General features: G+C 38.3%; 5 protein-coding genes across 6 annotated transcripts; 2 read left to right on the plus strand and 3 right to left on the minus strand.

Annotated features, from left to right (window-relative positions):
- The first annotated feature begins 1091 nt into the window (after positions 1-1091).
- lmtk2 (lemur tyrosine kinase 2) lies at positions 1092-22239 on the plus strand. The gene is made up of 14 exons (XM_046865818.1): positions 1092-1633; positions 6523-6653; positions 6886-7036; positions 8247-8323; positions 8858-8976; positions 9266-9353; positions 13100-13230; positions 15312-15396; positions 15617-15738; positions 16318-16467; positions 16549-19477; positions 20350-20482; positions 20595-20831; positions 21134-22239. The coding sequence occupies exons 1-14, from the start codon at positions 1537-1539 to the stop codon at positions 21160-21162; spliced, it is 4479 nt and encodes a 1492-aa protein (XP_046721774.1). The 5' UTR covers positions 1092-1536; the 3' UTR covers positions 21163-22239.
- Positions 22240-23429: 1190 nt separating this feature from the next.
- On the minus strand, positions 23430-44423 carry tecpr1b (tectonin beta-propeller repeat containing 1b). The gene is made up of 26 exons (XM_046865819.1): positions 42943-44423; positions 42172-42416; positions 41886-42071; positions 41106-41228; positions 40213-40335; positions 39576-39756; positions 39351-39448; positions 38428-38529; positions 36229-36356; positions 35279-35697; positions 34979-35070; positions 33798-33953; positions 30779-30928; positions 30092-30249; positions 29737-29864; positions 29479-29572; positions 29288-29384; positions 27812-27891; positions 27663-27719; positions 27313-27487; positions 25759-25894; positions 25122-25214; positions 24834-24940; positions 24595-24714; positions 23953-24045; positions 23430-23801 (listed from the first exon to the last, which is right to left on the minus strand). The coding sequence occupies exons 2-26, from the start codon at positions 42394-42396 to the stop codon at positions 23799-23801; spliced, it is 3324 nt and encodes a 1107-aa protein (XP_046721775.1). The 5' UTR covers positions 42397-42416; positions 42943-44423; the 3' UTR covers positions 23430-23798.
- A 169-nt stretch (positions 44424-44592) lies between these two features.
- On the plus strand, positions 44593-51704 carry bri3 (brain protein I3). Its single transcript, XM_046865824.1, has 3 exons — positions 44593-45182; positions 46776-46890; positions 50330-51704. Exons 1-3 carry the CDS (start codon positions 45008-45010, stop codon positions 50460-50462), a joined length of 423 nt encoding a protein of 140 aa, XP_046721780.1. The 5' UTR covers positions 44593-45007; the 3' UTR covers positions 50463-51704.
- A 1135-nt stretch (positions 51705-52839) lies between these two features.
- On the minus strand, positions 52840-91213 carry baiap2l1b (BAR/IMD domain containing adaptor protein 2 like 1b). Its single transcript, XM_046865820.1, has 14 exons — positions 90936-91213; positions 87479-87554; positions 86924-87010; positions 72132-72193; positions 68788-68859; positions 68406-68540; positions 65224-65376; positions 64543-64698; positions 64217-64325; positions 63838-64051; positions 58950-59009; positions 58098-58260; positions 55260-55300; positions 52840-53892 (listed from the first exon to the last, which is right to left on the minus strand). Exons 1-14 carry the CDS (start codon positions 90984-90986, stop codon positions 53820-53822), a joined length of 1452 nt encoding a protein of 483 aa, XP_046721776.1. The 5' UTR covers positions 90987-91213; the 3' UTR covers positions 52840-53819.
- Positions 91214-107609: 16396 nt separating this feature from the next.
- nptx2a (neuronal pentraxin 2a) lies at positions 107610-120393 on the minus strand. 2 transcript variants are annotated; one of them, XM_046865822.1, is made up of 5 exons: positions 119537-120393; positions 118245-118461; positions 117579-117823; positions 112025-112204; positions 107610-110087 (listed from the first exon to the last, which is right to left on the minus strand). In XM_046865822.1, exons 1-5 carry the CDS (start codon positions 119990-119992, stop codon positions 109860-109862), a joined length of 1326 nt encoding a protein of 441 aa, XP_046721778.1. In that variant the 5' UTR covers positions 119993-120393; the 3' UTR covers positions 107610-109859. The 2 variants fall into 2 exon arrangements, with proteins under 2 accessions (XP_046721778.1, XP_046721779.1); XM_046865823.1 differs by having other exon boundaries at positions 118245-118458; positions 119537-120391.
- Positions 120394-144179: the final 23786 nt, after the last annotated feature.

Here is a 144179-nt window from a genome sequence, read left to right on the forward strand (position 1 = left end):
AAGTCATGGTTTTCTGACTCAGAAGGCAGAATATTTTTCCTTATTTTCTTTATTTTGCCTCATTGCCTACCATGCTTTTGTATGGATTGTTGTCTACATGCATATTCCATGTACAATCATGTATATAACTGGTAGATACTTCATTCAGCTTATATTCAGGATCCACATGGTTTCAGGTTTCCAGCCGGCCGTCATTTCGTGATTTCCCTACTCCCAAAATTGACTTGTAAAACTTGTTTAATATGGTATATATATATATATATATATATATATATATATATATATATATATATATATATATATATATTAAAGCTGTTTATACTCTGTGTGGTTCACAATTGTGTATTGCTCATTGATGCTGTAACTATAAGATTCACTGTTGCCACAAAGTTAGAAGCACATCAATTTGGATTGAGCTGCACCAGCGACAGCACTGCAAATCTTCTCAGCTGACATGAGCACTTGACCTCACTAATGCCTTTGTGGCTGAATGAGAACACACTTCAAACTTCAATGAAAAGCCTTTTTTTCCAGGCTCCCAGAGTGGCAGCAATGGGGGAATAAACCTGCAATGGGTTTTTCCCCCAAAAAAAGGAAATTGACAATGATAGTCAAGTCGTCACAAAGTTTTGCTCACTAATGACCAGCAAAACACTTGTAAAAAATTTTCATTAATTTTTTTATTATAAAAACAAATCCTAAAAATAGATTACAATATCACATCAGCTGCTTAAAGTCAGTAATAGATTTATACATTTACATTTAGCAGACACCCTAAACTAGAGTGACATGAGCATCTGAGGGTTAAGGGCTTTGCCAGAGGGCCATGCAGTGACATCTTATTTTGGTGGTGCTGAGATTGGAACTCATGGCCTTCTGGTCCCAATCGCAAGGCCTTAACCATTAAGATGTTACTGTCCATCTCCATTGAAGTGTACTGGAGCTGAGAAATTAGCAAAGAAGGAAAGCAGGACAGTTGTTTCTCCACCTCCAGCACAAGCGCTGAGTATATGTGCACAAACTTTTGCACTCCCACTGCTGCTCTGAGCTTCGCAACAAACCTGTTTGAAGACGTGCGTGTTTTCTGTGCCGTGCTCTGATTGGCTGGGACGCACGGTTACATGTGACGTAGCCGGGGCGAACATGGCGCTGGAAAGCGGAGGTGATGCTGGACCGTGGCAGTGAACCGCAGCGTTCGGATATTAACCGTTTTACATTTCGGTGAAAACGCAGTGTAGAAAACATGGTGATTCGGGTGACATAATAAACCGAGTGTGGTGTTTAAAAAATGACGGACGACAGCAAGTGAGAAAGCGCTGTGTACCGGTTAGCACCGCTTAGCCGCTCCGTTCATGGTCACGCTGCTAACGCTTTAGCTAGGTATGCTACATGTTTTGGTTTCACAACCACCACCTCTAACACCACCACCGGCCGCAGTAGCAGGTAGTTTTATACACAAATGATTCTTTTCTACGATTCTTTACTTTGACAACCGCGTGTCCTAGTAGCTTCGAGGTGTCTAGTCGAGCCGGGGCCATGAACAGGCTCCGTGTGTGGATGTTATTCCTCGGAGTGGCGCTCCTGGAGTTCGGGCAGCGGTGTGACTGCGCGCCTCTTCCGCGTCTACAGTCAGGTAAGCAACAGCCTCCGCTTTTTTTGCCTAACAAATGCCGCCAAATAACCACCGGACATAACAATTACTGCTGGATGGATGGACGATAAGCTCTTTAGGCTTTCAGCAGTGTGAAACGCGTAGCTGTACCTGATCCAGCTAGCAACATTCACCGATTGAAGTGGGCTAATTTGCTAGTCACTGACCCTTGTTTGTATACAGGGGTTAAGATGATCTTCTAACCTAAGAATCATAACCTTTTCTGTACCTATTATAAGTCTAAATTGACATCCAATTTGTATCCGATTTTCTTTTCATCCACATTACATTACCAGCTATGTGAACTTTGTTACATTTTATTGATTGGATTTCTAACACATTTCTGCCTGCTTGATTTCCCTGCATTTGTTGTTTTGCTTTCCACACTTTCTACTGTTCATCATTAGGGGTTTCAAAGTGTTTGGTTAAGCTATAACCTCATACTTGGGACCCACAGGTACAGACCAGATCCTGCATTCCATTCCAGCCTTATCACCTGTGAATGATTTACTACATGGGGTTGGGGGAGATGATCTTTTAGTTATGTGACTAATAAACTCCAACACTTTACCTCCTTCCGTTGTGACAGCTCTGTTAATTTGTGAAATGGGATTGATCAGAAGGTGTTCATTCATATGTGGTTTGGCTATAAATCAAATCCCCAGGTTTATATTAATGTGCTTATTTGATTGGTAGGGTTTCTGTAGTGTTCACTGTGAGCTGCACATCAGCGATCTAATCTAAGGATTACCTTTAACAAAGATTATGTTTATACGCGCCGTTTTCTGTAATGCAGCATTTATTGAGCATGTTTGGAAGAGTCTCAGGTCTCAGCGCTTTGTAACATTCAGTACATTTTCCATAAACTGGAAAGTTTTCAGGACAGAGGACGTTCTGGTTTCTTAGCAACATAAACAAGGTGTGTTTATGTGCTGATATTTAGGGAAAATATCAGCTTTGGTTTAGTCATGATCGTCATGCTTCATTCAAGGCTGCATCACAAGAGTCTATCATCGATTATTGTTTAATTGGATCATTCGTATATGGGATTTATGTCACTATGAACAGAATGAGGAAAAAGTAATGCACTGATGGAAAGTACATGTCAGTCATTAAGGACACGCAATTTATTTTCAGGATAACAGGTTATCTGCATAATGACATGGCTGATGATGGTAATTGAACGAGCGCAACAGTCAACACTGCTCATCACATTATGGTGCTATGACGCATTCACTGAGTAATAGTTGTGTCCAAGATGGAGTCATTGCTGTTTAGCAGATCATGTCTGAAGCAGCACGGGAGTAAGAGAATATACAGGGGTCTGCGACGTTCATTTCGGACTTCACAGGTGCACTGCTCTAACCTGCAGCCGTTTATTAAATACAGCCTAGACAGCTAGTCATTGCATGTGATTTCAGACTGTGGCCTTGAGCAGAATTGCTTACGCAGCTACAGTAAAGGCTCACTGTAGCAGATTTTCAGCTTCTTGGTGAATCATTAATTGTCTATATAACAGTAAAGCACATTTTGGATATATTGGGGTTTTTTTTGTTGCTTTTTCAGGAAACAGTTTTGTCTTATAATAAGGTATGGAACCACTGATGGTGACTCTCGATGCCTACACACGAGTGAAGCACAGTGTGGGTTTTGCTGATATGCCCTGATAATTTGTTAATAAAATGCAGCGTCGGTACAGTTTATAAGCAGACTGATTGTGGGAAATGGCACACATCACTAGAGCATGTAGGATGCACCTGACCAGGAACCTAATAGTTTGAGGCAAAGGTTCAACATAAAAAAACAAAAGTCTAATACAGATTTGTTACAAACATTATTTATACCTCAAATAAAATGTATGCAGTGTTTATAGTCTTCATTATAGCTATAAAGTAGTTCTTGTTGGGCTTTTAAAGCTTTATGACAAGAAAATAAGAATAAAAAAAACCTACTCCATGACATTAGTAAAACAAAAGCTTTAATATGGCATATAGATTAAAGCTGTTTAAACTCCGTCTGCTTCACACTTGTGTTTTGCACATTGAGGCTGTAACTATAAAGTTCACTGCTGCCACAAAGTTAGAAGCGCACCACCGAAAGCACCCCAGGCCTCCTCATCTGACCTCACTAATGCCTTTGTGGCTGATTGAGCACAGCCACACTCCAAACTCTAGTGAAAAGTCTTTCCAAAGATTGGAGGTTATTATGATAGCAAAAGAGGGAATACATTTGGAATGGCGTTTTTTTTTAGATCAAATATGTTCATATAATGATTATAATTATGCACATCTCTTAATTAATTTTTAAATAGAATTATAGTAAAAATGAATATCATATCAGCACTTGAAGTAAGTTTATATTTAAATTTAGTTAAAATAAAAAAACAATTGAATCACAATGTTGCAGAAAGATGTGTCATGACACAATTTATCACAATATCACGAATGATGGGTAAATCTCTCACTCAGGTGGGTAGAAACACTGACGAAAGCAGGCAAAGCTGTTGTCTAACATCACTGCAATGACTGTACAAGTACCTCACAACATTCAATTAAACACAAACAATAAATAATGGTGCTTTCCAGGCTGATGTGATGTGAGAACATAAAACAACATCTTGCAGCTGAAATGACTTGCTAATTTATGTCAAGGACACAAACGCTTGATACTATATTCATTTACTTCCAATAGTCTATGTTAATGCAGTAAACTAGCTAAACTAGTTTTAATTTAGGTAGCACTTTTTTCATTTAGATTCTTCACCAGCCGTCACTTCTGCTTTTTGAAGGGAACTCGAGGGGAGAGAGAGAGAGAGAGAGAGAGAGAGAGAGAGATTGAGTTGATGTTGATGTGTACTGTTGATTGGATGGGAAGCTAACAAAGGAATTATACTTTTCATGGTGCCAGTTTGAAAATGTTTACTTGCTTCTTTCATTTATTTCTGAAACGACTCTCTGCACGGTGACACACTGCACTTTAATATGTTTTATGACTTTCACAAGACTGTAACTGATTTACAATCGAGTAAAAGAAAGAGCTGAAGCTGTGTCTGGCAACCTGACCTTTTTGGTGACTAGAGACTGGCAGGAAATCCTGTTAAATTTTCAGTGCACATTTTTTTAAAACTAAAACTCTAGTCTGAAGTATTTCTGAATCGTGTAGGCTACGAAAACATTTTTTTGTGATTAAAGACTATCATAATTAGTTAATCATTCACTAGCATGTGACCTTTTATGATCTGCGAACAACATTTCACATTGTTGTGTGATGATTTTATGTGAGAGATGTAGTGGTTTGCATTAGAATTGGACATTTAATGGCTCACTACTAAGGAATGGTTCTGGTAGTTTGAAAGTGGTCTTTGTTGATCACTTATTTGCTAAAATATAAATTGTAAATGTATAGAAAAGTTTAATATTTTATTGTAAAGTAGAATTTATTTTTATGCTATAGTGGTCACATCCTGTTGCACATTCAGTCCATGTTATTTCTTTTTGATCTCCATGATTATCCTGTTCACTTGAATTTAGGGCCACACAGTCTCTAAATGATTCATTTCTACTCATGAAATTTTTAGAGCAGCTTCATTTATCCTCTGGGTTTGGTTTCACTTGACGTGTGTAGTCTTCGGAACGTTATTTAATCTTTTGTGATGTTTTAGTAAACTTTGCATTGCCAGTTTCACTAATTTTTATTCTTCCACTTCTCAGGTATACTTATTCCCCAGTAACACACTTTGCATGTGTGTGCTTTTTAAATATCCCATTTAACATTTAATTTCCATTTGCTGTTATATTAACCTTCACTATTCTGGAAAGATTTTGGGGTGTGCTTGTGAAGGTCTTTGCTCATTCAGCCACAGGGGCTTCAGTAAAGTCAAGTACAGATGTAGAGAGAGGAGGCCTGGGGTGTAGTCAGCATTCCAATTTATCCCAAAAGTGTTTAGTAGGGTTGTGACCAGAGTTCATTAGCAGGCCACTCAAGATCTTCCTTTACAACCCATGTGAAGCATATATTAATAGAGCTAACTTTGTTTACAGGGGTATTGTCATGCTATAACAGGTTTCCTCGTTTAAGTGAAGGGAAAATGCAATGCTGTCATATTCAAACACAGCCTATACAATTGTGTGTCTCCAACTTTGTGGGAACAGTTTAAAGAAGAACCACATATGGCTGGAAAAGTCAAGTGTTCCAATAGTTTTGTGTATATAGTGTGCGTTTGTGAGTGCCTAATCAAAAAAGAGGATTGCCTGACTTATTAGCCGGAGACGTTTGAGTGATAGACAGGTTTAACCACCTGCCTGTCCTTTGCATTTCCCACATTTTGATTATAGTTTACATAGGTCTGCATTGTGGATTTTCTCCTGTGGTTCGATTACCATGTCTATAACCGGTTTTATGTTGTGTCAATAAAAAAAAAAAAGTCTGTCGACTGTATATTACAACACGTTCACATGTGACCTGTGGGTGTGACTAGTGCTTAAGTGTTTGATTGTGCATTATTGTACATTTTATTATTATTTTGAGGAGTCACAAGCTTTTTTATAATTGTTTTTATTTTAGAGCTACATTTTGCCAATGTTTGATTCACTTAAGTTTTATTTGTATAGCACTTTTAACAATGGACATTGTCCCAAAGCAGCTTCACAGAGATAGTAGTTATGAAGTTTGAATTTATAAGATTACTTCCTGTAAGTTTATCCCTTATAGGTGCTAAACTCATGCATTAAATCATGTTTGTGCAGCAGTTAAAATATCTCCAGGAATGTGGTGGAAAGCTCCTTTTATGAGCCAACTGCTATTGTCGGATCTTAAAAAAAACAACTTCACTGCTTCTCTTCAAGCTGTTCTGTTTTGTTTTATTTCAACAGGGGATTCAACAGATGAAATCCATTTCCCTTTAAATCTTTTGCTGGTTGTGTCTGTGTCTGTCCTGGTGGCCACTGTGGTGGTACTGCTCAACTGCGTGACTTGCTGCAAAGAACGAGAGATCAACTTTAAAGTAAGCAGCTCCTCATGTTTACTGTGTCCAAAACCACATTTGTTTCTGTTGCTAGTAAATGATTTAAGCCCTGCGTGATTTCCCAACACCAGTAAGAAATAAGAAATGCTACTTTGGATACAGCTGTAGTCATAGCCACAGCCTTGCAGTATTATTATTCTTGGCTCAAATTTTATCATCATGAGTACAAATAATAAAAAACGTAATCTCTGCTACATAATGTTTTGTTTAGGAGTTTGAAGACAACTTTGAGGATGAGATCGACTTCACCCCTCCAGCGGAAGACACCCCGTCCATGCAGTCTCCAGCTGAGGTGTACACACTGGCTGTGCCGCAGGTGCCCATGCCTGGACCGCCACACCTCCAGCTTCCTCGGATAGCAGGTTAGAACACTGACTCTGATCTTTCTGTCTGCGGACAGATCTAATATTAGTTTTACTCGTCACTCGTTTTTTTTTTTTTTTTTTTTAAGCAGGAAATAATACATATTTCTCAAAGCTGATATGAAATTGACTGAGCCTATATCGAGAGGATGTAGGGATTGTGACTAAAGACAGAAACAAAACTGCTGTAGTGTTCAGGCTCATACTCGATTTTGACCTGCACAGTGCTGTCAGTCATAAGTCTTACATGCTTCTATGTGCTCTTTACAATCTGAATAGCAATCAGTGTTGTATTATTAACCTTAAAGGCTTATCAATGATGAGACAGGTAAAACTCAGAATTCTAATACTGAAGAGTATTGCATGTTTTTCAGTACTTGACATCATTTGTACATCATCAGTAATGTTGTATTTAGTTTAGGATTTTACTGTATATATAATAGATGATTAGCTGTCACCTCATATATTCAGTTTTCTCATCAAGCAAAGATACTCTAAGGCAGTGATTAACAAATTATAATCTCATTAGCTAACCTACTCACTGAGTACAAGTTCCAGTATGTTGCCCGGTCTCATGTTTGGACTTATTTAAAAGGTTGTAGTCAGCATAGTCTAATAACATTTGGAGATCTATTGAGTGCATAATACAAAAGGGAAGCAACATATATATGGCCATGTAGCACATTTGCATTATATGGCATTCCACCTTCCAGTATGTTTCTGAGTCAGTTCATTTGTCATTTGTAAATCCATTCTGCATTCAGTCAGTTGCAGTACAAGCTATAGTTATGGCACTGATTGTAAGAATTTACAAATGTAAATGTCAATTTCTTAATGACTTTTGTGTGATGCTGTCTCACAATCTGTGCCATAACTATAGCCTCTGCTTTCTTGTTGATAAACTTATATATAACTATTATATAAAAGTTTTAAACAGTTTATATTTAACAGTGCATTAAAAACATTAACAAATCTTTTTGTCCTTCTGCCTGGGCTATTAATTTGTCTGCTCTGAGTTTGCAATAGCAGTTGTCATATTAAAAAATAATGTTAGTAGGTATTAATTTTATCGATATCAAGGTCTTTTATGTGTTGAAAAGCACATTACATATATAAATCTGCCAATCCTGTTCTGTGTTGTATAATGTATTTTCTGATAAATAGTTGTGTGGGTGAATAATACAACTTTCTTTTTGTGTTTGTTTTTCAGAAGTCTCAGCAGGCCCACATGTGGCACGCCACACTCTTAGTTACATTCAGGAGATTGGGAGCGGCTGGTTTGGCAAGGTGCAAGTTCTTCTATTTACAGTCCGCACAGTGGGGAGTGTGTGTGCCTGAAGTGTACTTGCATCTAGAGTCAACTGTTTTAGACCTCTCCCAGAGAAGAGCAGTTTCAGTGATGAAATCTCAAGAAGAATGCAAGGACACACCCTTCTTTGTGCAGCTGTTAATAGCTGGCTTCCCTTAGTTTACTATGAATACTTGGAAACATTGTTTCTTGTTCCAGTCAAATGTATATTTCTCTTCTCTAAAGGCCAATCTCAAATCCAGACTGCCAGTATCAATGCTGGCATCACTTCCAGTCATAGCACTGATACTGTGTTTTTATTTACTTTCAAACTCAGTGTGCCGTGACTTTTAGGGACTGGAGCGTATTTCGTGCGAGAGGGTGACATTGTGTCCATCAGAACACAAGCATAAAATTCTAATGGGAATTACTATTACAGTTTATCAGAGTGACTCAATTAATTAGATTTTCTTAAAGAATGGACAATGTTATGTTTTCAAATGTTTACTGCTAACCTGGTGTGTCATTGACAGGTTTTGCTCAGTGAGATCTATTCAGACCCAAGTGTAACCAGAGTGGTGGTCAAAGAGCTGAAGGCCAACGCCACTTCCAAAGAGCAAAATGACTTTCTTCAACAGGGCGATCCATACAGGTTAGAGCTTCGGACATTTTTAATTTGGGGAATGCATACGTTTCACATTATAAAAGATTAAGAAGTATAATATTATTCAGAGAGAGGGCGTTTGATTTTTATTTTCAATTTTTATTTTTTAGTACTGCTGATTAATTGTCTGTATGTGTAAGTGGCACCATCTGTCTTCCTGTAGTGTCATTGCATTGCTTTTGTCATGCTTTATATATCAGTTTAAATCATTATAGGGAAGACCTTATGGCAAGCCATTTTATTCAGTGCTGTTTCAATTCCCTGTGTGCAATTACAGGGTTCTTCGGCACCCAAATATTCTGCATTGCCTTGGTCAGTGTGTTGAAGCGATTCCGTTTCTGCTTGTCTTTGAGTATTGTGAACTGGTAAGTTAAACATGTCTGTCTAATTCTTTTTCCATCCATATGGTCATGAAGAAAAGCATAGACTTTATCTGATCTTTAAATCAATGTAATGATTATTAGACATTATAAAATCTTTGTCATTAACACATTGGTTATGTAATTACATTTTCATTATTTACTGTTTTGTACTTTGCACCCAATTTTTGAGTGGAGGACTGCATATGAGGAGGATTCCTGTGAATGGCTGCCTCCTTTCTGTTTGATTTATTTTCTGTTTTTCTTGACCTATTTATGGACGTGCTCCTTGAGCTCGACAGGGATCTGAGATGCATAGCTGCCGTGAAGCAGCTCTCTGATTCCCTCATAGTCCAATAAAGCAACAGGCTTCACTTACAGCCACTTTCGCTCTTCCTTCTTGCTGTGCTGGTGCATTTTATTGCCTCGCTTACAAGTTGCTGTGAAACACAGTCTGCAGCGTGTGCATGTGTCACATCTCAGGCATGATTACAGTGCTTCCTTGTAAAGTAATGGCCTCCTGGAATAAATCCAACCAAATCAAAATGGCTTTTGAGCCTATATCCGACCATTCTTTTTAGCTTCCGGGTCTGGAATTGAATAAACTCTTTGCATTTTACTTTGGTATCTCATAACCGTGTCTGAGCCTGAAATTATTTTTGCCAGATATTTAAGGAAACATTGCTATAGATTTTTTTGGTACACAGGTACTCATGACTATCTTTCAGAACTGGACAATTTTGTACTATGGTTCGCATATATCAAATCATATAAAACAATTAGGTGAAAAACAAGCAAAAAAAATTCAGAAAACAATTAAAAAAAAAAGTTACAGTAGCCTGCCTGGCTGCATGTTGTGCACACTCCTAAACTAAGTACAGTTAAGTAACTATTAAAGCAGCCTCATGAATGGAAAAACAGACAGAGACAAAGGAGCAGACTGAGACTCAAATGAGGTTTAAGAAGTGTTTGAAGCAGGAACCTCTAAACAGGATGCATTTAACTGGCAAAAATGCAGCTGGTAAGGATGTGGACTGCCATACATGACTTTATCTGTTGTATTGGTACAAAAGGTTACATTTCCAGAGGTAGAACATGAGTGAATTGAACCATGCCCAGAATTGACCTGTGATGTGCTCAGACTTATTTTGTTTTATATTAAGCAAATGCATTAGCAGTTATCATGGAAACTGTATATGTATGCAATAGGACTTGTTTACTTGACAACCATGCCATGTGATTTAAGCATGATTCTAAACAGACCTCGCTAGTTCATTGTAAGGCTTCGATGAAAGCACTGTCTTTGTCATGGTATTCCCTTGGATTGGATGGCGTGTGCCTCAGGGGTTAAATGCAGCCAAAGAGGACCTCATTAGAACTGCAAGCTGCAAAGCCCAGTTAGCAGGGTACACAGGGAGCACCTGCCCAGCGGTGAGATACTGCAGCTGTGGGCCGAAGTCTTCACGGGCCAAAGCAGGTGGATGGCATCTAGCCATGTTCTCTTTCCCTGAGGGCCAGGATGAGCTCACTGAGGCCTAGAGTTGCATAATGTAGCCTGGATTCTCAGTAGAGTTGCTTGTCCCTTAGCTGCCCGTGTAGCTCTGATTCTGATCTGTTTTGCTCTCAGGCGCCCAGAGCGAGCGTAAAGCCCAGTGGTGGTGCATGTAGCATTCTTCCTGCAAACCAGGATGCAGTGAATTTTTTTTTTTTAGTTTAAAATAGTTTTTGTAGCAATTTTATCTCTGAATGGTTTGTTCCAAATGTTATAAAAAAGGATAATTTAAATATAGTTTATAATAATAGATGAAAATCTGACTTGCTCTAATACTCGGTATACTGCACTTTACACAATGTTTAATTTCCTAAAATAAGTTTCCTAAAACCTTCCTTTTCATTTTATCTATCCAATATTCTCAATATTTAGTTTTCCATGGCATATTTGTGTTCAGGGCTCTTTGTGGATTGTTTGCTGTTTGTCTCACTGGTAACCATTGGTAACCCTGACTCATTGCATTTTTAGACAGAAATATAGCTGTGAGGTGCAACCGGAGCAGCCAGTTGCTGTCCAACTGAGTGACAGTCTCTTCTGTAAAGGCTGCCTTCAGGGGCCTCTGTGTGTGTTTGTATGTGTGTATGCCAGTTTGTATGTCTGTGTATGTTCTGAGGAATTTCCTACTCTGGATAATTAAATTTTTTTAGTTAGCATTAACTATTTAATATATTTACTACAAATTTGATTCATATCCCATACAGGGAATACATTTATTATGTAATGAAAGCTTACAGACCAGTGAGTTAGAAATGATAGGATTGAAATTACTCTGGGTTACTTGACTTTTAAAATGTATGGTATTTTTATTACCCCCTTGTTTTTTCTGGCTGCAGATTATGTGCCGTGCGGAGTAGCTTTTCCACCCCAGTGTAGCATTCCCATTAATACAATAATTTAACTCTGGCGTTGCTTAGACGAGGCAGTTCATGGACGTTTGGTATACTTAATGTGCTGAAGATCAAACCACAGCCAAACAGTGTTAACATGTTTGTCTGTTTGTTGTTTACAAGGATGTGCGAACAGTTGTTGATAGTAAAACAAGATTTCACTCAGTGAAGCATTTATTGCATGCATTATGCATTCACATTTACACAAACTGCTGGCCAGTGTTAGCCGTTTCCCTCACAGTCAAACATCAGTGGCTCTGGAAATACATTAACCCGGTCTTTATCACTTGGATTCTCTTGTATTGGGCATATAATTTAAAAGGGCGTACTCAACTCGAGTGGTATACCAACATATTGCATTTATGAAGCTTATGATGGCAAGCTGTCAAGAGGTCCTGGAAAGCAGCCTAGCCCGACTGCTTGTAAACAAATCTAGCCATCACCCCTTGCAATTTTACAGGCATAGCACTTTTGCCTGAAGTTTCCCATACGGTGTATATGGGTGTAGCAGTGAAAGCAATGTCGATGTCTCTTCAATCTGTGGGTGACACTTTGACCTTTAAAATGAGACTCCATCACCAGGTCTTTTAGATTTTGGTGCAAAATATTACTGTTTTGTGGTAATTTGCTGAGATTATGTATTTTTGTTTTGGCTCTCAGTGTACACATGGTAAGACATTTCTAACTAAAAGCTCTATTTAACTTTTTTTTTTTTATTATGCTCAGCAGAGGATCATCCATATCCATAATGGAACATATTTCAAAACGTAATTTTTATTTCATGTATTACATGTTTAAAGGGGAATAAACTGCATATGAAATTTGAGAATTGTCAGAGGTTTTATGATTTAATTTAAGGTAATCAGATGCATTACCCATTGCTTATCTTCCTGGTGTCACCAGAAGGATGTCTGAGTTGGGGCTGCTCTCGTCTCCTAAACTGGTCTTTAGCCTGTAGGTCCAGAAACCCGACCCAGAAGAGTAGCCCCAGAGCATGAAAGCCAGTCTGACCACTGCTCATTTTATTTTTAAATTGCTGTGACACAGCATATAGCATACTCCATTAAACTGGCTTTCCCTTATTTGGTCCAGTCCCTGTGCAGCAGTAAAAGTAGCTGGACAGAGAGAGATTGCTGCCCCTCAGTGGCCAACCTTAAGTATAGCACATGCTGACTTGCATAAAGAATAATTGGTGCATTATCAAAATATATACAATATGGATTGAATTTTACATACACCAGATGTTTTTGTAGCACCGGAGCAGTGAAATCAGATATATGTGTATTCTGTCTGATTTGCGTTTTGCTGTGCAGGGTGACCTGAGAAGCTATGTTACTCAGCACGAATGGCTATACAGGAACGGAGAGCTGCTGCAACTGCAGAAGATGGCCTGTGAGATTGCTGCTGGACTTACTCACCTGCACAAGCACAACTTTCTGCACAGGTTTTTTTTTTTTTTATTTCTAGTCCATGCACACATTTAAAAATCACTTTTTTGAAACTTCACTTTAATATTTCATTTTTATTGCAAGTTCAAATAAAGAAAATCTAAGCCCTGTGAATGCAATTAGAGGTTACAATGAAACTGCATACACAAGCAACAGTAATATCTACTCATTTCTGTGGTATCTTGCTTGAAAACTTGATACTTTCCACTTGCATTTCTGCTTTGAATATCTAAAAAACAAAAAAAAGGTTAAAAAAAGGCATCGTTCCATTTTACACTTTTACCCGGCATGGTGTCCGGTGGATGTGAGGCTGGGGCTGTCTATGGTGTCCAGCTCGGACCGCTGTCTTTTGCGTGCTCAGAATACATGCAAAGGAGTCCAATTACCCAGCTCCTAGGGATTGCTGGGTGTCTTCTGTCGTTCGGCACAGAGACATGATGATTCTGCGATTCGAATGTAAACGGATCTCCTTCATATTTTGCGGGTGTATATGTGAGGGGCCACAGTTGTGACCGTTACGACTTATTACGGAGATTATTTAAATCTTACAATTACACACTGTATAGTAGTGAAAAAAGGGGGCTCTTTCCTTTTGGGTTACAACGCCGATTTACTGCAAGACTTTGCTTGGTGCTGCTGCTTTAAATACAGCTTTAGTGTTGTGAAATGGATGCCATGTAACAGGGAACCAAGGCAATATAAAAGATCACATGCTTACCTTAGAGCAGTGGGAAAAGAAAGACGATAAGAGAGCAGCAGGCACCGCCAGTTTAATTTAAAAAGCTGGTCAGCTCTCAGGAGCATTTGAACATTTGAAAACAAATTGTTTGGGAATGCATTAATGCTTAGGAACTATTTAGGGGTAAAGAAACTTACCTTCACGAACTGCCTATTGCTTTAACAGTTGTCTGTATACTTGCTTACAGGCTGTATGCAGACTGAACAGTAGTTGTCATGCACTGATGCTTAAATTTTCCTTGTACGGCCAAAAGCAATGCTCTGTTACATTTAGTGACTGTTCGAAACACCTGTGTCGGATGCCATTTGCCAAGGGCAGTGTACAGTGTCTAAAATATCTGTGCATTTATCTTGCACCCGTTACAGTGGTCCTGACAGCAGCCCCACACAGTACAAGCAAAGACTACTTGTGTCAGCGATGTTCTTGCATCAGGGGTAAAAGAACCTCCTTGCACTCTTGGAACTTGCATTTAGAGAAGGTGGCAGAGGCAGGCTGTAATCAGAGCCCCACTAATCATAAGAGCTCATACTGAATGAGCCACCATATGTCTCGCTACCTTTCTGGATGTAGTTGTTCCTTCTTGGGAACAATATCCTGGTGCTGTGTGAGTGAGTTGGAAAAGCTCCAGCATCAGTGATTTTGTCCCGGGGGGCAGGGGGCAAAAACAACAAGAGTCTAAGTTGTCTATTTCTAGTATATGGCTTTGTTGGTTGTTTGGGTTAGATAACACAAGGTCATTAAAAAAATCTCAAAATGAGTGCTGAAGATCACAAATGTCAATACTAACTTTGCTGACTAAATCAACATTACTGATTTAATATATAATCGTTTCCATGAGATGTATTATATTGCATGTACACTGCTGACTTTACATCATAACTGCCATGTCGGTGCATTTATGCAGTTGCTGACTGGTGCTCCATATTTTGGCTTTATCCTAGTATAATTTTAAAGCATGAGCTTTAATACCCGGCATGTTATCAAATTAGTCTTGTGTGACCGTTAGTGCTGCCCTGCCCAGTCCCATTTGCTGTTGCCGGGAAACGCAATTGTCCAGGATGAATGATTTAGGCAAAAGATATCGGCCTGAGATTTTCACATACCAGTGTGCAACTAATATTCATAGTAACAATAAACTGGTACATGCTAAATAATCAGCTTAGTGAAGAGATGTTGTAACGACAGCAGTTTCCACCTCTGCATAGTGTTTTTACGCCCCTTGCGTGCTTTGAATGGCTGGTATACAGTTTATGAGCTGGCATTTTATATTTTGCTGAAAAAGGCATCTGCAAGCCTCTGTTTTGCATGACAATGTTTGCTTTCTTCTTTTATTCACAGTGATTTGGCCCTGAGGAACTGTTATCTTACAACAGACATGACTGTCAAAATTGGAGACTATGGCATTGGCCCCTCAAGATTTAAAGTAAGTTTCTGTTTTTTTTTCTCTTCAAATGTGAGTGCAGGACAATATAAATTTAATATTTGATTACATGTAGCCACATTTAAAACAATATTTTTAATATATAATAAATGAATATAAAGATTTCTTGATTTTCCAAAATGACACTTAAACACATTTGTTTTTTCAAACGCATGTTTGGTATCATGTTTGGTATATGGTGTCATTTTGCTTTGATTGTTAGGAGGATTACATCACCACAGAGGAGGACCAGTGTGTTGCTTTGCGATGGCTTGCACCGGAGCTTGTTGGTGAATTGCACGGTGGTGTGATAACATCAGAACAAACTAAACCTGGCAATGTTTGGTACGTACCGCACTGCTGGATACCAACACTTCTGAATAGTTCAAGTCTACTGTACATGGACATATTTGCTGTAGTTTGTCATTGTTTCTATAGTAACAACTTTTTGTTTTGATTTGTTTGCCAATCTCTCTGTGTAAAAGCATTTTAATAGTTTTGTGATTATTGATATTCTGATATTTTCTGTTAAAGGATCTATTTAACATTAATGTAGATTATTGAAATTTCCAACGAGTCTCCAATACCACCTTAGCAGCCATAGGTAAAACTCTTGTTTTTAGGATGGATGGCTTTGCGGCTTCATTACATCACCTTACACTTTTGTTTTTTGTTTTTTTTGTAACTTATTGACTTTGAAAGACAAAAAAATGACTGGTGAGGGCATGACTGTTTAAAACGGTAATAACCTTAGTGAAAACAGGAAGTAACCTATTTTCCACAATATTAAATGTTATTATAGGTGGTCAAAAATTACATGTTGTTTATCTATATTTTAACATTTCAATCTTTTTATTTCTATTTATCCGTAATTGTCAGCACTGAAGTCCAGAGTAGTAACATTTCAGAACTTCCTGTTTTTAGGGCTTTGGGTGTGACCTTATGGGAGCTGTTTCAGAGGGGAACACATCCCTATACACATCTGTCAGATAAAGAGGTTCTTTACCATGTCATCCGAGATCAACAAATTAAACTCCTCAAGCCTCATCTTGATCTGCCATACTCAGAAAGATGGTAAGATTGCTGCAATTGTTTGTGTGCTTTATTTATTTATTTATTTTTATATTGAGGCTTATTCTGTATTTTTCTTTGCAGGTATGAGGTTCTGCAGTTTTGCTGGTTGCCTGCAGACAAAAGGGCCACAGCTGAGGAGGTTCACCGGCTACTCACCTACCTCCGGATGCAGGGGCAGAAGGAAATTGAAGACGACTTCGAACAACGTTGGAGCTCTCTGAAGCCTAATCCTACCGCCCGGCAAACTACTAGCAGCCATTCATCCTTCCCTATCTTAGAGCAGTTTGATGACGGGCGAGAACCAGACGAGGTGCTGACTGTGACTGAGACGAGTCATGGTCTCAGTTTTGAATATGTGTGGGAAGCTGCAAGACATGACCACTATGACAGCCACAATCGCTCGTCCATGGAAACCACTCTCAATTACCACAGCATGTTCTTTCCAGTGCCGCGGCAAGACATCCAGGCTCACTTCCCCGAGACTGGAGGTGAAGCAGAGGCTGAAAGAGTCCCAGGGACTTTGCCAGTGTTCGATGCACGAGAGGGCAACTCTGGCAAGGAGTACTACATTCAATTAGAGGAGCAAGATGAAAGTGACCTTATAGGCATAGACGTTCAGAATGCCGAGGGAGCCACAGCATCAAACAAAGACCAGTATCTCGTCCTACAGGACATTAAGTTAGATGAGTCTAGCACTGATGCAGACTTCTTCCATCAGAGCATAGATTCTAAAGACTCGTTTCTTCAGGACAGTCATATATGGTCCTCAAGTGAACATGAGAGTCCTTACCAAGCAGACATTTTCAGTGAGAAAGAGTCCAAATTTGAAGAATCTCATTCGTTCAGAAGTGGTTTCATGGAACTCCCGGAGATTCGATCTTTTCATGGTGACACCAAGGGCGCAGCGGAGAATGAAAGTCTGAGCACTTCGTTTTTAGATCTCGAACAAGAAGCTGTTAATTCAGGAGGTTTTGATAGTGGTAATGCGGCTGTAATAAGGCTTTTAAACACAGAGAACCTGGTGGACAACTTTGTTTTCCTAAAAGAAAACAGCCTAATTAAAGAGCGCTCTGGTTATCCAGAGTCCCGAGACCGGCAGGAAACGGATGTATCGCTAAACCTCTTTGGTGATGTAGACGGCGCAAATAATTTGAATGGTACTGATGACCCTTCAGAATCTGCAGTAACCTCTGCACAGCTTAGGGAGGAATTCTTGGACTTGGTAAATCCGATTTTAAGAGATTTCCTATCACCTTTAAAAGAAAGTGAAACACTGGTGCCTTCAGATATATTCTCAACAGAAGAAACCTGTAGCAACCAGCTGCCAGACCTTACTGGCTCTTCAAATGAGGAAAATGCTAAATTAGATGGCTGGATTTATTCTACTTCTGAGTCTACCTCTGAGAGCGCAGAGATCGCTGTTCCAAATTCAGCCAATAGTCATCAGTTTAATGATGAAGGTGCTGCCACAGATAATTTGTGCACAGATGCCAATACCTCTGGCCTTGAAGAATGCCTCACTGCCTCTGAGAAAAAGAGGCAGGACATAGAAATTGTTGGCGAGTTTTCTGAGCAGAAGAGTCAGCCATCTTCACCTGTTGATAAATCTCCAGAAGGAGTAGATAGTGGTGTAACTGAAGGCTTAACAAGTAGCGATTCTTTCAGTGACATGCTTTCAGATGGGGATATCTTGAGCAAAATCGAAGACACGCCATTGGAAGAAGCTCAGGAAGGGTTTGTGGACAACCATGTTTCTCAGGAAATATCCTCGCCGTTGATCTTGGACTCTTGTTTGGACCAGATCAGCCAGGACAGCCTTCTGGAGGACAGCATTTCATTCACTTTACCAGCTGTTGAGAATTCAGCAGAAACCCCTGATTCATTAGATTCTCTGGATATGCATAGAGAGGTGGGGCAGGGAAAAACATTGGATCCTTTCACTCATAAGCTTCAGCCTTCATACAGACCTGCTGACAGTGGATATGAAACTGAGAACATTGAATCACCCGAGTGGAATTCTCAACCAAGCACAGACAATGTCTCAGAGGAAATTGTAAAGAGTGGTAAAGAGGAGCCTGCTGCTGCAACACTGACTCCTCCAAAAATAATAGTGTCTGAAGTGGACAGTGTACCTGATGTTCAGGAAAATGGAGATGGTCTGCCACAAGAAATTGGTGATGCACCCATTGGTGGAAGCTACAGAGACTCTGCTTACTTCTCTGACAATGAAGAACTAGATAAGAAAAGTGATGACATCAGTAGTGGAACCCCTGCTGATGCTTCTCCATGGGTTGAGAATTCTTCTCATGATATGAGTGTGTCACCAGATGGGAATTCTTTTCTACCAGAACCTGTAGCGTCTGATGATCTGCAAAAATGTGTTGATCCTACAGTTGATGCTTATGAGTCCAGAAAGACAGTCCAACCACAGTTAGTTCTGAGTCCAGAAGAAGACTGGGATAAAGAAAAGACTGCTTCTGCTTTAACTCAGAATGAGGCGAGGTTGGAATCTTTCTCTGATCTCTTAAGAGATCCACCTCATATCACTTCTACCCCTGAAGCTCATGAAGACACATCCTCTACCTCAGTAATACCTTCAGCTGAAAATGTAGTAGTCCATGCCAAACTAGTGAGGACGTATGCTGGGGAAATCCCAAAGAAAAAGGAGCCTGATATGGAAGGAAGATACCTTGGCAAACTGGATGGAGCTGCGGTGAGTGGAGGTTCAGAAGACGGCATGGAGGCTGACGAGGAGGACGAGAACAGTGATGACTCGGATGATGACATGCGTGCGTACAGACTGCATAGTTCTGGCTCTGACAGCGAGGATGATACTGTGCATCCAGTGCCTGTTATAGTTTCAGACAACAGTGATGCCTGCAACCTCAAAAGCTTGTTGAAACTGAAATCCCTCCAGACGGACAAATCCACAACAGCATCGAACAGTATGACAGAAAACAGAAGAGTAGTGTCCTTCTTTGATGATGTCACTGTTTACCTCTTTGACCAGGTAATGCTACTCTGCAGTTTAATAGTATAGTGTGTTTGTTTTTATTTATATATATATATATATATATATATATATATATATATATATATATATATATATATATATATATATAAATGACAACATTTTTTTATTAAAATAAAAAGATATCAAGCTACAATAATGTTTTGCAGGGTATATAGAATATAATTATTATATATTACATAAATATACATTATAGAATACAGGTAGTCCCGAAGTTACGATGGTTCGACTTTCGAATTTTCGATCTTGCGATGACGATAGAGATACGACAGATTTCTATAAAATATCTTAAAATATTTTAAGTTCCGTGCAGCAGGCAAGCGTAGCAGCATACGCGGTACGATACGTTGGGACCCTGCCATGTTGTCCACCTTTCCACGCCTTGTGAGATGCCTTTCTCTCGTCAGCGAGAGTTCAGTTGCCTTGGTGTTAGAATGTGATTTTTTTTTTTTTGGTGTTGCAAAGCCAAATTTTAGCTTTTGTCTCTTCTTCTTTTTTACTTTTTTTTTTGTTGACGTCACCAGACACTAAAAGGCTCCGCCCTCTACTGGCGCTCGTCCACTCACCCGCTGCCCCATACATGTTATAAATAGTATATACATTATGGTACTGTAGGTTGCTTTGTTTTGGTAAAATATGTTCTGTCTTTTATTTAAATATTCACAAATTACACTAAGGTACCCCATACTGATACCATTCTGTAAGACTCCTGGGTAGGCTGGGCAATGTCTTGACTTTTCGAGTTAGGATGGGGTCATTATAATGCATCCCATTGGAAGATATTACATAGCGTATAAATTAAATCCAAGCACAGAATATTTGTGCACTAATTAACTTTCTTATCCAAACAGGAAACCCCTACAAAGGAGCTTGGAGAGCACATCTCAGGCTCCAACAGCCAGGTGTCTGAGTTTAGCAGCCCGGTAGCCTCCTCTAGTTACCTAAACCGATTCACCAACTCGGAAAGCTCCACAGATGAAGAAGGTAATGTGAAGATAAATAAAGACCAACTTCCTCCTGATGTTCTGCGAAACATTTTCTTTAAACAAATAACCAAAAGCTGAAAAAAAAAAACCCCAAAAACTTTGCCACACAGGTGGTGCGTTTGAGTGGGACGATGACTTCACTGCAAACCCCTCCTTCCTTCCTAAGTCGGGAAGCGATCAGTCTGCGAGCAAGGCCACCACAGCATACTTCTCCCCACCTCCTGCAAGCCGCTCGTCGGAGCAGAGCTGGAACAGCTCCACCACATTCTCCCGATTCTCCATCTCCCCGGCAAACATCGCCAGCTTCTCTCTCACCCACCTCACAGACTCGGACATCGAACAAGGAGGTTAGTAATTCACACTGGCATAATGGATAAGGCTGAATGTATGCGTAAATCATACACTGCACGAGAAACGTGCCATTTATAAAACGTTGGTTTGAGGTGCAAAAATTCATGGCTATAAATCTGATCCACTTCTGTAAATGCTAATGAACAGTTGTTAGCTATTAACGTGTAAATCTTGTAAGTTGTATTGTTTGTTTATGTAAACAGAGAATGTTGCTGAAAGCTTGAATAATGATGCCCTGGATTTATATAATAGTTCCACCCTGTACATCAGCTAATTTTCCTTGTAATGTCTCGTTCAGGAAGCAGTGAAGACGGAGAGAGAGACTAAAGACTGACTGTATGCAGTATTTGGGCTTAAAAAGACACATTTTGTAAGTGTTAAAAAGAATTCACAAAGGCACTTGCCTTGAAGGCTGCGATAAGCTTCTCAGGCAACATTATTTCTTTGAAGAGAGACTGCAAAGTGAATCACTGGCTTCGACATCCCTCCCGTTTTCGTTCCCCTTTTTCCACTTCAGCAGATGAAACTTTCCTGTCTTTCACACCTCACAGTGATCTCCATAAACTGTTTTTGAGTCTGTGGAGTGAAAGGAACCTTTTTGTGCTTGACATGCTCTAAATCGTTAAAGCGCTTCCTGATCATTTGGCTTTTTTGGATTTCATGTCACGTTTTGTTGACGTTTTCACTGAACGACTGAGCTGAAGTTTTCAGAGATCACTGATCGGCCAATAAGCTCCTACGCAGTTGTGCAATCTTTCTCTCGGCTTTTAGATCGAAACACTAAATCTTCTGTGCTGATCGTGTAATGCGTATTTGTTGAACTAGCTTTGAAATAAGAGCAGCACTCATGACAAAAGATATTTTTGCACAATGTTTTGACTATACATTTTTTTAATGACGGCCTACAATTTATTGTACCTAAGATGAACCGCTTGTCAACCTTGTTGTTTAATGGGAGAAATGGAGGGATGATGATTATTGAAATGAAGTTGAACCATTCCAAATTTTCAGAAAGGACAAAGAGATCTGTAGCATGTCCGTGTGGGTAAATGCTTGTCATGGATGCGTTTCTTTCAGGAATTTTTTTATTAGTTCAGTTTTGGGAATGTCTTTCCGTCCATCCATCCCTCCTTCCATCCATCCTTTAATCCATCCATCCATCCATCCCTCCATCCCTTCCTCCCTCCCTACAGGAAGGTAAGGAGCATCATCCTCCCCAGAAGAGTTTTTGCTTCAGCGGGCTTAGAAAAGGTTTATTGTTTATCACAGATTGTAGAATTTAGATTTATCTTTCTTGTTTGTTTGTTTAATGCAATAGTGCAAGAAGGAAAAAAGTAATTTTCTAAAGTATTTGTTGAGGATCATGCATGTGCAGATGTATTAAATATGGGAAAAAAAAGCGAACTTTGAAAGGTGGACCATTTTATCATTTCCTTTATTTTATGCAAATTAACCAAAATTTCTCAAGGTGGTGAAAATCCGCTGAGCAGCTCATTTTTTTTTTTCCTTTTATTGTTTTTTTTTTTTCTATTTTGTCATGTCACTGTCTGAGTTTTTCGTTCACATTGCCTCCAGCTAAAGTCAAATGAATTGTAATATAGTGCTAATGAAATGCTTTCATGAGAAAAAGAAATCATTAATAACACATTAATGAAAGGTATTTAGGAACTTCCTATAGATATCCATATATTTTTATTAAATGCCCTCAAGTGAACACTACACAAAAGCTTATGGACAAACACTGAGCGTTTCAGCCTGCATTTTCCTTACGTATGATTACCAAATTTATAATCAATGAAATCAGCCAGTCGTGGTTTAGTGAGGAATTTCTCTTCATTTGGTGTGTGCATGGTTTTGAACTCTTAAATAAGCTAAGAATTGACTTGATGAGTATATAAAGTGTTTGAATGTTATTGCTCCGTTTGTGGAATTATGAAAAAGAAGGTCTCTCGGTTTTTCCTGGTCTTGATTCATGACGTTGGCGTTTCCAGGTCTGTAGAGGATAATTACTTTTGTAATTCTGTAAGCTGTGTTTCAGAACGATGTATTACCAGCACTTTTTTTTTTTTTTTTAAGTTGATCTTAATTTTATTTAAGGAACTATTTTGGGTTTTATTCTGCAGTATATACATTTGCTTAATCTTGCACATCTTGAAAGTGTAACTTAATGTTAAACTGTACGGATGTATATAAATGTTAATTTTTTTTGATCTGTAAATTGGGAATGATGAAAGCTCTAAGGGTAACATTTTGTAATTTAAAGCTAAAGTGTGACATATCAGTTTAATCATGATCAGAAATGGTTACGTATGAAGTGAGTAAAATAATTGAGAAGATGCAGGTCATGTCTTTAAACTTGTAAATTTTAAAAATGGTGATATTTTTACTTCATATTGATGAACATGCTTAATGTAATTGAATGAAATGTTTATAAATAATTACACTGTTTATTATGGAAATAAATGAAAAAAAAAAAAAAGACCTGTAGATTTTTGCAGTATCTTTGTGCTGTTTTGGGCTTGAAAGCAACGGTTCAAAAATGTGTTTATTTATTTAGTGGAAAAAACAAAAACCCAAGCAGCATACACACTTCATAAATATTATTTTTTATACCCAGTCAGTAAACTAAGAAATAAATTTAATGTAGTGCTCAATGATTCGTTTCAATGACAGTAGCAGTAGGCAGTATAACTGAGCCTTTTCTAGCTGTATAAAAGGACATTAAATACTTTAAAGACAGTCAAACGTGTGAAGGATTAATGGGTCAGAAATGGGTCATAATGAACATAAAACCAAAATAGGAGCGGATTCTTGAGACCTCACTGCACCATGCAACCAGTTTGGTTTCTGTGCATGTTCTTGTTTTTCTCCAGGTCCTTTGGTTTTCTCTCACCTCAAAATGTGCCAGTAAGAAGTGAAATTGCTCCTCGTTGTGCATGTTGTTCATGTGCAGAACAAAACGATCACTAAAAAGGGAAAAAAATAGATGGAAAACCTTTATTTAACAACAAGCAAAATAAAATAAATGCCTGAGAGACTGTGTGCATGAGTGCAGTGGGATGTGGTGATTGTGAGGGTTAGTGAGGAGTCCCAACACCTCACATCATTGCCATTCACCTGCTCCTGCCTCTTGCTGGTCTGAGGGCTGGGAGGGACGGCACGCTGGGCCTCTGTGGAGTTTCCTCTAACTGACAGGTGTGTCCATCCTCCCTGTGTCAGAACGAAAGCACACGTCCACTGTTAATCTGCACCTCTCGCAGTAGAGGCCTGGGATAATTATGCCCCTAATATTCTATCTAACTGTTATTGTAATAAATCTATGGAGGGGTTGTGTAGGTGGACATTTTAGGAAAAAAGCTGAAGTGGCTTTAATAAATAAATGCATTTTAATTGGTCATAAGGTGTTAATTTAATCATCATTAACATGAGCTTTGCCTGTTTTTGCAGCTGCAAAGCACATTAATTAATTTATTCATTGTTAAATGCACTGGTTAAAACACATTACTGTTTCTGATGGTAGATTCCATACATAATCTAGTCTTCATTATGAGCATTTGCATATTTAACAACATGGTAAGATTCTCTGCAAGGAGAAATGGCAGCATGATGTACTCTCTCCCCTATCCCCTTACAACAGCACTAGCAAATTATGGTGTCTGTGAGCTCATGTATGTGCAGGGGAAAGGTGCAGCATTTTTAAATAGATCTGATTTAGCTAGTGTGATTTAAGTCTGTGTAACGAACAATGTGAAAACTTACCCCAATTCCAAAGTCCCACGATAAGCCTTTCGGCTGCATGGGCCTCACCCCCAGCCTGTGGCACACGGTACCTGAACTCTCTGTCGAGTGACCTGGAACTTTATCTGCAATGATCCAAACCTGGAGAAAATCATTACCATGGACATAATGACTGGGGAAACACCGGATTAGGCGAACGATCATTTTATTCCATATTACAATTTATTCCAAAATCTTTACAGAAAGTTAAGGTTTCATACCTGATCCAGTGGCCCGATAGAGACTTTGCACATATTACCACAGATGAGCTCCCATGCAGAACCCTGAGGATAACTAGGGGTCAAACCCTGCCTATACCACAGATTCCCTGCGTTAAAACACACACAGATACACATCAACAACTGTCATCTTTGGTAGTTGAATAAATGTGACTTTTTTTTTTTTTTTGTAATTCCATGTGGTAACGATTTATGGCTATACAGAGTTTAGTAGGTAGCTTATGTAAAAAAAAATATGGAGAAATTGTAATCAATGATGTTTCCTCTCACCGGATTCATCAACAGCATATACAGAGGTCCGGCCTACAGACACCTGTCTAAGAGTCTGTCTGTTAGGAGAGGGGATGTGGTACCAACACTCGCCTGGAAAACAGTGTTAATCACTTTACATCATTTAATTTTATCTTACAGATGCTTCTCTGTGGCAAAAGCCTGAAAAGGTCAGTTCAAAATGGCCAACATTAATTAACAAAGCTGTTATTTCTCATTCTCAATACCAGACACACCTCAAGCCCAGGTGCGCTCTGCCTTTCTATCTATGAACATGAAACAGTATTAGAGGCAAAGCATGGTGGTCACTGTATCTGACACCCAATTTAAGCCCTTTAAATCTATACACTTTTACAGAAACTGTACTTTCAGCAGTGCATGAAAGGGTTGGTGGCAGCTGAGGTTTGAAGGCATTTAGCTGCTCATTGGAAGGTTTTTAGAATCCTGATATACCAAGCTGCTATTACTGCCCCTTCAAGAAAGACCCTTAACTGCGCTGTTGAATCTTGTAATCCTGCCATGTTGGAATACATATCAGCCAAATGTGTGTAATTAGTGTAAATGTTTTAACACACCCATTTAATTCATATTTATATAAAATACAAAAGACTTTACTTGGTCTTGCTTTACATCTCACCTGCAGGGTTTTGGGATGAAACTGAGCCACGGTAGAAGACTGCTCCATCCCTGGCAATTGCCCACACCTGGTGTCCTCCTCCAATGGATATGGATTTAAAGGGCTGATCTGTGCCAACATGGAGCCATGAGCTGCCCTACAATATAGACCAGACACGTCAAACTCATGGTCCCCGTGGCACTTCTGGCCCACAGGTCCATTATATCCAGCCCCAATAATCCACACTGATAGTTTTTCCGGTCTGCTGTCATTACGAGAGCGGCCACTAGAGGCGAATCACTATTGCCACGTGCTGTTGGTTTTTACATGCGAGACTGCGCGCTGCAGGAAGAGTGCTATATTATATTTATAATGTATTAATTGTATAGTTATACTTATTAATGAATATTTATTTTGTTCAACACATTTTCATGATTCAGAACAGTTTTTTAATTTGGTTATTTTCAGAATAAAGTTTAGTACTATGTTGGAATGGAACTATGGAACTATGTTTATCTAGTATACATTTAAAAAAACTATTGGTTGATTAATTGGGCAACCTTCAGTTATTGATGCAGCCTTACCTAAGTAAATGTTTGATTTCAATAGCAATGAATATGAAAAAAATGTCATTATGATAGTAATTATGCTCTTTTAATAGGTGATATTTCTCCTTAAAATTAATGCTAATTTGTCTGTACAAAAACAAAATAATAAACTAAACTAACATTAGGAGGCATGATAAATACATTTAAAATCATAATAGTGGTAGTCACTCGGTCCCATGTAATTTCCTCTTACAGACCGACCCCCCATTAAAAAAAAGGAAATATAATGTGGCCCTCACAGAAAAAATCTCTGGGGGAAAAAAAAGAGCTCCCTGAGCTACAGGCTGCTCGAACACGCTGCATGTTTGAAAGCACATTTTTTTGTGTTTCCAACTTTTCTCTGTTATGAAGATGTACAAAAGCACACACACCTTCCCTCTATCCTGAGAGTAAACTCAGCACAGCTACAGCACAGAACCCAACAGAACCTAACCTCAAAAATTAATGAACTTACAGCCAAGAAGGTGCCAAGCATCCTGCTCAGGCAAATCAGCATACGAGCAAAAAGTTTTATTTTCACACTTTATTCTGTCTATCTTGTCGGTGTTTGGCCTCTACTTAGACCCAGTATTTAATTTCGGCCGCCTCTATGATTGGGTTTGACACCGTTTATACAGACATACTCTCATATTTACATGCAGCGCTCAGATTTAGTACAATGACAAGACACAGACATTACAGGGTATCTTAATTGGGGCTGTTTAAGTAAACCTGAAAAAATTATCTGTAGACCTTATTCAGGTCATTGTGCTGCCTTTTTTATGCAAATGCACCTATTACTCACGTGAAGGACCAATAATTATTTATTTTGATTACTTACTTGCAAATTAAATATTCAGCATTTTGCTCATTTCATATTTCAAAATGAATAAGGAAACTATAAGTGAAATTTGCATGTGCAGATTTGATTGTCAGATCTGAATGTTACTGAACCATTTTTGCTTGTGAGGAATGTGTGTGTTCTCACAGCTGGGTTCTCTGCAGTGACTCCCAGACGACACAGGACATCTCCTTTCTCGCTGATGGCCCACACAGGCACCTGCTCCAAGTTGCTCTTGGCCAGACAAGGCAGGATGGTGACATCAATAAGAGGGATGGGTGGGACTTTCTGCCAGGGCCCCCTTAAAGTAATTTCACACTTCCTGTGAAGAAAGATGATGTGCTCATATTATACACCAGGCTGATTTTTTTTTATTTTTCAAGCTCCATTTAAAATGCACCTTTTTTAGCCATTAAAGAAACAATTATTGTATTATATTGTAAAAGATTACAGTATTACTATATACAAAACAAATGGTTAAATATAAAAATCTTTACCTGACCCATCGCCTTCGTCTAACAAAGTCCTTAATGGTCTTATAACCATGAAAGGTCCTGTATAAAAATATAAGAAATACAGCTCTGATTAGAGTGAGATAATACTTTACAGCCGGTAGTAATGTTGTGCTCATAAAATAAAGACCTACACTGGGAAATCTGCAGCATATTGCCAGCCTTCTTTATCTGTCCCTCCTGGAGTGCTGTAGTCAATAACCCAGTCTGACACCTGCAGAGAGTCATAACAAGAGCACGAGTGCTGAATGGCCAGCTGTGCTCTATCATGAGCATAAAGAAAAAATCATCTGTATTTTGGTAAGAATTTATTGTTAGTACAGTGTAGGGGTGTAACGGTACACCAAAGTCATGGTTCAAAACATACCCCGGTTCTTAAGTTGTTTAGTAAGTTAGTTTAGTAAGTTCGGTTTAATTTCGGTATAGTAAGGGGGAAGCACAAAATTGTGTTCACATTTTCAAAACAATTTAAAATAAATTGCCTGCTTGGTTTAAATAAAAAATAATGTGATAGAAGAGTATCTGCGAGAGTGAAAGGAAAGTTTATAGGACTGTAGTGAGACATGAGATGTTGTATGGTTTAGAGACAGTGGCATTAAGTAAAAGGCTGGAGGTAGCAGAGCTAAAGATATTGAGGTTTTTGTTGGGAGTGACGAGGATGGACAGGATTAGAAATGAGTTTATTAGAGGGACAGCGCACGTAGGACGTTTTGGGACAAGGTGAGGGAGGCAAGATTGAGATGGTTTGGACATGTGCAGAGGAGGGACATGGGGTATATCGGTAGGAGAATGCTGAGGATGAAGCCACCAGAAAGGAGGAGAAGAGGAAGGCCAAGAAGGAGGTTTATGGATGTGGGGAGGGAAAACATGCAGGTAGTTGGGGTGTAAGAGGCAGTAGGATATAGAGGGATGTAAAGGGAAGGATGATCCACTGTGGCGACCCCTAATGGGAGAAGCCGGAAGAAGAAAAAGAAGGTTTAAATAAAAAATAAAGTATATACAAATAAAATAGAATAAATCAAATTAATACAATACACATTACATTCATTAAATTGAATAATTTATTAAATTGGTGCAAATGAAATAGATTTAATAAAATTGAATGAATAGAGATAGTTAACATTTGTTAGACCCCATTTGGGTAATAAAGATGTGTATATAAGTGTCTTCTATTCATTTACTCCCTCGATATGTGAAATCGTCACGATTTTCTCCCTTTAAGAGAAATTCTTGAAGCTGTACATAAAAACGCAAAAGAATCCCCATAGCGCTAGACTGTTGTAAAAATGTTGATGACAGGAAATGGCAGCGATTTGGCACATCTGCAAAACGAAATCTGAGTTTTTGCACATGCGCAATACAGAATGTGCTTTCGGAACGGAGTGAGTATCCACAGTGACACTGCGCTCAAAGTGCGAGACCCCTAATACAGAAACATGCTCAAATTTCGAATAGTCTCTCAATTGTGGTAGTAACTCAAGCTCTGCAGACGTGGTGGGTAGAAAGAAACGAGTAGAAATGTCAAGTCTACCTTGTAATATATCAGATCATATCAAGAAGGAGAGATACATAGCTCAATTACATAAACAACATGTAATGCATGTACCAACCCATTTCCACTCAGGGGAGGGGGGTTTGGTGCTCTCCTTAGTGCACTCCTTCAGTCCAAGGGCATCACTCCACATGTATCGGTCTGTAGGTAGACCCCTGAGGAATTCACGAGGCAGGAGAGAGTCGATCAGCACAGAAAAAATGCCCCAGAGGCCTGAAAAAAATCACAGAAGTATGATGTCTGACTTACTTATTTGTGTATCCTGTGACAGGATTCCAGCGCTGGTTCTCAAAGATGTAAACGTTCCTGATGTCGGTCATTGTTTGTTGATTCGTTTGGTTATCTGGTAAAAATTGATTCGAACATATCAAAAGGGATTAGCAGGACAGTGGTTGTGCAGATGGGGTTAACAGGCACCTGATGAAAAAATGACACACTGAGGCAAGCTCAAGCGAGGCTGGATAGTAGCTCTAACTCTATCATGCTTGGTGTATATTGAAGTTTTACCCTGAGCTCGGGTTTCACCGTGGCCCCTTGTGAAGACCCAGGCGGTGTGATCATAGCCGATGCCCCAGACCACACCCAGACTGTTAGATTCCACCGAGCGCAGGTGGCCAGGGACCTGCCGCCAAAACCTGAGCCCATATACACATACATACAGACAAATACACAAGCACTATCATGCCATGCCAAGCAAGTTCATAGAAGGAAGCTATCTAGAAAACAATTGAAAACTGAAAAGCATGCAAAGTAGTAGTGTTAGGAGAGGCTCCGTTATGGTGTTATCATGCAGCAAGCAACTGAAGCCAGAAGGACAGTGATGTATGCAGAACAAAGAGAGGAATAGACAAGCGGGTCTTACATCTGATCACAGGGTAAATACTGAGCTGGAGCTTCTAAGCAGGGTGAAGGCTCATGCACCATGATATCCCCTTTGGTGGTAACAGCCCACAGGGCTTGTTTGGATGGAGGGGACTGGAGCACTCTGGACTTACAGCAAGACTCATTCAACAGAGACAGCTGCAGAAAATGAACACACATCTTAATAATGACTTTACATATCCAGATAATACAATTTTATTACTAACAATTCACTCCAGCTATGACTACGAGGCAGCTCTAAGAGTGTCATGTGTAACGATACAAGCTGTGCATTATGACTGCTGCATTTTATGAATGAAAAGAATACATTTTCAGTTGTATAGCTCTTTAAACCATATTGTCAAAGAAGCAGAGATATAGTTACAGATCCCAGAGGTGATACTCCAAGAAAAAACCCACTAAGGTGACGGAAGAACCCTGGCAAGAACCAACATTTACATAACATTACTATGTAACACCTGTGTGAAGCAGTATTGTTTTAAAAGGATGGTAAGTATGAGTACACTGTGGTCACGAGTTCTTAGATGAGCACAGCACAGTCTTTATGGTTACAGCAGCAGCTATTAGGTGACATTCACATCTGATTTGCTGTCTGCTAACACTCAAAATAAACTACCGAGCTTACTACTTATCTCGGGGTGAGTATTTGAGATTGTGGTGGAATTACCCAGCTCTCCATGTCTTGTTGGGAATCTGTAGATAGTAGAATAGGCCACCTTTGCCTTGTTCTCTCAGCTGTATAAATAGCCAGCGCGTACATGGATTCCCAGTGTACTGGAACGAGAGCTGTGACTTCCTCCATCACAGCATACAGATACTGAGCCACGAAATTAGAGATCACAAAAACAAAAATAAATTGCTTGAACACATTAGATCACAAAATGCATGACCATGTGTAAGACTTTTGTCTTCTGATTGTATTTTGCCAGTGCAATATGATGTTACATGCTTACATGAGTTATAGCAGAGATGATTAAATTATTTACTTATTAACATGAATGAAATAAACCAAGATTTACTGAAATGTAAAAAAATACACATACCGTCATTTCCGGACTATAAGCCGCACCCACTGAATTTTACAAATATTTTTATTTTGAACATAAATAAGCCGCACCTGTCTATAAGCCTCTACGCTGAAACTAATGAACTTTACACAGGCTTTAACGAAAGACAGTGTCTGTTACACAGTGTAACGGGTGAAATATGTTGCGCTTCCTTTAGGAGCATAGTGGTATTTTGGGAATAGGCTGCCGCCGCATTTTTCCAGTGTTACTGCATGTGTGATTATGTCCTTATTATTTTATGATGCTCATTTCTAAGTTTCTTTGACTAACCCGTAACGCTGTTGCCAAGAAAAAAAAAAAAGCACGAGTTTTGGAAACCTGTCTGTGCTTATATGATTTCTGTTGCAACTGGAGTTAGCGAGCTCTCCCTTTACCTGGACTCAACGCGTTACAACGGCTTGTATCTAAACAGTAGCCGACCAAGAAAGTCATTGTTCACTGTCTTCCTCCTTCCTTTCACAACTATTTCTCTTGGGAGTTTATCTTTTGGTATCATCGTGCGTTTAAAAAAAAGGTTTTTTTCTCCCGATGCCGTGCAGCTCAGAACACAGGTGAGGTTCTTCGTTTCCGTTAGGAAATTTCATTGGTCTAATGTTATGGGGTTCGGTTTTTTGGCTTGAAGTTTGTGAAACTGGGAAAAACCCAGGAAAAATTCATAAATAAGCTGCTTCGTTGTTTAAGCGGCGGGGTTCAAAACATGGGGAAAAAGTAGCAGCTTATAGTCCGACTTAGACCTTAGTTCTCCCACTAAGAAATCATGGAGGGGTCTGAAATTGTCATCGTAGGTGCATGTCCACTGTGAGAGACATAATCTAAAAAAAAAAAAATGCAGATATATGATTTTTAAACTATTTATTTTTATGATACAGCTGCAAATAAGTATTTAAACACCTGTCTATCAGCTAGAATTCTGACCCTCAAAGACCTGTTAGTCTGCCTTTAAAATGTCCACCTCCACTACATTTATTATCCTAAATTAGATGCACCTGTTTGAGGTCGTTAGCTGCATAAAGACACCTGTCCACCCCATACAATCATTAAGAATCCAACTCATAACATGGGTAAGACCAAAGAGCTGTCCAAAGACACTAGAGACAAAATTGTACACCTCCACAAGGCTGGAAAGAGCTACAGGGAAATTGCCAAGCAGCTTGGTGAAAAAAGGTCCACTGTTGGAGCAATAATTAGAAAATGGAAGAAGCTAAACATGACTGTCAATCTCCCTCGGACTGGGGCTCCATGCAAGATCTCACCTCGTGGGGTCTCAATGATCCTAAGGAAGGTTGGAAATCAGCCCAGAACTACACGGGAGGAGCTGGTCAATGACCTGAAAAGAGCTGGGACCACCGTTTCCAAGGTTACTGTTGGTAATACACTAAGACGTCATGGTTTGAAATCATGCATGGCACGGAAGGTTCCCCTGCTTAAACCAGCACATGTCCAGGCACGTCTTAAGTTTGCCAATGACCATTTGGATGATCCAGAGGAGTCATGGGAGAAAGTCATGTGGTCAGATGAGACCAAAATAGAACTTTTGGGTCAGAATTCCACTAAACGTGTTTGGAGGTAGAAGAATGATGAGTACCATCCCAAGAACACCATCCCTACTGTGAAGCATGGGGGTGGCAGCATCATGCTTTGGGGGTGTTTTTCTGCACATGGGACAGGGTGACTGCACTGTATTAAGGAGAGGATGACTAGGGCCATGTATTGCGAGATTTTGGGGAACAACCTCCTTCTCTCAGTTAGAGATAACCAAGGAGTGGCTCTGTAAGAAGCATATCAAGGTTCTGGCGTGGCCTAGCCAGTCTCCAGACCTAAACCCAATAGAGAATCTTTGGAGGGAGATCAAACTCTGTGTTTCTCAGCGACAGGCCAGAAACCTGACTGATCTAGAGAAGATCTGTGTGAAGGAGTGGGCCAAAATCCCTCCTGCAGTGTGTGCAAACCTGGTGAAAAACTACAGGAAACGTTTGACCTCTGTAATTGCAAACAAAAGCTACTGTACCAAATATTAACATTGACTTTCTCAGGTGTTCAAATACTTATTTGCAGCTGTATCATACAAATAAATAGTTAAAAAATCATACATTGTGATTTCTGGATTTTTTTTTTTGATTATGTCTCTCACAGTGGACATGCACCTACAATGACAATTTCAGACCCCTTCATGATTTCTAAGTGGGAGAACTTGCAAAATAGCAGGGTGTTCAAATACTTATTTTCCTCACTGTATATAATTTTTTTACATTATTTTATTCTTTTTTTTGCTTTATATTGTATTTCTATTTTTCATGTCTACATGTTGGACAGTTGTAAAAACCATTTCACTACATGTCGTACTCTGTATGAATGTGTATGTGACGAATAAAATTGGAGTTTGAGTTGATTTGTCTGTAAAATGCCTACACATGGCACTCAGCAAATATTTTGACACTTCAAAGCAATTAACAAAAAAACAGAAAACTTGTTTACTACATGACAGTTGTCAGTGCACACAAATAAAGGTCTGCTGAATGCCGAAGGTTTCATTATTTAATGTTTTTTTAAAGTATATTTAAAGTCCTTTCCCAACTCATGTTAAAGCTTGCTATGAGAGACAGATTGTGCAGAGCTCACCTTCCTTTCCTGGTTGTGTGTATAGTAAATGTAGACTATGTCATCGTGGGGAACTCCAACACCTCTGACCTGCTCCAGGGTCACACACACCTCCTCCATTCGATGAGGCTGCCAGTCCCTCCACCAGCACATGTTTGTTTTCTTTACACTGACAGACTGACACACAAACTCTATTACAATTGTATCAGCTTACTACTAGAGTCTAAAGGAACTACAGTGGAACCTGGTTATCTCGCCCTCGGTTACCTCGACAACCCTATTAAGTCGACGTTTTTGAAGTGGAACCGCCAAATTCTCGCTTTTTCTAAGCATTTTTTATCGGTTATGTCGACTTTTTTATGTCGCCGAACCCTAATCTCGAGCACAAGGGGGAAAAAATTTGCCATTTAACGTCGGTTATCTCGGTGCAGCCGCAGAAGAACTCGCGGAAGTGGCGGAAAAATCAAACCTTACAGCTGCTACAGGTGTTGTATTGAATACTGGTTAATCTCTGCTGTTAGTTAGTGCACATATGCCTTTTGTTGTTAAATGTTCTGCGATGCACGGGAGGCGAAAGCCGCGCTTGGCGGCGCGGAACGTGTGATGACCATCCAAAATCATAGAATGAACACCGGCAGGATCGGGGGGGAATCCGCGGTGCGCTTTGGAAAGAAAAGAGCAGCCGTTGAGAGAGTGCCGGTGGGAAGGCACGTACCGGGATACGCATGAGCGATAACAATGACTGCCGTGAACCAACATATACCAACAATAACGGACAGTGAGAGTGTGGAAGTATAAATAGGAGCTGGTGATGATGATAAACGAGCCGGGAGCTTCAGAGAAAGCGGCCGAGAAAGCACCTGACACGCTGAAGGGGGCCGAAGGGGGCGTGGCAGGTGGATTCCTGACAGATAAACATGTACTGCATGTATTTTTATAGCATGCCTTCATCAAACAAATCGCAGCAACGCTGTTGTGTAAAAAAAAAACCTTCAAAAACACGTGCATGCACATTCTCATTTAATAACGCACATCATGTACATAAAGAAATTTCAAGCACGTTAATATATTGCCGCCATTTTGATTTTCGTTTATCTCAATCATCGGTTACCTCGATGCTTTTTGGCGACCCCCTAGGACATCGACATAACCGGGTTCCACTGTATGTTTAAACTAAAATCATAGCTGTGTGTTGTGTTTACCCTCTCCATAGTGTTGTCATTTTCTAGCCCTGTTTTGTCTGACAACAGGCCCTGGGCACCGGCAATGCCAAGAGCAGGAGTGATGGATGGATCTGGAAAGGAGAAAGCAGACAAAAAAACATTTCAACAGAAAAAAAATCCTTTTTAGGGTTTCTTTGAAATGGTTTGATTATTACACACCTAGACACACATAAATATGATAATCAACAGTTTAAAATAAATGAAATCACATAGTGGTATGTTTAATGATTATATACATGATTAACATGCTAATTATGATATTACTTTTTTTTTTTTTACCTGCCATTTCCAGCCAGCTGAAGTTCGTGTTGGAATCTATCTCGCATTGTCCTGCAGCGATCCATGCCCATTGCGGTCGCTCCTTCTGCTTTGTGGCTTGACACAGCTCCATGGGATACACAGCCACAGCTTTCTCTGCCACGTTGGCTGACGGGGTTTTCATTTCTGCCAGATCCACACTAATCCATGGCAACTCGCTGCTTTTTGGTTGGATACAGAGGAGCTCAGAATTCTGGCAAGGCATCCCGGCCTCTCCTGCCTTCTCCTGATTTACTTCAGGCAAAGGAGAGTGCTGTTCTGTCACCAGGGTTGATACAAGGCTGTCGATTTTGGGAACATTTGTGTTGTCCAAGTCACCACAGCCTAACACAGAACCCTGGGTAGGCACGGCAATTTCAGCAGTGACGAGGCAAACGTCACTGTGCAGAACAAAACAGGGAGAATGAGGGAATCAGAGCTATGTAACACCATAAAGAATATATACTGGGAACACTGGAGTGCTTTCGAACTGAAATCAAAAATGTTGTTTACTCTAGTGTGGGCAGAAGGTGATCTGATATGAAATTTGCAGGACAAAGTAAAAAAATAAAAATAAATAAAAAAGTTAAAAAAAGTTTATTTACATTAATGGACCGCACCAGATGTGAAATAAGAGTTTATTAATTCATCTTCGCTAAATGCATTAACCTGATTATGGTCGCTGTTCTTTTTTTATATAATTTCTAATATATTATTAGAACATATTGCAGGTCAATATAAACAGTTGGGGTGGCATGGATTGGTAATAGGACTGTGCAGGTTCGGTCAGAATTCCTTCAGGGAGGAGTAGGAGCTTAAAAAAAAGCACAATGCTGTGCAAGCCTCTAACTTGCAGTCTGAATATATCTGAATGGTGCCATCTGCTGGTGAACAACAGCACTGTGAAAGTGTGTGTGGGGGGTTTACTTTACCTGGCCTTGGTGGTATGACTGTTGTCCATGTGGGCACGCACAGGGATCCAGGCGCTTCCTGTAACCTCAGTGGGGGTTACGCCATGGCGGAAATATAGATTCCTATCCTCGCTGCCAATCCCCCATACCTGCAATGTGTTATACCAGCAAAATCATTGCCAGGAAACACTAATGCATACTAATACATTGAATTCAGGAAAGATTATAAGGAAATATAAACTTTATTATTAGAATGAATTATTAAGTCATTATTTAACAGGCCTTAATTATGTGGATTAGCCAATTATTCCATTCAATTATTGGAGTAATTGATCCAATTATTCCAATCACAAATTCGGCTCACGTTGAAGGAGTGTGGAGATTTAGTCGAAAGTTTTGAGAAAGTATTCCCTAACAGGAGTAGAGATCTGCGATGACATAAGTCATTAAGCACCACACACTAACCAATAACATTCAGTAAATCAGTTTGTCAGGATGTATTTTTTTGCCATGTAATGGGAAGATCAAATACACAGGACAAAATACACAAGATCACAACTTGGTGTCTGGTAAATATAAATTGTAATACATTTGAGTCTCAATATAAATGTAATAGATTATGATGATTTTAAGTTTAAGATAATATAGAAAAGGATATGCTGTGTATATTTATGTTTACGCCTCTTGAAGTCTTCATCTAAGATTTGTGCCTGCTGACTCAGCTCTCACACAACATATTGTCCAATTAACCAAAATTAAAGTAGAAAAGATATGAAATCTCTGTGTGAGCCCAGACCATTGCCAAAGCTGCTGGGAATAAAATGTGAAATATGAGCATGCGGCGTGGCAGCCAAACCCAAATTAGATATGCTCCCATATGGCTGTCCAGGCTTGAGAGTATAGGAGGAGTATATATTTGGCTGGGATAAGCTGTGTGCACCAAGCAGAGCAGCCAAGCATGGGCTTTGGGTTACAGACAGAGAGAGACAGAAACAGAGATAGGTAAAGAAGGACAAGGATGGGGTTTGCATCGCTAGCAAGGACCAAAGAATTACCCCCAGAGAAATGCGAGTCTGGCAGGAGGTGTGTGAGGGTGTGAGCTGGACGACTGGACTGTTTGTGTGTATATGTGTATGAGTTACATGCCCTGTCTGTAGCTCTGAGTGTACATGTTGGTCAGAGGATCTAATGACACATAATTCTGCATGTGAGAATGCTGGTGTAATTAGACCTGCCCCTGCCTCTGCCCCTCTCCTCACAGTTCCAGTAGATGTGACAGTCTGCATCAACATGGATTAAAGATTTAGAGCAGAGCCATTAAATCAGAATATCACTACATAATTACAGCATTCCCACTAAAGCACACCATGATGCTGACTGTTACTATACTTCTTTGATAAACTGATGTAACCTGTCTACCCCTGATGAATTCAAGTGTTCTTATGAGACGTATAGTAGCCTCTAGTTAGGTAAACGATAGTAAAATAATAAGAATACATTGTATATTAGCCTAACCCCTAACCCTGACATTAAGAATGAAATATAATACGTCAACGCAATCTTAGACATAAAAGAGAACTAAAATGCACAATTTAAACACTTTTCAAAAATAAGAAATTCATAAAGAATAAACAGTGGCATATAGATTGAAGAAAAATTTTTCTGCTCTTTTTTTATGCACTACGTACTACACACCACTAACGCTTTATAATGTTTTAGATCAAACTAAAACATTGTCGAATAGTTTATGACTATGAAGCTTGGGATTGAATAATCATTCATATTCTGTATATAATGTACTGTGTCATAGATGGCATTAAAATTTCAATATGAAAACATTGCATGCTCAAGGGACGAGAAGTCATTTGTTTAAATGAGAAGTAGCACGTGAATATTGTATGTTGTGTGCAGGCCAAGTGCAACATAATTTCGAAGCACGCTGAGCTCAGTGGCTCAGTTCAGAACAGTCAGTTCAGCGTCTCAAATCAGAAAAGTCAGTTCAGTGGCTCCTGGGTTATACTGAGCGGTGGAAAATTCCCCAGCATATAAACCTGAGACTGTGTACTCTCTTACAGTATACCAGTCATATAAGCTGCAGTTTTGACCTTGAGTGCATCCTTGTGTGTCTTTCAAGGCACTGATGTATGGCAAAAGAAATGTAATCGCTGGGCTGTAACATCCTCTGCCCTGCTCTATTTCTAGCACCCTGCTGTGTCTCACCTGGTCACTGGGCGCCACACTGATCATCGTCATCTCCCCACCAACAGCGATCCAGCCAAGGCCAGTGGCATTGTGGGAGTTCACACCTCTTCTGAACCATACCTATGATACAGGTATGTAGAGGTATATTTTGATTTAACAAATAATGTACAGGGTTTAAACATCTTGATTGGTTATCCAAAATGAGCCATGCTATTAATCAACATTACACTATAAACATAAATATTACTCAATGTATCTGAAAATATATTCGCACCATATTCATCTGTATTTGCATATTTTATCTGATATTATACCAGCTAATAAAACCCAAAAAAGTAACTGTGATATAACAAAGAAAATGCATGATTGTTAAGGATTTCTATGAGCAGATTTATGAAAAAAAAAAAAATAAATACATTTTTAGAAGACAACAGTCTCTGCTATCAGCACTTTTTAACACTACAAAGACTTTTTTTTTTTGCCTCGGATGGATAAATATAGTATAGCATATAGTGCAAGAATAGAAAACATTGTGGTTTTCTTGGTGAAAATGGCTGTATATAGCTGCTTATATAAGTTTTGTGCATTTGTGTATCAGTCCACAGTTGCTTCTACTCAGCGTAGCCAGTGTCATTTTTTTTTCTTATCATGTAGCACCAGGGTTCTGGAGGAACATTGTTTCATTTCACTGTGTACTGCGTCAGCTATATATGGTTGAAATGACAATAAAAGCTTCTTGACTTGACTTGTTGTCTCAATCCACCATACCCAGCATATTCTGTAGCATTCATATATATCTATTATTAATACAGAGCACTAGTGCTGCACTATAAATATCTAAATGTAATTTGAGAATAATTTAACATAATCGGTGAACTGCCAAGGATAATGTTTCTCAAAACTACACTGCTTCCTGCCACATAGGTTTGACGAACCCTTACTTTTTTGTCCTTGGTGATTGCCCAGACCACACCGACCCCCACTGCTACATGGACAGCCTTGGTATTACTTGGAGGATCCACTATCACCCATGATGCACCTGGACAGAGCAACTTCAGTTACATCACTGTGTGTAATCATTGATGCAGAAATACCTGTGTTCTAGCTGTGTTCTTACTTTGAACCACATTGTAAAGTAAGAACCGCACATAGTTTCAGATACTGACCTTTCGGGCAGTGCTTGTGAATGCCTGTCCTGGCCAGAAGCTGTCCGTCCCACAGCACGGCCCACAGCAGGTCTCCAGGACCAGCACTTATCTGGGCCACCTCTGTGGAATCAGGGACAGGGACATTATCCCACACTGTCCCCTCTGGATTCTGCTGATGAATGCCTGAACGGAACCACACCTGAGCACGGGGCACAGACAGAGACACAAAGATGTTGCATTCTTAATATTTCTGCAGGATTATATAATAATTCAGATTGTGTAATGCTTAAAACAAAAAAAAAACATCAGCGTTGCACTGACCTCTAGTGGACAAATATTTGCCTTATTTTAATATTTCCTAGCGTTTACACCCATTGCTTTAATATCAGGGGAAAAAATCTATTGCACAATGTAGCTACAAAAACATAATATTTACCATTGAATTTCAAGATTAAACGTTTAATCTGTGATTCTGTGAATGTTCTCTATTTGAGCTTTTTTCTACTATACAATATAATAAGATATTTAAGTTTTTAAATATTTATATCCATGTGTCTAAACTGCATAATGCAAGCCCCCAATTTCTTTTAGTAATGTCTGAGAAGTTGATCAGAATTTCCACGTCAGTTCTTCATTAAGAATTTAAAGGTCCTACCTTTCCTTGCTGGGACACGGCCCACAGGGAAACGTGAGTCTCTGTTTTTTCACCCATGTCCCAGCCTCCACAGCTAATATCAGAGAAGGGCTCTGGAGGAGGCCGACCCTTGTCTAAAGGCACCTACACCAGCATGTACGCACACAAACACACACACACACACACACACACACACACACACACACACACACACACACAGAAAGAGAGAGACAAGGTTGTGTTATAAAAATATATATCAACCTTGAAACATACTATGGAGCACCATTATATCAATTAATGAGAAAATAAAAGCCCATGACATTTCTGCTTCTACTTCTGCAGAGTTCATTAGGCAGAGAATCATGCAATAAGGCCAAGAGTAACTTTGAAGGAGCTGGGGAGATGCAGAGATCAGACAGGAGATGGTGTTTACTGAACCAGCATACACCCAGACACTCCACAGTGCTGAGCTTGAAGAGTGGCAGACAATATGAAATTTAATTTGGGGTGAAATCAAAGACATTCTGGAGACTCAAAAAACATGTAGAATATGTTCTCCAATCTAATAAAACCAAAAAATAAACTCACTCTCCATCACAATACTTCTCATCGCCCTGAGAACACCAAACACACACGGCAAGATAACATCATGCTGAGATATCTTTAGCCATAGTGTTATTTCTCTGAATAATACCCTACTCAACCGGTCACTGATTCCTATCACTGATAAGGCACTATAAGCCACACAAGTCATGTGACCCAAAGATCTCACTGAAATTCACTGTGCTCAGAATGATGTTTATAGTAAATAGAGTGTATATCATTATTAAATGAACCTTTAAATGTTTGCATATGCCTTATTATTATTATATATTATTAATAGCCCTGATTAACTCTCATATCCCTGACGGTACCTTGGCCCATTGTCCCAATGCTTTATATCTCCTGTAACGAAGCCATCGTCTGCGCCGCACACATGAGTTCCACTTCTTCTCTTTAGTGAAGGTAGTGGGGAAGTCCACAGCATATTCCCAGCCCTGCAGGATCACACAGAAATGTTATTAAAACAGATTCTTTAAAAGAATAGATACTCTACTCCAACATCTGGGTGGAGTTTTGAGGGCTTTCAGGGCCTTTAAGTGAGTTTGTTATAGATATGAATTGTGCAATTAAAGAATAAGAGTTCATCATTAACTGCTATTGAGATTGTTGTTACAGTTATTGTTAACTAGGTGTAGCAATAAACTCTGATCAAATAAATTTAAATCAATTTCGTTTAAATTTGTCGGTCACAATAAAGGGTTTTTTTTTTTTACAGGATGTTGTTTTTTAATCTACAAACAAGCATGAATAATGTCTGGTTAAATCAAGTAGTAAAACCAGACTTTGGACTGTTTGAGAAATAAAATGCTCCATAAAATGTAATCCAGTGTGAATTGTGGAGTTATAAGTAAATTATCATTTTGTTTTTAACAAAATTAATGCTATTCAATTCATGTCCATATCTGTCTCACCTGCCATATTTGTACACAAAATTAATAATTGAATAGTTGTATTACAGTGTTGTGATCCTATCATGGAAGAGGGTCCGCTTAAATCTTTTACTGTTAAATGTGTTATGCCATTTATGCAGTTTTAGTCTGTCCTGTCTTGCATTATCTTTCAGAATTTGATGCATTTATTTTAGCACTTACCCCGGTAGACGTGGACTCCCTGCCACAGCTCTCATCATCCACGTACCAGTCTCCTTCCCACTCCCAGTTCTCAGAAGGCAGGTGAAAGCTGTGTAGTGGCTGAGGCTTTGTTCCAAACTCGTCTGTCCACGACCAGCGATCTGTAAGCAACAGTGTGTCTGTGTATCCCTCAACTGGGTTCCATCTCTGCAAGACATTCATCCAGACACACATTACAAATTTTCCCAGTTGTAAAAATCACCATGGTCATGTTACGCCAGCTGATCTACGCTGCACTGTCACTTACCTGGTTTTCATAAGTCTCCTCCTGATGACGTATAGCCACTTCACTGGGGAGCACGTTGATGTAAACCTGCTGGTCAAAGCCGATGGCCCAGCAGCACAGTTTAGAGGCAGCTACGCGTTTCAGCTCCAGCTGAGTCTCCTTGCATTTCTGCCAGCGCCCCCTAGTGGTACACAGGCTGTACACCGCCCCGTACACATCTACAGCCCAGAACAAGGAGAACGGCATGGCGCAGAGAGCTGATCCAACTGAGGTTAACACACACACACACACACACACACACACACACCTTCCATTGACATAATGATCCTTCACCTCAGTACCTTTACATTCAAATCCTCAGTAATCAAAATGGGTTTATTTTCCTGTTCAAAAGTGTATTGCTTTATAACATAGTAATAAACATTTACCTGACTCATGACTATTTAATTTCCCCATAAGTTTATTTTTATATCTTTAAAAAAATGTAAATATAAATAAACATTACTGTATAAATATTTATTTGGCACAATCCTAAGACATTTGTCTGTATTAATATTTGCATGTATAAGAAAAGCCTACAAGAAGAGCAACACGCGCATTGGTAACTTAATACACACAGAAACAATAGTTTTGTGCTTAATAACGCAAATTTATGCGCATTTTTTAAATTTATTTATATTCTCGTTTTAACACACACGACGGGGTTAATCTTATAAGATATACCGAATAATTCCCCCTCCCCCAAAAAACTAAATGAACCTTAATAAAATGCAAAATAAAAGTACATCTTACATTATTAAGCGAGTGCGCAGGACTTCAGCATCCGCAGTTGCTCTCTATAACAGCGCCATCAATTTACACTCATCCCTGTGGAATATTATAACAGACTCAACGCAGGACACACCGGAAGAGGCGGTACCTGAACTCTGATTGGTTAACAAGCCGGAAAACCAGAAAATCCCTCCGTGTGATTTGGCAACCGTGTGAGCTCGTACCGTTTTTTCCCCTGTAGTTGTTATAGCGTTAAGGTTTTTAATTATTTATTTGTCACCGAATTAATTATTCAGACTTAAAGAGCGATGCGTGAGAGATAATTTACACTCCTTTTTTTTATGTGATACAAACTTTATCGGAATTATATTTTATTAGAATGAATTATTTTGCACTATTCGTATAAGAGGGATTACACGGCATCTGGGATGACATAGAAAGCTGAAGTATGGTTTCTGGTGCGAAATATTTTATGGATTGTTATAGTTTGCGATATAAAAGTATATATAAAAACTACAAATCTAAATATATACAACAAATATCCGAGTTGGTAAGAAGACCTGTGGTCCTCTTTTCATCTGCCACAGAGGTTGCCAGATCCGCGTGATATAAACACATTTAAACAAAGTGAAGCATCAGTACTTGAAATTGTTTCCCCAACTGAGATGGCAAACATCCTTCACTCAAGCAGAATAAGGTTTTAAAAGACTCTGGTAAAAGTTGAACACTTTTTTTTACTCAAGATAAAGTAAACCAGTTTGGACTCTAACATGTATTTAAGTAAAAAGTAGCTATTACTACTACGTGTTTAAGTGTCACGCTGGTAACTGGACCTCACATCATATTAATATATTAATACAATTTAAATTAAATATAATTTTAGACTAGTCATTGTACATCTTGTAAATCAGTACAGATTTACTGTCCTCTAAAAATAACTATGGCTGCAACAAATAATTGATAAAAATAATCGATAATATCGATAATAATCGATAACAAAATTCGTTGTCAACAGATGCCCCATGACATAGTGATGGAATCTTTTAAAATGGGGTAAAAAAAAACACTAAATCTAAAAGCAGCAAATAACATCAGCAGTAAACGATAATATTTTTAGTCACTCTTGTTTTATGTTGAAATAATGGAATTTATTAATAAAAATATAATTATTAATTATAAAATAAGGTAAAATGTTAATACAGTACTGTACTGTATACATAAAATGCAATTTTTGGGGTGGCATCCGTTTATCGTGGTTTTTCATTTATCGCAGGCGGTTTTGGAACATAACCACCGCGATAAACGGGGGATTAATGTATATCTAAATTTGTTTACATGTTTCGAAAGTTTGCAAGCTCTGACCATGCCTGCAGTGCTGATAATATAGGGTTCACTTCAGATACCTTTGATAGATAGATAGATAGATAGATAGATAGATAGATAGATAGATAGATAGATAGACAACACAGTAGTCTCGCATCAACACCCCACACCACACACACCTCCCGTGGTGTATTAAGTTAAGGAAGAGCAGCTGGTTGTGCGTCATTGTAGAGGATATGGCAACACAGGGCTCACTAACGCTGTGCGGCGCGAACAGGCGCGTGGCCCTTTAAGAAGCGCCTTGTTGCCACTTCATCACATGACCTGCTGTCTTGTGACAGAGCAGATCGCAGGGTTTTATACGAGTTCTTCAGAGTTTTACTGACTGACTCCTTGCAGGCTTTAGATATTTATTTTAAAGCTGGCGATAGTCTTGTTTTAGCGTTTACACACTGCTTTCCCCCTATCACTCCCCTTGAGTGTGTGATATCAGGGCGTTTTTAGTAGCGTGGATCACTCGGGGACAAAGTTGGTGCATGGAGGCAGGAGGAGGAGGAGGAGGAGGCGGGCGCTGAAGTCAAGTTCCAGTTTCCTCCGTCGTGGTTTTTGATCGTCGCGCAACATTTAACAATAACATTCACAATAATCTGCGATCGTCCGGCTGTATAAAAGCGCGACTCTCTATAGGGGTGGGTGTTTGTTTGTTTGTTTGTTTTCTTTTTCTTTTTTCCACCCGTCAAGAGCACCCATCATTCCGTCGGATATGGATAATAAACGTCTTCTTCAGGACAGACCCCCGGCTTACAACAACGTCCCCGGGGCGTATAACTACCAGCAGCCGCAGCCGGGGTACGGAGCGATCCCGCAGCCCGCTCCCGCTCCCGCACCTGCAGCCTTTCCATCACCGCCTCCGCCATACCCATACCCTGCTGCCCAAGGTGAGCTCAACAAACAATCCAATCTAACTACCCGCCCCACTCCCAGACCCCCACAAACACACACACACACACACACACACACACACACACACAAAACCAAAAATACAAATCCGACCCCACGCACATCTTCAACTACCGCATCACGTGATTACAAGTTTAGACAGTCAATGCTGGTTCTCGCATCCCCTTTCCGTATTTTCCATCCCACAATTGTCCATTTTTAAAATTTAAAATAACTTTATATTCGACTTATTTGACTATCTAATGTGACTTCCTGTTGCTGATTCACACAGCAACTGTTCACACACTGTGAACAGAGTGAACTGCCCAACCCATGAACTGCCTCTGAAACACACTCTAAAAATCCTTCACAATAAATGTTTATAGCCATGTTTTCTGTCCAAATGCCAATCAATCCACTCATAGTGATGCTTTTGTGCTTTTTATGTAAAAACCTCAAGCACTTTGTTTACCCATGTTACTTCTGCATTAACACCATTTCAAATGTTATATTATGGCTTTCAAGCTTTTTGGATATCAGTTCAAACTCGAATGTAGTTTTGGAAACAGAGTCCACTTTCTGTTTGTTGTATACAACCAAAGTACTAAAAAAACATATCTCAAATATTTTTTGGGGAAGTGGATAGCTCTCTTATCAACTAGATCTTACAAACTGAAGAAAAGACATTTCCAGCCTCCTAGTTGTCCCATTAGTTGGCAAATCTGGCAAACATATCAGCCAACATGCCAGGAGTACATTTTCACAGGTAGGCAAATAGTTATTAGATCGATCATATTGATATGGCTTCAATAGATTCACTTCGGATATAACCACCTTTGTTGAGAACTTCAGGGATCTTGGTCGAGCCTTCAAGAGGATCTCTTTAAGATGAGGGCTAACTGAATCCAGCTGAACTCCAAGTCTGGTTATTGGGTGCAGCTAATATAAAGAGTTGAATATTAAGGAAAATACCATCATCCTGTCTGGCTGATCTGTAGCCAAATATGTTCCTGACAGGAAGTTCCCTCATTTGAGTATGTCTTTCGGGTACTTATTGTGAACGCAACAGGAAGAGAGTGGATGTTTTAAGGTAATGTGAACTGAGGAAACGCTTATCGTAAAACCAACACTTCATAACCATTTTGTTTTGTGAACACCCATTTAGGGGTATTGTAGTTGGTCTTTGTGGCAGTGCTCACGAAACCCTTCTCCCTTCTGCTTCTCTGCACAGCTCATACTTTCACTTTCACTTCGGTGTAAAGTCGACAGTCTGTAATTTTCAGTAACTTTGTACATAGCATTTGTTTCCAGTAGGTTTGAAATTATGGCTTGTGCTTAACATCTTGGCAGCATATTACAGAATAAAATGTCTAGCTCGCGCAAGAGTTGTTTTTGTACTGGAGATTAAAGGTCACTTGGCCACTGAGAATCAGGAAGTTGTTACAAAAAAAAAAACGAACCAAAAAAAACCCCAGCAGAGTGTCAAGTGCTCAAACTTCCAACATGCGACGTCACTGATAAACCAGTACATTCGATTTTAAAGGTGTAAAAGTAAGCGGTTAATCTTCGTTTTGTGTTTTTCCCCTCGACAGGTTTTCCAGCAGCTACTGCTCAGGCTGCTGCCACAGGGACTCCGGCAAACTGTTCGAGCACATACACCATCATTCAGCCCTCAGTGGTGGTGGTAGGAGGATGTCCAGCCTGCAGGTGATTCAAATCAAATTTAAAATGTATAACAAGAACCAGAAATCCCAACTTTCCTGACCATTGGGGCACCTTTTAAGGTCAACGAGTGCGTATGGAAAAGTGTTAAATGCTAATTTGTATTTTACTGCTCATTAGCTTGTCCTGAAAGTCAGGTTTCCTGCATTAATCTCGAGTTCTTCTGAAGATTCCTGGATGTACCTGCTTTATACACTAAGCGTACACGTTTTCCTCAGCTCAAGGACACGAGAGAGCGAAAAGTCGTTCGTTCCTTTCCTCCTATTTACATTGGACAATAGGTTCATCTCGCTTTCAGTGCTTTCAGCGTACTGATCTTTCAGTTCTCCACTATGATTCGAGCTCCTATCTGCATTTAGTTTCCATTTGCAAAAATCCGAACTGCATTTTGATTTTGACCATTAACGAGTTCTATAGAATCCTTTTTCCAGTCAACCTTTTGATCAACAGATGTGCAGCCTCTAGACCTCTAAGATCTACTGCAGAGCTTAATAAAACCAGAATAGCATTTTTTTTTTTTTTATTTAATAGAATTTTAAAATGCATCCAAAACTCAGTAACAGTAATGTGTTACTTTGGATTTGTTATCATGAGTGTCACTATTCAAAAAGGTCACTTGTGCAGAATTTGAAGTTCCTCTGTGTTCATGTGACTGAGGGAAAAGTCCACTAATGTTACAGGTCATGCTGTTGTGTGTGTTATTTTTTATCATTCTAGTCATGTGTGGGAAAACTCATGACATTCTGATATCCCTCAGAAAGTTGGACTAAAGCCAAAATCTGCTAAATGTGGCAATAGTTGCTGCAATCAAAAAGCCCTTTTTTTAGACAATGATGTTTTCATGCTGATCTACAGAACCTGTACTTTAATACATCATTCTAGATCACGATTTATTAGGAATGCTGTGGTTTTAAGCAGGAGAGACGTTCCAGCAGCTATCGTGTTCGTATAACTGGATTTTGAATTTATTGTAAAACACTTCCTGTGGGTTGCATAACAGTCTGTCCAGCATGAGTATAAAGTGAGGTTTTAGCTTTGACACAATAGTAGTCCACTTAATTAGCCGGGTGGATCACACTGCTTTGATTAGATTTTCATCTTCTAATGGACTGAGAATGAAGACACTATGGAGATAAAGCGAATTTGGTCTTCCTCCAAATTGCTTCATCTCAATGTGTTCAAACATTCCATTCATCAGGAAACAAATGTGTATGTGTTGTGTATGTGTTGTTGCATCAAGACGGGTTTTTGTACGTCACCACACACTTGTGTTTCCTCAGAGGTGGAAGGAATGGCATGTGATCTAGTTTAAAAGCGAAATCTTCTTGGACGCTCCACCCACAAAGTTTTTTGTGTACTTTTCTGGCCATGATCTTCAGGATCTTTCAGGTTGTGATTTGACTGGCTGCAACATCCTCTGTGAGAGGCAGAAACACGCAGTTTTGAATATTGCAGCACAGTGAGCTTTTTGAAACAAAGGATCTTTATCAGAAAACAGAAGGGTCAATGGATCCTGTATTTAAAAGTGACTAGGTTTTTTTGTTTAAAGCAGAAGTAAGCGATGCGTAAATGATTCACATGTTTGCTAGTGGAAAACAGCTTTAGTTACTTATTACCATATCAGTCAAATTTGATAAAGTTGAAGGTTCATAGCCATATTTACTGATGAACCATAAAGAGTATCTACAAAATGTATTTTGACAGGAATCGCTTTCACCTGCTGAGTTAAATATGTATAGGCTATGCAACATGTGACTAAAAGAAAAGAAAAACCAAACAATTTATATGGCAATATTTGTCTGTAAAATACTTCGGAAGGTGCAGAAGTCGTGGTGAAACTAGTGACTGTTTCACTGTGCTGCTTTATGGACTCACCAGATTGCTCCCATATATTTGCAAGGGGTATTCAGGGCTTGTTTTTTTTATTGAGTGGATTGTTTTACATTCACATAATTGCAGTATATAGAGAAAACAAACTCATGAGTGTGAGAGGAATCTAAACCCCCAAAGAGTCATTTTAAAAGAATTCTTTAGAAACCACTAAGACTTGGACTTTTAAATGAAGTGTTGCACAAATTCACTTTTGACCTACTGTTGAATGATTTAAGATCGTGTGTACTGAAGGTGTGCTAATCGTAGGGTTATAAACAATGTACAATTCTAAGAACTAGTAGGGTAAATATATAGTTATATTGGACCTAAATATAATCAGAGGGGATCTCTCTCTCTCTCTCTCTCTCTCTCTCTCTCTCTCTCTCTCTCTCTCTATCTAATGAAAGAGAGATAAATTCAGCTCCATTTTTATCCTTTTATCAGACACCAAATGTTTCAGAGACTGCAATATCTCCATATTCACAGCAACAAAAGTTTGCACCCCCTGTGGTGATAAGAAGAATCACAGATGAAAAAAGTTGACCACCTACATTTTACAATCGACAGCATTTAGAAACTGCACAGAGGAAATGAAAGAAGATGGCTAGACTAGTCTTGACTAGTTTGTTTCTGGTGATTCAAGGACCATTTAAAAAAAAAATCTAATAAATGCCTTATTGGGTCTGAGAACATTTGCACTCTTTCTGTACAATCTAATCTCTTATACAGCTGATCATAAAATACATCTACATACTATATACATTTTTTTTCTCAAATATATCAACCATATACATTTTGGTGTCTGATATGTAGCACGAGGAAAAATAGGACATGACCGAGGCCTGCTGTTAGGTTGAAAAGGAAAATATGATGAACACCACACAATAGAGCAGCATATTCATTCATGAACAATTTCATTGAATATATTGAGATGCATCACGGTGTGTAATCTTTTCTATTGCAGTTCCTTTTAAAAGTGCTATGAATTTAATTGAATTATAATTAAATTTTGTGGAGCATCACTGCGAGACACATGCGATCCCTTTAGAACTTTCAGAAAGACTACGGAGGGAAGGATTAACATATTTATCCTCGTTATATTAAGGAGAAACCAGAAAGCGTTCTGTGCTCAAGACTTTGCTGTGGAGGAAAACCTACTGATGTTACAAAGCACCGACAGCAGAGACTCTTAACGAGAGAACCAACATTTAAATAAAACTAATAAAACTATTTTTTTTTTCTTAGAAGGAGCACATTAATATAAACCTGTGATTTGTCTTTTGGCTGTTTTATGGATAAATAAATGAAACGTTTGACTAAACAGAATTGGGAATCAAACATCGCTGCAGCATGAAAGCATGTCATCTACTGCTGATGTGAATATAAATGGTAAAGAGAGAGAAAGTCAGTCCAGACCAGAAAACTGACACGGATTTATACACGGCAAAATTAGTCATGATACTCTTATATAGACACGATAGGCTTTGGGATAAACGTAGCGTAAACGACACTGTAGTAGAGGTTAATGAGAGGACTGTGTTCTTGTTTGCAGAGTGGGCGTGCTGGAGGAGGACTTCACCTGTTTGGGAATATTGTGTGCCATTTTCTTCTTCCCCCTGGGCATCATCTTCTGTCTGGCCCTGCGGCAGAGGAGGTGTCCTAACTGCGGAGCCACTTTTGGCTAGACGGACCAAACTACAACCGCGATCCCATTGACCATCGCTCGGGTTCTTTTTCGCTCTTTTTTTTTTTCCCTTTTTAAATCCACGTTTTGCATATCTACTCAGTTAAAAAGCTCAAATCATGCATACTCTAAAAGCTTGTTTATAATAGCAAGTTGCCATACAGTTTCTCAAATATTTTTCTTTTAAAATATTAGCAGCTTTAATTTTGTATTTCAAAATTTTCTTTATGCTTTTTTTCTTTTTCTTTTTCTCTTCAAATCGTATACACCAGACGTCACGTCATCGACTCACTGGTGCCTTTTGAAAAGGCCGCGATTTGCAAACGCAGAAGAACAGAGACCACAAAGAGACTTTGTTGTGAACAAGTTATGAAATGACAATTCAGCATTTGAACTCCTGATTACATCTCGATCATGGTTAGAAATGATAAAATCGCTTTTTGGGTCGATTTCTTTTCATTTACACCCAATTCCTCATTGTATTTGTATGACACAAGCATCTATGCTGCCTGGCTTCTTGCTTTGTGTGTGGTTGGGAAATCATTGATGCATCTCATCAGCCTCGTTCACTGAAAACCACCCATCAAATCACAGTCTGGATTAAATCATGATCCGGTTTTTAGACGACCAAACCACTTCCTCTCCATTCTCCACAGCAGGCCTGTTTTTTATTTTTTTTTTTAAGTACATTTATCATTACCTTTATGCCAAGCGCCTTCATTCCCTCTAGCACAATACACACTGTGTTGCTAGTAAACCTGAGCTGTTTATAATCACACTGAAAACGGCTCTTCCTGTTTTCCAGGTAAAAAAGTCTGTTGTCATACATTTCAGAAACCCAAATTCTGATTATAGCACTTAGGATTTGTTTCCATTTTATGCTAAATTTTCAAACAGAGATCGTTATCTTGATCAAATGTGAAAGAGGAAAAAAATACACCCTAAACAATCTGTTAATATGACACATGTCATGGACACACACTATGTTACTGAGCTCTGAGACAAAACCATTTTCATTTCCTCTGCTAAGGACAATCAGAACAAAATCAATGTTCCCTTTGTATTCGTCTCCACCTCCTCCCCCCCCACCCCACCCTCCATTAATTAAAAAAGAAATGTCCATGCTGCCATTATTTTATCATGTAATTAAATGTCAGGGGTATTTGCTTTAGACCAGTGCATGTATGATCAGTTCAGACTTTTTATATGAACAATACTGTAAATAAAACTTCTAGATACTGCTGTTGCTGTTTTTGTTTAAATCCTTTCCCTTTTCCAATATAGTGCTATAAAATCCTTTTATTGTATAAAGTTGCACATTTTATTTAATGTCTTATTTAATGAAAAATATAATCAAAGAAAAATTCTTCATTTTGGAGCCCACATTCACAGATTAGGGGAAAAATGAGTATATAATAACAGTAGGTCACTCCCATCTAAGTGATGTTTTTGGGTTATTCTGCTCCAGGAGATATGCTAAAGCTAAACCATTTAGAGTTTTACCGGTCAGAAGCAGAAACTTACTGACAAAGGAACTTAATAAGCAAATAAAAAATACTGGAGCATTATGCATTGGATCTTGTTAATAGTGGCTGCTGCACCCACTTGGGTTAGCCCGAGTCTTGTTTTGAATATTTCTTTAAAAAAAAAAAAACAACAACGAAACAACAAAAAAATACAACAGTACTCCTGTTTGTTCTGAATTAAGGAGGCGTAAATTTATACTCATCATACACACATACACATTTATTTATTTTTTTATTTATATTCTTTTATTTAGCTCTGTTCCAAGCTTGTACAAGTATGCAGAAGTGAAAATGAAAGTGTAAAAATTGTGGTTTGCAAATTACCAATGGGGCTGGAAACAAATTCTTTTATAATGCTAATGAAGTGTTTTAATGTAATTTGCTTAGCACTGGGTCTCACCAACTACACAACAGCTAAAAGCTTCCTTTAAGACTTATAAAGTCACCCAACACGATTTTCAACTGCTGCTTCTGGCAAATGGCGGGGCAGCTGAACATGTTCACAATCTGGAGATCGCTTCAAATTTGAATTTTGCACTAATCTAAGGACCAAGTATCACATTCATGTTTTAGCAAAGGATTTTGTTTGTAGTAATCAATAACAACATTAAAATGACTGACGATATGACCCCTACAACCAACTGCCATTGGGAAAGGCATAGACGCTATCTTTACCCGTCTTAGCAGAATCCTTCCCTACTATGCAGGACTCTCCATCTGTCTATCCCTGGATGAGATTTAACACTTACACAAGTCAAAGCTTTCTTGTGTATTTTGCATAAAAGAAAACATTGAACCTTACATCCTGAGGATGCATATTCAGCTGTGTTGTAATCAAACAGTTCAAAATGCTAAAAGAAATAAAAATTTTATTTTATACAGCAGTGATTCAGGGGGCATTGGAAAACTGTTGCTAAAACAAATAAAAGGCTTCTTTAGGGTTTCAAAATGAAGTACAATTTTTATATAGAATTATGAGGTCTGTTTAAATAATAGGAGTCAAGACATGTGCCCGAGAATGCATGTGAACTGAATATGGACACAGAAATCATTTGCAGCGACATCATAATAAATTTAAAGAGGCAAGCATGTTCTCTGAGAAAAAGACAACAGATTATTAAGTAGTACGGGAATAGGAACGGGTCTGAAGAGACATAGCTTTTGCAATCTGAACACCATATTAAGCATTTGGAATTAAAACATATAGTATGTTTCATCATACCATGATGTACCATAATTTTCAAGATTTTTAAATAACCTGATACACTTAGAAGTAATCCTGCACAATTACATCTGCAACACTATTAAACCTGAAATATTCAGTGTCTCAGTCTCATTTACATGTATCACTTGTCCCATGACAATGTAAAAAATTCTCAATTATTTCCACATCCTAGGTTTCCAGTACGTCTGAGCACAGGGGAAGGCGTTATTCTTGCAAATCGTAAGCAGTCATCAACACCTCAGGTAAAATAATAAAAAATAAAAAAAAACCCAAGATGAAATATATTATAAGCATATTAACTCTAGAATATTTTATCTAATGCTGCATCGTCCAAAGGCCTATACGGCAGCACAAACATCCAAATGAGTTTACAAAGTGAATGTGAACATTGGCTTTTTTAAATGTACATAGTTAAAGGTTTAGTTTGTCTGTGTGCAATGAGGCCACCATGGAAACTAGTCCAAATCCAACATGATAAAAAGGTCATGTACAATGTAGTTGGTTTGCAGAAGAAAGGTCTCCATTCACACCGCAGAGATAATGGTGGTGATGGAGGTGAAAAAAAAAACAATCTGCTGACGGTTGGAAGGCTTCTGTGTCGTGATACTCAGATCTTAGGAGCCGACCTGTCGTTAGTGACTGTGGGCCTCAGCTTTACGGTGGCAAAAGGGTTCCCGCCCCTGAGGAAGTGACACACTTAGTTAAACACTGGTTTCACCATATCTAAATAAATAATATATTTATAGGAGCAGTTCTCTTATACTGGATCAACAGTGTACTTGTTATCTATTCATAGCTGTAGAACTGTGATAGCTCTAACAGTTATATAACCTAAGCAATAACAGCAATAAGACAAAGAAAGAAAATACAGCTTGTCACGTTACCCAGCAGCCAAGTCCTGAAAACTGACAATCGAGCTACATTCCGTTCATAAATATTAAAGAAATATTTCCTTTGTGAAAACTTTGCCTTTTCGTCAACTATCCAATTTGACTGATTTCTTAATATTTTGGTCTGCTGATAATAAGAGTATTTTTGTTAAACATATACATTTATTTTGATAAAACACCAAATGTATATGCTTCATTGTGACCTGGGTTTTGCAATTTTTTTGCTATTCATTAATAAACAGCACATTTAATGTTGTGGAGTGCATACAAGCTAACTTATGAAAACAACCTTGTGACCGAGGCAAAGCGCTGACACAGCAGATTTTCGTAAATGTTAAATCGATGTTTCCTTACATAAAATGTCACACTATCAGCTATTACATGCTTATCTACGTTTAATAATGGCAGGTTTTCATTATTTCATTGTTACATTACATGGACTATCCACCAATTCCCTACAAAAACAATGCGGTTTTAAAACTAAAGCATCAGTAGAAACCTAGCATTACATACACAGATACTCCTGTCAGAGCCATGCTGTTACAGAAAATTCATCCACAAATTTCTGATTTAAGGATTCTATAGTGCTGTGTACAATAATCAACAGAAAGTTCAGTATCTAGAATACATATCCTTCATTTAATGTTTTATTTTTTAAAACATTAAAAACACTAAATTCTCCACTGGAACTGTGTGTATCAGACTGTGTATTGACTAACAGTGGATTTTCCATGGCAATGTAAACATCCTCAATAATAAGTGTGCAAGAATGACAGAATGTTCCTGGAATGCTTTTGTTTTGATAAAAGCCATGAGTCAGACGTGTCCCAGGTGTGTTTTGCATATATTACTAGAGCCATCATGCCCATGGCTAGTGTATAATTGATTGCCGTTAAGCCACTATATATGATAGACTAGCCTAACTTCATCTGGCCAAAAGAAAAGCTATAGAAGCAATGAAATATTAAAAATATATAATTATCAAGATATTAACAAAAATTCGGCTTGTCTGATATTAAGTTTCAGATCACACTAAGATGTGGATTAGCATGGTGGAAAACACGGTTGAAGAAATTCTTAATATGCACTTTAGGTTGCCGTTGACTGTTAGGTATATCATAGAGTAACAGGATCATCCACATTAATTGCATACTCACACTAGAAAAGGTGGCTTTGAAATTCCATTTGGCTGAGAAACCTAGGAGGAACAAGATACAAGATCATTTTAGCATAATGAACCCAGCTGAATGCTCAAAAATGTACTTTCTGAAATCAAAAATGGGTTGTATGCTGCTCTAGAAAGAAATTGACTTGTGTTCATTTGTGCTCAGTTACATGTTTTGAAATATGAAGGACATCTATGACCACAGAAAACCACAAAAAAATCCTCTGTGATCATGATAGCAGGGAGAGGCATGTGTTTAGCTAGTCAGACTGGTCTGATAACTCTTTAAAAAAAAATAATAAAAAAAACTGCACCGCAGCCTGGAATCCAGCTTGTCAGCTTTACCACACATTCTGGTACAAAACTGCTGTTTGCATTTGTTTGTATACGTACAGTATAGATGAAGTGAACTATAATGGGCTTTTCCAAGCACACTATCACAATAATAGGACACGAATAGTCATTATCAAAAACAATTAAATGGTGTATTTTTTATAGCTATAAGTCTAAGATATAGAATAAGGTTTTAGAAGAGTTTTAACTACTGATATGAATCGAATATAAAAGAAAGTCAGTGACTTGAAGCACAATGCTGTGCAGTGCACAGACACCATGTCAACACAAGATGGCAGAATACATGGAGGTCGCCACTAGGCTGCACTCTAGAAGTAATAAACGAGTTTAACAAAGTACAGCACATGACCAGTCTAGTATTTAAAACATTAAACTCATCAGGTTAGCTTGTTCAATAGATAGAAATACATTACATTATTAATGAATCGGAAATAAATTACTATTGAACAGAGGTAAAGATTAAATATTGCTGGATTACTGCAATATAACGACTAGTCTCGTCTTCTCTCCCTTTCTGTAACTGCTAATTATTTTCACTTTAAAATCACATACTCTTTTTTTTCTTTTCTTTTCTTAGAATTCTCTCAGAATATTCTCTCACTACCACCACTCAGGACTCTTCTTTCAACAAGGGGGATTAGATAGAGTAAATTTAGCCAAAGTCAACTACCGGCTTTGCTTTTCCTGATGTAAGAGGGTTTGTGGTGTGCCGCCTCTGTGCTTACCCCGGTTTTCCAGGACTATTCAAAACCAAGCCTTGTCTGAGTAATAGCATACCACAGGGCCAGTGAGTCAATCCTCAAACAGTGTTGGCTGGCAGACTTTTACTCCTCTACAGTTGACTTTTTATTGGAAATACTTAATCACACAACGTGAATAGCAAAGTGACTGAATGAATGTCTTAGTCCAGTATGAAGGGTTGGTTTCAGGTTGAGTTCGGTGTGGAATTCCATCGTCAAGGCTGACCCAAGACCCGGATGTGTGAAAGCTTTGGGGCACACCAAGGAATGGGAAGGCAATGAATATTTTACTGGGTTTAGAGAGAAGTATCCAATTTCATTGCACTAGCATACAAGCTGCCTGCTGGCAAACACTACAAAATCAGGGCTGTCTTTATCCTCGTATGGTGCTTCATGCCAGTGCTGGTCATCTGCCTTGCCCCTTTTCCTCGTACACTTTACATGAGGGCAGATTCTGATGCTGAATATGACCACACAATCATGAAGTACCCATCAGCACCAGTGTCATTTAGTTGAAGAGATCATATTACTTGCTATTATAGCACTGACACTAAACCCGCTGGAGGGAAGAACATATCTTTACTAGCCAATAACAAAGATATGTATCTATACACACATACATACATACACACATTTGTGTGTATATAACAGGCTTTTATCAGTGCAAACACAATTATTTACATGTAGCCACATTTTTTGCTAATAGTTTGCATTAATGCAAACCAGTTTATTCCTAGTTAGACTTCCTAGAGGGAGCTAAGCTGCTTTCAAACATTTTTGAGTGACATTTGTAGGCTAAAGCCAATATCATTCTAGAAGTGGTTTGCACAATGCACTTTAACACAAACACTAGAGTTCACCTGATGTATGTAAACACAGCAGAGCTTTCAAGGTGACTCTCGGTAAAAGTGATTGTTGTTAATGCCACTGCTCTGGCCTAGTGTTAAGGATTTAGCATTGCTCCAAAGGCAATTCCCTTAAAGGTGTAGATGATCCTATGATCTTCTTGGGCACATGGACTGTAATGATATCTATGTCCCACTGATGCGTCCCGTATCTCTGAGCCAAGGCAAGCACAAAGCAGACACACATCACAGACTCGTCTAAATACTGTGTCATGTTGACCTAATGGCTCAGACAGCTATGAGGGTTATCTTCTTTGGTGTGTGTGTGTTTGTTTAAAAAAAAAAAAAAAAAAAAAAAAAAAATCCTGCCACCATTGTAGTCTTGGATTCTTGTTCCAGGCTAAGAGCAGTGGAACATGTCATGCTCTTATGCTGTTGTACTCTGTTGTGCTTCTGAGATGCTTTTCTGCACACCACAATTATAGTTTTTTTTTTATTTAAAGAAAGAGAAACAGGCCTTTTTTTTGTCACATGTACCATACAGTACAATAAAGCTTTTGACCTGCATCTGCATAATTTTACACATTGTGCTGCTGAGATATGAATGGTTGATGGAAAAATAAACTTTCTTTCGGCTTCTCCCATTAGGGTTCGCCACAGCGGACCATCCGCATGTTTGATTTGGCACGTTTTTACGCTGGATGCCCTTCTTAACGCAACCCTCCCCATTTATCTGGGCTTGGGACCGGCACTAAGGCTTGTGCAACCCTAATGGCTGGGGTTGGTTCCCTGACCGGGGATGGAAAAATAAGATTTCCTTATAAAGTGGTTGTTTGTGAACACAAAAAGGTTCATGCTTTACATGTAGGAATGAGTAAAAGAGCTACTCACTGTGTTTTCAGATGAAGGCACATGTGTCATCAGGGACTTGGTCGAGTTCCTCCTGACAGGAGTGTCACTGTAGTCTGGAGGAGGCAGCAGCATATCATCCTCGGAGTCCTGCTGCGTGAGGTTGGCCACACTCTTACTGCGCACCGGAGGATTCCCAACAACACTTTAACAACAGGCCACATGTTAGAGCATACAACATACTAATCCACAGAGAAATCTATATAATATATAAGCTCACAAAGTATAGACAAATACAATGACTTTAACACTGAAATATTTTTCATTGCTATAGATTGAAAGCCGTCCCTTAGCTGTCTTCTGTCCTTTACTCATAGGCTGCCCGAGATAACAACGCATTGCATTAAACATATAAGGTCAAAACAAAGGGTAGAGAGACTGTAAAGGTACACTCAGTGTATTGTACAACAAGACCCTTTCATTTGCTTTCTTTGTGACTGTCCCAGTATACATAAGCAACCCAGCTGAGCTTTTCCACCTAACTGGTCAGCTAAGGGCCAGCACACTGAGCAAGCCTTGTTTTTAGACTCTGAAGTGCTTTCAGTAAATTAAACAGTAGAACACAATAGACACACAACAATATTATTTTTAGTGCACAGGACTTTACCTAGGTTACTTAGTAATCTGTTTCCTCCTTATGTGTCTTTTATGTGACTATTTAAACCCTGGGGCAATGCAGCGCTTTCTAACAATGAAGAGGTAAAAGGTCTTTAAATGTAATGACCCTAAAATAGAGCTTGAGTCTAGCTTGGGTTTCCTCCTCTTCTAAAGAGAACTGATCAGTATCAGTAGCAATCAAGGGGATTACAGAGAAGTATGAGAGTGTATGATTACCTGTTATTTACCACAGGTTCTACATATGGACGACAGTAGGAAGATGGAAACCAGCCCCTTCTGCAAAAAGCAAACAGAAATAGACAAAGTGTTTAACAATGAAATATCTTAATAAATGAAAATGTCATGTCTTAGTGTAGCTTTGCACAATACACCAGAGAAAGACATTATACCTTGTAAAAATATAAAAAAAACATTGTGCTTATGTACAAATAACAAAAAAGTGGCAAATACTAAGTAAACAGATTATGACAAACCAAATTCAGGTAAATTTATTTCCAGTGATCTTCTGGTGTTGTTGGTTTGGGATAATAACAATGTAAAGGCCTATCAGATAATGCATCACAGAAAGAAAAAAGAAACTTCATATTTGGGAAAGGTGGTAAAGATCCCATCAGACAAAGTACCTGGTTGGAGAAAGAAGTTCAAATGAAGAAATTAAACTCTTCCACATGACATTAAATGACAGAATCTGATTATAGCAACACATCAAAGATCCACTTTTATGAAAGAATGAGGTAAAACAGGCCTGAATTATGGTTTCTGCTAAACTGCTTTAAATATGAGGATTTTGTTTCTATATGCAGGAGCATAGAAACACTTCCACAGGCACAAGAGCACTTCCAGGGTCAGATACTGTATGTGTGGGCTCCTGGGCTAAAACAAAATGGGTACACTGATTCAGTGATCACCATATGTTTTGTAGAAAAACAAAAGATTATTATATTAGTTGTTAATTAGAAACACAAAAAACAAAGTGAGACATGGATAATACTATCTAATAATAAAATTTTTTTATTGCCAATGGTAGTAAGTCAAAATAATTTTCACTTGTTTTCCATTGTTCACTCTGATTGCTCCTTTCACAAGAAAAACCTTCCACTTCACCTTTACCTTTCAGGCTTTACCCCGATCTATCATTTCATGCTAACAGCTGTCTGTGCACTTGAACTTTTATGCTGATTTCTCGCCATCAGCGCATGCAAATCAGCTGTGATGTGCACGTACTTGGTAATTTATGGGTGTATGGCATTCATCAGCATACACACTTAAGTGTGATTAAAAAAATAAGCATTTCAGAAAACCAGTAAAGTTTTTAGTTCAGTATGGTATTAACAAACATTTACACAGTACTTTGTGAAAAGAGTGACAAATTGATCCAATGTGCATATATACAGATGATCTTTAAGCTTGTGGCCAGAAAAGTTTACGAAATATATTATTTCATTCATGTACAGAACCTGTAAGGTAAATACTACTTGCCATTTTGTTAAAACAGCAGAATAAGAAATAAAAAAAACATGTATCCTATTATGAAAGATCTTAAACAGTAACAAATAAATCTAATGTATATAGGGTGCAATGCATTAGGCCAGTAGCAAAATAGAACTGCGGTTTAACAACCAGTACAGGAGGATTGCCTCCTCAAATCAAGACTCTCCTGTATACCTACTGAAAATAAATATTAGGTTCAAGATTTCACCTCTGTACATATTTTATAAGTGAAAACGAGTACCTAGAAAGAAAGAGAAGAAAATCTGTACTTCACAAGTTACTTATAATGGCACCTCTACTCCAGTGTCTTTACTCTGGCAGCTTCCCATCAATTCACACCTCCAGACATCAATGCCTGACTTGCAACCCCAAAAACCTTTGTCAAATCAAAGGTGTGAAGACCCAATTGAAGTGATGAAAACCCTAAGAGGAGTGGCAGGATAGCTTCAAGATCACTTTGCAAGTCCAGTCACATTCCAGCCCATTTTACTTCCACAATTCATTGACCTGGATCCACCACTGAAATAGCCAACTCTGCCTACCTGAGAGAGAGAGAGGACACCAGGATGCAGTATAAGAAGAAAGCAAATGCAATGTTCTGTTGGGAAATCTTAGTCTGGAATACTGGAAATCTTAGTTTCCAGTATTCATGTAGATGTTACTTTGACACTAAGCAAGAACACCCCTTCATGATGATAGTATTCCCTAAATGTAGTGGCCTCTTTTAGCAGTATAATGCACTTTGCCACACTACAAAACTTGTTTAGGAATGGTTTGAGTAGCATGACAAAGATTTCAAGGTGACGACTTGACTTACAAATTCCCCAGATCTCAATCTGATAAAGCACTACTGCGACCCATGAAAGCCCCTCTTCACAAACTACAGGACTGAAAGGATTTGCTGCTAATGTCTTGGTATAAGATCTTCGCACACCTTCAGAGGCCTTGTCTCTATTGGCCGAGCTATTTAGGCGTGACAAAGGAAACCTACAAAATATTAGGCAACTGGTTTACACGTTATGTCAAATAGGTGTGGATATTTTCACAAGTCTTTTCTCTTTCAAAATGTTTTTCGCAAAACCAGAGATGAGATGTTTTGATTAGCAGAGAGAATGTGAGTTTCATTCTATGTATCAAATACCACCATCACTCAGCAGTGCTATCTGGTCAGACTGCTGGAATGAGTTTCGCTTTTATGGTATCTAATGGATGAAACACACTTTCACCCAGCTGGAATTTGTGCTGATGTATCTACTGAGTGTCGATCCATCCTTTAGATTATATAACCAGTGGCTGTAAAACCCTACCATAAACCATTTGTAGATCCAAAATGGAGTTATATGTGATTGAGCCCCCTATTCAAATTTCTAATTTTCACCGTGTGAGTGCATTTGAAATTAGAAGAAAGAACAATGTTTTATTAATGAGAACATTAGACAAGAAAGAAATAGGTTTTAAATAGATGCAGTAGGTCAGAGGGTTATGTTTTGATTGCATTTATTCTGCATAGATAATGTAATATTAAAGCTGCTGATGCCTAAAATGGCTTTAAACATTAATGCAATATCATATATTAATGTAGGAAAAAGCTGCATATAGATCAGAAATATTTATTTGCAATAAACTTAATTAGTTAATGCACCCTGACAATAATGTGAAACCTGAAATGTTATTACTAAAGAACAGAAACAGACTTGTGTAAAAGCATCTCAATAAAACACATGCTTACACCATCTGGAAGGGTTCAGTTTGAGGCTGATCAAGTGAAAGGCTTCATAAATATTTGGAGAAGTTTTAAAAAAATGTCAATTTTCTATACCTAGTTGTTATTCTTCTGCAGCTATGCTCTGACTAGTTCCGTTCACCTCACTAGAAAACTCTTTAGAAGCCGGTGTTTTTGTCAAGTCTATAAAATCTATTCAGCTGACATGAACCGAATCGATGCTTATTCGGTCAAAGATGATTTGCAGAAAATCATAGGCAGTTGTGTACACTGATCTTCTCCACTGAGCCTTCTACAATAGCCTTGGTGATTACGCTGGATCACTGAAAAGCCATGAGCAGGTGCAATGCAGCATGGCTGAGCTATCTGTCATAGTACTGAATATGCAAACAATTTGGCCCTTTTTAAAATCTGCACAAAAAAGTTAGACTTTTTTTGGACAGGCATTTGAAGTTACATTGCCTAAGAAATTACTCTACACTTCTATCAAATAAAAATCTGCCTACCAATAAAAATTGGTATTTTACTAAGATATTTTAACCATAAACTTGAACCCAAAGGTTAAGACAAGAAACCTTGTACGATGTATATCAGCATTTACAATATATCGACCTTCCCCAAACCATTGCAAGTTGAAATTGCTCAATCTTATAGGATGTCTTTGTTTTATCTTACATTATAGACTCTGTGCTACTTTTCTTTCCAGGAATGTATTTACAGGTAATAACTTGGAGTATCAATACCAGCGTAATCTCCTGTTACATCTCCTTTTGCATGTGTAAATATTTCAAAAAGGTTACAATGTGACACAGTATTTGCAAGTTCTATAATCAAATAATTAGAAATGTTCTCATTCTAGCCTGTGGTCATGTCTGCCTAGGTTTAATATAAGATAGGACTTTTGGCTTGGCAGCTTGTGACCCTGGTTAAAGCTGCAGGTGTGCCGTTTTCCAAAGCTGGCTAGAGCTCACTGTATGAAGAGCGAAATTAGTGCTCTACTTTTCTGCTGAGTCTCTTTCGATTAAATAACAGCCATCTAATGTTTAGACTGTTTGCCATATAGGAAAGACATGGTAAACTGGATATTGGACATAAAGACCTTGGCTTATAGAAAGGCTAGACAGCCACTCCCTACTGTGGCATGCATGTCACAAGGGTAATGTTCATCATCATGGGTCTAATTTCATGTGTGCGTCTTGGGCATTAAAGTGCACCTTTTCCATATTCTACAAGGTCCCTTAATCACCACTGAGAACCTTCACATGCAGTCCTAGGGTTGGGAGTCCAGTTTGTCATGACATTGTTAGTATACCAAATGTTAATGATAGCCTCTGGCACGTGAGAGTGGTGAAGCGGAATTCAAATGACGAACATAAACTGTGGTTTTATAACCATGGATATTAGCATAGTTTCCTTGTAATTCGGAACCTGGGCTTGATGAGAACATTCTAGAGAATGATTGCTACGTCATGGAAGTATTTATTGCAAACACTGTACCATGAATTATATTGTTGGAATGCACATGCACACAACATGTACAGGTCTTACAACACTGTCACAGATTATCAGAGGCTCATACAACCAGGAATAAACATGCATCTAGCATTAAATACAAATACAAATAGTTATACCTTGGCCTGTCTGAAAGCTGTATTCTGACTGGCTGGAAGATGTGCATTCAAACAATAACTATAGTATAAGCAAGATAATCCATGGCTGGATGTGTGTTACGCAATATAAATGCATTTCGCAGTGGTAACACCCATCTGCTTTGCCGCAGACGGTTATTTGGTCTTCTGCAATGTGTAATGCACACCTAGTAATAGATTACCTTACATATCTTCACGTTTACTACTAAATGTAGTTAAGTGAATTTGCATAGTGCCTTACTGTTTGTTGTTCTCTAACTCTCCATAAAGCCAGCCGTCTCTCTCATCAGGGATGAGCAGTGTGATGAAGTCACCCTCATCAAAGCTCAGCAGGGTGTTGTTGTTGCCAGATTTGTGGGGGAAGATAGTCCTGACGCGTGGCCTGCGGCTCATATTGTTCAGCCCCGTAGCCATCGAAATGGACCTTACTATTTGATTTCCATCGTTGCTGTTATCTGCCAATTAAGACAGAAAAAGAAATACTGTGATGATCCAGAGCCTTGTGTTATTACCAATTTTATGTAGTATGAAACTGTAAAGCTGTAGTGAGTCATAGATACAGTAAGATACAAATATTAAGTGTTTTTTTTTGTAGAATAAAATCAGACTATAAACTTTACCGGTCACGGTCTCTTGCTTTGGCGTGTCGTGGTTAAACATGTTCACTAGAGGACTTGTTTGTGCCTTTAGTGCGGGTGCAGGAGGGGGAATCATTGCCTCGGAGTTGTTCTGTAAAATTATTACAACATATTAGAAGCATAGCTAGAACTTCAATGTACAAAATAGGAAAAAAATAGTGTGGCATTTACACACATTACACCGACTACACTTGATGTTTCATATGCTGGTAAGTATGCTAATAGTATTACATTGTAATGACAACATTACAACAAATTCTCATTTGTACACGTGTCATTTCCTTGTTTCAAGCCTGAAAAACACGTACCCTAATGTGGCGCTTTATGGCTGGAGAAGCCTGAGGTGTTATGGACACTGGGGTGCGCAGACCTTCTATCATCGACAACACACTGTCTGGAACGTTGGTAATATCAGAACATTTGTCTTGCCAGTTTGGTATCTGGTCCGTTAATATGTCCTTCGCCTTTAATGTGAGAACACAGTATACAAGTCAATTACAAACTATTGACAACAATACAAGAGTTTAAGGGTAATAATTCAAGGATAACATTTTTCTCTCATGGCTTTAAAAAACCCATAACTGAAGCCATATCATGATAAATCACTTGTCTCAGAAAAACCACATGCTCCCAACCCTGGTTCGAGGGTACTCCTTGCACTGTATGATTATTGCCTTTTCTGCTCTAACACACCCACTTAAACACAGGATGAGCTACTAATTAAAGATCTTTTTGAATTGGGTGCAATTAAAAAAAGGCCAAAACAGTATGTGAAAGTCAGGGTGTAGTTTAGGACTGGGGTTGAGAACCTGTGGGGGAAAAAAAAGCAACAAAACTCCATCCATATTTTTTTTTATTTAATGTGAAAATACTATTTTTGTACATAGATGTTGACAGTTTTCTAAAAGAGTACCCTAATATATGGCTTTCTAAAATTAAAATTGACTTATCTACCAGACTCTAAAGATAGCATGCTTAATATAATTAACCTTTTCATGGAACGCTGCAAACTGGTAGGAGAAAGTACAATGTTTGTCCACCAGGAAGCAGAACCTCCTCTTCTCTTCAAGCAAAGCCTCCTTACAGCCATCTGCAATAAACTTCTGCATGTCCATCTGGCGGTGCGTGAGGGTCTCCAAACACTGTTGAGGAAAAAGATAACGCTTATCGTCTGTCTTGCAAGTCTAGTGTGCTTTCTTCCCTTTCACTGAAACCGAGCCATTGAAGAACAAAAATGAACACAAATAGCCCACACGAGACATATTCATTGTTAACCACAAAGAGACCAATCAGAAAGAGTCATCTCTACTCTCAACCTTTGTTAATAAAAAAAGAACACCTAATCTTGAGTTGCTGTTATCCTTTAAGTCAGGAAGGGAGGCAGTGGAATAAGATAAGGATTGAGGACAGACAGGAGACACTTCTGTTATTTTGTCCAGAATGCAGTTCTAAAGATTCATTAATACAGAAGACGTGATTCGGATAATGTTCTTATGCTAATCATTTAAAAACTATAGAACAATGTATTAATAACTGTATGCAATATTTGGATAAATGGCAGAGCACAGATACTGTATACTGCTTTAATTTCCACAATCGTAATGATAACACAGGGTTGTCTCTTGTGAAAGTGTATCCTTCACACAGACCCACCCTGAATGATAAAATATAGAGAATGACAAGGAGAGCACAAATCACTGACTAACAGATTATAGTCAACACTGTTATCTTGCCAATAATATAAGGATTATTTGTCATGGTAAAATTGCATATAGACGTGTCCCCATAACTACCCACTATTAAGGTTTTAATGATTCATGTGTGCTCTCTCTCTCTCTCTCTCTCTCTCTCTCATTTTCTCCCTATGTCTCATTTTCTCCTGTCCATTTGTAGACTGATGAGCCATGATCATGCAATATGACTCAACTATATTTCAAGTCTCCACATGACATTTGAAATAGTTTCCAGTCTTAAGTAAAAACCCCCTTAGAAAGAACCCAACAAGACAAGGGCTGGTTGTGTTATTCAAGAGATTCCTGGCCAAAATCAGTTAAAATGCTTAACACAAACAACACATTACAGTTTATGTATGCTACCTGCTTTGTGTTTCCTTTTTTGCCGAAACATGAGTATTCTGCTAAAGGCACTTCATCATATTGTTTTTAAAGCACATGTAGTGTAGTTAAATAGCCCCAATAAAAACACAATTAGATAACAGGAAATTGGTAGGGGAAAAACCTGGACGTTGGTCAGAGGTCCCACTGCTTCTTTTTGTTTGTTTTTTTAACATATACGCTTCCTCCTTTGAATGCCAGAACGTTCATCTAGCCATGTCTCATCCCTGTTCAAACACAGCGATGCCAAACAAACTGCGTATTTCTCAGAGATGTGCCAGGGCATGTGAGCCAAGTGGGTGAAAAACCCACAGATATGCATGCACACAGACACACCATCAATGACAGGCCAGCTGTGCTAATATCCACTCTGTATTCTCCTCATTACAGAAACAGCCACCGAATTTCCATACCGGCCTGGTCTGTACTTTATAGTAAAACAAACAAACAAACAAACAAAAAACATTTGTAGTGTCTGCTCTCACGGTCTCTGATAGGGACAGATGCGACACTGTTTATACAATGGACAGGTGGGAAAATTCTTACACAAAGAGCTTCACGTGTCTCACCCGAGACCCCGTGTGATAAACTGATAAATGCTGAAGCCTGTTGCTATGGACACGTAAATTTCACCCGGGAAGAGAATCAGCAGTAATGCCAGACACAGCGAGAGACACACCATGCTAGTTCAAGAACTAGACTTTTCAAACTACATGTAGATTTGTTTTTGCTGTATATATTAAGAATTGTTAAATTATTACAGTTTTTATTAAATATAGTCTGAACAGACTGAGAAATAGTAAAATCACAAACATCTCAAACTGATGTTCCAAATCATTGTTTATACATTGAAATTATTATTTTTATTAAATAACATTTTCATTTAAGCCTCTTATGTAAAATGTACCTGATAATCTAACCCACAAAATAATAAATAACAAACAGTAAACAAGAAATACATGTCAGCATCCTAAAAAACTGTACATGCATTGTTCTTCATTCATATTACATTATCTTTTTTTTGCACAGATTTTATTTATTTTATTGGGTTCCACATTTTTTTTAATTTGAGCACACCTATCCCAAAATTTTCTCACATACACGTCTCATACACGGATCTCATACTGAAATTGTTTTAAACACTACTCAGTTTCAGTAGGTTCCTTCCTGTTTCGCTTGATTCCTCAGATATGAAATATATTTCCTTCATTCTTTCATTCACAGGTAACTGTTTTTGTTAGCATCCTTCCTCGTTGTTTTGTAATCCTACTGACACCAGGTTATGATGACAACAGTCATACGTACAGGCACGTACGTATTGAGTTTTGAGACAACATTTTGTTTCATCTCACCTGGCAGCAAGCCAGATAACTAACTAATTTATTACCAAATATGTATGGGAGATTGAATTTGAAAAGGAGCACAAATCTGATGGATTAAGGCAGGTTTGTACCACTTTATTCTAGCAACATAAATATAGCCCTACAGGTGACTCAGGTTGTGCTTTAAGTCTGGGCTGAAAATAAGAGTGTATGTCTTATTCTAATCATTGCAGGGCAGACAGAAGTGTCCTTTATGAGACACGTTCAAAATAATATATATATATATATATATATATATATATATATATATATATATATATATATATATATATATATATATATATATATATATATATAAAAACACAAATCACTTAGTTGTTTATGTGGAGGCAGAAACACAGAAGAGCACTTTTGCTTTGTAGTCGACTCTTTTCAACTGCTGATATCTGATGATTTCCAGTTAGTATGACATTTGCTTGACCTTTCATAGATCAGTCGGAGCCATTTTGCATTGGAACAGTGTTAGTAATTGAATTCATTGTTAAACGCCCCATTGTCCAAAGCATTTGCAATTCATAGAAATGTGCCTGTGTGTACATGTGCAGGCATGGGTGTGATCTAGGGTGTATCCGTAGATCTTATAGTCTATTCACTGTTTTGCGTTTATAAACCTCTAGTTTCAAATATCGAAGAGATTTTGATATGCAGATGGCATGAGTGTTCGAGCTCGCTCACCTCGTTTTCTTTGCTCTCATACTTCAGCGCATTCTTTCCTTGGCTCTTCCTCCTCAGCTTTTTCAGGTCCGCCTGAGACCTCTCCAGAGAGTCTTGCTTCATCTTGTGCTCCATCTGATACTTCTTAAATGTGGCCTATAGATGGACAGAAGACTCGATCAGTGCCGCCACTCAACCAGAGTGTAAAAACGCTCTGCAAGTAGAGACTTGAACTACAGGGACTGTTCTGGTGTCTCTAAAAACCGCAATGTGTGTTGTGTGCTTAGATAAAGTACAATGCAGAGACAAAGTCTCTGGTGGGCAGAACACTTTATGAATGATTTTCGTTGTCTATTTCAGTTAGAATCTCAATTATTAGGCTCCCTGTGGAGTTTGCACTCACCGTCATGTATTTCACGTCCATATCGGTCTTCTTGTCCAGCTCAGCAATAATCTCTCGATGGAAACGTCTGAACTGTGGAGAGAAACAGAAACGGACCAAAAGAAGGAAGACAATTAAGCTATAAAGAATTGCCTTTATGGTGGAAATGTTTTACGCACAAATGCAGGCAGACACACAAAGTGTTGAGTGATAAGGAAAAAAAAAAAGAGATGAATCACAGACAGAGGCCAGGAAAGCCCACAGACTCCATTACAATCCAACCACACATCATGTACACACGCACACAACACACAGGTTACTCTCCATTTAGTGAATGAGATCATTTTTGTTTATCTCCTTGTGAAAATCATCAGGTTCCCACTACCCATTTCCTCTGCCAACTCCTCAATTGAGTATTTACTCATGTTTCTATTCTCCTCCATTGAGTATTTACTCATGTTTCTATTCTCCTCAATTGAATATTTACTCACGTTTCTATTCAGGAAGATTGTTTATTAAAAAAAAATAATAATAATTTTTACATTGCCAATCTTTTACTGTCTTATAGTTGTCAGTTGTGTTCAACCCTGGACTCTGTTAAATTTTTTTCCAGATTTATCAGACTTATTTTTAGCCTCTGGTTACTATGTGAATGAAGGAAAAAAAATAACAACAAACAACCGAAAAACGAAACTAACCTGGAGACAGAAAAACATCTGATAAGTGACCTTATCTAAGCCAAGCCTTTAGATATTATACCTTTAAAACAATATTATTGTATTACACTAATAAAAATAACAACAGAGGGGATGGTTGGTTTATGTGTTTCTATGTTTACATTTACAAGTATAGAACCAAAAAAACATTCAGCAAGCATAAGTGGTTCTGTGGATGGAAATGCCTTGTTGAAACCAAATTACAGACAGAACGTGAATATTCTGTGGATGGAAAAGACCACAGAGGATAATGAGGATAAGGAGAAAAGAGAGGATCATGTCCAGGCTGGTTTAAACTAACAGGAAGGCTATACTGATTCAAATAACTTTTCAACTGCAATAAAGCATCTCAAAAACACAACATATCAAGCCATGTAGAAGCAGGGATATCATAGCAGAAGGCCACATCAGGGTTCACTCCTGTCCACAAAAAAACAAAAGTTCACAGTGGACACAGACTCGCCAGGACCAGCTGGAAATTGGTATAACCATGCCTGGTCTTTGTCGTTTTTGATAAATGCAAGCATGAACGTGAACTACACCAATAAAACTTTCTGGTAGATTTTGGACATTTTCTTTTCTTTCACGTCCATTTCATCTTGCCTGCTTTTCTGCCCTCAGTGCTTACAGTAAACTGCTTGTGTAACCCCTTCATCCTTTTAATGAGACTTGCAAAGTAATCATTTACTTCATCGTGATGAAGTGCTTCGAGAGGCTCATCATGAGGCACATCAAGACCCAGCTACCATCCTCACTGGACCCCATGCAGTTCGCTTATCATACAAACCGCTCCCCGGACGATTTCCACGACCCTTCATCTGGCCCTCACCCACCTGGACAACAACGACTCAAGTCTATGAACAGCATTCATACATATTAGCTCAGAATTCAACACAATCATCCCTCAGCACTGGGCCTGAACACCTCCCTCTGTACCTGGATCCTAGACTTCCTGACTGGGAGACCTCAGTCAGTCCGGATCAGAAACAGCATCTCCAGCACCACCACACAGCACTGGGGCACCTCAAGGCTGTGTGCTCAGTCTACTGCTGTTCACTCTGCTGATTTATGACTGTGTAGCAATGCACAGCTCGAATCACATCAAGTATGCCGATAACACGACCGTGGTGGGTCTCATCAGCAAGAACAATGAGTCAGCATTGTTCACAGCTCCATCACCAAGAAAGCCCAGCAGCATCTCTACTTCCCGAGAAGGCTGAGGAAAGCTCATCTCCCTCCCCCATCCTGACCATGTTCTACAGAGGGACCACTGAGAGCATCCTAAGCAGCTGCATCACTGCCTGGTTTGGGAACTGCACCGTCTCGGATCGCAAGACCCTACAGAGGATAGTGAGGTGTGACTGTGTGACTGATCTGTACAACCCGGACTCAAACACACAATCGTACTCACTTCACACATCCATGTCTTCAGTACCACTAATATTACATCACTTCATTACATCACTATAAACTGTTTCCATGCTGTTTTTGCATATCTTTTTTGACCGCTGCTATCGCTCTTTTGCACATCGAACATTTTGTTGACATTTTTGTTAATTACAATGTTCACTTTACTCTTTTACACACCGCAGTGTGCAATATACACAATGTGCATATTGTGTTTGCACCAGGTTGCACATAATGCACTTTATGTGGCGAGGACAATTACTAGTCCTTAGCCCTGTGTTTTCTGTGATGTAGCTCTATGATGTTTAATGTAGCACCAGGGTTTAGGAGAAACATTGTTTGATGTCACTGTGTACTCCGTCAGCTATATATGGTTGAAATGACAATAAAGCTTCTTGACTTGACTTAACTTATCAACTGGTTAATGCCACTAATCACTTCACACGAGGCACATTCAAATAAATTGCCTTGAGCATGTCAACAGAGATGCTATGCTATGCTTGGTAATAAAGATCTGCAGAGTCAGCTGAAGAGTCACTTGTATTTGGTTTGCAACAAAACAACACTAATAAATGGGAATTGAGGAACAGTGTTAAGTTTTATTGACACCTGAGACGGTCTTTAGATATGAAAGATGACCTCTGAGATATTACCTGTAAATGGTGATTAATATTAATACAGTACTAACTGCTATTACAAATAGAAAACCTTCAAGTCTTAACTGATCTATATAAAATAAGCTTAAAGGTTTGGAGTTTAATAATCAACACTTTTGTCTGTACATTTGTGTGAATATAAATTAACCAGCTACACACTTGGGACAGATGAGGCAGCAGAACGCATCTGGGCTGCATTAATGTGATGCATCGCTCTTCCGTCAGAGCTGGCACACAGGTGTAGCACTAGGCATGCTCAAACCTGTTTGATAAAGCAGGTACACTTATTCCCCAACCGGTTTTTTTTTTAGCATCATTTACAAGTATATATTTCTCTTGACTTGACAAGCTATATGATAAGCTGATAGTAAACTGTAAATAATGATTATGGAAATTCAAGACATTGAACATACTCTGAGGATGAATACTGCAAAGAACAGTAATAAGATTGGTGTGTGAAACGTCGTTAATTTACAAACCGAAAGGTGAGTCAATAGAATAATTAAGTGACCGAGTACGCATAAGGAAAAACAGAGGTTTGACTCAGAAAACAAAGTTTGTATGGAGTTTATTATAAAACACTCACATTCTCTTCCAACTCAAGTAGGACCTTCCTGTTGGCTTCGGAGATCTCAGTCAACACCACCCCTATGGAGATAAATCACAGTAATCAGTCTCTCTCTCTCTCTCTCTCTCTCTCTCTCACACACTCACACACACACACACACAGCTGAATCACCTCCAGGTACATGTATCTGCAATATTCAACACAATCAACCACTTAATCAACCGCAACCCTCCCATGACAATGAATCCCAGATGGTCTTGTTTTCCAGTACTATTACTTAGAGCAGGCTACTGTAATTAAAATGGCGTTCAACCAGCATGAATCCTGGGCTCATATTTGTCCCAGCGTGCTCCTTCACACTGCAATCAAAGAGGAATTAAAATGCAGTCACACAAGCCTAGTTAAAAATATATATATAAATAAATAAAAATTATAACACGTTTTTTTTTTTTTTTTTTTACAGGAAAGGATCCGCCCACAACATGCTTAGTCAAGAGCTATTTGTGACCTGCATATCAGCATGCACAACAGTTGCATTTGAAGGTTGAGTAGAAACACAAGGGTTTGTCTTGGCACTTGCCAATTTGCTCAGAAATCTGAACAGAAAAAAAAACTTGTCTGGTTCCAGGGGCTTGCTGCCTATTTAGAAATGGTGCAAGGAAATAAAAACTCTTCTATGGAAACAACAGATAAGCTAAGCTGTCTTTCTCTCTGCCTTCCTCTGTGTCACTCTGCACTGCTGGCTTTGTGTTATCATCTGACCATTTGATTCTTCAAGACTTCAAGTTTCCATCCATCTTTCTAGAATGGCTAATGAGAATCAAAAGAAAACACAAACAACGACTACAAAAAAAAATGTAAGTGGATTTTTACATGTAGTTAGTGTGTGTGTGGTGGCCTTGAAAAAAACCTACACAAGTCAAATGCTGACATTTTCTACTATATAAAATTCCAAATGGATACACAAGGAACATTATAGCACTTTACAATTTATTAATTTCCTTTAAATTGTATTCAATATGTAATTTATAAGACACATACAAATTCATAAACATGTTGCACACATGATTTTTATGAAACTTTTCTATTTCTATCTGGTCTTTTGGATTTTGTCTAATGTAGTCAGTGCAAACACTAATTTTATGGGTATTTTCATGTGGACAGTCTTACCTGGCCATAAATTAAATCATGCCTTATAGTTGTTTTGCTATGAAATATAGAGTATCTATCCAGAACATGTATTGTGTTACATTCCAGCATAAAACCCAGCCATTAGGGTTGCACAAGTCAGTGTACTCTTAGTGCCGGTCCCTAGAACAGATAAATGGGGAGGGTTGCGTTAGGTAGGGCATCCAGCATAAAACATGTGCCAAATCTAATATGTGGATCACGAAATTTCATACCGGGTCAGTCGAGGCCCGGGTTACCAACGACCGCCATAGGTATTGTAAGCCAACAGGGTACCGGTGGAAATTGGGCTACTGTTGGCCAAAGGAGGAGAAGGAGAGGAGAGAGACATCTAAGGGAGACCGCTAGAAAAGTACTTGGTGTGACATCTGGAAATAGAAAGAAAGACAAAAGAGACATGGTGGTGGAATGAGGAAATGCAGGAGAGCATAAGAAGAAAGACGTTGGCAAAACAGAATTGGGATGGATAAAGAGATAAGAAAAGTAGGCAGGAGTACAAGGAAATGCGGCAGCAGGTAAAAAGAGATGTGGCAAAAGCCAATCAGAAGGCATATTAGGAGCTGTATGAGAAGTTGAGGACACTAAGGAAGGAGAAAAGGATTTATACCGACTGGCCAGGCAGAGGGACAGAGCTAGAAAGGATGTACTACAAGTTAGAGCAGTAAAGGATGGAGATGAAAAAGTGTTGACTAGTGTGGAGAGTGTGTTGAAGATGGAAGTATTTTGAGCAGCTGATGAATGAGGAAAATGAAAGAAAGAGAAGGTTGGATGATGTGGAGAGGGTGAAGCAGGAAGTGGATTGGATTAGTAAGGAGGAAATAAGAGCAGCTTTCAAGAGGATGAAGAGTAGAAAGTCAGTTGGACCAGATGAAATACCAGTAGAAGAGTGGAGATGTTTAGGAGAAATGGCAGTGGAGTTTTTAACCACATTATTTAACAAGATTTTGGAAGGTGAGAGGATGTTCCTTCTAAAGCCACACCCCAATCAGGACCTAAAATTCTAAATTGAAATATTCAAAGCCAGACACACCTCCTTGTCCTATTTAGGCCCATACAGAACCTTTGACACCATAGAGAGGCAGTTTGTTTCTGCGCATATACTTTATCACCAGCTTCCAACATTTTAGAACAATTTAGCTGAACCAACCTATTTCTAACTTATAAAGGCTTAAAGCTACTTTCTGAGCGTCCAAATACATGATTTTTGACCCATTACACTGGAATATAATGAAGATAAATACAACAAAATACCCCTTTATACTTCTACTATATGCTCATTTGAAACACAAAACCTTGCTAGCCCCTGCCTTAAAATGAGTTACAGTATGAGACTCCAAAAGCTAGCAAAAGAGCAACAGGTGTGCTGTGTTTTTCACAACCCAGCTGATCAATGTGATGATATCGGCCCTCTTCACTCCCACACACTTCTGCTGAAAAGCACAAACCTGCACAGGTGTAAAATGTCACAAAGTGTTGCTTTAAGCGGGGTGCTTACTATGCAATGTCTGTATCTGGATGCAGAAATGAGCCACAATCATGTATCTACTAATGTACAATCTTATTTTCTTACCCTGCCTTCACTCACGCATGATGTAAACGTACTTCATGAAATCAGGAAGCAGTCCCATTATCATAAGGCCTAACTGAAGTTTAACCCATGATCTTTGGAATCATGGGTTAAATGTGCAGCTAATGAAAAGCTCCGGATTCCACACACACACTCTTTGCTTCTAAAGATTAAGCCTAAATTTTGGACAGTGAGTTTGCATGGATAGTGGGAGGAACGTTTACAAGCACGTAATCAAAGCCATACTGTGAGCTAAAGACTGAAACTTCCACTGCTCGAAAAAATAAGGGTGGATTACACACAGGTAACACGGACATAAATATACTATCCAGATTGTATATAGACTACAATTACAATAGATCATAGATAGCTTGATGCTTCCGTGGCACAAAACATCAAACCCAGATTCCTGTACAGAACGCTGGTGCATTCCTGATCATTCACACCCACATATTTATACTTTCATTTGCAAACTGTCACATTTAAAAGGTTATACATGATTTAATCATTAACCATTAATGACATGTTTATTGCTATAAATAAGACACAGCGTTCTGAAGAGGTTATGTTTACATTATTACAGACTCTGGTTTGCCTACTGTTTTGAACTTGAAAAGTCATAAATTCGACTTTGTGAAACCTGCAGAAACCCTGTATTCAAGACCCTTTTAAGACCATTATAAATGAAATTTAAGACTCCAACATCAAAAACACACGTTGTTAGCAACTGGCCTGAACCAAGCCCTAAATAAATTGTTTTAAAGCCAAGTATCGCAAATAAAATCTGTTTTACGTCTGTGGCACAATCCAAGAGAGAATCGCACCAATAACAGAAAGCTGATGCATGTTGGTCTCATTTGTACTCGTAATACAGCAAATTAAATTTGGACTAGTGAAAGAAAGAACTTCAACACCAAGGAAACAAAAAGAAATACATTCTAAAGTGCAGCGGGAACATTTCAGTGAGCATTAGATGTAAATGTTACAGTATATGGACATCGGAAAATTATTTTAGAACTAGAACAGCAAATGTAAGACTTTTAAGACGCCGCAGAAACCCTGTGAAAAGTATACTTTAAAAATCATTATGGTTTATGTAAAAAGAAAACGTAGTAAATAAACTAAGGACATTTAAAAAAATAAACATTCAAACAAAACAATATTAAAACAATGACAAAACTATGGAGAGCTCAGTCTGTAATGATACACAAACCTTTCTTTCATTCAAAGTATCATAGTGGTGTATAACAATACAAAAGATGTGCATTAGACTGTAATAAAATGCAACATGGCTAAATAAACATTAAACTTCACTGGTATGAATCTGAAAGAGGTGAAGCATGGGGCTACAGATTCTGCTATCTGTAGAACTAGTCATGTTTTGACTCCTGTTCTTTAGCGCAGAGTAAAGGCCGTCTGGATGGTGCAGAGAGTTTGCTTTGCATGTGTGCTGATTTGCATTTTCATTTCGTTTTAGAGACTGACCTTAAAAGGATATGTGCATGGTATAAGGGCCAGTGTGTTGTGCTTACGTTTGTCTGAATTGGCCAAAGCTGCTTTTCCTGAGCTAGTATACTGACTCATGAAAAACAGTGTGCTTAGGAGAACCCCAAGTAGCAGCTCCTTATTTGAGAGGAAAAGGAAGCTACTACAGAGTCTGTGGGCTTTGAATTTTAGTCACGTGTTAAACACATTTTATTGAAATGTATTCTACTACTGGAAGATTAAAAGAGTTCTGTTTTATTAAAATTCAAATATAACAAGATATTGGCTTCAAAAATATTTATTAGATAATAAATAATTAAACATTCTCAATATGTGAACAGTCATATGACCAAATAATTCATCATGTTTAAGTAATTTCTTCCTCCATTGCTGTTCAATAACTGATTTATCCTGGTCTCATCCTATATCAGGAACACTAGGAAAGAAATGGGAATTCAGTCTGAATGGATGCACCATGCACACATACATTTGCACACTGCATGCTTTTGAAAGATAGGACATGCAGACGCAACCAACGTTGAATGTGTCTATCATGTATGTTGCACCTTGATGTTATGACGACTACATTTTGAAAGTGATCTCATTCCCATACCTCTGTCATTTGTAAGCTAGGGAAGCATGAACAAACCTTAAAGGGAACACTGCTCCCCAGGTGTATGTTTAACATAATGGTGCAATGGAAACTGCTTGACCAACGCACTAAGTGCAGATATTTATTTACAGCGTTTGGGACAAAAGCGTCCATCCAGCATGTGACCCTGTGGTTATGTTAAACACAGCTGGTCTATCAGATTGGCTCATCCCTGATAGGTGTGTTTTCACTGCTATCCAACAGCCTCTCTGCTTGCCGCTTGTTTAAACAACATGAGAGGCTAAAGGTCACCAGAACAGCCTGGTAAAAGCTTTCATTGTGGCACACGGGAAGAGTGAGGGAGGGCGTGTGTCCATGTTTTCGTGTGAGTGTACATGTAGGGATGGTGGCTACCGCTCTTTTCAATGCTATACAAATGACCCAAGTGGGGTGTGGGTGCTGGGATAGGACACAAAGAAAAGAAAGTCAACTGGGAACAACAACAAAACCCATTCTTTATCATAGGGCTTTTTCTGAGTTAAAAATAAATATGTGTATGTAGGTTCCTACAAGGTGAATTGACTAAATTTGAGTATTGTTCTTGATAATGGCTCAACGACTTTGAGAAATAAAAAGTTAAAGAATAATAATAAAAAAAAAAAGAATGGCATACTGGCAGCCTGTTAATAATTTAGCAAGATTTTTCCACTTATCTTTTATCGCATATATAAGCACAGCAGGGGGAAGTTTAGAGGACACAACTTGGTCAGAAGCAAGAAATATGAAACTCCAACTTTCCTGGACCAGGAAACTTCTGCTCGTTTTCCTTGTTAGTTTCTTGTTACACAGCAAATATTATTTACTGCAGGGACCAGCTTTGGTCTCAGTAACACTTTATTCAGACAGTTATTCTTTTTCCCACAACACAGTTCCACTTTTAGGGAATATCTCAGTAAGAATTTGCATGAAACAGACTAAACACTGTGTCCCTCATACAATGTTGTATCTTTAGCTCAGTCTCTTACCTCTTTACATTGTTGTACATGACAAAAGTTCAATGTCAGAGGGAAGTTTTTTCTTTTTTCAACCCATGAATTTCCCAGATTTACATCACTTGCCAGTTCTCGGCAAACATCAAAGAAACTCCTCAAAGAAAACGCTATTTACGCTCCTGTGATTGGCTATTTATTGTGATTGACAGCGCAGAAATGTAATCCCGCTCAGTGTGAGAACACAACCAATTTATCTCCCTAGGCTCCTGACCAAGAAACCCTAATGGCTATGCTATCTTTATTATAGGATATAGAGCCATAAGCCATAAAAATTGTTTTCAATAAACATTCATTTGCAAGAGGGAAGTATAATACAAAGACTTTTGTCTGTTTATGGCAATATACCCAAAGTTAAACCACCATTTGATATTAAATAATATCACAATTAACTTTAAAACAAATTAAAAAATAGAGATTCCATTAAAATGCCAGCACATACCACAGATGCTTAATTTTTATTTTTATTTTTAATCTGGGGGATTAGGAAGCCAAATGAACACCTTAAACTCTCTCAATTTTCTCAAATCATTCCTAAACAATCTTTGCAGCAAGGCAAGATGCATTATCCATGCTGAAAGAGGTCACTGCCATTGGGAACACTGTTGATGAAATGTACTTGGCCAGCAACAGTGTTTAAGTAGGCTGTACACGCAATTCTAACATACACCTGAATGTAAGGACCCAAGGTTTCCCAGTAAAACATTGCCCAAAGCATCACACAGCCACCACTGGTTCGCCTTCCTTCCATAGTGCATCCTGTTCCAATCTTTCCGAGTTAATGCTCATACATCTGGCTGTTAACATTATGTAAAAAAACATTCATCATCTTTTAAACCAGGACATTTTTATTCATTGCTTCATGGTCCATAGCCTTTGCTCTTTAAGTGCATCAGTGAACCCTGGGCACCAATGACCCTCTCTTTCTTCACCACTTCTCCTTCTTAGACCATTGACCTAAACATCAAGTGCTAAAAAAGTGCTCAAATCCCCATTTTTTTCCATCAACTTTGAGAATTGACTGTTCACTGCCTGCCTGTTATATTCCATGACTTGACAGGTGCCATTGTAATGAGATATTCATATCTATACGTCAGTGGTTTTAATGATGTAGACGAAGGGTGCAAAATATATAATTGACTCATTTTGCACTTATCTAACCTTTGTCCAAGTATCTGTGAAGTACTTGTCCCACCCCTAGAGGCAAAGTATTCTCTACAATAGCAGCTCATAATGCTTCATTGCTGTGGTTTTGGCTGTGCATCTTAGCACATTCTATTCCAGTTTTTAGACTATCCCTTGGGGGAAAAAAATAAATTGTTGTTTATAGGGCTGTGCCTATCGATTATTTTAGTATTTGAGTATTCTAGCGATTATTCCATGATTAATCGGATAAGAAGTACTTTTTTTTTATTAAAGAGCAATACTAAATAAGAAAGAGAAAGTGAGACATCTCTTGAAATAAACAATTTGTTTATTTTTTTTGAAAAATCTACATTTTTATTGCTGAACTTGCATTCAAGAATGTCAGTGAAACTAAACCCATTTAGTGCATTTATTAGCCATAGTACATCAAAATGAACACACAGTGCATTCAAAAAAATCCCTCCGCAGTGGCCATGTAGAGTAGGTTATGGGAAAATATTCGTTGAATGAACCTAATAATTATTCTCACTCATGTATTAATTTATTAAATCCGGACTAAATACGTATATTTATCGGCAGGTTTAAAAGATGCTCACTACCTACTCTACGTGGCCACTGTGGCGAGACTTTTTGAATACACTGTGTATAAATTTCTTCAAGTTTTAGTTTGAAATTTTCCCAAACTTTGGTAACTTTCTGGCGTTTTCTTTGGTCTGAATCTTTTCCTCCCCCCTCGCTGTGTTACCTGTCCAGACTTTAGCAGGCGGTGCGCCAGTGATAATGGTCTGTGGGAAACACAATGCTCTGTGTGGAGTTAAATGGACTAAAAAAATGTTTGAAATCGAATTACTCGAGTTACTCAAGGAGTCATTGCAGCCTTAGTTGTTTATTTGGTCTTTTGTTCCCACTTTAATACAAACCATCCCTTTACTTCTACCAGCAGCACAAAGCACAGAAATCCTGTTATTTATACAGTAGAGAAGACCATAAGGTCACTTTAATAGTTATGAGTCAATTTGTCAGGTCTTAAACAAAGTGAAACTGATACGTCTGGTTCATTTTGATTCACTGCACAGGTTCCAACGCATTGGATGAAAGGCATGATACTAAGGATAATGAAAACCTTACACAAACAGGAAGGAGCAGAAAGGAACACACTGGCTGTGTATATGTACATGTGTGTCAATCTGGGTTAGGAAACCCCATTGTCCTGTGACTACCACCAAGAATACTGATTCATGTTCTTGATAAAGTTCACTTGGACACAAACCCATACAGACCTCTCTCATGTGGATTCAGGCTGAGTGTATAAAGGCTAAATAAAAAAAAAAACTAGATGAACCACATGGAGGTATTCAAACATACAATTGGCAATCAGTACATATCAGTAGGCAGTAGGCTTTGCTGTCTCTCAACCCACGAAAGAGTTTAGAGTTTATATTAGCTACTTTATAGAGCTAGGCAGTTTTTGTAGTTTCAGAAAATGTATAAATATAGTTTATAAACTAATATATATATTTAATCAATGTCATATTTATTTTCCTTTAAAATGTTAGACAAGTTGAACATCAGATACATTGTAGATTTTATTTTCACATTAATGAACTCAAACATTTCCTATTTCCCCTGACAGAAACAAAAGCACTACATAATCATTCAATAACATTCATTCTCATTTTACACATCTATTTATTCACCTGCCAGTTTAAAAAAAAAGTTTTTTTAACCAGCTACTGCCAGATAAAAAAAAAGTGCTTTGTGGATTTTTGAAAGCTAACTAACTGAATACTCTGATGTTTCTCTGCAAATGGTATAAATATCTATTTATAAAAAGGTACAAAGTCTAATCGAATTAACTAAATGAAGATATATTTAGTAACAATAAAATGTTTTTACACCAAAAAATATAACCACTCACAGATGAATCGAATGCAAATGATTTTCAAAAAACAGATGAGAAGAAAGTAAAGCAGGAAGTGGAAAGGATTAGTAAGGATGACATGAGAGCAGCTATTAAGAGGATGAAGAGTGGAAATACCAGTAGAAGCGTGGAGATGTTTAGGAGAGATGGCAGTGGTGTTTTTAACAATTAGTTTGGATGCGGAATGGAGAAGGAGTGTGCTGGTACCAGTTTCTAAGAATAAGAGAGATGTGCAGACCTGCAGTAACTACAGGGGAATAAAGTTGTTTAGAGACGAGAGGCTGAGAGAAGGTGACCATCTGTGAGCAAAAATATGGTTTCATGCCGAGGAAGAGCACTACGGATGCAATATTTGCTTTGAGAACATTAATGGAGAAGTAAAGAAAAAGTCAGAAGGAGTTGCATTGTGTGTTTGTGGATTTATAGAAATGGTCATGTGCAGAGGACTAACATGGGGTAAATCAAAAGAAGATTGCTGAGAATGGAGGTGCCAGGCAGGAGGAAAAGAAGAAGGGCAAGAATGAGGTTTATGGATGTGGTGAGAGAAAACATGCAGGTGGTTAATTAAAAAGAGGCAGATGTAAAGGACAGGGTTGAATGTAGACGGATGATCGGCTTTGGTGACCACTAACAGGAAAAGTCTAAAAAAGAAAAAGAAGAAAAAAAAATGGTGCATGTCTACATCTAGGATACATTGATTTTTGTAGTTAAAGCTTACTATGGCTAGCAGACTGGGCATTGGGGTGTTCCTGGTCAGTATTTGTGAGTACCAGATTACCAAAAAGGACTTGTCAAGATTGTCAATAAGTAGGGGTTTAGAAAGTAGGCTTTAGCCATTAGCGTTTTGAATCAAAAAATGTCATCTTATAAGGTAGAGATGGCCTCAGAAACATCTATCACTAATTTTGCATGACTTTGTTCAAACCAACTCAGCAGTGAATAACTACACCAAGATATCTAAAACATATTAATCCAGACCAGAATAATAGAATGCAGAATGCCAGATCTAATAAATCAGTTATCAGATGAGTTTTAAATGAAAAGATAATGACAACAATGTTCTACTGTAATGTTTTCCATCACCATGGCAACAATGGCAAACAACACCCCAGGCTAAGTCATGCATCATTATGAGGCATAGGTGCAACACCTCCCATCGTTCCCCATAAACCTGCAGAACACACTCTTTCTGATCTAGAGTATTGTTCATAAGGTTTTCTGCACGTCACCGAAAACCCTACGCCAACCCTAACGAATGTGTTTGGACATGAATGCTGCGCTCACACACTTCTAACCGAAGATGACGTTCAGTGCTATCTGATCTGGCACTGGCAGCATCAGAGAGATATTTTATAAGGCTAATTTACATTTACATTTGCGGCATTTAGCAGACGCCCTTGTCCAGAGCAACGTACAAAAGTGCTTTGAGTCTGTAGCAATGAATAAATCTACAACTGTACGCTAGATTACAAACTTAATGTAAATATAACTTTTGAATTCTACAAAGCAAACTTGGAAAGTGCTAATTTAAGTGTTTCAGGAAGAGGTAGGTCTTCAACCGTCGCTTAAAGATAGCCAGGGAATCCGTTGTACGGACATCTAGAAGTTCATTCCACCACCTCGGTGCCAGAACAGAGAAGAGCCTTGAAGTATACTTATCTCTCATTCTGAGAGAAGGTGGTACCAGTCGAGCAGTGCTGGAGGATCTAAGACAGCGTGGTGCAGTGCAAGGTGTGAGGTCCATTTTTGGCATTGTAGGCAAGCGTCAGTGTTTTGAATCTAATACGTGCAGCTACTGGAAGCCAGTGAAGGGAGAGCAGCAGTGGGGTGGTGTGGGAGAACTTGGGCAGATTGACAGCTAATGATGACAGCTAATTACAGCTAATGATTGACAGCTAATGACAGCAGCCAGGAAGCAATCTCTTATTGCTCACGTGAACAGTGCATGAGTCAATATAGTTTAGATGTGTAGGTAAAGAACATTTTTTACTCCTCTGATTCTTCACTGGAGGTGGTGGGAGGTGCCAGAGGCAGTGTCGTCAATTTGCCCATGACTCTCAAGGCTATCCGGTATCAACTTCTCCACGTCAGAGGAGCTCCAGTTTCACCTCGCAAGAAAAGCCAAAAGTCATGATGTTCCATTTACTGAGTGACATGGAGCATAAGGTCTTTTATACAGCGGATATCTGGGCACACAGGAGCACATTTTTGCTCTTATCTCTGGCCAATACCGTGAGCATTGTGTTCTCCCACGTTTGTGTTTGCGGAAGACAAGGTCATGCAGAGAGGACGGCCTGGGTTTTAGTACAACGGAAGCTTGTGGCCTGTATGTTTGGTCTCCTTTCGTAGCATGGCAGTCAAATCACATTGCAAACTGAATAGTAAAAAAATCTTAGTGTTCGAAAGAATTTCAATACTACTGAATATACTATAAAAGACAACAAACAAACATTGTAGCAATCAACTGTATTATTACTATATTAACCAGTTAAATACAAATTGCAACTAAACAATCATCGTGTCACACATAAGTTAGCTTCAATATTTCAGTCATTTTTATGTACAGTAGTTAAACCCATTTCTCTCGTCACTGATCTTTCAAAACATTGTAACTGCAGATTTTGTGAATAAATGAATAATTTTCCTACTTATCTTAGAGTGATTTTTGGAAAAAATGTTCAGCAATTGTAGGCGTATGAAAGCTATACATTGTCACCCATTAGAATAATTTTCATCATTAAAAACGTCTTAGCCATGTAACTTTCTACTTTGCCCTATAAATTAGCCGAGTGCAATCACAATCATAATATGATCATCAAAAGGGCTACTAGAAGACAGCTACAGCTATATAACTTGTATCTCAAAGGTAAATAAATCAAGTGATCATTTAGCACTAATTACCCTTGATGCTCCTAAATACATAAATAAAAAAATAAATTACCATAATATGATGCTTATTCAAACCACTGCTGCAAACAAAATAGAGTGTGTAAACATGCATCTGGAGTTAAGAAAAATAATCCCATATGAACACACTTATCCCATGTTAATCAGGCTGTCCAGATGTGAGAGTTGGATCACTGAGGAGACATGTTTCACCCAGAGACACTCCAGCACCACATCAGTCCAGAGACAGATATATACTCTGGTGTAGTCTCACCATTTTCTTACCAGGATTAGTTCACTGATATCCGTGACCAAACATCTAATTCAGTAGTGGCATGAAGGAAATCTCAGTTGCTAGATGAACAGCTCTATTTTTATCCAACTATACTACACAGCTTCCCAATCACTGTCTCCTCACTGCGCTCTGATTAAAGCCTGTTCATCAATCAGCGCTGCAGTACGGAGACCCACACCAACACCCACACCGAGAGCTCTCCTACATGATCATAGCTCTCAGAACTATCCCTCTTTCATATTAAAGAGATTTCCAAGTAATATTTTCTACAGTATATATTATATTATACAGTATTACCTCTAACTAACCAAGTAATACAGAGTTGCCTTAAAAATATTGTCCTGATCAGATCCTAATAAGACTATAAATAATGGTTTTATTCAAGGCAGATGAACCTACATATTAAAACCATTAGGCCTATGAATAAAAACACACAGCAAATGCTAGTGTTAACTGTAAAACACAAAAATATTGAACATAGTGAAACTTTGGCCTTTTCTGATTCAATCACTAAACATTTGCTTCTACTTTTTAAAGTTCTGTCCATATGTAGGAATATTCACTGATACCAATTCTATTATAGATAAAAATATGCCATCAATTTCTTCTTAACAAAAACAGATTCTGGCCTAGCATATTAAAATAAATATGATATCACTACTAAAAATTAATACACAATTAAAAAAGGCTTGTTTTAAAACACAAAAGTATTTTTTTTATTTGGGATTTTATGCAATAAAAAATTATAAAAAGATACTAGAGCCATGCTGATTTGAGTCTAGAAAGCAAAAATAAACAGCACTGTCTATCTATAAGTGTGAACACTATACATAAAACATCAAATAAATTACATTGTAAATTATAGGACATTTGAAAACCTTTTGTGTACATTGTAGTTTTGAGATGACTTAACACACCAACACAACATACAGAAACAGACTGTTAGCAGATCACATGCTCGAAACGATAAAGTCTCCACAACTAGGACTCTAAGAGGACAGAACTGGCTCTGATCTCTGGAGGGAAAAGGATGACACTCTTCTCTAAATCAGACTGACCCCAGCCAATCTCATACTCTAACAGTTAGTACATAGATGCAAAAAAGGACTAGATTCTCCACCAAGCTTGCCTTAGGATGTGCTTAAGGAACTATTTTAGCTTAACATTTCTCCAATGACGTTTAATATCTAGTAACTAAAATATGAGGGTGAAAAGTAATAATTAAAAAAAATATATTAATAAATCAGGTGCAGGATAAAACAATTGCAATATGTGCCATCTGCCATTATGTCAGCACTGGCACAAGCTCAGGTTTATTCATCCAAGTTAAGACCTTCAGATGCAAAGCTGAACAGAAGGAAAAGCAAGGCCACATTGACTACAGCAATCATCACTCAAGCTAATTAAAACACCACCATTACTTAAAAGCAAAATGGAATAATTTGCTAAAAAGGTGTTGAATGCAAATGAATCGTGATTTTCACTAATTATAAAACTCAACAGCACTGCTCTTTTATGTAGTCTGCTGTAAGAGTCTGCGAGAATTGGTTCTTTGATGTACATAAGACTGGGTTGCTTTACTGCCAAAAGAGCAACTAAGCAAACACAGTGCTCATTTTAAGCAACTTGCTGAACTTGTATAAAACTTGCTGAACCATGGTGTTCTAATGCACAATGCTGTGTACTCCTGGTACACACATCTCACATGGTTCTACTAAAAAGCAAGTCTGAGTGCGGAAACAGACTATTTTACAGTACACTGACAGAACTGCACTGCTTAGCAAGAGTAATACATGAAGAAGTTTGCTAAAATCATATTTGACCCACAGTCTGCTGCACATTACCCGAGTACCAAGCCCGCATCATTACTGCAAATCCGACTCGGATTACACAAACAGGGAAAATGCAGGCACTTTAAAATGCATCCATTTTTTTTCTCCCTGAGACACACACAGGCATGCTGTCTGCAAACAAAGCAATCTCACAGTGAATTCAAATGGAAATCTAAAGGATCTGTTCTGCTCCACAATAACAAATTGGGCGCAGAGGTATGTCAGGAGGGTGGTGTTATAAAACTACACATATATTTTTTTTAATTTCCAGGCTTACGTTAAAGCAGGAAAAGTAGCAGTGAATGAAACTATTTGCAAAAGAGTCTTTAAGGGTATCGTTCATAAATATCAAATAGTTATAAAAAGTAAATTACTATCGCTAAACTAATATCTACCAAATAAAAACATTTCTTTTAAAATTTCTAGTAGATTTACATTTTATTTCAGAATTGCTGGATGATGCAATAAAAAATAAATCCTGTGACTGAGCCGACTGTCTGAATATGTCTATGAATAAAAAAAATAATTTAAAAAAAGTCCAGAAATCAATTTTTCTTTATCGAGGCACTTGTTGTAGTTCAATAACATTTGCAATGAAATGGATTTAACAATGTATTTTACAATTTATCCAATGCAATTATGTCTAGCTTCTTACATTCAAGGTTTTTATTGTCACCATATGTGCAGACATACAGAGGAATCGAAATACCGTTTCTCTTCTCTCTCATCAAATGTTTCCATTGTCAATGTAATATAGAAAGTATGTATAAGCAGTCAGTTCAATATAGAACAGATTGCTGAGTAGCAAGTCTAACAAATGTTTATAGATGAGGCTTGACTGACACTCACCTAATTCTCTTGACACTGGAGATACAGCAGCATTCTCCCCAATCTTTCCCACAGCTTCAAAGTACATCTTTCCAGCCAGGGTCATGGCTATAAGGGAGTAAACACATATATCAACAATTAAGCATGCATACAGAGACAGATAAACAGACACAAATTAAAATCTATCTATGCTTTATTGCTTTAAACATTTAGGATTATTTATTACATTTATATACAATAATACAGTAAAGCCACTGCGAAACATGTCCAGGAGTCTTTCTTTTCTGCCATTTAGTTTCGTTACCAGAAGCTGTTGCACGGTTTGGGGCCATTTTACTCTACAGTACAAATACTGTATAAATTCACTACACTAATACAGTATAGTTTCGCTAAACAACACGTTATATACGCAATGTCAGATAGTTATGTTTTATATAAGAACCCCTTGATAATGCCGATGCGATATGTTCGATCCACGATATATCGAGGAATTACTATATTGAAACTTCTGTACTCAGATATAGATTTTAATAAAATGCAAAGTATGACCAAAAATGAGCCTGAATTCATAATTACCCGTGACAGCTTTCTCGTAGCTCTTTCCAAGGTTGATTAGGTTCTTTAGCCCCGGGTTAAACTGATCCATAACATTCTGGGGAGAGAAATGCAAGTAAACAATTGGCACTCATGCATGTGTGAAGTCTGAACCTGATGTAATCAGTAGCATCTGGTTAATACCATCTGGATTGGGCTTTTAATGCCAGTTCATTTGTTTATAACCAAAACACAATCAGACACATAAAGCAGCAACCCGCTGAGACGCTGTGATCAACAATTATGACACTTATGAAAAGCAAAGTGTGTTTTGAACAAAACACTGCATAGAGTCATGCTGCACAAACACATTTTCATTTGCATGTCTTTGTCGGTTATGTTTTCTGACTAAAATATACACCAACACTGCAAAATATAAAAGCAATCTTAGAAAATTCAAATATGTTGAAATGATCTACTGTTTCTTTAAGATTACAATAAACCAAAGATAGAACAATCAAACATATATCTGACATTATTACTCAATTACTACTTTTTATTTTTTTACATTTATAAAACAAATAAATGCTTGAAATGCGAAAAATTATTTGCCAAAAAAACCAACTAATTCCAGCTTGAAATAAATACAAAAGGGTTGAAATAATCTTGTATTTGGTTTACTGAAATCATATAACAGGAAATACTAGACACATTTAATTATATTCAAGATATGCCCAATGCTAAAATGTCCTTATCCAGTGTAGATTTTTATAATAAAGGTTTTAAGGTTATGTTTATTTTGCTTTTATTTTGAAGATGTCAGTAAATCAATATTAGATTCCAGTGGGACTTCATTAATGGTGAGTGAGTGGTAAAGCAGTTGCTTAAAACCTGTAAGTTACTGCAAGCACAGAGTTCGTATTAGACAATGTTAGCATCAGACAAATAAATGTTTTATACTATAAGATAGAAAGAGACAGACAGATTGTTATGTCTAACTTCATAAATTAAAAATAAAAAACACAAACATCTTAATTTGCATATATCTATTGCTAACATTTTTCCCACTTATTTTTTGTACATGTATGGGGAACATTTTTGTTAAAAACTGGCAGTATATAATTAGATTAATTAATCATGAGTAACTGCTCATGCACATCTGGACTGATGTTAAATGCTGGAATGCTGCAAGCCTTTTGAGATCCAAATGTATTGCTATGCACTGAACTTGTTTGCTTTCTTCTGAATGAGCCCTCATTCAATAAAAGATTGATTACAAAACACGTATTGGGAGTTGCATTAATATAGAGCACTTTTTTCTGAAACATTTCATAGTTTATAAGTTCATATCAGAGTCTGGAGCCAGCACAGTGAAAACGGAGACAGTGTATCCTCCTAATACTGAGCATGAGCGAGATCAACGCTCACACTTAAAAAAATAAAATGAAATGTTTGACCGATAAAAGAAAAGTCAGCAAGCTCATAGTCATGAACATTTAAAGGGATCCTATGGTCTTTGCATACGCATACACAGTTTATGGCACAGCTATAAATATGAAGGAGTACAGAGGTCAGATCTGTACTTCTTGAAGCTCTACTTTAGGAAGATCTGTGTAAGACCTTACCACACAGGCCCTGTATGTATCAGACTCTCTGTGGAACCAGAATATCAATGTGCTGAGTCCATATAAAGGGTCCCTTAATTTGTCCCTCTGAACATAAGGTTCTAAGTAGAACCATACCCGTATATAAACAGTGAATGCTTTCTGTCAGCTCAAAACATGATTTTCTGCCCACGTGGAAGTAGGAGCTGTGTTGCACTGGCATGTGGTTGCTAACTAATAATTCATTTACAAGGCTCTATAATTGCAGTCAACACCCTTCTAGGTATCCAGCCCTCTTCATAGAAATGTAGTAACAGTAGCACAGCAGTCTAAGAATGGACGTGACATAATGGTAGGCAGAGCATGGCAAGATCTTGTATTTAGGAAAGGGGGGCACAAACCCAAATTCCCCAGGAAAACAACTGTCATGTCTGTGTTAGCATTATGGTCAGGATGACAGTGAACAGAAGCAGAAGCTGATAAGACGGGAGACATTTTTAGCATTTGTTTTTCTATATATCTAAATCAACTATTACCCGTGTCATAGAAAAGAAAAATTAAAAAAGGGGATACATATAAGAAAAGCTATTTCAGTACAAGGCACAATCAAAGTCTGAAGAACGACAGTAGATAAAGCAAGTGTTAAGCCTGCAGCAGTACATCCATCATATTCCCAGAACGCTTCTATATTCACATACTTTTAAGACCTTTAAATTTCACATTCGTTCATTTTTTTTTAAAGCTTACAGCTTTATTTTGACAGATTTTCATTCTTTTTTTTTTTCTTTCAAGTTTCAGAACTGGGACTGAATACCTTCAAACATGTTTCCACAATCTGTAACTGTGGAAAGATGGATTTGGGATGTTGAGACTTATTTCAAATTTTCCCAAGTTTTAATTTATCTACTGTAGAGATCAACTACTATCAAATGTTGTCAGACCTTCCAGACATCTAGATGGAATGAACTCAGGACCTACCAGTCTTCAGTATTCACTTTGTCAATAAAATTACTTAGCGTACTGTGATCATCCAGGAACTGCAAAAAGATGAATGCAAAACTTGTGGATTATGTTATTACTTTGAGAATAAAATATCCATATTTCTCCCCCCAAATCTTTTTTTTAGACTTTCCAGAACGGTTTACATCCAGATATACAGGATGTCCCAAAAGTCTCTAAAGACTTAACAAAATGTCTTGAAAAAAAAGTTCATTTTGATACTTTATTTTATAGATATTTGCTTTAATAACGTCTTTGACAAAAGAAGAACGTATTAAATTCATTCTCGTGGCTGGATCGGGAAGCTCCAGCAAGGTTTGTGATGGGTTTGAACAAGAAACGTGGCAAAAACTCATCGATCTCAGACACGAAACTTCTTCAGGGATTCACAAACATTCAAGAGTTAACTGAACATCCCTCAAACAACTGATAGGTGCTGGCAACCATAATCCCTTATATATGGAGACATCCAGGACTGCCTGGAGATCTATATAGGTTTTATCTTCTCCAAAATCTATTTGTATTTCTCAGGTATGTAGAAGCATCCTGTAGTTGTGGTAACTGATTGCCAGGCTTTAAAATGTCCAAGTGCAGACGTTACATGAGCTTTGACCTTTATGTCATTTCTTCGTGCTTGATACACTGAGGTGTGACTCACCTGAAGCCTGGGCTGATCACAGCTCTGAGCCGAGTAGTAAAATACGACACGAGACACAGTTTTCGAATCATATTTTTATACTGCCAAGACTTTTTATGTCATTAATATCCCTTAACCACTCTAAAGACCTACTTATGCCTGGTAAACAGGTGAATTAGTTACACAGGGCGGGATATTAGATGTCTCTGCACTACCTGTAGCAGTAGACGAGGAATATGGGGAGATTCCAGCCGCTTACCTTGTAGGTGCTTTCAGTAAGTTTGTTCACCTCGTCCGGGTCCCGCGACATGTTTCAAGTCCTTCGAGAGTTCAACCTCCCCGACAAAAAGAAAATACAAAACTTTGTCGATACTCCAAAAAGTAATGAAACGACGAACACAACGACGGTTAGACACTAGTCCTCATAGCTACTCGACTTCCCACGGCGGGGTGTAAAAGCCACGAATCGACAACCGAACTGAAGCAGGCGGCAGCGCGCGCTCTCGGCTCTGGTTCAAAGCTGCGGTGTCAAACTCGCGCATGTATGAGAGAGGGGAGGGGAGGGGAGGTAAGGAAAGGGCGGAGTCAGCACAAGGTAAGGATAGGTAGAGCGCGCGACGTCAGGAGTTGGAATTGGGATCGGCGCGCGCGTTCGGTCAGAAAGTGAAGAAACCACGCCCTCTGGTGCAAACACCTGCGCTCTACAGGAGGAACTCATTGTTGAGGGAGGGAGAGGAAGAGAGAGAGAGAGAGCGCAAGAGAGACAGAGAGAGAGGGAGGGAGGGACTGTGTGAGAGAGAGAAAGAGAGTTAGTTTTGCCCCTTTTGTATCACAAGTTTTTTCTTTTTTCTTCTTCTTCTTGTTTCGGCTTCTCCTATTAGGTGTCGCCACAGCGGATCATCCGTCTCCATACCCCCCTGTCCTCTACATCTGCCTCTTTCAAACCAACTACCTGCATGTCTTCCTTCATCACATCTCTGAACCTTCTCCTTGGCCTTCCTCTTTTCCTCCTTCCTGGCAGCTCCATCCTCAGCATTCTCCTACAGATATACCCCATGTCCCTCGTCTGCACATGTCCAAACCATCTCAATCTCGCCTCCCTCACCTTGTCTCCAAAACATTCTACATTCGCTGTCCCTCTAATAAACTCATTTCTAGACCTGTCCATCCTCGTCACTCCCAACGAAAACCAATGACTAAAAATAAAAAACTCTGTTCAAAATGACAAAAAAAGTCTTCAAACTTAGACACTGCTTCCCTCAAAAAGTGTTCACTTATACGGCCTCCTTTAACACTGCATTAATTCTTTTATGATCTGCATATTTGATTTGGCACATGTTTTATGCTGAATGCCCTTCCTAATGCAACCCTCCCCATTTATCCGGGCTTGGGACCGACACTAAGAGTGCACTGGCTTGTGCAAACCTAATGGCTGTGTTACTTTACAATTAATAGGTAGATAAAAAATAATATACAAACATAACCATGACACCAACGACTTCACAACACTCACATAAAACCTGATAAACACATCACAGAGAGACAGACAGAGTGACAGAGAGAGAGATAGAGACAGACAGAGAGAAAGAAAGAGACAGAAAGAAAAAGAGATACAAAAATAAAGAGAGAGAGACAGGGAGAATGATAGACAAAGAGAGAGACAGAGAGACGGAGAGGGCAGTGTCGACTAATGGGCTAACAGCAGATATATCTATTTTATATATAAAACATTATTACACACACAGCACAAAGCAAATGTGATCTGCATGATGTGATGTCATTCTGCAAATAAATCTTCATTATTATATACATTAATCTACACTCATTAGAAAAAGTGTTTTTTTTTTTTTTATTAAGGTTGGACCCTAAGCTTTAACCCTGAGTGGAAAGGCCAATCATATTATATATTCATATCTGCTGATTAAGCCAAGATATACAGAGATGAGTCAAGTTCTGGAACCAAGGTCCTGAACGTTTAGTTCTTGAACCATTGTCTTAGTATAATTGTGGAAAAAGAAAGTACCTGCTCATGATCCAAAGCTTATCATTCATCATGTACTGTGGATGTCATGGCATGGCCTGGCTGCATTTGAAACAGGCTCACTAATCTTTATTGATAAGGTAGCTCATGATGCTAGCAACAGAATGAATTCAGAACCTTACATGAACAATCTGTCTGCAGATTCACAGTGAAATGAACCCAATATATTTGAAAGGAATTTCAGGACAATGATCCAAAACACACTTCCAATTCAAAGAACTTCATCAGGAAAAAACAGTTTTTAGATTGGGCAAGTCTATCAGCAAACCTTAAACTAATTGAGCACGCATTTCACCAGACAGAAAGGTTTAACTCCTTAAAAGAAAGAAAAACTGAAAGAAGCTATAGAACAAAGCCTGGAAAATGTATCACAAAAAAAAAGATTGGAAGTGATGGACATGCAACATGAGAGAGAGAGAGACTGATTCTTGATGTAGATCCTAAAATCCACAAAAAGTCCATCCTTAGCTTTAAGAGAATGTCAGTCTTCTCAAATAAACTTAGCATATACACTTGGATGTATTTTAAGATAAACCTGAGGTTATTTGTTACTTTGCATGTCACTTAGTTTAGAAAAAGAGAGACAGAGACATAGTCTGGGGAAAGGGAATCTGTGATGTTTGTGGGATTTAGTTTTTAGGTTTGAACCTAAGCCTTACTCCTGACTGAAAATACCAAAATATATTAGATATAAATATCTTCTGATACTGAAGATTTTAGTACTGACATCAATATAAAAAAAGTGGTATCTTTACTAAACACCAAAAAGAGGCACACCTTTCGGGAACAAAAAAATGATGGGATGAGGGTCAGAGACATGCCTGAAACTACAACACAGACTAGCAAATTGAAGTGAATGACAAGATCTGTTAAAGCTATTGATTATTGTTTTAAATATTTTTGCCATTACTGTTTATTTTTATTTTTATTATTATTTTTATTATTATTATTATTTTATCAATGTAATTGTTTCCTAATGCTTTGGCAAAATTCTACAATGAACATCATTTATGTTATTAAAATCACTTTTTTGTTCTGAATTGGAGCAGATAACACTTCTTAAATTGCAATTGCCTTCCACCAGAGGTCTCTCAAAAGCAGCAAAATAAACACACATTTGCGGCTGAATGGTAGGCAGACGTCAAGAGCACTGACAAACACTTGTTGCGAATGGATATATTTGTCTATAAATGCATGTATTATGTGAGGTTTATTTGCATGTGCTCCACGTCACTGATCACATCATAACCGTGCTTTTGCGAACACTATACCTGAACAAATATAATGGAGTCTAATACAGGAATCATGTGGTGCCTTATTTTGTAGGCTTACACATATTGTGTGAGTAGAGATTACTGCTTAGTCAACAAGTCCAGGCATGAAAACTCTTATAAAAGACAAAACCTTAAGTTTAAAATCTTTCAAGGTTGCTATCTGTTGAAATGTCACAGTTTTCCTCTTTAAACTCACTGTTGAATACAACAGCGACATTGCAGAGGAAAACGAATATGCTGTCCCTCACAGACCTTGGAGCTGTAAGAATGGGCAGCTCTCTGTAAATTCTGTGGAAAAAGCAAATAGAATACATTGTCTAGGGAATATGCAATGCCCTCCAAAAGTACTGTATTGGAAAGTCAAGGCCAATTCTTTAGCCTAAGCTATGCATTGATTTGGTTTTGAGATTAAAAGCTAAGTAAGAGGGGAGTGAGGAGATAGATCAAAATTTCAGCCTTTACGTACATATTTTTTTAATGTTTTTTTTTAACACACCCATTTTTCATGTGATAAGGAATATTGGATTATGAGTGAAATTTGTTGTTAAAATGGATGAACCATCATGGAGAACAGAGAGCTGTCTATAGGAAAGACCAAACCATTACAAGGCTGAGAAATGAAAGAAACCACTGGTATACAAAAAACTGAGATCAAACAGGTCAGCCAAGAAAAGCAACAGCAGATGATGACAAAAACACTATGAGAGCTGCAAAAAAATCCTGAAAAACAGCAGTGACTGATTTCACCAACAACGACCACAGGGTAGGGGTGAATGTATCACATTTCACCTTTTAGTGAAAAAATCAGCAGTAAGAATCTGAAGGCTAGAATGGAATTAGCAAAGAAATACAGAGATGAGTCACAAAAGTTCTGGAACCAAGATCTTGAACCTTTAGTTCTTAAACCTCTACCAATGTCTTAGGTAATCCAAAGTGTGGAAAAAGAAAGTACCTGCTCATGATCCAAAGCTTATGGGCTCATTCATCAAGTGCTGTGGATGTCATGGCATGGCCTTGCATGGCCGCTTCAGGAACAGGCTCACTAATCTTTATTGATGATGTAGGCCATGATGGTAGCAACAGAATGAAATCAGAAGCTTATATAAATAATCTGTCTGCAGATTCACAGTTAAATGCACCCAATATAATTGAGAGGAACTTAAGGACAATAATCAAAAACACATTGCCAAGACAAATAACTTTTTCAAAGAAAAGTTTTTAGATTGGGCAAATCAGACCTCAAACTAATTGAGAATGCATTTTACCAGCTGTACATAAGACGGAAGTATTAACTCCCTAAAACAAAGAACAAATAAAGGAAACTGTAGAACATACATTGTCTCACAAGGTATCACAAAAGACATCACAAAATATATAAAATTGATGGAAATGCAACCAAATATTGTGTTTGTTAATGTAGTGTGCATTGTGCACTGTTCTTCAATTTATTTCCAGTGTTTTACACCACATTCATCAATTTGAATTTCGCAACACTCAATACATTAATCTTTACATTTCCTCAAAAGTTCAGTCTGGAGAACAAGAATTTGTTCAGCCAAAAGCTCTCTTTATAAGGTCTGCTTGAATAGCATCAAAATGAATGACACTCTGTTTCCCTATAGAGTTCTAGTTTGTGATCTGCAAAAGTCTCTGATCTGCAAAACTATGGCAAGCTGTGAACTTCACACTGACTTGCAGATCAAATACAACAGGTTACTATAGATTTTATGTAAATAGGCTTTTAGTCTATATGGTTTTTGTTAATGTCTGTTCTTAAGGTGATAAAGAATTTGGCCATGCATTTTCTCCACTGTAGAAAAGCATTTCTTGAGAAATATGCTAGAAATATCATAAGGAAATATTCCATTCTTGGAATATTCAATGCTTTACTAGCACTACAACGTATAATACTACTAATAAATGCTTTTTTATGCCCCGAATCTTTGACAGCTTTTCCACGTTTTGGTAGTCACATAGTAAATCTTGCATCTTGACTTTAGCATCTCTTAGCTTTAACAGTCCAGTTGTGCAATGTGCTGCAGTATAAATTTCATCATTTGAGTTAACACAGTGCAGCATCTACAGAGACTGGCTCTGCCAGATGAATCAGCCCTCAGCTGTCACTATTTCACCACCAACAAAATACAGAATGGTTTTTCACTGTGAAAACATCTCTTCCATATGTGGCAGCCCACGTCCTTAGCTTGAATTTTAAACTGCAGGAAGAACACAGGTGCATATGTCCATAGAAGTTTAGCTGTGATTTCAGCATCTTCTCTAACAATTAAAAAACTTTTGCCTTGATGGAAGTGGAATACAAAGCACAATCCACCTTTATTTACATAAACATGCTTTTGTAATAAAATATACAATATCAAAAATGATTTTGGAATTATTTAATCCTGAAGGCAGGGTTATTTATTTATTTATTATTTTATTTGTTAACTATTTTTTTTGTCAAAATGAAAACTCCATCCAAAGTAGAGAATTTTATTCAAAATTGGTAGGGTGATTAAGGTTGTATGTTGCTTTAATAGGTTCTCACATAAAACCTTTTTGAAGCATCTTTCATCCACTGCAAGCTACAGTCCATGCTGTTTCAAAAAAGACATATCACATCAACATCAAAAAAGAGTTTATTCAAGGAATGATAACATTTTATTATAATTAAACACTAACACAACTCGTTATAGTGAATAATAGTAGTAATATCTGTATTTCGACACAAGTCATGAGCTAAAAGACATACAGTGGTGTATTTGTATAGATTTTCAGGGCAGGGTGATTGTGACAAGCTAGAAAAAAGAAGACAGGGTAAGATTGCACACTGTGTACCCTTGAAGGCTATGCTGCTGTGCTGTGCTCATTTATATTTTTTGAAAAAAAAAATAATAATAATAATAGAAAGAAATTCTAACAGGAGCATCTTCACAATATTAGTGGATTTTTTTTAGATCCTGTGAATGTTGTTAAATGAGAATTATGACACTGACAGTACATTCAAACATGTACATACTATACATAGATTATTCTTCCACTTACCCTCGGCAGACCATGTCTTCATGAGCATCGGTTTGTTTGCATTGTCATTGTCATTGCTGATATAGGTGTGGTCCTCATAATTTCAGTGACTGGATGTTGTATTGCTGGGCTTCCAAATTTGTGGCAACAGTTTGAGAGAGGAACGTATATATATGTGTCAAGTGTCAAACCTTTTGCCATATAATGTATTGGTGCCTGTGTTGGTATTATGTGTTGTATAATAGCAGACAATCTTCAACAAGTTCTGTTAACATAACTTACCTGCAGGATTGGAAAACATAAGATCGTGTTGCAGGGAGGAAGATCATATGGTGCACCACTACTTTCTGCTAGCTTGATGTAATTTGAGTTTGGAGGACATCCCTTTTTCAACACTGTCTGTGCACTCATGATATTTTAAATTACAAAAAATATGAATATATGAGGAAAACTTATTCTATCTTTCTCAGGTAAATATCACTGCAGGAGCTACAGAAAGATAAATTAATTTGTGATACTTTTCAAAACTCTTTGTTAATCTTTATAACATGGGCAGAGACAAAGAGAAAAGATCAATATCATGTTCTGTTTCAGTGGCCACAGCACATATCAAGCCAGTTCCGAAAGGCTTTAGTGCCGTTCCTCTTTATCACAGTCAGATGCAATACACAGTACTAGATTCACAGTTATCATGTTAACAGGCAAAACAAGATAATTAAAACAATCAGTGACAGTGCAAATTCCACAGATTTATACAGAAATATGTATAAACTCTACAGAATACTGTTCAATAAATCATATGCAATAATGGCAAAAATCTTAATCCCTTGATTTTTGTAATATGTCTATATTTAATAATGTCCACACGTATTCAACACTGCCTGTCGGGTGGTGGTTTATCACCTACTACTGCTTCCTGTTTGTGTTCATATCAAGCAAAATAATGTTATGATTTAGCTTATTAGTGTGCTTAACTATGACATGCCTCTGCACTGAACAAATTCTTCTCTGGTTATCCAACTTTCACAAGTCGTGTCATATATTTATATCTGTACTGCACAGATTTTTCCTGGCGCCATCATTGCAATATAATAAACACCGTATTCTATTGAACAAACCACATAAATCCTGTCAAGTGAATAAAACATGTGGGGTAACTTCATAAATTTGTTAGACTTGGTCTGTCATAGCTTTCTTTCCAGTGAAGAATTGTCCATGGGAAGAGTAAGATTGATTCTTCATGATGGTACTTGCCTTCTTTATACATTGTTTCAGCACCTGCTGATAATTTTTTCTCACTATAAAATACCTATAGGAACAGTTGAGCATGGATGTGCACATGTTGGCCCTCTTTAAGCTTTTTCATTAATGACAAAGTGTTGGGGGAACAGTTTGTGCTCTGCTCTTCCAGTGCAGTTTTGTTCCACTGTCACATCTTTTGATTGAGAGAAAGAAGGTGAGGGAGAGGAAAGAAAAGAGAAAACTGCTTTTGTCATGGTGATGATGTGGAGATGTCAAAATCTCAACAGACCTCTCTTGATGATGCGCTTTGAAATATTCCCCATTTCTGTACCATAGGTGTCATTCAGGCCATGTTAAAGACTGTGTGTTACAGGAGAGTTGCACCGCTAGCATAGACAGAATCCACAAACCAAAACTGCCCTTGCACTTCCTAGACCCATAAACTCGATTTTTATGTATTTTCTATGTCTTTTTAATCTCACTTTGTGTCTCTTTAGCTTTCTCTCGGAATATGAATGTCTATGAAAGCATGTTTACAGAGACACAGTCTCTGGAGAGTATGCTGCAACTAGAGCAGGAATGAGCTCATTGGGCTGCGCTCTCATTGGCTGCCGGAAGGAAAGTGATTCCTGTACCCAAAGCCCTCGCTTATTCGATTCTTTTCCTGTTCCTGAGACTGTGCATTAACAAATACAGGGCTGTGGGCAAGGGGCTGAGGACTGGGTGAGCGTAAGAATGGAGAATGGTGCAGGCAAAAATTAAAATGTGTAATTATTTATGACCTAGTTTTCAAGTTCCTGCATGTATGGATTACAAATATAAAAGGAATTTACAGCTGTAATCAGCTATTCATATTGTAAATAAATATACAAAAATTTACAGTTGTGTAATGAATAAAATGATGCAGATGCAGGTCAACAGCTCTAGTTAATATTTGCAACAAAAATCTGAATGTGGTTAAAAATTTTAAACAGTCACAGTTCTGCCTTCTTGCTAGTTAGAGATCAGAGGAGACTGGTTGACCGGGAATCGAATCAGGTCATTCAAATAACCACTCTATACAACCATGGCGAACAAAAAAGCATCTCACAAGCTGAACCCTTAGGCATATAGGCTACAACAGGAAAAGACTACGTTAGTTTTTACTAGTGTCATTCAAGACATATACACTGTTACTGAAAACTATTATAGGCCATGGGTTAAAGACCAGTGTCAACTATTCATAGTAAATGAGTCAATGCATATATGCAACCATGCTGTAAGTTGCTTAGTGCACACAATCTTTTGTTAAATGACCTTGAAACCTTTGGGATGGTTTTAAGTGGCACACTCACAGATTAGTCAAATGTACCCCAGAAGGAATGATCGATGAGGAACACAAAAACTTCTTCCAGCTGGCAGTCTCCTCTGACTCCTCCAGATGTGAAACACATGGCCCGATTGACTGACCTTCAGCAGGTAACTTGGCTTGCTTTGGGCCACCCCTTTCCCTAACTTTGGCCAGTTTCGCTTATTTAAAAATGGATCTTTGGCTATGGAAAAGAAAAATGATTTTCTTCTAGCCTGAAACACAAAGCACAGCAGTGGAAGTCAATACCTGCCCACTGTTCTGAAATGGAAATTAACCAGTGTATGCCGCATGTTGTAAACACAGTGACAACAGTGTAACTAATGAAAATGTCTTTCTTTCAAAACACGAACAGGACTGAGAAGGACAAGGAGAAATTGTGCGGCTTTGAGTGTTAAATTAGAGTTGTGAAGCATTTGTTTTAGCTCTAGCCTGTCAAACATGGCAGTGTTCAAAGGTGGTGAATGATAAAGTCTGTCCAGTTGTTTAATTCATGATTTATTTACCATGCTATGCAGCAGTAAATGTAGTCAGTTTGCCTTAAGAGTGCTTATTTGGCTAAATTTGATTTTCTCATGATTTGCTAACTTTCATGGTTAAGTAGACCTAAGCCCAATCAATTCAGTTTGCAATCAGATGCTAACTAATGCTTCTAAATAATCTTATGCAACCTGTAAAGATTCCAGTAGACAAATAACACAAAATTTATCGAACAAAACAGAACAAAACTAACTGAATTAATCACTGGTTTTCTCCACTGATGTTAGAAGAAACAGAGTTCATTTGAGGCTTGTGGTGTGAATAACGTTTTCCTCGGGTGATGAGACAAAAATTGATGTGGGTAGTACTCTGAATCAAAGCGAGAATTATTTTCTCATTGTAGGCTAAACATTTAGAGATAAGTGGGTGCATCTGTTCTTTAAAAAAAAAAAAAATACAATATCACTTTACTTCAGGCATTCTTGAGACTCCACTAACCGTGGTTTAGTTGTTTTATTGATTTTATTATTATTGTTTTTTTGCACCATGTGTAAACTGTAGCCTGTTGTGTATGAAATTCTCAGGGGATCAGCAGTTTAGGAATACTTAGTCTAGTTACCAACATCCATGCCAAGATCAAAGTCACAGAGATCACATTTTTTCCTCATTCTGAGCTTTGTTTTTGTGTGTCTTACATGAAGATAAGCTCTTGCATTGTACTGCTGTCACATAAATAAATGAATGTGCAGGTGTAAAAGTGTTCAGTTGATATGCAAATAGAAGCAAATTTGACCATATAGTTCCAGGTTGCCACAAGTTTATTTGACTTAGTGCAACTAAAGAATGTTTCCAAATCATGCAAGGCCTTATGAAACAGCCAGTGGCTTATGCAACAGCATGTACAAGGAAGACATGATACTACAATCCATCTGGCTTTGTTCTTCTGAACCTGAAGGCATAAAATAAAATTAATGAGAAGTTTTTTTTTTAGTTACATCACTTTGCAATAAATAACTATATAGAATATCACTGTTTTCTCTCCCAGAGAGCAATCCTGCATTAAAACGTTTTTGTACCAAAACATATGATTTACTAAAGGTTTTTTAAACTTGACAAATGGGCAAGACACTGAGGAATTTTGCTTAATAAGTATTTGGCATTAATTATTGGTTGAGCTTGAGGCTGCTCTCAAAAGGCTTTCTGTATTAGGTTAGATTTATCTTGAATTCATTGACATTCATTGGTCTTGTGAATCTGGCTTTCTAAAAATTGTGTTGGTCTTGAAGGCACATGCACACATTTTGACAAGAAGTAATTTGTTCTACTAGAAAATGGTGTGGTAAATGAAATTTATTTACCACATTTTGCTCTTTCATTTGAAATTATCCATGACTTGGCCCTGTGAATCTTAAGTTGTATCAACTTTATTCTGGTATTGGATTTTACAATGATGGCATTGAATACAGCCATAGCTTGATCAAATACTTGGACTGCAACTATTTTGGCAGGTGATATTAGCCAAAATTACATCCACATGAATGCCAGGACCAATGGTTTTCCAGCAGAACATTGACCAGAGTATCATAATGCCTCTGTTGGCTTGCCCTCTTCTCGTAGTGCATCTTGGTGCCTTCACTTCTTCAGGTGAGCAGCACACATGCACCATATGAAAAACTCAACAAAACAAAACAGAAAACTAACAAACCAAAGAAATCTTCTCTAGGTTACGTATGTAACCATAGTTCCCTGATGGAACGAGACGCTGCGTCACAATGGAACGTTTCCGCATTGGTCACCGGCGGGGTGACGTCACGACCGGAAAGCTACAAAATGCGCATGCAGTGGAGCCAGCGCTAGCTTCTGAAAATGAGAAGGGAAGCGCGGCAGGGATGCAGGGAGTGTGGCTCAGAGATGCAGCATCTCGTTCCCTCAGGGAACTAAGGTTACATACGTAACGTAGAGATGTTCCCTTTCGGGAACTCCAGATGCATCACAATGCTTTGCAAACCAGTGTCCAATCATGCCACACTGACCAGTCCTTGCCTAGTGTGTGAGAGCACAACCAGAACACAGGACAGAGGACTTGGCAGTGGCTCTAAGGTCGAGGTTGTAGAACATGACGAAGGTCAGCGGGGTGTTCCAGCCTACAGCATTGCCTGAAGACTACGCCGTATACGCTGCCACACACTGAGTGGAGTCTCCCTATTCTCCGAAGTAATAGGGAGACCAGAGGACTCATATGAAGATGAAATAGCATCCACATCCCCACCTACTGAGAGTCTACTTGTTGGCAGGAATTCTTTCCTATAGGAGCCATAGCAGACAAACAGCTGCTCCGACTTCTTCCACGGACTCCTGTGGACGTACAGTACGTGTCCAGTGGTTTCGCTTCTCCTGGTCAGTGGCTTGAAAAGGCAGAGAGTAGAATGCCTGCAGCATGACAGGTTGTGGGTGGAGCCATAGGGACCTAAGGTACATACCCTGGTTTAGGGTAAAGAAAGGCACTGGCCATGCCAGGGGTAAACTCCAGAAGAGATGGGGCCACGGAAAGAGCCTGTAGGTCCCCGACTCTCTTCAGGGAGGATATAGCCAGAAGGAAAGCAGTCTTAATGGACAGATACCTAAGGGCCACCTTGGCCAATGGCTCGAAGAGGGGCTCTGAAAGAGTGCCCAGCAAGAGGGGCACAATAGGCCATGATAGCGGACACGTAACCCTTCAGGGTTGAAGGAGCCAACCATGCAGCAAACTGTTCCTGCAGGAACTCCAGCATTGAACCAACCGGGCAGTTAACTGGGTCCAATTGGTGGTGCAGTCGGTGGTGTGAACAAGTGCCATTTAGTGGCATACGATCTTCTCTGGATTGAAAGAGCTTTGGATTAAAGGATGGTCACTACCTTAGTAGAGAAACCAGCTGCTAAGAACTGTGTCCCCTCAGGGGCCACAACCACAGCCTTCATAACTCTGGTTCACCCCCGCCTGGTAAAGGAGATCCCTCCTGGGAGAAAGGTGCCAGGGAAGGAGTCGACGGGCTCCTTCCCTGGCGAACTCTCTTGAACTCCTGGGAGCAGCACGATAGAGGGAAAGGTGTACAGGCATAGCCTCAGCCACGTCTGCACCATGGCGTTCAGCATCAAGGGGGCTGGGTGAGTGAGGGAGAACCAGAGGGGACAATGCGATGTCGCAAACAGATCCACCTGAGCGCTGTAAAACCTCCGCTATATCTGCTCCACCACCTCTGGGTGGAGCCTCCATTCCCTGGGCCTTGGTCTTGCCCCTTGCCTCCTGGTGGTTGATGTAAGAGATCACAGATGTGTTGTCTGTACGGACCAGCACATGGCGAAACCAGCACATGGCAGCACATGGGAGGCAGTGTTTCAGAGCCAGAAACACGGCCAGCATCTCCAGACAGTGCCACGTGAACACTATGTGCCACGTGAGCACTTTATGTGCCACGTGAGATGTAGCTTGTTCCACCGACCCTTTGCTTAGTAGCCACTGATGACCGCCCGAGCCATGAGGGAGATCACTCTCCTCGAAGAGCGCTCTCCACATAGCCATATTGCTACAATGCGAGCAGTCAACTCCCTTCGAGAGCCGACTGAGCATGCTTCTCTCTCAATCAAACGACACATCGGCTGTATCCCTCCACGAAATAAAGCGGGGGCAAGGAGGAACACACAGTCGGAAATTCTGCTTGCTTTTAAAACTCATGCCTGCACAGATTCACACACAAAGCGCTTACCTGCACAAACAGAAGCTAACGTCGCCTCCACTGCATGCTCATTTTGTAGCTTTCGGGTCGTGACATCACCCTGCTGGTTCCCAAAGCGTTGTGATGCAGCTCGAGTTCCTGAAAAGGAACTTAAGATTTTCCATTGCTCCTTGGTTAATGTGCAAATGTTGGTGTACAGGGACCAGCATAGATATTCATCAGTCTGTGGCTATGGAGCACACAACAAGCTGCAATGCAATGGTGTTCTGGTGCCTTTCTATCTAGCTAGCACTTTTTTTTGCAATCTGTTCTACAGTAGCTCTTCTGTGATACCAGACCAGACAGGCTTGCCTTTGTACCCCTCACACATTTCTGAGCCTTGGGTGGCTAAGAACCTGTCACTGGTTCACCTTGGACCACTTTTGTTAGGTACTAACTGCTGCATACAGGGAACACTCCACATGACCTGCTGTTTTGGAAATTCTCTGACCCAGTCGTCCAGCCCTCACTATTTGGCCTTTGTCAAAGTCACAAAGGTATCATCTATTAAAAGCAGCATGAAGCAAGAATATGGTGCTATCTACTGTTCTGTCAGCGGCATGCTTCTTCCATCAGAGACCTGTGACTGCAGTGATATTGAAGTTTTTTTTCAAGGCAAAGCTTGTCTTGGTGGCATCTATGCCCAGCTGGCATTAAAACTCAGCATTTTTAAATAGATTTTGCACCAGATCAAGCTGTGGACCCTCTGAAAGACAGATGATGTGTAAATGTCAGGGCATCAAGAACTTAATTACATGAACAAGGGGAAAGAGCAGGAGAAAACCCCAGGCCTGTTAATTTGTGCATTGTTTTCTGCATCCCAGTGGAGACAAGAGGGATGAAATGCACCCATGGGTAATCCAAGTAATGCCCTTATCCCCTGCCATCAGCATTTGATTAATTCTCAATGAGAAAATCACCTTGTGGTCACTCATCACATCTGGTGGGCGAGATTAATGTCTGCAGATATTTTAACACTGACTGTAGCACTTTTAACTGCATACCATTATTAGTTGTGTTGGTGTTCTGGCTGACATGCTGATTTATGGTTATGACAAAAGCTCTCCTGCCCTTGCTGGTCAGTGGGAATTGAAACGAACAATGCTATACCAAAAGGGGGTTGCCTCAGTTTTTAAACCACAGCTTACCCAGTAAATGCTTTTTTTTTTTTAAGTTTATGAACTCTGTTTGACTTTACTTTTAAAGAAGTACATTATACACCTGCTTCATTTAGGTGGTGAGATTTTCACATGGAGGCACAACACAGCCCCTGTGGAGAGGACATTTCTCAGGTCTTTCGACAACGTCAGAATTAAAGACCTCAATGAAAATTGCAATAGGGATCAGTATGTCTTTTAAAGAACACCCAAGGTGAACCGACTAGCTACATCAAAATCATAACTGATGAAACGAGCTAAGATAAAAGAAGAGCCTGATGCATGAGAAGAGACTAGTTTGGAAAGAAAAGCACAGTGATGTCTGCAGGGAAGATACAGTGTTCTGTACTATTACAATTTTATGAACGCTGTTTGGCTGAAGATCTTTTTTTTTTTTGCACGTAATATTTATTGGAATTTTAAGAGCACACACACACACACACACACACACACACACACACACATACTGTATATATATATATATATATATATATATATATATATATATATATATATATATATATATAAATAAATGAGGTCAATGCTCTCCATCTAAACATAATTGTAGTCTATCGGTATGACTTCAAAGACTCTTTTCCCAGAACATTCATTCCAAAGGCAACTGAAACATGGTGGTATTGAAATATTTAATAAATAGATATAGACCTATTTGTAATTTACATACAGTAACATGAGTACATTAAGCTTCAGACATATGTTGAATCATGCTGTTCTTTAATATTCATGAATTCCAACAGTATTAAAGATAATAAAATACATTGTGAGACAAATTTACTTTATGAATTCCTGTGAATTTATAATTACCGTATTTTTTGGACTATAAGCCGCTACTTTTTTCCCCACATTTTGAACCCTGCGGCTTAAACAAACTTCAAGCCAAAAAACTGAACCACATAACATTAGACCAATGAAATTTCTGAACGGAAACAAAAAAACGCACCTCACCTGTGTTCTGAGCTGCACGGCATCAGGAGAAAAAAAGTTTTTTTTAAATGCACGACGATGCCAAAAGATAAACTCCCGAGAGAAATAGTTGTGAAATGAAGGAGGAAGACAGTGAACAATGACTTACTTGGTAGGCTACTTTTTAGATACAAGCCGTTGTAACGCGTTGAGTCTGGGTCATGGGAGAGCTCGCTTACTCCAGTTGCAACAGAAATCATATAAGCACAGACAGGTTTCCAAAACTCGTGCTTTTTTATTATTCTTGGCAACAGTGTTAAGGTCTAGTCAAAGAAACTTAGAAATGAGCATCAGAAAATATTAAGGACATAATCCTCGTCTTGAACACACGCAGTAATAGCGGAAAAATGCAGTGCCAGGCTATTTCCAAAATACCGCAATGCTCCTAATGGAAGCGCAACATATTTCACCCGTTACACCGCGTGTAAAGTGTCTTCCATTGAAGCCTGTGTAAAGTTCATTAGTGTAGACACCTGTGGCTTATAGACAGGTGCAGCTTATTTATGTTCAAAATAAAAATATTTGTAAAATTCAGTAAAATTCGGCTTATATATGGGTGCGCTTTATAGTCCGGAAATTACGGTATGAATTTATTCCTTATGAATTCCAATTTTTTAACAAATGCTAAGATTCAGCATTTCCTATCTAAGAATGTAGAAATTCTAGGTGAAATTTACAATTTAGTATGGTTAGTCCAAATGTTTCAATATATTTACCACAGTTTACTTGGAACTAATTGTATGCTTAAGCTGCCAGAACATCTTTATGTTTGTGGGTTTGTGGAGAGAAGGCAAATTTTGAAATAATAATAAGCATAGTGATAAGCATGGTGAAAAAGAAATAAACAAATAAAACAAATAAATAAATGAAAAAGAAAGCTACAACCCACACATATTTGTACACAATAATGATTTTGCACTATTAGGAACATTTTGACCTACAACCTTAATGAGTAAGTCTTTCTTGAGTAAGTAAAAAAAATAAAAAAAACTATAATGTGGGAGAATTTGGTTTCAGGGTCACTTATTTTACCATCATTCATTTGTGCAAATAAACTTTGCTATAAGACAAACTGAAAGCCTTGCTTTTGCAATCTACTCAAAATCTTTCATGCATCTCAGACTTATTCTAATATGTCATGTAGTAATTAGAATAAACTCCATCCTTTATATATATTTGAAGTTACAGTAAGCGAACAAGCAAGCATGCAAGGATATGGCATTAAAATTTAAGAATAAAAAAATCAATTATATTGCTTATATTGCTTATATCCTTATAGTATTTATGTACTATAAAGTCCAATATGGAAAAGTTCATTACAGTTAAACAATGATAAACTGTGTAATTCTCAATGCTACATCACACCATTATGTTGTAGCTATTTCAATAGCGGCATGTCTCTAGGTGTTGTATTCCTTACATGATTTACAGATTTGTTTCATTCTCATAAGTCTGAGAATTTTGTTCTCTTAGTAACAAAAATGTAACCTAAAGTTATATCTTATGCAATCTGTGTTGAGATTTCTAGATTTGTTAAACATGATAAAAGTAATAAGAAAAACAACCCAATACTGTCTGGAGTGTCTGGAAAGCCTGACAGTAGATCAAACACAGTCTTTTGCCTTGTCTTTTTTTAAATGATTTATTGGGTGCAAAAGGATATTCAACTACATTTCAACACTGAATTGTGCGTGTTGTTTCATATCAGAAAAGAAAGAAAGACAGATCCTTGACAAGATTCTTGACAAACCAGGAAAGCAGTGATGCTCAGAAAAAGGCCATTCAGTTTTCCAGGGGAAAAAGAAACAAAACAAAATTAGATATTTAGCCAAAACAGATACAAATGACACAAAAGGTTACATTTAATAACTTTTCTTTCTTACACAGTGCTAATAAATTTAATCACTGACAACAGAGTCATTTAAATGAAAATAATCACACATTCAGTAATCAAAAACAACTACACCATTGGTATTATTTTATACCAGTACTCCCTCATTTAAAAGCAACAAAAGGACCTATTGTACTTTTTGCTTGCTTACTGCATACAAATCATTTAAGAGAGCATGTTAGACTTTCTTTCTACACGTCATCGAAACCATCCTTCCTACATTTGAACACAGTTCCATTAGGACTGTTGGGTCCTAGTAGTGTAGTAGGCCACAAAAGCATGTAGAAAAGATGACAGAAAGCTCAGTATAGATGAAACTCTCACACAGTGCAGCTATTGCACAGCGTTATTGAAACAGCACTGTACAGTTCAATAAATACTCTAAAACGAGCAAGCGTTAATGGACTCTACAAAAATAATGCATGGTGCTCTTTCAGCTTTTGAGGGGATAATGCATTCAACCTTGCTGTCGTCGTAAATGAAGATAACGCAAGCAACCTCTATTTCATTAAAATCCATCAATACTTCTTTTATATCACCATAGAAAAGCTTGTTCCCCAACCCCCCGACCCTCATGCACTTTCTTTGTACATCATTAAACAAGTGTTTTAAATCCAAATCCATTTCCTATAGTAGACTGTCATTCATGTTCAGTGGAGAGTTCTCTTACTTGCCCATTGTTGGAGGGATAAGCATTGACCACAGTGCATTACTATTTCATGATATAATAAAATAATAATAAGAATTTACAAATCAACTCTTCATTTTCCTCTTACTTTGCACCTAATTAAACCCCAGGAGAGAGAAAATAATCAGCCTTCTTAATCCTCTTATTTGCTGCAAACTAGGAGTGCATATGGAGGTTCACAGAGGTGACGAAATCTGTAAATGACCTTAAAACATAATAGCTAGAGATAGCAATGTAACACAGCATGGTTCAGATGTTCTTAAGAGCTATAAATGAATATAAATACAAATATAAGACCCAAACAAAACTTTCAATTTTGCAGTGTAATTTGCATTATATAAATTCAAAGTCTGCATTTTATTCTGAAAGAATAAGGTGTCCCTTTGTTAATATATATTTTTTTATAATAGGGTTTAGAATTTTCATAACCACAAGCAGAATCAAGGGCTACACAGTTATTTTGGTTAAAGTCTCATCCTTGACAAAAATAAATTTCTAAAAACGTATTTTAAAAAAGTACCTGTGACTCTTTTATTCATAAAGCTAGTATCCAAAACAAACAAAAAGTTAACACTCTTTTACTTTCGCAAACGTATTGCGCTAATATCTAAATCAATATCGCCGTCCTTCCAATTCTCTGTCCTCCTAGCTCCAAAGAATGCTCAAGAAAGTGTACAACCCCTTCCACTAAGCTCCCGATCGATCATATTTTGTCACATTTGGCTGCATAGACAGCTTTGCATATTTGAAGAGAATTTTTCATTCATGCAACATGAATAAAAAGCAGAGTACTTCTGCTCAAGCCCTGTCTTAGGTTCCCTCAGTATGCTGAAGGTGCTTTAAATGCTTGTTTCTACAGGTACATTAGGACATTCAAATGAACTTAAATGAAAGCCTCCATGCAGTTCGGTCATACAGCAGTACTTCACAATTCAGTGAGTCTTTTGCTCATAATAAATTCATTCTTTTTTTTTAAAGCTGCAACACAAAAACATATCCAACATTGACAAGAATGCACAAAAGCTTGCACATGTTCAAATATTTTTAAACTGGAATGTTCTGAATGTGTTTTTTTTTTACATTTCACAAGCCACAATTGCTTCAATCATTGACCTTGTCTACAACAAAAAATCTAAATAAAATAAAAAAACAGAAAAAAGAGAAATCCGCCAGAGAGAATAATATAAGCACAGTGAATACTGTTTCATAAAACAACTGTCTCTCCACAAATGGTCCCAAAGCAGCATGGTGAGGTGTTTAATTTAACCTCCAAAAAAATAATATTGAATCCATATAGGCAGGGACTTATGAGTCAAAAAGTCGGTCCTCGCATATCTCAAGTGCTGCTTTTGTAGCTCCTCCAAAGACCTCAACATTGGCATCTATCCATGGCACAACGTTGCCAGGCATGTAGGCTGAACAATTGGCCATGCCAGAGATGTCTGTATGGCGGAGAACCCGATCCCACATGTTGAAATGGCTTAGCTCTCCAACAAAAGCCTGTGTGGCATCAAACCTTCCGCCAACAATATCCTGTTAAGATAATAAAAAGGGGCAAAAAGGTCACCAAACATTATAGGCAATTAAAGTTCTTAATTTGGTGGTAAAGTACATCAGGGCAATGACACTATAGGTCACTGGTTTTGGCATTAGTTTACTAGAAGGTCAGTGTCATTGTCAAATTTATTTCCATACTGTAGCAAAATTAAATACAACATAGGTTAACCAAAATGGGTTTATGCAAAAAAAAAAAAAAAAGAAACAAGTTTCTAACTTGGATTTGAAACTATTTAAGGTATGAGCAGTCCTGTTGTATAGTGGAAGGCTGTTCCAAACCTTGCAACACCAGCTACAGTGAATCACCTCTAAGCTTCAGTCAACTAGGCAGTCAAGACAGATGATCATGACCAATTTAAATTGATCAGGCCTCTTATCAGATTGCGACTGCCTGTTGTGTTACAACAGCATGTATGTATCATCCAGGAAAATGTGTATGAGGCACCTATGCTAGAAAGTTGAACATGTAGCAGGAGACAAAAGAATTACCATAACACAGATAGACAGTGAAAATGACCTTTGCTGTTACAGCTGTTTCTGTATGTTATTTATATGTAAATTTGCAATCTTTGCTGTATTATTTCCGGCTTTTTATATTAGAACTGCGTATGCTCTGTGGGTGACAGGTCTTACTTAACCTATGGAATTCACTTCTGGCTGACATCAGACACACATTAAGTGTTCTAATAAGTATTTCTAAAAAAACTATTTTGGGGTCAGCGTTTGCTTAACTGTTATTAGTCTTTAATGGACTTGATATGTTTGCTTTTATTATTATTTTTTTTTTTACAATTTGTATTCAAATAGTTGTGTTTTTTATGTAGGCTACTTTTATCTAAGCTGTTATATAAAATAAAGTTTATTATTATTATTATTATTTTATTATTATTATTATTATTAATAATATTATTAATATTATTAATATAATGCTGATAATTGAGCTAATATTTACTTTCTTATATATAAATAATTGATTAAAACTTAATTACATAGTATAACAGAACATTTTTATATTCATTGTGTATAAAAAGTAATTTAGGTAAGTCATTATTTAAGTGGTTTTACAACATAGGACTTACATACAATGTCCTTGACTTAACTCTTTTTATTTTATTAATTTATTAATCAGTATGTTTTGTACTCTTTTTATAAACTGAACCATTTGTATTTATTAATTGTTTAAACTTAATAACTCCTGCCTTGTGACTAGTCTCTGGTCTGATGATTGAAATCAACAATTTAAAAAACATAACTAAAGTATATTCAGACTACTGATCTAAACGGTACATTCGACAATAAAATCAATTTCCTACGCTGTCAAGATCACGCCTGCTTAAAGGTGAGTCACTTTAACATTTGATTAGTCTGTAACATTTGGTATTGGGATCATTGCCATCATCTTTTGTTTGTGTAAGTAATGCAATGTTTATATATTACTAAAAGCCTCACTGGTGTCTTTTACCTCAACTCTCCCCTACTTCCTGAAATCAATTAATCATTTCTTGTGGTAGATATCCAGTTTAACTGCTCATCATTTATTTTATTTTTTTAGAAATTTGCCCTACATAGCAACAGTAGCCAAGTGTGGTTAGAGCTGGGAATTGGTCAATAATAGAAATATACATTTTGAGTGACAAATACCAACTCTGTTTCCTGTGAATGAAATCACTTTGCATTCTATGTGTACTGTACCACTTGATTACCTAATGCTATAGCTAAGTTTAGTGACTTTTGCTTGTCTTTGCATACCATCCCTGAGGAGTACACACACACCACATGGTATACCAGTAGCATAGCAGCAGTATAGTAAATACAACCAGATGACGTTTTCCTCTCATCGCGTGTGAAGACTCATTCTATTTATTTTCTGTCTGTCCCTTAAGGGAGGCTTAATGTCTCTCTTTCACTCCTACCTGTTCTTGACCTAGTATGATCACTCCTCCAGGTTTAATTGGGTGCCACGGGGCTAAGTTCTCCCCAGTGCCCAGCTTCTCGCCATCCTGATAGGCCTCCCAGAAGCCGTCTCTGGTCGTCCAGGTGATACAGATGTGATGCCATCGGCCGTCGCCCACTGATAAAGGCAGCTGAGCCACCTGGAGAACAGGGTGTTAAATTAATGCACATGCAAAGAGACTTATAATGTTAAAAGACTAGAAATCGGAATGTTTAATAATCCCAAATATGAAAAAAATTGAGAGACAAGGCAGCATTGACATTTCTAGAGTTAGTATGTAGTACATGCAGTATATTCTAATAAGTTTGATAAGTAGTTGAAAGTATTGGGGTGACTATTGCAGAGACCATTAATTAAACTCGATCTGACAAATAAGTGCTACTATGTTAATTTGTTTCTTTATAAACTTTGTTTGAAATGCATTGAAAGTGACTTAAACATGCTTTTACACTGCATCTTCACAACAGCATTGGAAACACATTAACATGAACTAAAAATGAAAAGGCTAGGCCCTTATGGAACATCACATGCTTGTTGCTTATTGGCTAAAACATGCATCAGTTCTAGTGACTGGGGAAAACAGAGAGTCTAAAGAAAGCAGGTAATTCAAAAGAAAACAAATCACTCCTCACAATAAAAATTGTGTACATTTTCACTAGGATAAATTGAAAACAGACCAAAAGGTTAAATTATTTTTCCACGCAATTAGCACGCAATGTTCAATAAGAACCTGAAATGATTAGTTTTATGAATTTGTTTTGCACCTACCTAACGCCATAAAAACATTGGTTTTGAATACCGCCACTGGTAGCATTCGATACAACTTCTTAATCTACGTATGTATATAACCGTATCATATAACCCAATTATTCAGAGCAAACCCAATGAGGTTTTATACAAACACCTTACTGCATGTTAATGTTGAACTCTTGGTGCGATGAGCTGCATACAGCATTTAGTCAGATTCAGTACGACAGCATTTCTCATCGCCTATGTCTCTCTCCCTCACACACACACACACACACACACACACACACACACACACACGCACACACGCACACACATGTATAATGCAGAAAGCTGAAGGCCAAGCTGCCTTTCTCAATAAACCAAATGCCAAAAAGATGCAGCTCAGGAGTGGCATCATGGGAATTATTCAGGCAGCTAGGCTCACTCTCTCATTTTTCTCTCCCACTCTCTCAACCCTCAGGGTGCATTCAGCATCAGCCAGACATACAGATATCTAACTAAGTCTTACGAATCCCAAATGCCTCATACAAAAACTTAATGTTGGCGGTGGGAGGATTTTATGTTTGTAAAGCATTATGAGATTGTTTCTTGAACAATAAATACAAGTTACTGACTGATAGATATTTTATAGGTAACATAGGAGGATTAAGGCAAGGAATTCTCCCCAATATGTTTAATATTTGTGCCAAACTTAATTGCCAGCATTTACTTTTCAGTTAGTAAAATTGGCCTTGCAAATCTTCCTACTCCCCTCTAATACTGTGAGTAATGTCATGGCCAATGATGACAACATTTTTCTGATTTAGTTTTACCTTTAGCTTATTGCCAAAATTAGTTAAAATAAAAATAGATTTTTGAAGATCCATGATCTGGCATGATAATCAATGTTTAAGTCGAAATGCTCTGTAGCAGCAACATATTAAACTTTATCACAATACTTTCTAAATAAGATAAATATGTAATAAATAACTCCACCGCTTTTTTTTTGTGATTCAACATTAGACTTTTTGGGCTAATGAAACTAATCCTCTTCTCTGCAAACACAACTGAGCTTACAAATCACATGTTACAGTAGTCTGTAGTTGAAAGCTATCTGAATTTATAAAAGTTGTCTTACCATGGAAACCCAAATATTTTTGCAGAGCAGAGAAGAAGTTATTTCATGAACCTAGCTAAAATTATTGACTCCGTATAGATTTTTTTTAAAGCGGTCTAGTGGTAGAGGTGAGCTTGGTTAAAAATCATTGCTGCAGAGTGTCTCATACAGAGCACTGAAGTGAAAGTTTGATATGTGTATGCTTGAGCTAGAAAAATGCTTTAGTCTATAGAGGTGCTGAAAATACATTAGATATGAACATGTTTCCTGTGAGACCCTGGATGATCATAGAAACACTGGGTGTGAAGTGGGAACACACCCTTCATAGTATAGCAGTCTATTAATGGGTAAATTCACTGCAGCCAATCCATTCACTCGCATGTTTTTGGGAGGACAGAGACAGTAAACCAAGCTCAGGATTAAACCAGAAACAGTGGAGATGTAAAGTGGATACATGCCAGCTTCCATCCTATTTTAGTAATACTGTTAATGTTGAGAATTAAACCCTAACCCAAGCTCATATTTACTCTTTGTTAGCATATTTAAGTCGTAAATTATGCAGGAAAACAAGAAATACCTGAAAACAAGCAACTGATCTTGTATGCAGGCAGACATGAGATGTGGTTTTTCACTGTGCTCTCAGTGCATGCTCTTGCACCATAAAGGTGAGCTAATCACAGTGCTCCTGTGATAAATCTTTTATAACCTCAGTAACAGTAAAAACATTTTCATTGAATCACGAAAGTAGAAAGTGGCAATATTGTGCACAGAACCCAAAACTATGTGCTTGTGTACATAACCCTAAGTGTTGAAAACCCTTACAGCTGAAATGAATCCCAAAAAACAGTTTTTAAGAGAATCATAGATAAGATCTTTCAACTGTTCCCGGGCTTGGGAAAAAATAAAAATCACACACTAATAATCGTGCCAAATTTGGGACTCAAATAACCCTAGCTTGGCACACCTATCTTTGGGCAGTTTCTCCCATTCTACTTTGCAGACCACTCAAGCTTCATCAGGTTGGATGGGGGAGCGTCGATGCACTGCGATTTTTCCAGATCTCTTCAAAATAGTCTGGGCTCTGGCTGAGCCACTTAAGGACATTCATAGAGTCGTCCCGTAGCTACTCCTTTGTTATCTTGGCTGTGTGCTTAGGGTCGTTGTCCTGTTGGAATATGAACCGTCACCCCAGTCAGATGTACATAGCACTCTGGAGCAGGGTTTCATCAAGCATGTCTCTGTATATTGCTGCATTCATCTTTACCTCGGTCCTGACCAGTCTCCCAGTTTTTGCTGCTTAAAAACATCCCCACGGCATGGTGCTGCCGCTACCATAATTCACTGCAGTGATGGTATTGGACAGGTGCCTGGTTTCCTCCAGACATGATGCTTGGCATTTAGGCCAAAGAGTTCAGTCTTTATTTGTCATGGTCTGAAAGTCCTTCAGGTGCCTTTTGGTAAACTCCAGGTGGGCCGTCATGTGCCTTTTACTGAGGAGTGGCTTTTGTCTTGCCACTCTCCCATACAGGCCTGATTGGTGTAATGCTGCAGAGATGATTGTTCTTCTGGAAGGTTCTCCTCTACAGAGAAATGTTTGAGCTCTTTCAGAGTGACTATCGGGTTCTTGGTCACCTCCCTGACTAAAACAATTCTCCCTCGATTGCTTAGTTTGTGGTTTTTGAACTTAATGGCTTGGTTTCTGCTCGGACATGCACTGTCAACTGTGGGACCTTATATTGACAGTTGTGTGCCTTTCCAAATCATGTCCAAACAACTGAATTTACCACAGGTGGACTCCAATAAAGTTGTAGAAACAAGAATGAACCTAATGATGATCAGTGGAAACAGGATGCACCTGAGCTCAATTTTGAGGGCCATGGCTAAGGCTGTAAATACTTATGTACATGTGGTTTTTTTTTGTTTGTTTTAATAAATTTGCAAATATATTTTCCATTAAACTTCACTCATGTGGTCATTATGAAATATTGTTTGTAGAATTATGCGGAAAATAATGAATTCCATCCATTTTGAAATAAGCGCTGTGAAAACTTTCTGGATGCACTGTAGTTTGTTGTTGCTAGACAACTAAGTAGTAGTAGGATATAATATTATATTGCCCTACCAGCATCTAATGCCTTCTTTGGTGGAGATTATAAAGATGTTTCTAGAAATGATAAGATGTTTTTTTAGTGATATTTTACTAAACAAGTCCTTAAATAAGTATTGCCAGACAATTAAGCTGTAATTGCATTAATTTAGCTAGCTAGTCCCATGCGAAATATATTAGCTGTCCCTATGCTCTGCTAATGCCATGTTCATGTCATTTGTAACTCATGTAGACATTTACACACTGGCTTTTCTTGTCTCAGAAGGAGAGGATTCTAGTGTTTCAGATTCAACTTCTTTTATAGCAAAGAATGTCACTGTATATCCATTGTTCCTTCACACTAACTGACAATTAGCATTTGGCGAGACCTGTGAACCAAAAAGAAAAGAGCAATTCTACACTTTTTCTAGTAAACCCTGTTCAAATGGCCCTGCCTCCATTCACTAAAAACACAAAATAACAGCACCACAAATGCCTTCAGGTGGATAATTATTTGAGTTATTCTAAAGAAAAACTCTCGCAATGCCCAGACCAGGTTAATGATAGGTTAGCCCTTGTTAATGATCATTAACAACATTGACACTGTGTCTAACTTCTGGTATATATACTGTAAGTAAGCATAGTCTGTTTCTCAGCAGCAAGCATTTAGCAGTCACAACAGATGATGATATCTTTCCTAACACTGATCGATAGAAAACACTTTGAAATTAGTTTGTTATTATAGTTTTTGACTCATTAAAATGCGTCCTTGTTGATTCTCATTTCAAATGATAATTTTTTACTGTGAGGGTTTGTCAATAAAAGTTTAATCTTCAATAATGACCTATTCTGCAGCTGTGTTTAGGTCCACAGATGGTGCAACTGTGGAGCTGTTTACCAATTGTACTTGAATCCCTCTTTGATTTCCCCCTCATTTTTTCAATCACATCCTTTGTAATGCTGATATCCACCACTCTGTAAAGCTGAGGCTTGGCACTGCCTAATATCAAGTCTCATGCTGCTTCAGAGTGCTGCTGGCAGATCAAGTTAAAAATATGTGCCGGCCATTGTGATTGTTGTGTCTACGATTATGGCACAGAGGGAGTAGGACATTCTTGGGAATATGTTTCCATGTGTACTTACATACCTAATAATACCACAGTGCTGTTGAATACTTGCTTCTGATTAGCTAGAGGATGTTGATTTACTTACTTTAACAGCAGCTCTGACAATAGTGATTTCATTAATTTGGATAAGTTTATTTGAAGGTGTATATTGTAACATATCATTACTATTGTAACAGCTCATTTCCAAATACATACATGAAAAATTATTACAATAATTATAATCTGAATTCATAATATTTTGTTATTTACCAAAGTGTGATACACAGTATAATCGCATTGGCTGAATCCATTGAACAACTGGTTAAGTGCCACATTCATGGTTACAACCGATCGTTTGGTGTTGTGTATTGAACTGCATCATAATCTGCATTAAACTCCCAGTGTGACAGCATAAAACACCAGAAAAAACGACACAAGCAAGTGAAAAATTTCGATTATATAATTAATGACTGACCTTGTCGTTGACAAGTAGCTCGATGGGATTGTTGCCCCATTCTATCAGCACAATCTCATTGGCCTGTCCAGGGACTCCGTATGAGAATGGCGTTCCAATACCAGGACTAGCGCTGGACTTGAGCCACATACACACTGTGAAAGCATACATTTCTGGTAAACTCTTCTTGATGCGGCCGTAGAGGTAGTTTGTGCGCAAGGGCAGAGAAACCTTGAAGTCCTCTGGCGATTTAAATGCGCTGTTACCTATAGGGGGAAAATAAATGGATAATGAACGGATGAAATGCAAAATGGGTATTTGGGTCTAACTTTGCTGGAGATTAAAGATAAAATGACCACCTGTTCTAATTAGTAGACTGGCCATATTTGTGCCATGGACTGTGCTCTCAAATCTAAAAATTAGCCTAATGATTTCAGACCCTCATTCAACAAGCCAGAGGCTATGTGATCCCCAGTACAGAGCTGTATTATATTAAAATCTTTTAATATGCAACTACTACCAAACATGCTTCATACTGCTCCAGGATAACATTGCAGAGGCTGGGTTTGAGCTGGCTTTTAAGTATGAATTAAATCCTGGATGCTTTGAAAGACTACAAATGTACAAAGGAGCTCCACACCAATTGTAATTCGGTCCTGGAAGAGACAAGATGTGAGTGTGCCTTACTTCTCTCCAGCTCTGTTATCCTCTCCAACAGCGAGTTGAGCGTGTTCTCTGTGTGCTGCCGGTGGGCCATTGTCTCATTGTAGAGCTGAGTTTTCTCCTCCTCAAGCTCGGCTACTCTCCTCAACAATTGGCTCTCGAGGTCCCCCAGTCGGCGCTTGAGCAAGTCACGCAGTTCATTGGGGAATGCCGCACCGGATGCATTGGCATGCAGCTGCTGCTGCACAAAGAGGGAAGGATACAGCTTTAATCATGTTCTGCAGCCTGATGGCTGTGTAAGTGAATGTGAAGAGTGTGTCAGGAAATGTTTTCTCGCAAAGTGCACAGGTGACGATGAGTCAGAAACCATAGAAAGTCTGAGTGTGTGTGTGTGTGTGTGTGAGTGTGAGTGTGAGCGTGTGTGTGTGTGTGTGTTTAGTGGTTAGATTTCTATACACGTATATACGCTTGTGTTTGTGCACTACTTTACTCTTGGGGCTTAAGCATGGTTTAATTACATCATGTGGACATTCTGCTTCCCATATCGTAGATCACATGGCACACAAAATTCATAGGTTTTTCATGGATACATGATTTAATTCATCGTGCTAGGTATTTTGTATCAATTCCATCATAAGTATTTGGAAAATAAACCCTAATGGTTCCCTACCAGAAAGCATAAAAAAAACCCTTTTCAACAACCTATTAAAGACCCCTTAAAGAACCCATGAAAATATATTTTTTCTTAATGTGTGTAGGTACCATAGAGCCACTCTTACACTAATACAACCAGTGCACTATAAACACATTGAAAACATTTATTTTGCACAAAGAAAACGGCAGATCCAACAAAAAAAAACCTTGTTCTTGACATATTTTGGCAGTGCGAATCTTTTGTGAGCACTAAGCCTCACTATGTGCAGAACTAGACACGCCACTGCACATATTGCATAAAGCAACAGGATATAAAGATGTCCCATGGAGAAATAGGGAAAGAGACAGGGAGTGAGATTAATGGGAGCGTGCGCAGAATGATAATCGTGATGTTTGCGAACAGAAGAGATGGAAGAGCAGATGAGAAACATCTACACTCACACAGAAAAAAAAGGTATCGAAGTGTATCTGTGGTGGTAATATCAAGTGTGCACCTCTTGTAACTTTGTCTATGCATATTGACTTGGAGACAGGATTCACTATATTCACATTTTTGTGTAAGGGTTCTGTGCATATTAAAAACGAAGAATAAGCGACGAATTCTTTGCACGGATTAGGATTTTTTTTCCCTTCACACCTACATAAAGTGAATCTTTTCTCACCTCCAAGTTTTCCAGTCGATCCTTCAGTCCTTGCATCGTCTTGCCGAGCTGCTCGATGGTTTCCGCAGGATCGCGCGGCAGATCGCCCATGGTGTTCTTCCCGTAGTCCTTTCTGCGCGCGCCCCCGCGCCACTTCGCGTCGCGCGCGTCGTGAGCCGCGGCCTCGCAGCGCGAAAGTTTGGAGTTGAGCTCCTTGATGGTGCCCTGCTGACTCGCGATGGTCTCCCGCTGCTGCAGCACGGTCTCGCGGAGCTGCACGATCGTGCTCCTGAACTCGTCCTCCTGAGGGCTCGCGCTCTGCACGCGGTTGTCCGCGTCCACTGGGCAGCTGAGGTCGGCGCCCGCGGGCACGGCGGTGCACACGAAGCGCTCGCCCTGGGGCTGGCCGTCAGCGCGCGTCGCGTGCCCGGCGGCCAGCGCGCGCGCGCAGAGGAGCGCGACGAAGAACGCGATCATCGCTGCCGCGCGAGAAGCACGCGCGTTGAGCTGGAGCGTCCAAAAAAAGCTGTATTCGCAAATCAAAAAGTGTGCAAGACAAAGCCCCGATGCACGAAAAGTCACAGATTTCACAAAGAATAGCAAAAGTTATTTAGATCCAACCCGACAATTATTATAATTTTTTTTTTAAGTGCAATGTCCGTTTCTCCTAATTGTAAGATTGTGTGTAATTTGAAAAACAGTCCAGCTCCCAGTTATTTCCTAGTCCCTGATGCTGCAGAGAGACAACTCGCCTCACCGCGGCTTAACGCATTAATATAGGCTCGACTGATGGAGCGCGCGGATTGACTAAGCCTCAACTACGTCACGAGTCTCATCACAAAATATCTCCATCTCCCTAGATAAGCGCACTACACCACGAGTGAAAGAATGTTATCCTCACACTACATAGTGCCCCATATTTTCGATTTAGTGACATATAAGGGTGCAAATCATTCACGACCAGATGTAGTAAGTCATTTTACAATGTGATTGCGCTCGTGAGCCCAGTCAGAGTAGTCAGCATCGCTTCTGTTACTGCCAGATGTAGACTTGAATGAGGTCACTTTTTTTTTTCATCGTCAATCTATTTTTAATCATTAATCCCAGATATCACGAGCGTCACGCGTAAATGGCAAATAATCTTCTGCCTTTTTTTTTTTATTAATAAAAAAGTCATGATTGTCATGATTTTCACCTCTTCCACGTCATTATTACCGTGCAATCTAAACTTATCTTAAAAAAAAGAACATTCTTACATTCTTCAATTCAAACACACAAAAAACAAACCTTGTCCAGGTGATGTTGGAGATATAAATATAAATATATAAATTATAGATTTATAGACTTTGCATTCGAAAGGCCACTTATAATGTAGTCCAAATAATTCAGACTTATAACATTTACACATTGCTAAAATTATCTCAGTTAAAGATCGTTTTCCACATGGACACTGGAAGAACATGCATATCGCCATATCAGGATGAGAATGTCAGGCACCTTTGTACTACACCACACATGTTTAACAACTAAAGAAGCTATACATGCTAAAAGTAGTGCTAAATGGCATTTTGTGAGGGTCATTCTGATGAATGTCGAGTCCGCTCACTGTTTTACAAACACATTGCACACGTGTGTATCTCCACAACCTGTGACCACAGCTCAAGACTGACAGCAGTGCTCTGAGTCAGTACTCTGACACACGCCCACTCAACCACCCATCTCACACTCATACACACGAGCATCATTTCAGCACACGCACCGCTCACACAGCCAAGCCCACTCTCTAACAGCCAAATGGGAAATTTGAGCTATTATGAGGTCCGGGGATAAAGAAGTTGCCAAATTTCTGTTTGGCTTTGCTGGTTAATAACAGAATGACACTTTATTCATACATTTCATTTGATATATTATCTGCATGCTTTTGCAGTGGGTTTTTGTGTGTTAAGTCCCATCCCTGATCTAGATCAATGGAAATCTTTGAATTAGAGCCTTGCAGGGCTTAACAAAGCTATGATGCAACTCTTTTAAACCTAAAGTGTAAGAGCAGCAGGCACATTTGTGTGTTTTTTTGTGTGGAAGTTTTATTTTAGATGAATTTCAGAGACACTGTTGTAGACTAGTAGAAAAATGTAATATGTATACATATAGGCTGAAGGGGCTGAGCTTTACCCAAGAACATTGTGGTCTAAAGCTGTGTCAGTGACACTGACACTGACCCTCCTGTGCTCTCTGCATGCTATTACATCTATGTTTTATAGATTAAATCTAAGCCATGTTCAATATGAATAAAAACACACATATTAGAAAGTATGATGTACCAAATCATAACAGTTATGCTGTGACTAAGTTCATATCATTCTCTGCTTCTATGGAAATAAAGTGATTTTAGGGAGATCCTCCCTACATTTTTCTCAATATCTTTGGTATATGTTCATATGTTTATAACTGTTGTTTATGTAGTCAGTGATAATCCGTTTTTCATAACTAATCGTTCGTGATGCAAGTGCACAAGAACTGGTTGCAACCAAAGATTTGATAAAATTTCCCTTGACATTTCATGTTGCTGTGCGAGTGCGTTTCGAGTGCTGCTATCCACTTGAGGTAAGATCATTTTGGTTAATTGCTATTTCTATAGAGCAAGTTTGTTTATAGCGCTAACCTTTACAAGTTCTACATTCTCACTGAGATAACACATATATATATAAAATTCCATAAAGCTGGAGTTAATACATTTTTTAATCATTATTATTTGAATCATTTGAGTTTGATGTCATAACACCTATGACATTTATGCTGCTTTAAAACTGTAGCACCCTCAGTGAAAAAAGTCTGTCCTTTTATTTAAATGTGTATTAAGTATTCTGGACAAGAAGATAAGATGATATGAAATGAGATAAGATACGATACGATAAGATGAGATAAAATAAGATGAGATAAGATGAGATGAGATGAGACGAGATAAGATAAGATAACTGACAGTGATGTTATAGTTAACACCACAACCCTTGCTGAATGAATGATTTGTCATAGCAAAAGTGATACAAATATAAAAAACCCAGTTAAGCAAGCATAAGGAGACAGAAAAGGAAATAAATACACAATATGGAGTTATTATTATTTGCTCTGCATCAATTAATTTCACAAAATTTTAAAAATGTTCTTTTGTTTTTTCATCACTCAGACATTACACTAATAGAGCAAAGTGTTAAAAGGTAGTTTATACACTTGCAATCTAAAAGAAACTGCTGTAAATATGAATGTTTCTTATGTGAAGATTTTCGCTAAAAAAAGAGGAAAAATGATCACGTTCCCTCTTGATATTGAATAAAAAAAAGAATAGACCAAAACTCTTCTATATATCAACAAAAAACAATGTTGTAATAAAACCATCAAAATGGAAGTAACATGCAACACTTTTACCAAACTGTCATTTTTCATGTCAAATCTATTGCGCTGGAACCAAACTGCAATATCGTACCACACAATATTGTTGTTACATACACTGATTAGCCATAACGACTCCTTTTGTGCTGCCAAAAAAAGCTCTGGCCCGTCACAGCACAACCTCTACAAGTCCTCTGAAGGCACTGATGATAGCAGCAGATCATTTCAATACTATATGTTGAGATGTGAGGCCAGGCAAACTAAGACAAAAGCAGACCAACACAAAAGACTACATAAATTGCACATGTGCAGTGCAATTTGACTAGATGGGGTAGCTTTTGTCCCACCCAACACACACACACACACACACACACACACACACATCAATGACCCTTTAGCACCATGACCATGACAACAGTTGTTCTTTCTTTAACCTCTTTTCGTGGATACTAACCACTTCATTCCATTGCTGTCTAATATTTCTCACAACTTGACAGGCACCATTGCAAGGAGATAATAACCACTTCACCTGTCAGTAGTTTTAATGTTATATTCAGTGTGGTATTTGTAACAATGTTCTTGCCACTGAAGTCAGGTTCAGGGACCCATATTACAAGACTTGCTCAGTACAGTCTTGTAATGTTACATAATTAATTGATTTGGCAAAGTTTTAGTACAGACTCAAAACCTGGCCTCATTTCTAAATAGAGTCATCATACATTGTTTATCAAAACCTGCACTGTGAATATCTGCATAACATTTACAGAAATTTTAAATACCATTTAAAACAGTGTGTCATATGCCTTTCTTGGAAGAAATGTGGTGCCTGCAGCATGCAATCTAACGGCTACAGCTAATTACACTATGTTATTATTGGTTGTATGTAAGCTTCCCACACAGCACATGGCTCACCATCAGGGTGCAAGCTGCAGAGTGGACTAAAACAAAGTAGGCGTTCACAATTGATCATTATTGTACAGTCAAACTGCGTGAAATGTGATACCATTACTCAACAACTTATTCAAATCATGCACAACAAAAATATCTGAAAATGCACATGCTCAGGGAGTGTGAGTGCCCTGAATTGCTAGTAGTAATAGAGGAGATTTAGCTTTCTGAACTTAACTCTCAGATGCAGCATGTAAATCTGGAAAATGATTAATTCCTTTTATTTGTATTTGCATTTTGAAATAGAAATTAGATTAAGATTTTTAATGAACAAGCCAAAGTCTACAGTGGCAATATAATATTTGTAAAAACTCCCAGAGATGACATGGAAGAAATCTTGAGAGGAACTAGCCCAAAAAAGGTAACATATCCTCCTCAGCTTGACACGAGTGGGAGTATACAGTGGGAGTTCTTTCACAAATGTATACCATAAATTAAAATAGTACTTAGGGTTTCAAAAGGATGTTCATTATGAGCATCTGTTAGATTTTCAAATATTCTCTCCTTCTGATCTTTAGAAAAGAGATGTAGTAAGATATAATACTTAGGAAATGGTGAAGGGTTTTATCTAAGCTTCATACTATATATATATATATATATATATATATATATATATATATATATATATATATATATCACTTTTGTCGCTCATTTTTAACCAACTGTTCCCCACCCACTGGAACGTCTCTGAACACCCCATTACAACCCTCTCTTTAACCCACTGTGCCTGGGGCTGACAGCCATGTACTTTATACTAGCAAAATATCTCAAACCCATTCTTTTATCTAGTACCTGAAATAAGTTTACAGATATTCTTTACGTATAATCTCTCAACCACACTGGATGTTTAAATGTATCATTCAAGTATTAAAAAATGATACCATTATACTAAAAAAAAGCCTATATTCTGTATATATAGCCACTATAATGTTAGTAGACACCTGACCATAACACTCATATGCATTTGCTATACATCTCAATCAAAATTTTGCTGTAAATAAACTTCAATCTTCTGGGATGGCTTTCTACTAGATTTTGGAACGTGGCTGGGAAGATTTGTTCATGTATTCACAAGAGCATTAGTGAGATCAGGCACTGATGTTGGATGAAAAGGTGTGGGGTGCAGTCTGCATTCCAGTAGTGTAGGTGATTCATAGTGTTAAGGCTCTGTATGAGCCACTCATATATATATCTTTTATATATTATCCAGGTAAAATGATCCACCAAAGCTAGGTGAGATATAATTTACATTTTGAAAAATGCTAATTTTAGGGTAACTATGGGGTACCACTGACAGCAGCAGCAGGTGAGTCACAAATGCAGAAGACTCCAAACAAAGCTAGAGGACAAAAGATTCACAGTGGGAAACGTGTATCAGAATCCTAGGTGCTAAAATAACAACCAACATATTTTGCAGTTTTAAGTTAGTAATATTACACACCACTGGCACGTTTATAGGGTGAACTCATTAACTGTTACAGGGTGAACTGTTAACTCATTACTTGCTGGGGTAGTTTTGCTGGCTTTGCTAATTTTTTGGTTTTCATAACACAAAGGGTTCGTGACAACAGGAATCCAATATATAAAAAATTAAGCCAGGAGGAAATCTAAATACCTCTGTAAATGAGATGGCCCTTTCAGAAACATATAATGGTGCATAATGAGCAACAAGCTTCACTCTATCACATTAATGGATGAGGGAACAGGCTCCTGCAATTAATCACATCAGAAACTCCAGGAACACATGACAAATATGTGGAACGAGTTTGTGCATCAAATCCTCAGCTATGATCTAACTATTAGAGTATAGTATCTTTTATCTATTTTCCAGTGTGCCCCTCTTTCCTGATATGCACATTTGTTTTTAATTACGATCTTCTCCCTGAAGAAATAAAGGTTTCCTAGATGTCCTGATGAAACATTATTGAGCATAATTTTCTCTTTCAGTGATCAGGCATGCCTTCAAGTTTAAAATATACTGTAGACACAGTGTTGTTTTCCTATAAAAAAAGTAAGCGTGTGCTGTAGCATACAGTTTTTATTTCAGTTAAATTTTTCTCAGGATTCATAACTTTTACCCACCTACTCACTTACTGTAACCACCTTATGCTGGTCAGGATCGTGATGGATCTGGAGCACATCCTAGTAACATGGGCATAAGGTGAGAGAATTCACCCTGGATAGGACATCTGTCTTCACATAATAATTCAGACCTCTGGCAAATTTAGTGTATCCAATTTACCTACTGCCATAACCCTTGAAAACATGCACAGAAGCTATATAGACAGTAAACTGAGCTTATATTTACCAACTGCTGCTTCTGCAACATAAAACCTCACACAGCATTTATAAAGACTTAGTTACGTCAACAGATGTCAACTGTTATCAATGCTTCTTTTCAAAGCTCAAAACTGGCATATTAATTTACTAGTATTGTGCTGCAGTTTCTGTACATGCACTGCAGATAACAATCTTCATTCATTCATCCATCATTCATGCACTCATCTTTAGTTACCTCTTTATTTTGGGCAGAGAGTGGTGGTGAATTTGAAGCCTTTCTAAGGAACATTTTTGGGATGTAGGAGGAAATTGAGGAGACCCAAGAGGGAAAACCCACACAGATATGGGGAGAGCCTGCAGAGAAACCCCACACAGATAGTATTCTGAGCTCAGAATTGATTCTGAGACCCTGCAGCTATAAGATAGTAATGCTATCCACTTAACTACCAACACCACTGCCCCCACAACCACCGCCCACATTACCACTACCACCATGCCTGCCATATATTTCACTGTTTTGACTTTTACTGCACAGATTTTGATTTATTGATTTATTAACCAAAGCGTACACATATTAACCATAACTAAAATCATAAACACTACAATACACTTTTATTTTTAACTTGATTCAATTTTAGAAGGCGTTAAACAATACTGGGCAGATTTAAGTATAGACTTAGCCTTGATGATCTTAAATCATCTTTTTATTGTCACCATGCAATTTATCAGAATGGAATCATGACTGCATTGGTGTCACTATACTCCCTAAGCAGTTTAGGAAGCTGACTTTTTAGTGCCTCTTTACTGAACCAGAAAGGATGAGATTTTTACTGTCCATGAACTGGGACGATCTTTTTCAGCAATCTCTCTCACTCTACCATAAAGACAGACAGATTATAGTATCAAAATATAAGCTTCGATCTAAAATAAATCATTTATAAGAAAGTGAGAATGTGGTGCTGCACTTTGTGCTGGTTTATTGATCATAACATAAAACCATGCCAAGTGAAGCAGCTGCTATGGGGCTTGAATGCTGCTGTGTAGCGTATCTGAGGATCTAGGGCAGATGAGGGCTAATGGAGCCAAGGGCCTTAGAGGGATGGGGGGGTAGTTTGTGATGACTAGTTAGAATTGTCTTCCTCCTTCTTTGGTCCTCCTTTGGTGACATAAATGAGATCTGGGCCTACAGTGTGTGAGTGTTTAAAAGGGAACATATGGGACAAGCCTCACTGTACATTCTTGAGTGTTGCCTGTTGTGTGCAGGATGGTACTTTAATAATTGCTTGCTATCCTAAGTATCATTACTCACTGGAACATGTGTGAGCTGTTTCTTTAAATGATACAGTAGATTATTAGCATTACAATTGGTATAATTTTCATAAATATAAAAATAAATATATATTTCCCCAATCTTTACTACTTACTGTAGCCAGCTAACTAGCATGAGCTAAATTTAACAGGATTTCTTAGAGGATATTTGTGCCATGAGCTAACCTGGTGGACATTCTGTGAGGATTTTCAAACCATGTTTTCTAAAGGCTCCCATTTTTACTGTTTATGCCTGGGCAAAGAGTTTCTGTCATATTTATAAATATTCATAATCTTTACTTCTTACTGTAGTGAGCTAGATTGCATTGCCAATTTCTACTCTACCCAGCTTGCTAGCATGAGTTAAACATTTCTGAGAGAACATTGGAGTCATATTTGTAAATGGTTTTAATCTCCACCATTTACTGTACCCAACCTGAGTTTACCTGGCAGAATTTCTCAGAGGAATTTGAGTATAAACATAAAACTACATCTAGAGAAACATTTAGATTTGTACATCATTGCCATTGTTTAAGTTACATCCACTAGAATATCAGCCTAAAGTATATTTTCCAGGGCCTCCATACAACAACTCTGATATGCAATAAGGAAATTATTAGCAACTCAACACCTTAAGTGAAATAAAAGTCTGCAGTTGTTTTTACTTCAGTTTTTTTTTTCCAGACTGCTAGTTTCCCAGTTTTCTGCAGCTGTGGCAACAGGAAGTCTAGCAGCATGTACCTTTAGCATGAATACATAAGCTGTTGCCCCATACAGGGACCTCTACAAGCTTTAATCAAATGTATAAAATATTATACAATTAAAGACAGATGTTTATTCTAAGACTAAACACATAATTGATTATGAGTCACAAATTTCATCTGACACTAATTGCTTTGGTAAACATCCAGCAGTTTGTAAACATCCAGAAAAGATTGGAGTGTTGGTGAAAAACACATCAAATGATGCAACTGAATGTTAGGTTTGTGGACACATGATGCAAGACTAAGAGAATCAAGACATGCATCATTGATTCATTTCTTACTGTGGGAAATACAGAGAAATGTCAAAGGGTCTGGCAAGAAAATAAAATCTGGCAAACAGTCTTGAAAACCTTCAGCTTGATTTTACTTTCCACTGTGAAATAATTTGAAGAACTCAGATGAATAAATGTGGTAAACATCAAATTCAAGCCAAGCGCTAAGCAGCAAATCTTAGAAGCCTAATAAGAAGTTTGCTTCCTTGAAGCATAGTCAATTACCCAAAAGTTTAAGTCATTTGTGGCTCATAGTGAATAATAAAAAAAAATCTCTATCCCAACAGGTGGCTAGAGTTGACTTGAAATATCCCAGCAGTGCCACTATCCTGTTTGTGAAAAGGGCATCAGAGTCCAGCTTTTTGTGCCACCTGGAGAGAGGGAGTGTACGGAAACCGAGGAGTGCTAAGAGCCTGTTCTCGGTATGCTAGTCCTGTTTAGCGCAGCTCTGCAGATTGCGTACGACAGATTGGCCGCCCCCGGTGTTGCTGCAGCAGAGGATGACTGTAAAGCGTTTCGTTCTCAGCCTGCCATTGCGTGCTCACAGCTAAATGTAAACAGCAGCTGGGAGAGTGACAGAAATGGTGACTGTTATGAAACCAGGCTGGACAGAGCCTGATTATTAGTATTACAGAGGCAAGGGTCTGTTGAGGCATTTTCATATAAGCACACATGGCATCTCCAACTGCAGCTGACAAAAATCAGGCAAAATCCAGGTATTAGGTCCAGTGCTAAACCATCTCCCCTTACTGTCTTATACTGTGTTCATTTCCTCATTGTCTGGATAATCTCCTTTTCATCGCTGTTGCTAAACATCCTGTTTTTAGCTGAGAATATTAGGACTGGGGGCAATCTCACAGCAAGCCGGTTTCTGACATCAGCAAAACAGATCAGAGGATAAAAAGTTGTAAGATGCTGTTATAGCAAAATAATCATCAGCAGGGCAAAAGCAGCTCTGACACTACCAGAGTTTCAGAAACTAAGCTGTTGATTAGTTTTCCAATAACAGCACGTCTCGTAATGTTTTATTCTACTTGAATTAAAAGGTAACAATTATCATTACAATGAATGACAAAATAATAAATGACAAATCATACACTTATTCTGTTATAGTCAAATGTAATGTATAAACCTATAAACAGTAAAATAAGTAAATAAGACAAAAGAAAACACAAAATGCAGTGTCATGTAAATGAAAAACTGCATGCACAAGGTCATTTCTCCTGAAGATTTTTTGCTGTCAATGGAGACTCCTGCCTTAGGTAGAATTAAACTTCTCTTTATAGAACGCTACACTAGATCAGTGTTTTAGCTGTTTTTCTATAAAATAACAGTATGTTCTTTTAATAAGTTTATTATTAAACTTAGATTGTGAAGAGCCTTTGAATACATAATGAATGTCTGATATGTGAATGCATCCATATAAATCCCTGCTTAAACTACAGCCAGAAATACTGCTCGAACTGAAAATGAAACTCATCATGTATGTACTAATCAGATTTAAGAATTTTACAGCGCTGTGGTATAACTAGGTATAAAGAACTAAGCTCCATGAGTTCAGGATGATTTACAGGGATGATGTAGGTTTTTCTCAGTTTTGGTTTCCTCATGAACGTTTCATCAGCATAGCCACAGCAGCACATCGCCTGCAGCACGCTGCCTGGCTGGGCCCAAGCTGTGGATTTTAACACGATATGCTTTTCACATCCCACCAGGCCACAGTTCCAGAGTTCTACAATGCTCTTGGCAATGACCAGCAGGGCCACTAAGGGTGCTGCAGCACTCGCTCTGACTCCAGGCTACTGAAATCTGACACCACCACTGTCTGAGTCACCGAGCTAGTAATGTACAACATCCTCATGACACCAGTCTTGCAATTCAATGCTATTTTTTTCATGGGTTCTATTCTAAAATTTCTGTTTAAATTGTCTAAACCCTGGAATGACATGAGTGAATAAAATAAACCTGTATCATGCAAAAACATTTATTTTGTAATTCATATAACTCAAACACCTGTCCACTGTTTCCTCCCACCTAGGTAATTCTTATAACATTCATATTAAAATCAGGGTAGATTTGTGAAAGGTTATTCTGGAAACACAGTCGAGCCCGGCTTGAAAATGGGGTAGAATTCATAATGTATGGGTTTGGCATGCCCTTTCTTCAAGCTAGTCTCTCTGGAGCCAGTCCCATTTCGCACCATGCATGACAATTGTGTGTTTGTGTGTATTTGTTAGTCTGTGTGTATATGTGTGTGAGAAGGGCAGATCTAAAGTTGAGGGAGTGAGCTTTAAAAACCCAGAAGTCCAGCTGCAGGCATATCTCACTCCTGTCTGTTGGTACTCTTCCAGATTGCTCTCAAAGACAGTCAATAAAAGACTGCGTCACGTGGGTTGAGTTTGTTGCACACACACACCCTCACGCACACACACTCACTAAGCTCTCTGTACCCCATACACTGTCTAACGCATTCACACACAAATGCATGCACCTGTATTTTCTTTTCTGTGCTGCACTAATACCTCAGGGTCTCTTCTTTCCCAGCAGCCTTTTCATCTCTATTTTTGCCTCACATCAGAGCCCCAGAGTACCTCAGAAATGATGGCGTTTTCTGTTTTGATGAGAAATTGGTGACGTTTTTATCCATTTTGAAAGCCCCTTCACCAATGACGCATGCAAATCTTTTATCCAGCTACACCATTGTGTACATTCTGAACCAAAAGACCAATGGATAAATTCAACGAAGGCTGTCATGTACAAATTATTGCTTGAATCAACACATTACTTAATAAATTTTACCCACAGGTTTTTACCACTGTGTGGGAGTATTGCAGCTTTTATAGACATATGAGCATCTCTTGGTCCTGGGCCTATAGCTCAATCTCAAATCATGTATTATCCAAATAGAATTTTTTTTTTTTCACATAAAATGAAGCAGATTATTTCAAACAGACAATCCACAGAATCTTCGGCATTTGCTCAATATGTGAGAAAACATGCAGCAACTCCTTGTTACTAGAGGAAAATGATTTGTTGAGCGACTGAGATGGTAACAAGCTTTCATAGCCTCTATCTGTTTTAATAAAGAAGGAATTCTAGTGTCTGACCTGCGATGAACACAAACACGTTTGACTATTTCTCTGCAATGCAATACCTCTCTGTTTGTTCCTGTGTTTTCCTAAGAGAGTTCTCTACCGTTTTGATGAGCATACCTCTGATCATGACAGACACCTTTGTTTGATTATCTCAAGCTTTCCCTCGTGGAGAAAGAATCCACTTAGAGCTAGTGTTGTCAAAATCTTTTTTTTCTATTATTTTGACACAGGTTCCATATTTGCTTTGATCCACACATGATTCACTGAGCGCCGTGGTCGAAAATGTGATCTGGGTAGAAAGTATGGAGTGTTTTAATGCTAACAGCATGACACTGGCATCGATGGTGCACCTTCCGTACGTACTGGGAAAGACTTTGAACATTCTGCAAAATGCATTGACGCGTGGACAACTCAAGCCTCTTTTATTGAGGGGGTGCATTCTGCATGATTCCGAGGAGCCCAAACATGGAGGAAATCCATTAAAACAAACATTTCAGAAGCAGCGTACAGGCTGCCTCCCTCACTCATATGCTTGCTTGCTAACGCTCTGCTTTGTTGCATTATTAATCTCCATGGAGAGGCAGAGAGTTGAGAAATTCTACATCTCCAGCCATGCAATTTAGCTTTGAAATAAAAAAAAAGAAAGATGTTAGCCTCTTTTCATCACCTTGTCCTTGCATTGATACACTCATGGACCCCTATACCTGCCTATACCTATATGTTGTTTCTGTAATGGATAATGTAAAGCTAGCAATATTGAATCTTCATTAGTGGCAATGCATGCAAGTTTAAAAGTCGTGGACATTAGAACATTTTCTTGCTTTGTTAAGATGTAGTGACCATTTGTTCTGTTCTCCTCATATTGGTCAATAAATATATTCCTTGTTTTTGCAGTTGTATTAAAGCTGTCCTAGCAAGTAACCCTTCATTTCTTCCTTATTATTCGATGATTCATCTTAAAGTGTGACATTTAATAACTAAAATGAATTATTTAGTAACTACAGTAAAACCTGAAGTAAAGGTGTGAAGTAAAGAGAGTGTGAAATGTAAGACTGAAATTTCCAAATGGTTGGGGGGAGTTTAATATAGTTGAAGAAGAGATTGTTTTGTTTTCAAACATAACTGAGCATTCTTTTAAATTAGTTAGGCCACAAACATAAGCAGGAAAAATAAGTTAGAAAGGCCACGGCCACAGCCACTATACGACAAATCTCTCTGTGTTGAATTTTCTCTTATACTGTTCATTTGTGTTCAAAATACACAACATTGCATGATGGAACAACATGAGTCATTTCATTTGTGTTCATTTATATAAAAATGTTTTTCTTTATAAATGGACAACATTTCTTAAAAGTCTTTCTCTCTCTGCCTATGTGTTCTAATTTTTATTACCTTTATTGATTTGTCCAAAAAATAATATCGCCATGAAATATCTCTATGTTTTCGCAAGAACATGGGCATAAAAACAGAAAGATTATCATTCAGTCTGGGAAAGATTCTAATGATTCATTCTCTCAGTCCATACAGAATATAAACCAGGAGTACTGTATAGGCCAGACAACACTGACCTATTTGACAGGCAAACAAGGAAACTTTTCCATTGCTATACATTGTTTTACTATTTTGGAATTCCAAGCAGGAATTAGTGCAAGTACTGAAGTCCTGAGATAGCAGAACTGAGCTGTAGCTCCAAAGCTACTTTCTCCTTTTGCTGTCAATTTCTTCAGCTACCTGCTCTAGAGGCAGCTACACTTCAGAGATTGGAGTAACGTGCAATCAAAAATTGATGAGCATGGTTATCAAAGTGGCTTCTGAAGGCATGAAAACAAATAAAGAGTATCAAATTACTCAGCCTGAAGAGATGCTCTAATGCAAACTCCAAAAAATGGTTTAGTTATGAAGCAAACAAAACAATCTTTGATTTCCTACTTTGCAATGATAGAATGATTGTTGTTTCTTTGTCCACAATGCTTTATAACATTCCAAAACTCTATTTTCAACTATTTTGTGATGTTAATGTTGCATTAAGGCAAAGTTGCAACTTCTAATTCCCAGTTGAAAGTAATTTGGTTTTCTCAACTACCTGTTCATTATTTATTTACAGAATTACACTTAATTAACACATTGACACTAAATGCACACATTATCAACACTGTAAAGTTTCCCTTCTTTATTTTTAAAATTGTTTATACTGTAGCATTATAACCTTTAAGGCGGAAACATCAATTCGATTTGATAACAGCTTTGCACACTCTTGGCATTCTCTTAGTCAGCCTTACGAGGTAGCCACCTGGAATGGTTTTCCAACAATCTTGAGGCATTCCCAGAGGTGTTAAGTGCTTGTTGGCTATATTCCTTCACTCTTTGGTCTAACTCATCCTAAACCATCTCAACTGGATTTAGATTGGGTGATTGTGGAATCCAGGTCATCTGACTGCATTGCTCTCCTTCTTGAACAAATAGCTCTAAAATGACCTAGAGGTGTGTTTGGAGTAATTGTCCTTTTGGAATACAAATGATGGTCCCACTAATTGCAAACCAGATGGTTTTTGCATGTCACTGCAGAAATACTGTGGAAACCATGCTGGTTAAGCGTACTTTGAAATTAGACTAAATCACCAATAGTGTCACCAGCAAAACACCCCCACACCATCACACCTCCTCCTCCATGATTTACAGTCATTTTACTCTCTATATATTTAACAAAGACATTTTTGGACTCATCAGACCAAAAGACAGTTTTCCACTGATCTAATGTCAATTCCTTGTGTATCTTGGCCCAAGCTTGTTGTTCTTCTGAAGAAATAGTTTCTTTCCCACAATTTCTCAATGAAGGCCTAATTCATGCAGTCTCCTCTGAACAGTGGATGTTAAAATATGTCTGCCACTTAAACTACGAGAAACTTTTATTTAAATCAGTGGTTTCTGAGGTGGTAATAAACTTCTCCTCTGCAGCAGAGGTAGCCTTTGGTCTTCCTTTCCTGGGACAGTCCTCATTAAAGACTGAATCATCATACTGTTTGATGGTTTTGGTGACTGCACTTGGGAATACATTAAAGTCCTTCAGATTTTTTGGATAATTTCTTTAAGTAATGATGGACTGTTTTTTCTCTACTTAACTGTGTATTTGTTGCCATAATATGGATTTGTACAGTAGTTGTAGTAGCACATACAGGGTTATTGACACTTTACTTAGCCTTTTCTTGACAAGGTACACTTGTAAATTGTAATCCATTCCAGTTGACTACCTTGTGAATCTGATGAAAGAGTGTTATGAGTTTGCCAAACTGTCATCAACTGTAAATGTACTGTAGCTACTTTGGACAATCTAAAATCTAAAACATATTCTGCATTGTTTAACACAGTTTTGTATACTACATAATTCCATTTGTGTTCTTTCATAGTTTGGATGTTTTTAATATAATTGTGCGATGTTAAAAATAATAAAAACAAAGAAATACAAAAAAGGGACAAAATTAGTAACTGTCAGGGTACACCCTGCTTCTTCTCCCATGCGTGCCCCGCCCGCTCGGAGCTCATCACCATCCTACTGATTCCGAACACCTGCCTCTTGTTTATCATGCCCATATAACCCCCTCTCTCTTAACCTACTTCTGCGTCCTTTATTGTTTTCGTTGGTGTCTATGTGTTTTGCTGCAAGTTCTCCATTAAAGGCTTCCTTGTTTTCGGTGCTTCGGCTTCCGCCTCATTCACGCACCTAACAGTAACAAGTTGACAAGTGACTATTTTATCTTAAGCAGAAATTGTACAGACTACATTCTACTAATTCTATGTAATTCTACATAGTTACAAAATAAAATATTTTTATTTCACCACTGCAGTAGCCATGGTTTTTCATAAGTTAATGTTAGTGAACATATGATATACCATTCATACTGCATATACATAGTGAGTAATTTCTTTAAGAAATGCATTGGCTCAAACAAAAAATGTTTCACTTTAGACCTTGAGTTGTTGTAAATCTGAGATTAATAAAGAATGAATATATTACCAAACATGAGGAGGAAGTGAATAAAAGCAGTAGGTTTGATAGAGGTTAATGATCCAGAACAAAGTGAGCAGAAGCTGTTTAAGCTTTTAATTGACGATAATATGGATTTAAGGGCATTCTGAATGTCTCTGACTCATTGAAGGCACATACTAAATAATTTTTCACTATGACTGAGATTGTGTCGCTTAGAATATTAAACACGTAATTGCTAAACTTATATATGTCATCAAACTGAGACTCTTAAAAAGACTGCACTATTGCTTGAGCTGTGTCTGCTTGAAGTGGATGGATAGCATTTCCATAGACATGACAAACAACTGTGAAGAGACAGTTCTGCTCTCTGCCAACTTAGCTAAATAGCCATAGTCATTTTTGCTTGCTTGCTTGCTTGTCATTATGAAGAGAAAAGAGTACCCCATAAGGTAGCAGGAGTACCCCCTGTGTGATAGTTACCCATCTCTATATCTTTTTGGTTGGAGATTTCCATGGCCAGCCTGAAAAACAAAGACATATTTTCTTTCCTAATTAGTCATTGTCTATCACATATCATCAATCTCAATGGCCTGCAGATAAGAATACATCTTCCCTAAGTATAAGCTGGATTCTTTTAAAGAAAAATAGGGAACTAGAGTCCATAACTTAATATGACATACTGAAATTAGAAAAATCTTCTGTTGGGCCTGCTTTTTCGTTTTTAGACATCTTCATAATTACTCTTTGTTGGCTACATAATTGGCCTGATTGCGATTCTCTCATTTCTCATTAGTCTGAGAAATTCACTTCTAACGTCTTTTATTAGTCACATTCCCTGGGGACACACCCACTCCTCATAAGGAAAAGTTCTTTTCATTTTCTTCAGTGGGAAACTGAAATTGAAAGATATTTACGAGTGACTTTTCAGACAAACTAAATGATACGTTTTCAGAGGAGGACAAAGATGATGTTTTTTAAGCTTTAATATATTCTCATCTAAATGCTAACAGTCTTCATGTGTAATTAAGCTTTGGCAGTAAGTGTTGGAGGCATTATATTTAGTTTGTCTGTCGTGTCTATGACTCTCGTTAGAGCAATAGTTTAAGAATGAGCCGTAAATGTCTGTAAGAATTTCTTTTTAGAATTATCAGTTTAACCAGAAGAAAAGAAATTTTTGAATCAATCCAAACAGGTTTAAGGTCACAGCAAGGTCAACTATCTGAAATTGATTTTCTTTAATAGCTTTTTTTTTTTGGTTGAAGTATATTTGAAGTGTTTTTTTCAATGACGGCACTTGATGGCAGTGGAGACCTAGCTAAAGATCACTGTAAAGGGTAGTGACAGATAGCTAGGATCATGTTAACACCACAATTGGCATCCAAGTACAAAGCCAATAACACAGTGTGGCCTTTCAAACATGGCCAAATATTCCCACTTCCCATCCTATCCAAATACATTTGAACTCTACTGAATACTACTCATGCACACCTGAACTCACTATCAATACAGTATATACAAACTTTCACAACATACTCTTACAATGTGTAGTTTGAATTATTATTTAAAACAAGCAATTTATTACCATAGTTAGTTGTCTACTGTTTTTAATCAGTTTTTGCTGTTGTCTATCCCAGTTTATGCTGTTTATAATTTAATCTTTTTTCTTCTAATCTTCTAATTTAATAATTTAATTTAATCTTTCCCTGCTTCCTGCCTACATATTTACAAGTTTTATGAAAAAGGAGTTGTTCACCTGCATTTGGAGAACATGTACTGATTACAAAAAAATATTATAACGAGCTATATTATTTTTGTAAAATTGTCAGAGGTGGCAAAAATACACACATCCTTCACTTAAGTAGAAGTACAGATTCTTGTGTTTTAAAAGACTCTGGTGAAAGTTGCAGTACTTACTATACTTTTTTGCTCAAGATAAATTAAAGAAGTTTGGGCTCTGACATGGACTTAAGTTAAAAAGTAGCCATTACTACTACCTGATTTAATGTCACGCTTGTAACTGGACGTAACGTCATATTAATATTAGTGCTGTCCATTGATTACAATATTTAATCTCGAGTGAACGCATGATTGTCATGAGTTAACTTACGATTAATCACAACTTAATCACACATTTTATCTGTTTAAAAAAAAAATAGACCCTTTACAGATTTGAATGATTTATTGCTCTTATTTGTAAGATTAAAAAATTTGTAAAGAAATTTGTTTCGCCGTTATGAGGAAAAAATGGCACAAAATGCGTTGCCGTGTTTGTCGATGTCAGGGATCCACCTGCCACGCCCCCCCTTGGTAGCTGTCACGCTGGCTCATTCTGCTGCTACCAGCATTAATGAGAGACAGGTGTCTCTCGTTACAGATTCCCCCATATAAGCCTCCGTTCCCATCTCACTTGTGTCGGACCTACTCAACGGACACCGACCTTGTTCAAGACTGCCAGCATTCCCCGCTGGTTCCATGGATTGCTCTCCTTCCATGAATTACTCTCCTTCTGTGGATTACTTTCCCTCCATTGATTACTTTCCTGCCATGGAATACTTTCCGCCCATGGATTCTATTCGCTATCGGACTATACCGGCTTTTCGGACTCGACCCGTGTTACGGCTCGTACGCTCTCTAATCCAGTGTGTGTGTTTCTCTCACCCAATAAACAATGTTACTTCCGTGTCCAACTCATGTTCCGCACCCTGACAGAAGGTCCGACCGATACCGAAAGAGAAATCGCTTTGTCGCGATGGTTCGTCAGCCAAATTCCGCTTCGGGTTCCTACAAGCACGCCACTCCGCTCCAGTGTTCCGGCGAGGGTGGCGCTCAGCTCCAGTGTTCCGCCAAAGGGTGGCGCTGCGCTCCAGTGTTCCGCCGAGGGTGCTACACCGCCGCCTAGCCGCGAAAGGGACGTCGTACCGCCGTCTGGCCGCGAAGGTGACGTCGAACCGCCGTCTGGATGCGAAGGGGACTCTGTACCGCCGTCTGCCCGCGAAGGGGACCTTGTACCACTGCCTGGCTGTGAAAAAAAGGACATACTGCTGCCGGACCGCGACACAGACAAAACGTCATGGCCAAACTCCTCCGGATGTGCAGTCTTGCTTCCAAGTCCCTCTGACGGCGACATCTCGCCTCCAAGTCCCTCTGATGGCGATGTCTCACCTTCAAGCCTCTCCAAGTACGACGACACGCCTCCGAGTCCCTCTCCAGGCGAAGTCACGCCTCCGAGTTCCTCTCAAGGCGACGTCACACCTCCGAGTTCCTCTCCAGGCGATGTCTCTCCTCAAAGTTCCTCTGAAGACAACAAGGCACTCCCAAGTTCCTTCCAGGGTGCTGCCGCAACTCAAGGTACCCCTGGAAGCACCGTCGCACCTCAAAACTCGCCCTGAAACACTCCAGAGAGTTCATCACCCCCCCCGAGTTCCCCTGAGGGCGTCGTTACGCCTTGAAGCCCTGCCGAAGGTTTCACTGCGTTCCTGAACCCCTGAAACGTCGCTTGGCCTCTGGACTCTGCCATGGGCGTCGCTGCCCCTGATCTCTGCCGAGTGCGTCACTCTGACTCTGATCTCTGCCGAGGATGTCGCTCAGCCTCTGGTCTTCGCCAAGGGCGTTGCTCCATTCAGGACCTCCGTGGTGGAGTCACTCCACTCCAGGCCTCCGCAGGGGACGACGCTCCGTTCCAGATCTCCATAGTGGGCATCGCTCGGTTCCAGACCTTCGCAGTGGGCGTCGCTCCGCCTCAAATCTCCACAGGGGACGTTGCCTGGACAATGGCTATGAACACCGACCTTGATCAAGACTGCCAGCATTCCCCGCTGGTTCTGTGGATTGCTATTCTTCCATGGATTACTTTCCTTCCGTCGATTACTTTCCCTCCATGGATTACTTTCCTTCCATGGATTACTTTCCGCCACCGGCTTTTCTGACTCGACCCGCGTTACCAATCGTACGCTCTCTAATCCGGTGTGTGTGTTTCTCTCACCCAATAAACAATGTTAGAGTTACTTCTGCATCCGACTCATGGTCCGAACCCTGACAGTCAACCCCAGATGGTTAATTGTTGGATGTGTTCATCATGCCGGATTTTGCTACTGATTTGAGACTTTGGCGCATCAGTAAAACAAATGTTTACTGATTCAAAATATTTTTTTTCAGTGGAGTATTTATTTATTTATATCTGAGAAAAGAAAGAATATCGTGAATAAACGTGTGTTGTGCTGAAGGTTTTAATTTGATCTCTTTTATATTTACAATTTTTTTATTTTATGGTAAAACAGAAATGCGTGCTCTGTTAATAAAACCTGTGCCGTTAAAGTTTATTTGCATTTTGACAGCCTTAATTAATATATTAATACAAAACAAATAAAAACAATTTGTTACCTAATTAAAATGTATCCAGGCTGATCATCCAACATATACTGTAGAACACAGGCAGAGCAAAGATGATGATGATCAGGTGATCAAAAATGTCTCTGTTCTCATTCATCTTTACATCACTGACTCCCACTGTCTCATCCACATTCCCCCTATACTTCTTGTTGCTTTTTGCCTTGCTTGTTGTTAGCTTCGAAAATTAGCCTACATCTGTGGTGTGATAACCAGGAAATGATACACCAGTGAATTGAAAGGGCTGCGCAATGACAGGAAATCAGTTGATGGGCTGAAAATGCCATGCAATGAGAAGAAAAAAAATGGACATTTCATCAAATAGATTAAAACTAAAGTAACAAGCCTGTTTTGAAAATGTAAGAAGTAGAAAGTACAGAAATGTGTGTACAAATGTAATGAGTGAAAGTAAAAAGTTTAATAGTGAAGTAAAGTACTGTGCCAGAAATATCTACCTAATACAGTAAAGAAGTTACTTAGTACTAGTTACTTCCCACCTCTTTAAGTAGGTTTGGGATGTCAGTCATGCACATAACATTTACATTTACAGCATTTGACTAACTTCCTTATTCAGAACAACTTACAAAAGGTCTTTGAATTTTGTTGAAGTTTGTCTACGATGTGTCACAAAATGTTAGCTGAGACAGATACAAGTGTAGTTCAAAACTTTTAATTAAGATGATGGCAGGATTGTGCAAAATGTCAGGCAAAGACAAGATCAAAACACAGTGAGGATCATGCAATGTCCAAACAGGAAATATTATGCAAACCAAACACATAAATGAGAAGATGGGCAAAGACTGAGCATTACTTCACAGAGAAGGTAGTAAATTAGTGCCTCTTATAAGTGTGTATGTGTGTGTTATTTGGCTGTGGTGTGTTCTGGAAAGTGAGTTTCGTGTCCTGACAGTATGCACAAGATTAGATCCACCAGAGCCAAGTAGATTCTGTTGGTAAATAAACCCAAAATTGAACTTACATTATTGTTCAAATCATTTGCAGTTTATTGCCAGGTCAACCCTTTTGAGAGTTTGCCTACTTATCATATAGAAAACTCATGACAAGCATAAAGCACCATGTCCAGTAAACACTGAGATCTTTTAAAACGATAATTCTACCCACTCCATACACAATGTAAGGCTGTAGATCCAGAGAAGACCTGAAGTGACAAATAAAAAGTCTGTTGTTCCATATGAATTTCTCTGCTGTTGAATCCCAGTGAACCTGTTTGCAATAAAATTGCAAATATTAAACAAAAAGCATTAACATGTATGCGCAAGGATTTGTTAAAACAAAACAACAACAAAAAAAAATAATCCACAGCATCCACAGGGGTTTTCATGCAGGTGGTTCTGTCCACTGAAACATTTTGAATTAAATAAAGAAACAACACAATACTACAGTAAGATATTAAATATTAGATTTAATAAAATTCACCTATAGTAATATCACCTAAAGTTTTTAAAATGTTATTACCAGATTTTAATAAAATGTAATTTCTAAATAGAGAAAATTTCCATATAGATTATTATTTCATTAACGGAATACTGCTAAAAATAAGCAATAAGATATAATTACTTAATGCAGAGAAACTAGTTCATGCTTCTTTTTTTAGCTAGGCCGGACTATTGTTCTACCTTACTGTCTAAATGTTCTGGTAAGTGCCTAAATAAACTTCAGTTGGTCCCGAATTCAGCAGCAAGTGTCCTTGACCACATGACCAAATCACCCATGTCTTATCCACTCTAAATTTGCTCCCAATCATTGATAAAATACTACTACTGAAATATCAAGCTAAATGGTCTTGCGCCAGAGTATCCAGGCAAACCTTCGGTCAATTACAATTCAACATGTATACTTTGGTCGAAAGGTGCAGGCTATTTGTTGGTACCTTGAATACGGAATACTATAGCAGGGGGCAGAGCTTTGTCTTACAAAGCCACACATTTATGGAACAGACGTTCAATTAGTATTCAGAACTCAGACACAGTCACAGTGTTCAAGTCTTGCTTAAAAACACATTTGTTTAGTCAAGCCTTTTGAGAATTATTTCTCTTAGGTAAAGGAGCAGCTCTGGAGGGATCATTTTTATAGAGTGTTTTGGTTAACTAGGATGATGGGGTTCTCCCCTACACTCACACGTTTACTCAAGTTTGTTGATTGGGTTGTGGCAGGCCATCTTATATCCCCCATGTCTGTATTACCTTCTGACTCTCCCTTTTAGCTAGCTGTCATGGCTAGTCTTTCCGTAGTCCTTACTTGCACTCTGTCTATCATACTGCACAGTGTCCCTAACTATTATGTAACAATAAGGATACCCAATATTACATGTTTCTCTCTCTTCCTGTAACCCCTTTACTCTCTCTCTCTCTCTCTCTCTCTCTCCTGATGCCCTACCTCTTTATGGATATATTTTGGAGACCACTCACAGCATCTGAGGATGATTCCACATGAACAATCTAAAGATCTGTGAGGGTTAAACTGAAGAACCATGTACATGGATTTGGAGTGTAATTAATATAAACAGTTTGCTACAGTGGCTTTGGACTTCAATCACCGTGAACAGGTTTGCATTTGAATCTCCATCAGTGAACAATTGATAACCTCAACAATGTTGGAACTATTATTAATAGAGATTCTGTGTCACCCAGATGAGGAAGGGTTCCCTTTTTAGTCTGTTTCCTCTCAATGTTTCTTTCTTTTATTATCTTAGGGAGTTTTTCCTTGCCATTGTCACCATTGGCTTACTCATTTAGGTTAAATTTAGAGACTAATATATAAATGTAACATTTTTATTTGTAATCTATTTATTTGTGTAAAGCTGCTTTGGGACAATGTCCATTGTTAAAAGTGCTATACAATAAAATAAAATGTAATTTAATTAAAGGTTTCTCTTCATGTAATGTGTTAACTAGTGTATACAATATTAGGTATTACTGTAAATAAATAGCGGTTTAGTGTGTAAAAATTCTGTTTAAAATAAAACAGGCGAGCAAGCTATCTAGAGATGACACTAACTCTACCTCATACTCAAATATTCATCAGTTTTTAATAGCTTACTCATAAATATGTGGGTTTTTTTTAAGTTGGCTCCACGCAAGCATATTAAGTTGGCACTTGACTAGTCACACTAAAAGTGTTTCATCCAGCAACAGCAGAGTTATTAAAGCAGATCGGGTAGGACTGATGAGCCTACGATGAGGCGCTCCAGAGGGACACATAAAAGTCAAGGCGGATTAATCATTCATGCTAAAGGTGCCGTAGAAGGCGCTGGTGCCACTACAGTGAGCCTTAATGAGCCAGCCCCGTTCTGTTTCTCTAACTGGCCACGTTGGGGCCACTACACTCCCAGCATGCACTGCGCTTAAATATTGATTGCTTTTTCCTTTCACCCGGGGCAGCCAGTACCAAGAATTCCTTCTTGAGTAGTTGATAAATCAAAATGTTGTATTTCAGCATTGGGTAGGGAGCCTGGTGAAAACACAGAGGAGATATGACCTGAACACAGTCCAAGCTTTGCTAGAGAGCAGTATTGGAGATGTTTTATAATGTAACATACTTAAATATTCATTGATGCACTCAATTAAAAGTTATGGGATATATTACAGTATTAGTCTATGTGCCAAGTGGTGTTACATTACCTTGTAATTACAGGTCACAAAAATGCTGTCAAACAGAGCGCAAATGGACTTAGCAAAGAATTAAATGAAAAATGATTAATCGCTCGGTAGAGTATAGCATTAGGGCTGCTACAGTGCGATTAACATAAGTAGGAATTTTTGGCAATCATCTAAAAGTGCAAATATTAAACAAACAGAATGATCATTAATGCTTTATAAAGTATTATTAAAACTGGAAAAACTACTGAAATGTGCTATTATTTTCCTGAATTATTTTGTTACAGATATTGCTTGCAACATGTTAGCAGGTAAAACACAAAGCCTTGGGTGTTCCAACTATTTTCAAAACCATAAATTAATAGAATCAGTAAGTTTTTATTGAGGGTTGCAGGAGAGAACAGCATATAAATCAGCTAAAAAACAAATCATAAAAATAAATCATCATATAAAATGGGAAACAGTTATATATTATATATATTTATCTGTCTTTGCTCTTGTGATGCGGAAAATGAGGCGGAAGCCGAAGTATACGCACACAAAGTCTTTAATGACAAAACACAAACTGGCAGTGAAGCGGTATATTCCTGTGAAAGCAAACGGCAGTTTGTGTATAGTATCCACA

The sequence above is a fragment of the Silurus meridionalis genome, chromosome 14 (assembly GCF_014805685.1).
Source record: "Silurus meridionalis isolate SWU-2019-XX chromosome 14, ASM1480568v1, whole genome shotgun sequence".
Taxonomy (NCBI): Eukaryota; Metazoa; Chordata; class Actinopteri; order Siluriformes; family Siluridae; genus Silurus; species Silurus meridionalis.

Bases quoted from the DNA above. Each gene is read 5' to 3' on its own strand.
- nptx2a (XM_046865822.1), bottom strand. From the start codon at position 119,992: ATGATCGCGTTCTTCGTCGCGCTCCTCTGCGCGCGCGCGCTGGCCGCC. The intron at 118,462-119,536 runs GTGAGAAAAGAT...CTCTTTGTGCAG, and splicing joins ATCGACTGGAAAACTTGGAG to CAGCAGCTGCATGCCAATGC. The intron at 112,205-117,578 runs GTCAGTCATTAA...CCTGTTCTCCAG, and splicing joins AGCTACTTGTCAACGACAAG to GTGGCTCAGCTGCCTTTATC.
- baiap2l1b (XM_046865820.1), bottom strand. From the start codon at position 90,986: ATGTCGCGGGACCCGGACGAGGTGAACAAACTTACTGAAAGCACCTAC. The intron at 87,011-87,478 runs GTAATTATGAAT...ACTCCCTTATAG, and splicing joins CTACGAGAAAGCTGTCACGG to CCATGACCCTGGCTGGAAAG. The intron at 64,326-64,542 runs GTACGTGTTTTT...ATAATTTTACAG, and splicing joins CCATAAAGCGCCACATTAGG to AACAACTCCGAGGCAATGAT.
- lmtk2 (XM_046865818.1), top strand. From the start codon at position 1,537: ATGAACAGGCTCCGTGTGTGGATGTTATTCCTCGGAGTGGCGCTCCTG. The intron at 6,654-6,885 runs GTAAGCAGCTCC...TGTTTTGTTTAG, and splicing joins AACGAGAGATCAACTTTAAA to GAGTTTGAAGACAACTTTGA. The intron at 7,037-8,246 runs GTTAGAACACTG...TTTGTTTTTCAG, and splicing joins CCAGCTTCCTCGGATAGCAG to AAGTCTCAGCAGGCCCACAT.
- bri3 (XM_046865824.1), top strand. From the start codon at position 45,008: ATGGATAATAAACGTCTTCTTCAGGACAGACCCCCGGCTTACAACAAC. The intron at 45,183-46,775 runs GTGAGCTCAACA...TCCCCTCGACAG, and splicing joins CCCATACCCTGCTGCCCAAG to GTTTTCCAGCAGCTACTGCT. The intron at 46,891-50,329 runs GTGATTCAAATC...TCTTGTTTGCAG, and splicing joins GGAGGATGTCCAGCCTGCAG to AGTGGGCGTGCTGGAGGAGG.
- tecpr1b (XM_046865819.1), bottom strand. From the start codon at position 42,396: ATGCCGTTCTCCTTGTTCTGGGCTGTAGATGTGTACGGGGCGGTGTAC. The intron at 42,072-42,171 runs GTAAGTGACAGT...AATGTCTTGCAG, and splicing joins AGGAGACTTATGAAAACCAG to AGATGGAACCCAGTTGAGGG. The intron at 24,715-24,833 runs GTATGAAACCTT...GATTTTCTCCAG, and splicing joins CTATCGGGCCACTGGATCAG to GTTTGGATCATTGCAGATAA.